The sequence below is a fragment of the Pristiophorus japonicus genome, chromosome 6 (assembly GCF_044704955.1).
Source record: "Pristiophorus japonicus isolate sPriJap1 chromosome 6, sPriJap1.hap1, whole genome shotgun sequence".
NCBI lineage: Eukaryota > Metazoa > Chordata > Chondrichthyes > Pristiophoridae > Pristiophorus > Pristiophorus japonicus.
Genome location: NC_091982.1, coordinates 153112414 through 153234309, shown reverse-complemented (window position 1 = coordinate 153234309; position 121896 = coordinate 153112414). Strand labels below are relative to the sequence as shown.

The 121896-nt window shown below is 46.4% G+C and overlaps 1 protein-coding gene across 1 annotated transcript; it reads right to left on the bottom strand.

Moving 5' to 3' along the window:
- Window positions 1-6399: 6399 nt before the first annotated feature.
- Window positions 6400-77550, bottom strand: crfb16 (cytokine receptor family member B16). The gene is given in 8 exon segments (XM_070884031.1): window positions 6400-6516; window positions 6518-6655; window positions 8924-9078; window positions 12609-12759; window positions 15285-15409; window positions 20278-20465; window positions 24716-24839; window positions 77409-77550. Coding segments are annotated over 8 exon segments (1077 nt in total). The 5' UTR covers window positions 77488-77550.
- Window positions 77551-121896: the final 44346 nt, after the last annotated feature.

The window sequence follows — 121896 nt, the reverse complement described above, 5'->3', positions numbered from 1 at the left end:
AGGCATAATCAGGAAAAAAAAAGAATGACACGATGAAGAAGGAAGGGGTGAGCAATAGCTTGGTCAAAGAGGTGGGTTTTAAGGAGCATCTTGAAGGCAGAGAGACAGAGAGGCGGAGAGGTTGAGGGAGGGAATTCCATGGGGCGTCGACAGCTGAAGTTACAATCACTAATGGTGAGGTGAGGTGAAGGGAGTGAGGCAGCACAAGAGGCCAGAGTCACAGCAATGGAGAGTTTTGGGGAGGGTGATTGTAGGGCTAGAGGAAGCTACAGAGATCAGAAGAGTGAGGCCATGAAGGGATTTAAACATGAAGATGATCATTTTAAATTTGAGCCATTAGAAAAGAATGACTTGTATTTATATAGCGCCTTTCGCAACCACCGGACGTCCCAAGTGCTTGCTGTTGTAATATAACACAGCAGCCAATTTACACGCAGCAATGTCCCACAAACAGCAATGTGATACTGACCGGGTAATTTGTTTTAGTGATAATTGGTTACGGGATAAATATTGGCCAGAACACCAGGGATAACGCCCCTACTCTTCTTCAAAAATGTTGTGGGATCTTATAACGTCCACCTGAGAGAGCAGACAGTTCCTCAGTTTAATGTCTCATCCAAAAGACAGCGCCTCCGACAGTGCAGCATTCCCTCAGTACTGCACTAGAGTGTCAATCTAGAGTTTTGTGCTCAAGTCTCTGGAGTGGGATATTAAACCCACAACCTTCATGACTCAGAGCAAGAGTGCTGCCCACTGAGCCACACCGACACTATTAAGGGAACCAGAAGGCAATGTAGGTCAACAAAGACAGAAGTGATGGTTGAGCAGGTCTTGATGCGAGGTAGGATATGGGCAGCAGAGGGGTGATGGATGAACGTGATGGTGTGGGATAGAATATGGGAAGCAGGGGGTAATGGGTGAGTGAGAGTTGGTGCGGGAGAGTATATGGGTGCCGGAGTTTGGGATGAACTGGCTTACATGGGTGCAGGATGGGAAGTCGACCAGGCGAATTGGAATAACCGCATCTGGAGATGACAAAGGCAGGGATGAGGGTTTCATCAGCAGATGTGCTGAGGTAGGAGCAGAGGCAGGCAATGTTGCGGAGGTGAAACTATGCGGTCCTGGTGATGGACAGGTTACGGCTCAGCTCAATGCCAAATAGGAAGCAAAGGTTACAAACAGTCTGGCTCAGCCTCAGACAATGGCCAGCGAGGCTGATGGAATCAGTGGCAAGGGTACAGTGACAATGGCTTTGGTCTAATCAAAGTTGAGTTGGAGGAAATTGCACCTTATCCAAGACAGGAACAGCCTGTTAATATGAACATACGAAAAATGACGGACAGGTAAAGATCATCTGGTCCATCGAGTCTGTCCCACACAATTGCGATACCTTGTGTATCACAACATATACACTCCACCCCACCCCAAACCATGTGATCTCCTGGGAGATGCAAAAAAAAACAGATAAAAAACCCAGGCCAATTTGGGGGGAAAAAATCTGGGAATTTCCTCTCCGACCCATCTAGGTGATCGAAACTAGTCCAGGAGTTCACTCTGGTCATTAAATTCCCTGATCTCCGCCACAGCCAGAAACAAATCCAGCTTTTGCTTGAAGGAATTCAGTGAGTCTGCATCCACCACATGGAACGGCAGCTTGTTCCCGAGACTGTAATGTCTCTGGGCTCCCGAGGAGGAAAAATTCAGCCCGAGTTCCCACTCCTGATCACTGTTCACTGACTCCTGCTACAGTATCACGTATCTCGGCTGAAGACAAGATCAGGCTCAAATGTGATGTCTTCTACAGTTGAATAGCCTGTTGCCGTGCATGAAGAGTGGCCATTTTAGCAGGCCTCTTGGAGATTCATTGTACCTCAACATCATCAAGATCTTCAAGACAAAAGAATGAGGGAAAATATACATACTCAGTACAAAACATGTATGTGTAAGGTAGAAATATACCCAGGAACGTGCTTTAGATGAAGTGCAAACCACTTTTAGTAAAAAAGCCAGAGTAAATTATATATTATTTTTTCATTTTATTTTTTCAACTTCAGTTAGCTTTATGCTGTAATATTAGCCATATAAAAAGTTAATGACATTCAGAATTAATATTTAAATGTAATTCTAAATAAGAAGTATGAGCCAACATCAAGAGATTTCTGATTGTGACACCTACCTGCAGAATCTCTGAGGGAACGAGATAGTGATGGGATCAAACAAGAACAGGAAATCCCACCCTTACTCCGTTTCCTTTACTCTGAGCTGTACGAGAGGAGGGCATCATAATAATAATACTATTAATAAATAATGTGCTTTCAACAGGAACCCTGAGGTAGTGATGATGTAGGGAGGGGGGTTCCTGATGTAGTGAGGTAGGCTGTGGGTCCTTTGCCCATGGACATGCACTGTCCAGGCTCCCACATGAAGCAAGGCACCAGAGGACTTCTGGTCCTTGTGGAGGGGGCGGGGGAGCTGGCCAGCCCTTGTATTTAGAGCTTTATAATAATAGATATTAACCAGTAGGTGAAAACTAGAAATAGAAAGTAATGTAAAGGTGAGGTAAGAGCTGGGAAGGGATACGGCCGAGCATTACATTGTAACTGCAGGTCAAAAAAATCATCCATTGAACGTGAGATGATTTGGCAGGTACTGAGGATGTGAAAAGTATTATGTAAATGCAAGTTTTTTCTTCTTGTCAGTAAAGTGAAATTCTTAAAAAAAAGCATTGGGAGTTTTCTGCTAATGTCATCCTAGGCAGTCCCTCGAAACGAGGATGACTTGCTTCCACGCCAAAAAGGATGAGTTCACAGTGTTTCAATGAAGGACCTAATATTTCAGGTCCCGAACTACATCTTGAAGGGTGGAAGAAATCTGTGGATTTTTTTAACATGTGGTGGCCGTTGCACACCAGCCACCACATGGGATTGACAGAGCTAGGTCTTGGTCCAGTGGCAAGGATTACCCAAGACGACTGGAGACCTGCTCTGCTGCACGGACCTAGTGCGCACACATATCGCAGTGTGGGCTGGCCCGTGCTGCCCCAGGGCCCGCGCCTCTTCTGGCACCGAACTCACGCCTCTCCCGAGCCCCGATCACGTCCGTCTACATTCCCCCGCCGCTCCTTCGCCCCGACCTCGCCGCTCCTGCTGTATCTGTCCACGCTCCAATCACCGATCTGGACCATAATGACATCTCTCTTCACTGCCGTCACCCTCCTGCTGTACCTTGAAGTGGTCATGGTCGCCACACTACCCCCGGGGCCGCTTGCTGCTCCATTTATGGCCCCGACCTGCCGCTGATAGTCTCTCGCAGGTCGGGGCCGCCACGAATGAAGGTGCAAGGAAATGATTCATTCCGAACAACCAGTGCCAGCATCACCAATGAATCAGGTCAAGTGCAGAGTGTGGGGAGATTCACTCTGTGCCAACAGTGCGCCTCTGCCCTACAGAAAGTCACATCCCAGTGCACCAGTACACAATTATACTGCTGCTACTTGCACTTATCCTTAATAAAGCAAAGTAAGTTGAGTTAGTGCAGTGGTTATGGTACAGAACTAGTAACTTTGAGGTTGCTGAGTTCAAATCACAGCAGGGCAAGTTATAATGTTGATCTTTGATAAGAAAGAATGACCATGAAAGTTCCAGGATTGACGCCAAAACCCAATTAGTTTACCACTGTCCCTCAGAGAAAGGACTCTGCTTCGTGCATCACTTGGCCTACACATAACTCCAGTCCCACAATGCCCGAAAAGCAACTAGGAATGGGTAAGAAACAATATTGCTTCAGTACTGTCCATAACCATAACAAAAGAAAGGTCCCAAGACACTTCACAACAGGGTAAGTGGCCATCCAGAAGGATTAAAGGAGGCATTTGATGGCATGGTCATAGAGGTGGGTTTTGAGAAAGCTTTTGAAAAATAGAGGCAGCAAGACAGAGGAGTTTATCGGGGGGAGGGGGGGGGGAGTTGCAGAATGCAGAGGTATGGTGGCTCTGTTAATGATGGTGAAATGAGGGGAAGGTGTTGCGAGTCGAGAGAGGTCAGAAGAGCAGTGTCTAAACTGATTCGAAGTGGTGGAGAAGGATGCAGTGGTAGAATGAAGCCATGAAGGATTAAGGTTTCTAAATCAATGCATTGGAGAGTCAGTAGAGGTTGGTAAGAACAGGAGGGATAAGTGAGTGGCATAGGATGCAGGCAGAGTCATTTTGGGTGAGTTGGAGTTTGTATAAATTGGATTACCGGAGGACAGAGTATTGGAAAAGTGAGGCCTGAAGGTGACAAAGGCACAATTGATAGTCTCTACGGTGGTGGGGATCAGGCTGGGATGGAGGTGGGGGATGTATTAGAGGTGGACACATTGTTATGATGGTCAATGGGATATTGGATTTAATTGTAGTTCAGGTCAAACAGGACATTGAGGTTAGGTACCTTTGGGTTCAGCCTGTGCAAGTAGGCAGGGTAAAAGCTAGAAATGTGGGGGGGGGAGGGGGTTGCCTGGGGTATACAATTTCTGTTGGGACCCAGAAGTCTCGATGTTGCCAGTGTTAAGCTGAAGGACGTTCTGGTTCATGTAGAACTTGATCTCATTAAAAATAATCGGACAATAAAACAACAGTTATGGACTCATGGCTATCATTAGCCGTTCCCCATGGTTGTGAATTATGTCTTCACAAAGCAGCATGTTGACAAAGAATAGAAAAGTGCCAAGAATGGAGCCTTGGGTAGGCCAGAGGTGACTTTACAGGCACAAGCGGCAAAGAACAATCGGTGTGTTCTCTGGTACATTTTTCTGTTTCTCACGCCAGCTGGCCTGGGGCCTTTTATTGCCATCTCATACTGAATTAGGGATATTGCACATTAGGAACTGCATCGAGACTGCCCAAACTCTTTCACCATGGGAGGGTTCCAACCACCAGCCAGAGAGATTCCTCCACTCAGGCTGGGCTGGATTCGAACTTGTGTCCCAGCGGGAAATTTAACAACTAAAATTACTTTGCTGCCTTATAAATAGAAGCCCACAAGAGTTCTGGAGTGATGTGACTTCTAAAGAACTCTTGAATCATATAACGCACGGAATATATTTACAGTTTTGTTGTTTGGGTGTTATGGAATCAGCTCGATGCACTGTAAGTCCTGTTATACCAGGACCTGAGTGTTGGCTTCGTCATACATTACAGGGCTGACTTTCTGAATGTCTGCTCTACTTGAATTGGTGCTAAAAGGGTTAAATTATGAGGACAGGTTGTACAGACTAGGCTTGTATTCCCGTCACTATAGGAGATGAAGGGGTGATCTAATTGAGGTGTTTAAGATGATTAAAGGATTTGATAGGGTAGATAGAGAGAGACTATTTCCTCTGATGGGGGAGTCCAGAACAAGGGGCCATAACCTGAACATTAGAGCCAGGCCGTTCGGTGGGGTGGTGCCAGGAAGCAAGGTTAGTGGAAATCTGGAACTCTGTCCGCCAAAAAACTGTTGAGGCCGAGGGTCACTTGAAAATGTTAAAACTGAGGTTGATTGGTTTTTGTTAGATAAGTGTTTTAAGGGATATGGAACCAAATCAGGTAGGTGAAGATAAGATGCAGATCAGCCATGGTCTAATGGAATAGCAGAACAGGCTGAAAGAGTTGAATGGCCTCCTCCTGCTCCGATGAATGCCAATTGGAAAGTTGTAGATGTGTTCCCCAATGGGTGAGTGGTTGAAGGCATCATGTGAGACGCTACCAAGCCATACAGACCAGTGTATCCCAGGCTTGACCTCACAGTCTGTGCTGGTTATTGCATTGGGCTCAGTGCACATGGTCTGAGACTGAGATGGGGGCGTAAATGTCAGCTCCTAACTGCTATTCAGCAACCTACTGGGCAAAATCAAACTCAGTCGTTATGCCACTGTTGAATAGCTAACCAACAATTACTCATTAGGCTGTCATATGTAGATTGAGCTACTTCTTAAGTGAGATACAGGAGAGCACACAGCCCGGTGAATAATTGCACATATCGAATCCATTTCTTCCAGTCTCTTTCTTCAAAGTCTGGAAGTTCCCAATATTGTTTAGGGGGAGTCAACAGGGTGAAGAATTTCTACCACTTTGTTGGTACTGCGTTACTTGGTCAATGAGCATCATCCACTACTCAGTCCAGAGATGGCAGACACTTTAAGGGATGACTCCCTGAGCTCCTTCTGGCTGTGAAAAGTAAATGGAGATTGTGTCGATAAATCCCACCAAGCACTTCAGTGTATCATGCCCAAGGAAATCTTTGTAGGTCAAGAATACAAATCGATGGTAGCCTGGATGTTGACCCCACTCCTCTAGCAGTACATGCTTGCGGGTCTCAAGCCTTGCTCATCATCTTACGTTAGACTCTGCAAACATCAGTGTTGTAACTGCCCCATTGTTTGTTAATATAGAAGGATCCGAGCTCTGTTGGGATTGGTATCCTCTCCAATACTGAATCTGTATTGGACAGTGGGATTGGGAAAGAGAGCTGATTGTCCAACTGTCTTTATCTGTTCTGTGGTTTGTCTTTTCCTCTCTTGTCAGTCCTTGAGGTACACTAAGTAATGGCTCTGACTGAGGTAGAACCTGGAGAGTAGCACAAGATTCGTTGCTGGGGTCTTCCTCCTTCATGATGTCTGCTCGAATGTTATCAAAGTTCTGTAAGAGGAACACAACACAAACACCCAAGTTATTACAATTTTCTCACCTCATCCTCTCTCCTTATCGTAAATCGCTGATCTTGTAATGTATTCGCCTGTGAGTATGTTCACAGGTTGGTTAAGCTGTTGAGTTGGGAGTGGCTTAGCCAGTCACATGATGTTCACAAGACTCAATAAAACCCCAGCCAGTTGAGTTCAGGGGATCCACGATGAGGCAGGTGGTTGTGAGCCTGGTGGATGAACTGGTAATATGTAATGTGATAGTTAAACCTTTGCTAATAGAGCAAATGGTTCTTAATAGCAATGTGTTGCTAAGAATTCTTCAGCAAAGAACCCATGAAGCAAATACATTACACTCCTCACTCCACACCCATATCCACCAGCACTACCCCCCCGCCCCCCCAGGTAAAGCATTCCTCATGTGTCAGCCTAAACATTGAGGGCCTGAAATTCCCAGGGCTCCGCTTCGGCTGGGACTTCCGGCTGTCAGTCTGTTGTGTCTCTGACCCCCATCCCAAACCCCAGGGGTGTGTGCGTCTGGAAGGAAATGGACGTCTACATCCATGCTGCATTACTAAGTTGCCCACCCAAATGTGCAGGGAGGTGGATGGGGGGTGGGGAGGTGGAGAACCGAGGGGAGGAAGGGGCGAGCGGAACCAGGTATTTCTCTGCAGCACTGTCCCGAGGGACTGCACCTTGATGTGGTGGGAAGCCTTGCGTGCTCCTATAACCTTGAGAGCTATGCTGCCGGAAGTATAACTCCTGATCAGGCCCGCCAAGCTAGACGTTTGTAAGGTTAGACCCAGACTAAAGGCCAGACCACCAGTCCTCTAGGTCGGGGCTTGTGAGTCAGGGTGATGACCTGTCCGCCTAAAAATGTCTTTCATTAAGGAAACAACCCAGGGGCAAGAAGGGACTGTTACACACTGGAAAATATAAACATCAACTGCAGAGAACCACCTGGGTGTGAGATACAGTGATATTCTGATCAGAGTCAAATATCCTGCCCTGAACAGACAGCAACGGATGAAATGGGTTGCCTCGCAGGCCATTAGACACAGGAGACTCGAACTAACTTGCTGCAGTGTGAAGGAGGACTCTCCATGCTGAGCAAAAAATGGCCAGAAACTTGTCATAATTCAAATATTCGAAAATTCTCACTTTTCCCAAAAGCTACTGAAACATTGGTAAACCAACACCGGGAAGAATTGCCAGTCCCTCATCTGCCAAGGTCTGGTTCTTACACACCAGTACACCTGCAGCACATATTATACCGGCAGAAGGTGCGAGGTTTATGATGACATACATGGACTCACCAGTCCTGCCTCTTCCTACGATGTCCACATTGACGGGACATGGCACAAGAAGACTTCTATGGGAATTTATAAAAGGCAAGGGAGCAGAGATCCAGTGGAGGTGGGTTCCACCCAAAATTCTGCCCCGCTTGTCCTGATTGTGCCACCGCAACGCGTCCTCCCCTGACCCAGTAATTTCAGGCTTTAGGTGTGCATCGTCTATTCAATCATGGGAGGCAGGGGTTTAATGTTCAACATTTTAAATTTTCAACCTTATTTTAAAATCATGCCATGGCCTTGCCCCTCCCTATTTCTGTAACCTTCTGCAGTTCGACATCCCTCTGAGATTTCTGTGTTCTTCCAATTCTGGCCTCTTGTCCATACCCGACTTCCTTCGCCCCACCATTGGCGACCGTGCCTCAGCCGTCTGGGCCCTAAGCTCAGGCATTTCCTCACTAAACCCCTTTGCCTCGCCACTTCTCCAACTCTAAGACGTTCCTTAAAACCTACCTCCTTACCAAGCTTTTGATCACCTGTCCTAATGTCTCCTTCTTTGACTTGGTGTCAATGTTTTGTCAGATTGGCTCCTGTGAAGCACCTTTGGGCCATTTTACTGACGTGAGTCAGAGGCCCCAGTCATGGCATTGTTGGAGTGGTGCATGCAGGGAGTCCTGGTCGAGCATTCTCAGGTCCGCAGACCCTGGGATTCATTCATCAATTTAAATAGACTGAGAATTGAGAGCTGCAGCCCACGATTCCCTGACCAGTACTCCCTGTGCGTACCGCTGTGCGACAGGAGCATTTGCCTGGACAATCGGTTCTGCAATTCCATCAAACAACAGCATCTCCAGGGTATTCTGACCATTTGTAGAGAAAGCCGTTGAACTATTTACAATCAGGGTGCGGGTTTAAGAAAGCGCAGCCCATGAGAGTTGTGTGTGTGCATGGGCACAAATGTGGCAAGCACTTACCAGAACATAGGGGGTTGAAACTTTGGGAAACCATGCAGATTGAGCCCGACAGCAGAGCTTCCATGTGAGAAACAGGGACACCGCTAGAACAGACATGCCAAGAAGTAACACTGTGGTCACTATCACCATGTTCTCATTGGATGTAGTACCTGGAGATAAAGGCACAACGTGAGAGCAACATTGCTTAGTCAACTGTTAGGGGAGGGTAGCAAGGGATATGGAGAAAAGGGGGGTAAATGGGGTTGGGGTAAAGATCAGCCATGATCTAATGGAACAAGCTCGAGGGGCTCTATTGCCTAGTATTTGTCTTGACTTGTAAGTTTGCAGATTTGATCTCTGGTCAATGCCAACGTATCTAATCCTATGAGATATTGGGTTTTAAGTTCAGCTCAGGGTCAAAAAGGACAGTTGCACCCTACAGTTGGCCTCAGCACCCCGTGTGAGGGATGAGCCACAACTCCCATTCCGGAGCTCTATCCAGTGACTGCTGGAGTTGTGTGCATCTGGCTGTTGGGTTGAGGATAGGATAGAGCTCAGCACCGACAATCTCCATGGTGAAATAACCTACTGACACTCACTTCCTAAACTAAACTAAGGAAGGACATAAATGGCCAGTGAGAGGAACGGCTATTAAAAATGAGTTAAACTGTACAGCAATGTACATAGTGTTCATAATAAAACAAGGGATATGGAGGTAATAATAGGTTGTGAGGAACCAGATATAGTAGGGAATACTGAGACATGGCTGCAGGAAAATCAGGACTGGAAATTAAACATTGCAGGGTATAACATTACATAGAAAATAGAAATGGAAAAAGGAGAGGTGGAGTAACTACTTATTAACATAATGGCAGTAGAAAAAGGTAATGCAGCCATCAGAAAGACAGAAATAGAATCCATGTGGATAGAGATAAAAGTTGAAAAAAGATCAAATCACATTAATGGGGTAGTCTACAGACCACCTTAGTGGAAGGGAGGTGAAGGAAGAAATATGCAAACAAATTAGGGAAATTCATTTTAAAAAGCATAGAATAATAATCAACTTCCCCAAAATTAATTGGCCAGAAGAGATAGGTAAAGGGGATAAGGGAATGCAGTTCCTACAATGTGCACAGGACTCCTTTCTAACCCAGTATTTAAGAATCCCAACAAGGCAGGATTTGCTACTGGATCTAGTAATGGGGAATGAACCAGAGCAGATAAGAGAAGTAAAAATAGGGGAACATCTAGGCAATAGTGACCATAACATAATATGGTTTAAGATAATAATTGAGAAGGGCATAAGCATGACATGGACCAGGGTAATAGATTGGAGAAAAGTTGATTTTGAGGGGTTGAGAATAGAACTTAGGAAAATAAATTGGACAACAATATTGTCAAACAGTGATGTAGAACAACAATGGGAAACATTTAAAACGGTGTTCAACAGAGCCCAGGGAAAAATATATTCCGCTAAAAATCAAGAAGAAACTAAACACTAATGAGACACCATGGATGAATAAAGACATAAGGGAAAAATTGAAGATAAGGACATGGACAGCAGGGGAGTGCATGATAAGGGAGAATATGAAGAGACTAGGAGAGAAGTCCAAAAAAAAACAATTAGGAAGGCAAAGAGAAAAAGTGAAATTAAATTATCAAGGAACATAAAACAAAACAGCACATTTTTCCATAAGCACGTAAATTTAAAAAATGGAAAGTCGGGATGGGAATAGAGCCACAAAGGAACGATCAGAATAAAACCACAGGCAGCGAAAGTGAAATGGCAGAGATATTAAATAATTATTTTGATTCAGTATTTACCTGGGAGTCAGATCAAGTGGACACAACATTAGAAGATGAGATTAGAAATGATATAACTACATTTAAAGTAAAAGGAGGAGAACCATTAATTAAACTAATCAAACAAAAAGAGGATAAAACCCCTGGTCCAGACAGGTTACATCTGCACATTTTAAAAGAATCGAGAGAAGAAATAGCAAAGGCACTATTATATCATATTATATTTAATATATATAATATATTATATTGAATAATTCATTAGAAAAAAGGTGTAGTGCCAGAGGACTGGCAGATAGCTAACATTATACCTGTATTTAAGAAGGGAAATAGAATATGTCCAGGGAACTATAGATCAGTCAGCTTAACATCGGTAGTGGGAAAAATATTGGAATCCCACTAAAGGAGAAAATAGAAAAACATCTAGAAACCAAAAATATAATAATGAATAGTCAGCATCGATTTCAAAAGGGAAAGTCGTGCTTGATCAATCTCATTGAATTTCTTAAGGAGGTAACAGAGAGAGTAGACAAGGGCAAAGCAGTAGATGTAATTTATCTAGATTTCCAAAAGGCCTTCGATAAGCTACCACACAATAGACTAATGAATAAGGTCAGAGAATGCGGAGTCAGGGGATAAGTAGCAGAATGGATAGCTAGCTGGCTTCAAGACAGAAACTAGAGAGTAGGAGGTGGACAGTGAGATCCCACAAGGATCAGTGCTGGGACCACTGTTGTGCACAATTTTTGTTAACGATCTAGACTTTGGAATCAAAATCACAATTTCTATATTTGTGGATGACACCAAATCGGTGAGAAGGATTGCAACAAATGACAAGAAGACATTAATAAACTTGCAGAATGGGCATATAATTGGCAAATGATTTCAACATCGATAAGTGTGAGATATTATATTTTGGTAAGAACGATAAGGAGGTCATATATTACTTGGAAAATAAGAATCTAAATGGGGTAGAGGAGCAAAGGGATCTTTGAGTACAAATATACAAATCACTTAAAGTTGCGACGCAGATCAATAAGGCCATAAAAAGCAAACCAAGCACTAGGGTTTATTTCTAGAGGGATAGAATTGGAAAGTAGAGAAGTTATGCTAAATTTTTATTGAACCTTAGTTAGACAATGCTTGGAGTACTGTGTACAATTCTGGTCACCATATTATAAAAAGGATATAGAGGCACTAGCGAGGATGCAAAAAAGATTTACAAGGATTATAACAGAACTGCGATGTTATACCTATTCAGAAAGGATGAACAGCCTGGGTCTATTTTCTCTTGAAAAGAGAAGACTGAGGGATGACTTAATAGAGGTTTCTAAAATTATGAAGGATTTGGATAGAGTAGAGATGGAGAGAGTGTTTACACTTGTGGGGAAGAGCAAAACTAGAGGCCTTCAATATAAGATAGTCATCAAGAAGTCAAACAGGGAATTCAGAAGAAACTTCTTTATCCAGAGAGTGGTGAGAATGTAGAACTCATTACCAACATTCCCTATATGCTATATAAATGGCCATGCAGGTGTTTGCCGGTCTCACGCAGCCCGGAACCGGCTTTTACAATGTTAAGTTTCGCGCATGCGTAGAACTGTGAATGAGCTGCACTATCACAGGGAGTAGTTAAGGTGAATAGCATGGATGCATTTGAGGGGAAGCTAGATAAGTATATGAGGGAGAAAGATATAGAAGAATATGCTGATAGATTTGGATGAGGAATGACGGGAGGAGGCATAAACGCCGGCATGGACTGGTTGGGCCGAATGGCCTGTTTCTGTGCCGTATATCCTATGTGAAACCTAAGCCATGTATGGTTTGCCCAGAAACCTTTGACATAACAAGGGCAGAATTGAAAGCTGCCAAGGTTATTTCTCTGACAGTGTGGAAATTTACTCACCATCATTGACTGACTCACATATGACGTCACTGCAGGAACTGAACTTGTTGTATTCGAAAATGTAGAGTTGTGCTTGGAAACAGTAGATGACCCCACTCTTCACGTTGACATTGTAAGGATTCTGACGTTGGTCCACGGAGGCATTCATGATCTGAAATCATAAACAAAAAATGGAACAGAATAGGTAAACCGTGTTCTTCCTTTTCATTATACAGTGAAAAACTAACAGGAACATAGGAGCAGGAGTAGGTCATTCAGCCCTTTGAGCCTGTTCTGCCATTTCCTCGGAGCCGCTTATAAACCTGAAGTCATCCAAAGTCTGTGTCCTAACTTACACCAAGTCCCGCTCACCCATCACCCCTGTGCTCACTGACCCGTATCCTAACTCGCACCAAGTCCCGCTCACCCATCAACCCTGTGCTCACTGACCTACATTGGCTTCCGGTTTGGAAATGCCTCAATTTCAAAATTCACATCCTTGAGTTCAAATCCCTTCATGGCCTCGCCCCTCCCCACCTCTGTAACCTCCTCCAGCCCTAAAAATCTCTCAAATCTCTGTGTTCCTCCCATATCTGGCCTCTTGCGTGTCCCCGATTTCCTTCACTCCACCATTGCTGGCAATGCCTTCAGCTGCCTAGGCCCCAAGTTCTCGAATTCCCTCCCTAAACCTCTGCCTCCCTTGCCTTCTTTGACCAAGCTTTTGTCCTAATATCTCCGTATGTGAGTCGGTGTTAAATTTTGTTTGATAACACTCCTGTAAAGCAACTTGGGACGTTTTACTACTTTAAAGACGCTATATAAATACAAATTGTTGTTGCTTATCCAGGGAGCCACTCCATTTCTCTGTGAGGGAAAAACCCATCTGGGCATCTTAATTCTCCAGCCCAGTTCCCTCGTCCTAGACTCCCAGTCCAACACAATAGTCACTGCACTCTGGAAAGAAGGAATGAATTGTGTTGGAGATTCTCATATTTGAACATTATCCATTGTTCTCAACATTTCAAAAAAGACCTTGATTGTGTCCCCTTTCAATCTTCTGCACCACACTGAAAACCATTTCTGTGAGGCCTTCTCCTCATAACTTCCTCAAGGCCTTAAATCACCTTGCTGCTCTTCTCTGATCTCTCTCCATTGGATGCTGTGGTAAGATAAATGCATCAGAAAGTCTGTAAAATGCAAAATAGCATCTATAACAGACCTTCAGGAATGGGTTGTCTGTTACAAATTGGATTGGTAGAGCCAAGAATAAACCCCAATGAAACCAGATCACATAAACCTGGGGATATGATAGGGTAGATTGGGCCGAATCTTGCTGGACAAGTAATTAAGCGATAACGTCGCACACCATCATTAATGTGTAAATCAGCCGCATGTGCAGGACATTGAGAGACACATTGTGATTTGCGAATCTCCAGAGCTTCCTGGTCGGTCTATGCCACTCCTCTAGTTGCTTCACATAAACACCATCCTGCCCTCAGCCTCCCCAAACCTGCTGGATTTGCACATGATTTGCCCATTAAACTCACCGAACATTAAGTCCTCTGCAGTTGTACAGGGTCTTGGTGAGGCCACACCTTGAATATTGTGTACAGTTTTGGTCTCCTAATCTGAGGAAGGACATTCTTGCTATTGAGGGAGTGCAGCAAAGGTTCACTAGACTGATTCCCGGGATGGCAGGACGGACATATGAAGGAAGATTGGATCGACTAGACTTATATTCACTGGAATTTAGAAGAATGAGAGGGGATCTCATAGAAACATATAAAATTCTGACGGGATTGGACAGGTTAGATGCAGGAAAATGTTCCCAATGTTGGGGAGGTCCAGAACCGGGGGCACAGTCTAAGGATAAGGGGCAAGCCATTTAAGACCGAGATGAGGAGAAACTTCTTCACTCAGAGAATTGTGAACCTGTGGAATTCTCTACCACAGAAAGTTGTTGAGGCCAGTTCATTAGATATATTCAAAAGGGAATTAGATGTGGCCCTTACGGCTATAGGGATCAAGGGGTATGGCGAGAAAGCAGGAATGGGACACTGAAGTTGCATTATCAGCCATGATCTTATTGAATAGATGCAGGCTAGAAGGGCTGAATGACCTACTCCTGCACCTATTTTCTATGTTTCTATGTTTCTATGTTTTAGCGACACGATAATTGTTAATGCAAAGCCAATCAACCTCTCTGGCCCAAAAAGGGAACAATTTAAACTGTTCAATCTCATTCCTGTACTTAGTAAATTGTTGGTAGAGATTTTTAAAATTGTCAAATTTAAACTTTTACATTTTTTTCTTCCTTTTCCTTTCTGTCGTTTTTTTTCTCTTTCTTAATCCAATCTTTCTTTCCCTCTCTATATTTCTCTTTCTGAACCTGATTTCACTCGAGTTCATCCATTCTACTTCAGCCTCCTTCTCTGTCTTTTCTCAGTTTCTTTCTCAATCCTTAAATCTCATTGGTTAAAGCGATACACTGTGGGTCCCATCATTCACTCAGGTCCCAGATGCCCCTTGGCCTCACCATGCGGTTATCAGCTCGCATCTTCAACAAGTTACAGCACGAAGGATGTTCAAGCTGAAGAGAGCAGGCAGAAGTCTAACAGCGCACGCTGCGTGATGCACCGCTCCAGCACGATTTGGCCTGATGTTTCTCACAGTGCCTGATCGCAGTAAGTTGCCTACCTGATGCTTCACACCCTTCTCCCAGTAATAAATACAAGCGTCGATGTTCTTCTTGACTTCGCTGACATGCAAGGTCAGCAAACCACCACTCGCTTTAACAGTCAGCCTCGGTGTTGTGAGATTAGCTTTAACAAAAAAAGAATTAATTATTTCTGTTTCTTGGTTAAGAAACCTGACAAATTAAGAATTCCAAATGTGCTATTTCATTCCATCCTATCCCCTCCGCCAAAAGGCATCACTGCCTATTAATATTTGCTCTCCACTTTTCTGACCTCAGAAGAATGAGAGGTGATCTTATCGAAACGTATAAGATTATGAAGGGGCTTGACAAAGTGGATGCAGAGAGGATGTTTCATTGATAGGGGAGACGAGAACTAGAGGGCATAATCTTAGAATAAAGGGCCGCCCATTTAAAATTGAGATGAGGAGAAATTTCTTCTCTCAGAGGGTTGTAAATCTATGCAATTCACTGCCTCAGAGAGCTATGGAAGCTGGGACATTAAATAAATTGAAGACAGAAATAGACAGTTTCTTAAACGATAAGGGAATAAGGGGTTATGGAGAGCGAGCAGGGAAGTGGAGCTGAGTCCATGATCGGATCAGCCATGATCGTATTAAATGGCGGAGCAGGCTCAAGAGGCCGTATGGCCTACTCCTGCTCCTATTTCTTATGTTCTTATGTTCTTAAGACACTGACTCTCTCTGGTGTACAATCCCACAGACACTGACTCTCACTGGGGTAAAATTCCACAGACACTGACTCTCACTCTGGTACAGTTCCACAGACACTGACTCTCTCTAGGGTGCAGTTCCACAGACACTGACTTATGATGGGGTACAGTTCCACAGACACTGTCTCTCACTCTGGTACAGTTCCACAGACACTGACTCTCTCTGGGGTACAGTTCCACAGACACTGAATCTCACTCTGGTACAGTTCCACAGACACTGACTCTCTGGGGTACAGTTCCACAGACACTGACTCATGATGGGGTACAGTTCCACAGACACTGTCTCTCTTTGGGGTACAGTTGCACAGACACTGACTTTCTCTGGGGAACAGTTCCACGGAGAGTGGCTCGTGCTGGGGAACAGTTCCACGGGTACTGACTCATGATGGGGTACAGTTGCGCAGACACTGACTCTCTCTGGGAACAGTTCCACAGACACTGATATTCACTGTGGTAAAGTTCCACACTAACTAACTCTCTCTGGGGTACAGTTTCACAGACACTGACTCTCACTGTGTAACAGTTACTCCGGGGACTCCGCACTCCTCCCAAAAGGCGATTACAGAGTAACATCGGCCAAGGCTGTTTGAATGAATTATTCACCTCCCATCCTAATGGAGAATGTTGTTTTATTATTTGGAAACCAAGGTAAAGGGGCAGAACTGTTGCCCAGGATAGCAACAACATTAAAAATAGGAGGAGAGAAGTCAACATAAATTAAGGTACAATGATTAGGTTTCCTGATCTTAACTTTAAAAGTCTGTAAAGATAAGAAAGAACTTGCATTTATATAGCACCATACACAACCTCAGGAACTTCTAAAGCACTTTACAACTAATGAAGTACTTTTTGAAGTATAATCACTGTTATAATGTGGGAAATATGGCAACCAATTTTGTGTACAGCAAGGTCCCACAAACAGCAATGTGATAATGGCCAGATAATTTGTGTTAGCAATGTTAGTTGAGGGATAAATTTGACTAGGACACTGACGATAACAACCCTGCTCTTCTTCGAAGAGTGCCGTGGGATCTTTTACATCCACCTGAGAGAGCAGACAGGGCCTTGGTTTAACTTCTTAACTGAAAGACGGCTACCCCAACAGTGCAGCACTCCCTCAGTATTGCACTGGAGTGCTAACCTACATTGTATGCTCAATTCGCTGAAATGGGATATGGTAATGTTGATAAAGTAGAGAAATGTTAGGAGAAAGAGAGAGGTGACAAACTATTCTCTGTACCTATCCAGGAGTGCGAGAGCGGTGCGAGTAGAGCGAGTTCAGATATAGGAGCAGCATTCAAGTGTCGGATGGACTTGGGTTTCACGGAGTGTTGATTGACACGAATGAGCTTCTTGGAAGCTGCTTAGCAACAAAAGAGATATTGGAGTTCCATTTAAGCTCAGAGGGGGTAGAGAGGGAAGAATTGCTCCAGTTGCTATGCATCTCAAAGCATTGTAAAGGTGTTTCTGATTTTACCACACCCAGTGACTAGAATATTCCTCCCCAAAGCTTGGCCAAGAATGTCAATACATGAAGGACCAAGGGTAGGAACATCAACAATAAGGTGTATAAAATTATGAGGGGACTGGATAGAGTGAATAGGATGGACCTATTTCCTTTAGCAGAGAGGTCAACAACCAGGGGACATAGATTTAAAGTAATTGGTAGAAAGTTTAGATGGGATTTGAGGGGAAATTTCTTCACCCAGATGGTTGTGGGGGTCTGGAACTCACAGCCTGAAAGGGTGTTAGAGGAAGAAACGCTCACCATATTTAAAAAGTACCTGGATGTACACTTGAAGTGCCATAACCTACAGGGCTATGGTCCTAGAGCTGGAAAATGGGATTAGGCTGGATAGTTCTTTATCAGCCGGCGCAGACACGATGGGCTGAATGGCCTCCTTCCATGCTGCAAATTTCATGATTCTATGATATGAATAAGAAGTCCAGCCATTGGTAAGATGTACAGAAGAAGTAATGAAAGAAACCAGATTTTCATCGCCTCAGTAGAGGAGATCGGGATGTAATGATTGAGCCACTGTGATGCCAGAGGACAGGCGGGTGTGAACACTGAGGGCATTACATCTGTAGGAATGTGATGAATGTAGAGCGGAATTAATCAGTAAAAGAATGGAGAGCATTGGACAATGGCGGGTGGAGACCGTTGACAGGAAATAACAGAGTGGGAGGGAGGACACAGCCCTGAATTAATGGATAAAGCATTCGAGGATAAATCAGCAGCTACAGCATAGAGAAGTTCAAGAGGGTGCACAGACTGATTTTGTGAATGAACACTACCAGTGGGGAGCTACCAATATGGGCATGGTTTTCTGATGGACACATTTAGTGACGATGGTAGTTGTCAATGGCGGTTTCTGCAGGTAACCCACAGGTAATGGCACAGCTGTCAGCTTCGATGTCAATACAGCGCTAACCATCCCCATAACCCTAACCCTGACCCTAATCCTAACTCTAACCTGAAACCATAACCCTAAACCCTTATCCTAAGATTCTTACTCCTCGCCCTAAACTTAAGCTTAACGCCCCCAACTATCAGCCTAACCCCTAACCTTAACCTTAACCACACCCACCCCTCACCCCCACCCCACCCCAACCCCCAACCCTAACTCTAACCAAAGACGGCTGCAATGCAACAGTCACTCTACTTTCTGATAATTGTGCCTTGTGGACGAGGTGCCTAGGCAGTAGAATGCATGTGTAGAATCATCTCTTAGATATCCATAAATTTGGTTTTGAGATGACAAAATGTGGGCATCTTGCTTTAAGAAGTAAGTTGCTGAGGAACAAGAACATTTGAGCAATTTGTAGGTGGGGAGGTGGGTTAGTTAATTGTGTAAGCTTGGCTCACCGGTAGCACTCTCACCTGTGGGTCAGAAGGTTGTGGGGGTTCGAGTCTGTTCTAGGACTTGAGCACAAAATTTCGGCTGACACTTCGGCTTGGCGACTCTGGTTGGATGTATTCCTGGAGGTTTCATCGCATGACCTCTCACCTTCAACCTTCCCACCCCACCATTGGTCACTCAACACATCCATCCTCACAGTGCCCCACCTTCCCTCGCCAATTGAAAGGCAATCAGTGTATTTACGGGTCCCAGTGTATTTACAGGACCCAGTGTATTTGTGGGTCACAGCGTATTTACAGGACCCAGTGTATTTATGGGACCCAGTGTATTTATGGGTCCCAGTGTATTTACCCGATGTGGGACTGTCAGTCAAACAGCCTGCTTCCAATATTTTTATAACTAATAAATGTTTAAAGAAAATGGAAAAGTCTCACACTATATTTAATGATTTTCCCTTGTGTGGCTCGCAGCAGTGTCTTGGAGATTACTCTGTAATTCCTGGAGACTCCAGGGCAATCCTGGAGGGTTGGCAACCTTACCAACACTGCAGTGCAGAACCGAAGGAATGCTGCATTGCCGGGAGGTGCTGTCTTTTAGATGAGATGTTAAACGGAGGCCCCTTCTCCCCACGTAGGTGGATGGAAAAGATCCTATCATATTAAGAGCAGGGAGTCCTTGTCAACATTCCTCCCGTGACTAATGTCACCTGTATTTGTGGGACCCAGTGTATTTATGGGTCCCAGTGTATTTACGGGACCCAGTGTATTTGTGGGTCCCAGTGTATTTACGGGACCCAGTGTATTTGTGGGTCCCAGTGTATTTACAGGACCCAGTGTATTTGTGGGTCCCAGTGTATTTACGGGACCCAATGTATTTATGGGTCCCAGTGTATTTACAGGACCCAGTGTATTTGTGGGTCCCAGTGTATTTACAGGACCCAATATATTTATGGATCCCAGTGTATTTACAGGACCCAGTGTATTTACAGGACCCAGTGTATTTACGGGACCCAGTGATTTAGGGGTCCCAGCGTATTTACGGGTCCCAGTGTATTTACGGGACCAAGTGCATTTACGGGACCCAGTGTATTTACGGGACCCAGTGTATTTACGGGACCCAGTGCATTTACGAGTCCCAGTGTTTTTAGGGCACCCAGTGTATTTACGGGTCCCAGTAAATTGCCAGGCTTCAATAATTTTCCCAGCCACAAAGTGCCATGGGCAAAGCTTGGCATTCGGCTTAGGCTGTTGGTATTGATGCCACGTGTTAGACACACTCCTGCACAAACAGAATAGGTGCAGAATGCAGATACTCAGATTTGTATATAAGCTACTCATGTTGCTGTGGAAACTGTACAACTAGACCTCATTGGTAGCTTTAACAGCACGCAGTACTTACTCTCCTTGCGATTGAAGAGCTTACTGAGGTGCGCCCAGTTTGAAGTGGCGTTCCCAAGGTGCGTCCGAACCTTCAGATCGTAGTCAACATCCGACGATATGTCTGTCGTGACATCACACCACGTTTCGGTGATACCAGAACATTCTGAGATTACCACCCAAGTCTTCCTGTGATTTCTTTCAAACTCGCTGAAACAGAGGGGTGGGGAAAAAAAACAATGAACTTCGCATTAAATCTGGGAGGGGTCTGGTCCCAACTACCCCCTTCCTTCCCTTCCCCGGGATGGCGCTTGGGGTAAAGGCAAGTGTGAAGGGAGCCATACAAAGCATTGCTTCAGCCCCCATGTCCGTGCGCAGTCAGCTGGCGTTGGTAGAGCTCATTAGCACCTGGGCTCTTGCTCCTGATCATTATGCTGTTAACATCCAAAAAGAGTTTTTTATGCTGTTAACACTGCTGGAAAGCTCAGTGTTTGCAAATGTCCAGTGAGGGCAATATTGAACATAAGAACATAAGAAATAGGAGTAGGAGTAGACCATACAGCCCATCGAGCCTGCTCCGCCATTTAATACGATAATGGCTGATCCGAACATGGATTCAGCTCCACTTCCCCGCCCGCTCCCCATAACACCTCATTCCCTTATTGTTTAAGAAACTGTCAATTTCTGTCTTAAATTTATTCAATGTCCCAGCTTCCACAGCTCTCTGAGGCAGTGAATTCCACAGATTTACAACCCTCTGAGAGAAGAAATTTCTCCTCATCTCAGTTTTAAATGGGCTGCACGTTATTCTAAGATTATGCTCCCTAGTTCTAGTCTCCCCCATCAGTGGAAACTGGGGCTGGCTGTGAACCCCCCTCCCCTCTGATCAAATAGCCAGCCACTACATGTTGTCAAGATTTATGCCTGAAGAATTTCCACTTGGCTTAAGGGAATAGAGGGCCATTGATGTCCCTGGAGCCCTATTCTGTCAGAGAAAAGCCCTCCTCACAAAGCAGGGTTAGAGGGGAAAGAGCAGTTGGATAGATCTTTCAGAGAGCCGGCACAGTCACGATGGGCCGAAAGACCTCCTTCTGTGTTGTATGACTGCGCTATGTGGGAGGGGCTGATGACACGCAATCGACGCAGGGGTGAAGAAGTCACGATGGTCGCCTCCGCACACCAAGGAATTCCTGGAATTCATGGTAGGCCAGTGAGATCTCGGGCTCACTCTGTGAGAAAGAACACTTTGTATAACCTCAGCCAGGCTTTAAATGAACTCTACAAACACTGTGCCAACTGCCCCTGATAATCTCCGCCAGCACCTGTTGCTGTCATTGTGGCTTGCTTCCAAGGATGGGAATCCTCATTCCATAGTGGAATTTCTCGGAACAGGGGAAGGCCTCAAGGGTGGGCAAACTCGGCCCTGTTTGGAGATCAATCCAGCCAACTCATCTTCTCCCCATCTCCCTCAATCCCGTCACTTTCTGCAGGAATGCCTTTGATTGTCTTTTGACCCCGTTCATATTGTCTGTTTCAGCTGGCGTCCCTGCTAACTTAATCCGCAACTCGATCACAATTTAGAGAAAGAACTTGCATTTATATAGCGCCATTCATAACCTCAGGACATCGCAATGCGCTTTGCTGTCAATGAAGTACTGTTGAAGTGTGGTCACTATGTAATGTAGGAAACTCGGCAGCCAAATTGTGCACAGCAAGCTCCCACTAACCACAATGTGATAACGAGCAGATAATCTGTTTTAGTGATATTGGCTGAGGAATAAATATTGGCCCAGGTCACGGGAGAGCACTCCCATGCTAGTACCATGGGAAGTTTCCGTCCACCTGAGAGGGCTGATAGGGCCTTAATTTAATGTCTCATCCGAAAGACAGCACCTCCGACAGTGCAACACTCCCTCAGAATTGTACTGGTGTGCCACCTTAGATTTTATGCTGAAGTCTCTGGAGTGGGGCTTAATCCCACAACTATCTGACTCAGAGACAAAAATGAGCCACAGCTGACACTAATACAGCCTATTACCCTTTGGTGAAAGAAGTTCCATTCTTATTCCTTTCCCTCTTGAATTTTAACTTGTGCCCTTTGATATTCGAGTCTGAATCAGCTTTAATACAAAGTCTTAAATTTCAATGAGGCCACCTCAAAGTCTCCTCTTTTTTTCCAAGTAAACATGTCTGACAAATGGAGTGGAGTTATTCTTTACAAATTGGATATCGGTTTTGCCTGAAGCTAGATGGCAGCATTGCAGTGGCAGAACTGGAAGTTACAAAGGCTGCAGTACCTCTGGACCACAAGAGGACAGTGTAAGCACCATGCCAATGGACCCTGCAGCTGCACAGCTCTGAGACGAGGAAGCACTTTGTTCATCTTACAACTGGCCTGTTATTCAGGTGCACATCCTTTTTCCTCTGTATATCCCCTGCCTGTTGCCTCAGCTTTTCCTTAGTTACAACCTTTTTTGTGGTTTCTCACACAGGTAAATATTACACGCTTTCTCTTTGTTTCTCATTGCTAACATTAATTTTCAGACTCACTTCCCTTTTCTGAATCCTTCCTTCCTTCACCCTCTCTCCCCCCCCCCTCTCCCCTCTCCCCTCTCCCCCCACCCATCCCTCACAGTTTCTGGCTGCTCTTTGCTCCTTCTCGACCACTACCTTGGTTCACAGTCTTCCCTTTTCTTCCACATTACTACAGGGACTACACTTCAAAGAGTACTTCATTGGCAGTGAAGCACTTTTGGACATTCTGAAGTTGTGAAAGGCGCTATATAAATGCAAGTTCTTTCTTTTTCCTTTATCCTCCTCTGTTTCTCTCCCTCACTACCATTCTCCCTCCCACCCAGTAATAATCCATTCTGTTTATTTCTCTTTCTGTGATCTGGTGAAATTGCAGACAGACTGTTCACATTCTGGGAGCGTTTTCCCCCTGCCCATTACAAGTTGCCCCATTCTGGGAGTGTTTGCCCCCTGCCCGTTACAAGCTGCCCCATTCTGCTGCCAGTCACTAAACATGAATTAACCAACGCTGAGGTCCAATCAGAAGCTGCCCTATGCTTCTACTACTGACACAGATCTCCCATTTCTGCTGGCTCCTTCTGTTGTCTAATTATATTAAACTGCACTCTTTGCATGTCGCACTTTGCTTCTGTGTTGTGGACCCACCTCTTAGGACCAGGCTTGAGAAATGACTAAACACATTTCACGAAGGTTTACTCCAGCAGTCAGTGCTGGATTCAGACCCAGGTCACAAGAGTGAAAGGACGGTGCGTGAATGCATTGTGTCATTCAGTGAGCAACAAGGTTCAAAACTGATTCTTCAAATAAAACAAAATGCAGCAAGCTACTCTGTAATTAAGCGCAGAAATGTCAGTACTCACCAGGCAAGTTATCTATCCTTTAATATATCCATCAGCATTAGTACTGACATTGTCTTTACCAACTGCACCATCAGTGTGGCGCAGTAAGCCACATATATATTGTACGCCGTTCTGTGCAGTGTTGGAATTAGAGTGGTTATTCCATGATCCAGCACTCCCAGCAGATAGTGGAGCTCACAGTGCACCCCCTGAGCTCCCATCCAACAATGAATGGGACAAAAAAATCATAGGCTGAATGCCTTTGAATGCTGAGGGAGCACTACTCCCCACTGAGACCATGCCATACATCCCCAGACTCCAGACATCATTACCACATTTCATTACAGATTCAAAACAAGAATAAAAGAAAACTAACATTGGCCTGAAACCAAACATTCATCTTCCAATCTTGACTTAAAACTTGCATTTATATAGCACCTTTCATGACCTCGGGACAACTCAATGCACTTTATAGCCAATTATGTGCTTTGGAAGTGTAATCAATTTTGTAATGTTGGGAAACACAGCAGTCAGCTTGCGCTTAGCAAAGCCCAACAAAGAGCAGTTCAATAAATGAGCAGATAATCTGTTTTGGTGATGTTGGTTGACGGATAAATAATTGACCTGCATACTGGGAGTCAGAAGGTTGTGGGTTCAAGTCCCACTCCAGAGACTTGAGCCCATAATCCAGGCTGACACTCCAGTGCATTGCTGAGGAGTGCTGCACTGTCGGAGATGCCGTCCTTCGGATGGGACGTTAAACTGAGGCCCCAGTGTGCTTTCTTAGCTGGATATAAAACATCCCACGGCATTATTTCAAAGTAGAGCAATAGAGAGTTCTCCTCGAAGTCCTGGCCAATATTTATCCCTCAACTAATACCACTAGAACTCAAGAACAGATTATCTGGTCATTATCACTTTTCTGTTTGCGGGATCTTACTGTTCATATATTGGCTGCTGCGTTACAACAGTGACCATACTTCAAAAATTACGTCATTGGCTGTATAAATGTAAGTCCTTTCTTTCTATAAGTGCTGAAACGGTTAGCTCATCACCTCCGTCACAATGAATCCTCTATGTTCTACATACCCTTGAAACTGTACAGAGTAGCTGATGTCTCCCAGAGGAACTCTCACGGGACTCCACCTCAGGATATGCCTCATGTTGGTCGAATTTACAAACACGTTCTTGGGCTTTGGCAATCTTTCAATGCCTACAGGTTAAAGAGGCAAGTAATTACATTTATGCAGACTATTATGTCCCAACACATTATGCAACAATATCCCTCCTTATATTTATTGAGTGCGTGATGACAGGCTAATACATGAAAGACTTACGAAAGTTTTCACAAGGTCAGTCAGGGTTTGGAGATAGTGTCCACATCTGCTGCTGAAAATCAGCTTAGTTCCTGGCTCCATTTCTAACTGTAACTCCTGGCCCCGCCCCTCACCAACCCGCGCTGTCACTCTTAGCTCCGCCCCTCACCAACCCTCGCTGTCAATCCTGGCTCCGCCCCTCACCAACCTTCGCTGTCACTCTTAGCCCCTCCCCTCAGTAACATTTGCTGTCAGTTCTAGCTCAGCCCGTCACCAACCCTCGCTGTCAGTCCTGGCTTCATCCCTCACCAAGCCTCGCTGTCTCTCCTGGCTCCACTCCTCACCAATGTTCGCTGTCACTCCTGGCTCCGCCCCTCACCAACCTGCGCTGTCAGTCCTAGCTCCGCCCCTCACCAACCCTCGCTGTCAGTCCTGGCCCCGCCCCTCTCCAACCTGCGCTGTCAGTCCTAGCTCCGCCCCTCACCAACCCTCGCTGTCAGTCCTGGCCCCGCCCCTCTCCAACCCTCGCTGTCAGTCCTAGCTCCGCCCGTCACCAACCCTCGCTGTCTCTCCTGGCTCCACCCCTCACCAATGTTCACTGTCACTCCTGGCTCCGCCCCTCACTAACAGCTGATTTTGAGACTAGAACTTGGGAAGATAAAATGGGCAACAATATTGGCAAACAATGATGTAGAACAGCAATGGGAAACATTTAAAACGGTGTTCAACAGAGTGCAGGAACAATATATTCTGCTAAAAGGAAAACAAACTAAACACTAATGAGACTCCATGGATGAATAAAGACATAAGAGAACAATTGAGGGTAAGGAAAGAGGCATACATTAAGTACATAGACAGCAGAGGTGTGCATGATAAGGGAGAATACGAAGTGATTGGGAGAGCAGTCAAAAAAAATTAGGAAGGTAAAGAGGAACTATGAAATTAAATTATCAAGGAACATAAAACAAAATAGTGATATATTTTACAAGGCACATCAATAAAAAAGGAAGGTTGTAATGGGAATAGAGCCATGAAGGGATAGACAGGGTAATATCACAGGTAACGATAGGGAGATGGCAGAAATATTAAATCATTATTTTGCTTCGGTATTTACCAGGGAGGTAGAACAGGTGGACATGACATTGGATGAAGGGATTAGTACTGAGATAAGTGCAGTTAAAAAATGTTTAAAGGGGATATATTAAAGGAACTAATTAAACTCAAAGAGATAAAACACCTGGTCCCGATGAATTGCATCCGTGCATTTTAAAAGAATCTAAGGAAGAGATAGCAGAGTCATTACTACACATATTTAATAATTCGTTAGAAAAAGGTGTAGTGCCAGAAGACTGATGGTGAGCTAATGAAATACCTATATTTAAGAAGGGGGATGGGACATGTCCAGGGAATTATAGACCAGTCAGCTTAACATCAGTGGTAGGAAAAATAATGGAATTGCTACTAAAGGAGAAAATAGAAGAACATCTAGAAACTAAAAAATTTATATTGAATAATCAACGGGGATTTCAAAAAGGGAAAGTCTTGCTTTGACCGACCTAATTCAACTTTTTGAAGAGGTACCAGAGAGAGTAGACAATGGTACTGCAGTAAATGTAATTTATCTAGATTTTCAAAAGGCCTACGATAATAGACTGATGAACAAGGTCAGAGAATGCAGAGTCAGGGGACAAGTAGCAGAATGGATAGCTAGCTGGCTTCAAGACAGAAAGCAGAGAGTAGATAGAAACATAGAAACATAGAAAATAGGTGCAGGAGTAGGCCATTCGGCCCTTCGAGCCTGCACCGCCATTCAATGAGTTCATGGCTGAACATACAACTTCAGTACCCCATTCCTGCTTTCTCGCCATACCCCTTGATCCCCCGAGTAGTAAGGACTACATCTAACTCCTTTTTGAATATATTTAGTGAATTGGCCTCAACAACTTTCTGTGGTAGAGAATTCCACAGGTTCACCACTCTCTGGGTGAAGAAGATTCTCCTCATCTCGGTCCTAAATGGCTTACCCCTTATCCTTAGACTGTGACCCCTTGTTCTGGACTTCCACAACATTGGGAACATTCTTCCTGCACCTTACCTGTCTAAACCCATCAGAATTTTCAACGTTTCTATGAGATTCCCTCTCATTCTTCTGAACTCCAGTGAATAGAAGCCCAGTTGATCCAGTCTTCCTTGATATGTCAGTCCTGCCATCCCAGGAATCAGTCTGGTGAACCTTCGCTGCACTCCCTCAATAGCAAGAATGTCCTTCCTCAAGTTAGGAGACCAAAACTGTACACAATACTCCAGGTGTGGCCTCACCAAGGCTCTGTACAACTGTAGTAATACCACCCTGCCCCTGTACTCAAATCCCCTCGCTATGAAGGCCAACATGCCATTTGCTTTCTTAACCGCCTGCTGTACCTGCATGCCAACCTTCAATGACTGATGTACTATGACACCCAGGTTTCGTTGCACCTCCCCTTTTCCTAATCTGTCACCATTCAGATAATGGTCTGTCTCTCTGTTTTTACCACCAAAGTGGATATCCTCACATTTATCCACATTATACTTCATCTGCCATGCATTTGCCCACTCACCTAACTGATCCAAGTCACTCTGCAGCCTCATAGCATCCTCCTCGCAGCTCACACTGCCACCCAACTTAGTGTCATCCGCAAATTTGGAGATACTACATTTAATCCCCTCGTCTAAATCATTAATGTACAATGTAAACAGCTGGGGCCCCAGCACAGAATCTTGCATACCCCACTAGTCACTGCCTGCCATTCTGAAAAGTACCCATTTACTCCTACTCTTTGCTTCCTGTCTGACAACCAGTTCTCAATCCACGTCAGCACAGTACCCCCAATCCCATGTGCTTTAACTTTGCACATTAATCTCTTGTGTGGGACCTTGCCGAAAGCCTTCTGAAAGTCCAAACACACCACATCAACTGGTTCTCCCTTGTCCACTCTGCTGGAAACATCCTCAAAAAATTCCAGAAGATTTGTCAAGCATGATTTCCCTTTCACAAATCCATGCTGACTTGGACCTATCATGTCACCTCTTTCCAAATGCGCTGCTATGACATCCTTAATAATTGATTCCATCATTTTACCCACTACCGATGTCAGGCTGACCGGTCTATAATTCCCTGTTTTCTCTCTCCCTCCTTTTTTAAAAAGTGGGGTTACATTGGCTACCCTCCACTCCATAGGAACTAATCCAGAGTCAATGGAATGTTGGAAATTGACTGTCAATGCATCCGCTATTTCCAAGGCCACCTTCTTAAGTACTCTGGGATGCAGTCCATCAGGCCCTGGGGACTTATCGGCCTTCAATCCCATCAATTTCCCAACACAATTTCTCGACTAATAAGGATTTCCCTCAGTTCCTCCTTCTTACTAGACCCTCTGACCCCTTTTATATCCGGAAGGTTGTTTGTGTCCTCCTTAGTGAATACCGAACCAATGTACTTGTTCAATTGGTCTGCCATTTCTTTGTTCCCCGTTATGACTTCCCCTGATTCTGATTGCAGGGGACCTACATTTGTCTTTACTAACCTTTTTCTCTTTACATATCTATAGAAGCTTTTGCAGTCCGTCTTAATGTTCCCTGCAAGCTTCCTCTCGTACTCTATTTTCCCTGCCCTAATCAATCCCTTTGTCCTCCTCTGCTGAGAGTAGGGGTAAAGGGTAGCTATTCACAGTGGCAGAAGGTGGGTAGTGGTGTTCCACAAGGATCAGTGCTGGGACCACTGTTGTTCCCAATTTATATTAACAATTTAGACTTTGGAATCAAAAGCACAATATCTAAATTTGCAGATGATACCAAATTGGAGGATAGTCGATACTGAGGAGCACTGCAACAAATTACAGGAGGACATTAATAAACTTGCAGAATGGGCAAATAATCGGCAAATGAAATTCAACACAGATAAATGTGAGGTATTACATTTTGGAAGGAAGAATAGGGAGGTTGCTTATTACTTGGGGGGTGTGAGTCTCGGTGAGGTAGAGGAACAAAGGAATCTCGGAGTACAAATACACAAATCACTAAAGATTGCGACACAGTTTAGCGAGGCCATAAAAAAGCAAACCAAGCATTAGGGTTTATTTCTAGAGTATAGAATTGAAAAGTAGGGAAGTATCGCTAAACCTGTATCGCACCTTGGTTAGACCACACCTAGAGTACTGCGTACAGTTCTGGTCACCATATTATAAAGGACGTGTTTATTTGTACTGCAAAAATGGCCAACATGTTCCACCCTTTGTTTTTGATTGGTCCCCTTGGGGTATAAGCCACACCCTGAAGTTTCTCTGGAATGTGCAACTGGAACCACCCACCCCACGGTCTCACTGACTTTGCAAATTGTAAGTCGATCCACTTTGACTTCCTGAAACAACAGAGGACAGAGCTCCCCAGAAGAAAGCAAGGGCCAGCCGCAGTGCCTTACCCCAGTCCGTGCATCGTCCCCACCCCCACCCCCCCACCACACCAGAGATGGGGCATTGTGTACGGATTGTTAACAGGTGTATTGGGTATGAAGTGAATAGTGATAATGTCGTGACTTCTGGATATCATCTGCTCCAACGATGTCCCTTGTAGGGGGTTGGAAGGTCGTAACTCGTCTCCCCCCACCCGTGTCTCTCTCTCCTCAGTCTCTCTCTTCCCCCCCCCCCAATCTCTCTCTCCCCCAAACCTCTCTCTCTCCCCCAAACCTCTCTCTCCCCCCCCGCTTCAGCCTCTCTCTCCTCCCGCTCCCCACCCCCCCCCCCACCCCAACGCCCCTCCCCAGCCTCTCTCTCACTAACAGGCCCCCGCCAGCCGCTCTCGGGCCCAGAACCGCCGGTCTCGGCCCCCCGCAGGCCATTCTCAGCCGGCAGTCGCATGTCAGTCAAAAAAGTGCAGTACAAATAGTTACATCATATTATAAAAGGATATAGCGACACGGGAGAGGGTCCAGAAAGATTTACAAGGATGATACCAGAAATGCGAGAGTACACATATTAGGAGAGGATGAATAGGTTGGGTCTCTTTTCTTTTGAAAAAAGAAGGCTGAGGGGTGACCTAGTAGACGACTTTAAAATTATGAAAGATTTTGATAGAGTGGATACAGAGAGAATGTTTCCACTTGTGGGGAAGAGCATAACTCGCGGCCATCAATATAAGATAGTCACCAAGAAATCCAATAAGGAATTCAGAAGAAAATTATTTACCCAAAGAGTGGTGGGAATGTGGAGTTCACTACCACAGGGATGGTTGAGGCAAATAGTAACGATGCATTTACGGGGAGGCTAGACAAGCACACGAGGGAGAAAGGAAGAGCGTTATGCTGATTGATTTAGATGAGGAAAGATGGGAGGAGGCTTGAATGGAGCATACACGCCAGCATGGACTGGTTGGGCTGAATGGTCTGTTTCTGTGCTGCATATCCTAAGTAATCCTATGTAATGCTATGTGACCTTTCCTGTCACTCCTGGCTCCGCCCCTCACCAACCCTTGCTGTCACTCCTAGCTCCGCCCATCACCAACCTTTACTGTCAATCCTAGCTCCGCCCCTCACCAACCTTCGCTGTCACTCCTGGCTCTGCCCCTCAACAACCCTTGCTGTCACTCCTAGCTCCGCCCCTCACTGTCACACTTTGCTCCTTCCCTCAAGTGTAGAAGATTTAGGGGTGACTGTAGGATTCTATAGGATTCGATAGGGTAGATACAGAGAAGCTATTTCCTCCGGTGGGTGAGTCCAGAACATGGGGCCATCATTTAAAATTAGAGCTAGGCAAATCAGGAGTGAAATCAGGAAACACCTTTTCACATAGGGTAGTGGTAACTAGAACGCTCTCCTCCAAAAGGCTGTGGATGCTGAGGTACATTTCGAGCTTACATTGAAAGATTTTTGTCAATAAGGGTATCAAGAGATATAAAGTTCAAACAAAGATCAGACATGATCTAATTGAATGGCAGAGCAGACTCAAGGGCTGAATGGTCCCCTGTTCCTAATGTTCCAATGTATCTGTGCTTACCACTGCCCTTGGCTCCACCCCTCATCACTGGCCTTGGCTCCATCCCTTACCACTGCTCTTGGCTCTGCTCCTCACCAATGCTCTTGGCTTCGCCCCTCACCATTGCCCTTGGCTCCACCCCTCACCACTGCTCTTGGCTCACCCTTCATCACTGCCCTTGGCTCTGCCCCTCACCACTGTTCTTGGCTCCGCTCCCACCGCTGCTCGTCTCCACCCCTCACCACTGTTCTTGGCTCCACCCCTCACCACTGTTCTTGGCTCCGCCCCTCACCACTGCTATTGCCCTGCCCCTCATCACTGCTTTTGGCTCCACCCCTCATCACTGGCCTTGGCTCTGTCCCTTACCACTGTTCTTGGCTCTGCCCCTCACCACTGCTCTTGGCTCCACCCCTCACTACTGCCCTTGGCTCCGCCTCTCACCACTGTTCTGAGCTAAAGCTTCTGTTGCCTCAAGAGGAGGGACTCTGCTGCACAATGTGAGAGGGAATATCTGATTGCAAAATCGTTTTTAAGTGTTCCCAATCACAGCATGAAGCAGCGTTCAATCTCCCCAGAGCTGAAAGGAGCTGTGAATAGTGGTGAGGGAAATGGAGTGTCTATGTGAACTGGAAGGGGGAGAAGAGTGGCAGTATGAATTGGGGGAGGGTAGAAGGGGGAGAGCATGACCTGGGGGGATTGTCATATGAGGAGAAATTATGTAGACTAAACTTATATTCTCCAGAGTTTAGAAGAATGAGAGGTGGTCACATTGAAACATGTGAAATTCTTACAGGGCTTGACAGGGTAGATGCAGGATGTTTCCTCTGGCTGGGGAGACTAGAACCAGGGGTCACAGCCTCAGAGTAAGGGGTCGGCCATTTAGGACTGAGATGAGGAGAAACCTCTTCACTCAGAGGGTGGTGAATCTTTGGAATTCTCCACCCCAGAAGGCTGTGGAAGCTCAGTCTTTTAGTATATTCAAGTCAGAGATCGATAGATTTTTGGATATTAAGGGAATCAAGGGATATGGTGATAGTGCAGGAAGATGGAGTTAAGGTAGAAGATCAACCATGATCTCACTGAGTGGTGGAGTAGGCTTGAGGGGCTGAATGGCCTACTCCTGCTCCTAATTCTTATGTTCTTATGCTGTTAGTAAAAGACTGCCAGAGTGAACTTGAGGGATTGGAAGAAAAGTCCAGCATGAACTGTACTGTCGGGTGTGCTGTCTTTCGGATGAGACGTTAAACCAAGGCCCCGTCTGCTCTCTCGGGTGGATGCAAAAGATCCCATGACACTATTTTAAAGACGAACAGGGGAGTTATCCCTGATGCCCTGGCCAAAATTTATCCCTCGATCAACATCCAAAAAAAACAGATTATTTGGTCATTATCACATTGCTGTTTGTGGGAGCTCGCTGTGCACAAATTGGCTGCCGCATTTCCTACATTACAACAGTGACTACACTTCAAAAGTACTTCATTGGATGTAAAATGCTTTGGGACATCCAGAGATCTTGAAAGTACAATATAAATGCACATTTTTCTTTCTTTCTTAATAGAAATTACAACATGGAAACAGGCCACTTGGCCGTAACAGTTCATATTGGTGTTTATCCTCCACATGACCAGTGATTCTAATCCTATGTGTTCATTCTGTTCCAAAATCCTTATCACACTTTCCTTCAACTACCTATCTGACAATTCTTAAATGCTGCCATGGTCTTTGCTTCAGTCACTAACTCTAATAGCACATTCCACAGTCTCACAACCCTCTGTGTAAAAAAACCTCAGTATCATAGGATCATAAAATGGCTACAGCATGGACTAAGATCCATGCCGACTCTCAGCTAGTCCCACTCCCCGCCCTTTCTCTGTAGCCCTGCAATTTTTTTTCCCTTCAGGTACTTATCCAACTCCCTTTTGAAAGATAAGGTTGAGTCTGTCTCCACCACCATTTCAGGCAGTGCATTCCCAATCCCAACCACTTGCCACGTAAAAAAGATTTTTCATACATCGTCTTTGCTTCTTTTGCTAATCACCTTAAATCTGTGTCTTCTGGTTCTCAACCCTTCTGCCAATGGGAACAGTTTCTCTCTATCTACTCTGTCCAGACCCCTCATGATTTTGAACACCTCTAACAAATCTCCTCTCAACCTTCTCTGCTCCTAGGAGAACAACCCCAGCTTCTCCAGTCTATCCATGTAACTGAAGTCCCAAATTCCTGGAGTCATTCGCATACATACTTTCTGCACCTTCTCTAAGGTCTTCACATCCTTCCTAAAGGCTGGTGCCCAGAATTGGACACAGTACTCCAGTTGGGGCTGAGCCAGTACATTATTCAGGTTCATCATAATTTTGCACAATTTTGTACTCTATACCTCTATTTATGAAGCCCAGGATCCCATAAGCTTTTTAACTGCTTTCTCAACCTGTCCTGCCACCTTTAACGATTTATGCACACTCTCTAGGCGTCCCCTTTAGGATGTACCCTTTAGTTTATATGTCCTCTCCTCAGTCTTTCCACCAAATTGTATCACTTCACACTTTTCTGCATTAAATTTCATCTGCCACGTGTCCGCCCATTTCACCAGCCTTTCTATGACTTCCTGAAGTTTATCATTCTCCTCCTCACTGTTCACTATACTTCCAAGTTTTGTGTCATCTTCAAATTTTGAAATTATGCCCTGTACACCCATATCCAAATCATTAATATACATCAAGAATAGCAGTGGTCCTAGAACTGACCCCTGGGGAACACCACTGTATACTTTCCTCCAGTCCGAAAAACAACCGTTCACCACTACTCTCTGTTTCCTGTCACTCAGCCAATTTCGTATCCATGCTGCCACTGTCCCTTTTATTCCATGGGCTTCAACTTTGCTGGCGAGCCTATTATGTGGCACTTTGTTGAACGCCTTTTGGAAGTCCATGTACACTACATCAACCGCATTGCCCTCATCAACGCTCTCTGTTACCTCATCAAATAATTCGATCAAGTTGGTTAAACACAATTTGCCTTTAACAAATCCATGCTCGCTCTCCTTAATTAATCCACACCTATCCTAGTGATTGTTAATTTTGTCTCCGATCACTGTCTCTAAAAGCTTCCCCACTGTCGAGCCAGTTGCTGGCTTTATTTTTGCACCCTTTTTTGAAAAATGCTGGACTATTTGCAATTCTTCAGTCCTCTGGCACCAGCCTCGTATCTATGGAGGATTGGAATATTATGGCCAGTACCTCCGTGATTTCTGCCTCAATTCTCTCAGCATCCTAGGATGCATCCCATCCACTCCTGGTGATTTATCTATTTTAAGTACAGCCAGCCTTTTTAATACTTGCTCTTTATCAATTTATATCCTATCAAGTGCCTCCACTACCTCCCCCTTCACTATGTCTATGGGAGCATCCTCTTCCTTGGTGAAGACAGATGCGAAGTACACATTTAATACCTCAGCCATACTCTCTGCCTCCTTGCATAGCTCTCCATTTTCGTCCCTAATCTGCCCCACCCCTCCCCTTACTACCCTTTTACTATTTATATGCCTATAGAAGGTTTTTGGATTACCTTTAATGTTAGCTGCCATTCTATTCTCATACCCTCTCTTTGCCCCTCTTATTTTCTTTTTCACTTCTCCACTGACCTTTCTATATTCAGCCTGATTCTCAAATGTATTTGCAACCCGACATCTGCCATACGCGCTTTTTTCAATTTCATCATATTCTCTATCTGTTTCATCATTGAAGTGCAGAAGAATGAGAGGTGATCTTATTGAAACACATAAGATAATGAGGGGGCTTGACAAGGTGGATGCAGAGAGGATATTTCCACATAGGGGAAACTAAAACTAGGGGACATAGTCTCAGAATAAGGGGCTGCCCATTTCAAACTGAGATGAGGAGGAATTTCTTCTCTCAGAGGGTTGTAATTCTGTGGAATTCGCTGCCCCAAAGAGCTATGGAGGCTGGGTCATTGAATATATTTAAGGTGGAGATAGACAGATTTTTGAGTGATAAGGGAACAAAGGGTTATGGGGAGCGGGCAGGGAAGTGGAGCTGAGTCTATGATCAGATCAGCCATGATCTTATTAAATGGCGGAGCAGGCTCGAGGGGTCAAATGACCTACTCCTGCTCCTATTTCTTTTGTTCTTATGTTCTTATGTAATTAGGAAAGCAAAGAAAATACTGGCAAGTAGAATCAAAGAAAATTCAAAGATGTTTAATAATTACATAAAGAGCAAGACTTTAGTTAAAGAGCTTGACTTTAGTTGCCCTGCCTTTCCCCATAGAAGGAATGTACCTCAACTGTACCTGAACTAGTTCCTCTTTAAAGGCAGCCCATTGTTCCATTACAATTTTGCCTGCCAATCTTTGATTCCAGTTTACCCAGCCAGATCTGTTCTCATCCCACTGAAATTAGCCTTCCCCCCAGTTAAGCATTTTCCGACATTACAACAATGACGACACTCCAAAAGTACTTAATTGTCTGTAAAGTGCTTTGAGAGGTCTGGTGATCGTGAAAGGCACGATATAAATCCAAGTCTTTCTTTCTTTCTTACTCTAGATTGCTCCCTGTCCTTTTCCATAGCTGCCCCTTGGCAACATCATCCAGAAACACAGCGTCAGTTTCCACATGTACACTGATGACACCCAGCTCTACCTCACTACCACTTCTTTCGACCTCTCCATGGTCTCTAAATTGTCAGACTGCTTGTCCGACATCCAGTACTGGATGATCATAAATTTTCTCCAATTGAATATGTTATGTATTGATGCTTGGGGTCACTAGGCACCGGGGGGCACCACTGTTGGAGGTCATCAGGCTGTACCTGCATGTGCACGGGCCCTGGTATATAAGAGCGAGTACCATGTGATGTGCGCACTTTAGGCGCAAACAAAGTTGAACCAGGTTTGCACCCGAGTGAGCTTACAGTAACAAGTCTTACGAGTCATTATATACATTACAGAATATTGGGATGAAGAACAAAAGAGTCCTCGTGATAGGGGATTCTGTAGTTAGGGGAACAGACAGGCATTTCTGCGGCCGTAGACGTGACTCCTGAATGGTTTTGAGTCTCCCTGGTGCCAGGGTCAAGGATGTCACAGAGCAGACGCAGGGCACCCTGGCGGGGGGAGGGTAAACAGCTAGAGGTCGTGGTCCATATCGGGACCAATGACATAGGTAAAATGAGGGATGAGGTCCTACTGGAAGAATTCAGGGAGCTAGGAAGAAAATTAAATGGTAGGACCTCAAACCATCTCCAGGTTACTACCGGTGCCACGTGCTAATGAGTATAAGAATAGAAGGATAGAGAAGATGAACTCGTGGCTGGAAAGTTGGTGTAGGAGGGAGGGTTTTAAATTCTTGAGGCATTGGGACCACTTCTGGGGGAGATAAGACCTGTACAAACCAGACGGGTTGCACCTGAACAGCACTGGGACCAATATCCTCGCGGGAGTTGGGGAAGAGTTCAAACCAACTTGGCAGGGGGTTGGGAACCTGAGAACGAATTCAAAAGGGAAGGAAGTAAAGCAGAATTTGGATAGCAAGAGTCTAGAAAGCGAATCTGTAAGACAGAGGGAGCAGAGCTTAGTATGTAGTAAGCAAGGAGGTTTTCCTTGCTGAATGGTATATACTTTAATGTAAGGAGTATAGTGAATAAGGCGGATGAGCTAAGAGCACAGGTAGAAACTTGGGTGTATGACATTATAGCCATTACAGAAACATGGCTGAAAGAGGGGCAGGTTTGGCAGATAAATATTCCTGGTTACACGATTTGTAGACAAGATAAAGAGGGATATAAAAAGGGGGGGCGTTGGTCGCAATACTGATTAAAGAAACTATTACAGCGGTGAGGAGGGATGATATGTTAGAGGGATCATCAAATGAGGCCATATGGGTCAAATTGAAAAATAAAAAAGGGGCGATCACACTGCTGGGAGTGTATTATAGATCCTCTAACAGTGGGAGGGAGATAGAGGAGCAAATATGTAGGCAAATTGCTGTGAAGTCCAAAAACCATAGGGTAGTAATAGTTGGGGATTTTAACTATCCAAATATTGATTGGGACAAATTTAGTGTGAAGGTTATAGAGGGTGCAGAGTTCTTGCAATGCATTCAAGGGAATTTTTTTAGTCAGTATGTAGCAAGCCCAACACGAGAGGGGGCGTTCTTGGATTAGTTTTGGGGAATGAAGCTGGGCAGGTTGAAGGGGTAGCAGTGGCAGAGCACTTGGGTGCCAGTGACCATAATTCAGTCAGATTCAAGTTGGTTATGGATAAGGACAAGAATAGGCCTTGAATAAAAGTTCCAAATTGTGGAAAAGCTAATTTTGCTAAGCTAAGGAGTGATTTGACCATAGTCGACTGGAAACAGCTACTTGTGGGTAAATCAGTGTCGGAACAGTGGGAGGTATTCAAGGAGGAGATCCGGAAGGCTCAGGTCAAACATGTACCCTTCAAGAAAAAGGCTGGGGAAAATAATTCTAGAGCCCCCTGGATGTCTAGGGACTTACAGGGGAGGATTAAGAAAAAAAGGGACGCTTATGTCATATACCAACGGCCAAATACTATGGAATCTTTAGAGGAATATAGAAAGTTAAGAGGCAAAATTAAAAAGGATATTAAGAATGCTAAGAAAGAGCATGAGAAATTATTGGCCAGTAAAATTAGGGAAAACCCTAAGATGTTCTATAAATATATTAAGAGTAAGAGGGTAACTAAAGAAAGGGTAGGGCCTATTAGAGACCATGAGGGTAATCTTTGTGTGGAGTCGGAAGATGTTAGTGGGGTTCTTAAGGAATACTTTGCATCTGTTTTCACAAAGGAAAGAGGTAATGCAGATACTGCTATCGAGGAGGAGTGTGATATTCTGGATGAAATAAATATAGTGAGAGAGGATGTATTAAGGGGTTTAGCAGCTTTGAAAGTAGATAAGTCCCCAGGCTCGGACAAAATGCATCCCAGGCTGTAGAATGAGGTAAAAGAGGAAATAGCAGAGGTCTTGACCATAATTTTCCAGTCTTCTTTGGATCTGGGCATGGTGCCGAAGGATTGGAGGACTGCTAATGTAGTAACCTTGTTTAAGAAGGGAGAAAGGGATGCACCGAGTAATTACAGGCCTGTCAGCCTAATCTCAGTGGTGGGAAAATTATTGGGAAAAATCCTGAAAGACAGGATAAATCTACATTTGGAAAGGCAAGGATTAATTAGGGATAATCAGCACGGATTTGTTATGGGAAGATTGTGTTTGGCTAACCTGATTGAATTTTTTGAGGAGGTAACCAAGAGGGTCGATGAGGGTAGTGCGTACGATGTAGTATATATGGACTTTAGCAAGACTTTTGATAAGGTCCCACATGGTAGACTGGTCATGAAGGTTAAAGCCCATGGGATACAGGGCAAAGTGTCAAGTTGGATCCAAAATTGGCTTGGAGGTAGGAAGCAAAGGGTAATGGTTGATGGGTGTTTTTGTGACTGGAAGGATATTTCCAATGGGGTTCCGCAGGGCACAGTACTGGGTCCCTTGCTTTTTGTGGTATATATTAACGATTTAGATTTGAATATAGGGAGTATGATTAAGAAGTTTGCAGACGACACTAAAATTGGCTGTGAAGAGGAAAGTCATGGGTAACAAGAGGATATCAATCTACTGGTCAGGTGGGCAGAGCTGTAGCAAATGGAATTTAATTCAGAGAAGTGTGAGGTGATGCACTTTGGAAGGGCTAATAAGGAAAAGGTATACACATTAAGCGGTAGGCCACTTAATAGTGTAGATGAACAAAGGGACCTTGGAGTGCTTGTCCACAGATCCCTGAAAGTAACAGGTCAGGTGGATAAGGTGGTTAAGAAGGCATACGGAATGCTTGCCTTTATTGGCCGAGGCATAGAATATAAGAGCAGGGAGGTTATGCTTAAATTGTATAATAGCTTGGTTAGGCCACAGCTGGAGTAATGCGTGCAGTTCTGGTCGCCGTATTATAGGAAGGACGTGATTGCACTAGAGAGGGTGCAGAGGAGATTTACTAGGATGCTGCCTGGAATGGAGAATCTTAGTTATGAGGACAGAGTGGATAGGCTGGGTTTGTTCTCATTGGAACAGAGGAGGTTGAGAGGAGACCTCATTGAGATGTACAAAATAATGAGGAGCCTGGACATAGTGGATAGTAAGGGTCTATTTCCATTGGTGGAGAGGTCTATTACGAGGGGTCATAGTTTTAGAGGAGATTTGAAGGGGGGCTCCTTTACGCAGAGGGTTGTGGGAATCTGGAACTCGCTGCCTGGAAGAGTGGTGGATGCAGAAACCTTCACCACTTTTAAGAGATGGTTGGATGGGCACTTAAAGTGCAGTAACCTGCAGGGTTATGGACCTAGAGCTGGTAATTGGGATTAGACTGGATAACCTTTTGTTCGACGGCGCAGATATAATGGTAAGTACTGCAGGGAATAGAATACGGCCAGGGTGATCTCCTGGACTAATTTCGATCGCCTGGGTGGGTCGGAGAGGAATTTTTACCAGATTTTTTTCCCCCTAAATTGGCCTGGGTTTTTATCTGGTTTTTGCCTCTCCCAGGAGATCACATGGCTCCGGTTGGGGTGGAGTGTAGAATGTTTCAGTATAAGGGGTGTCACAGTTGTGTGAGATGGACTGGTTGGGCTGGGTGCTCTTTGCCTTTCCGTCATTGTTCATAGGTTTATATGTAACCTTTAGGGCTGCTGACCAAGGTCTTGTGGCTCTTTGCCGGCCGGAGCGGACACGATGGGCCGAAATGGCCTCCTTCTGCGCTGTAAGTTTCTATGTTTCTAAGACTGAAGCCATTGTTTTCAGTCCCCGCCACAAACTCCGTTCCCTAGCCATTGACTCCACCCGCCTTCCCCAACTCCTGTCTGAGGCTGAACCAGACTTTTCACAACCTTGGTGTCATATTTCAACCTGAAATGAGCTTTCGACCACATATCCACAGCATAACTAAGACCGCCTATTTCCACCTCCATAACATTACCCATCTCCGCCCTTGCCTCAGCTCATCCGCTGCTGAAACCCTCATCCATGCCTTTGTTACCTCTAGACTTGATTATTCCAACATAGTCCTGGCTGGCCTCCCATATTCTACCTCACTCAACTAGAGATGACTCAAAACTCGATTGCCCGTGTCCTAACTCACATCACCCCTATGCTCGATGACCTACCTTGGCTTCCAGTTAAGCAACGCATTGATTTCAAAATTCTCACCCTTATGTTCAAATCCCTCCATGGCCTCGCCACTCTATCTCTCTAATCTCCTCCAGTCCCACAACCCCCCAAGATGTCTGCGCTCTTCTAATTCTGCCCTCCTGAGCATCCCTGATTTTAATTGCTCAACCCTTTGAGGGCGTGCCTTCTGTTGCATCGGCCCCAAGGTTAGGAACTCCCTTCCAAACCTCTCCACCTCTCTACCTTTCATTCTTCCTTCAAGGCACTCCTTAAAACATACCTCTTTGACCAAACTTTTGGTCACCTGAGCTAACTTCTACTTATGCGACTCGGTATCAAATTTATGACATAATACTCCTGTAAAGCGCCTTGGGATGTTTCACTACGTTAAAGGCCCTATATAAAAAATACAAGTTGTTGTCGTTGTATAGCTAGTCTAAACCTTATGGGCTCAATTTTCCCCAAGCCCGTTTTCTGGCGTATTGCCAGAGTTACGCCGGGTTTTCTAGGCCAGAAATGCGCCATAAATATTTTTCCAAAGTTTCCCTGATCTATAAATCGAATTTGAAGCCGCGCAGCGTGTCCAGTCGCCTCGGGGGGGTGGAGCCTGTTGTCTGCGCCAAAAAACAAAGTCGCGCTTTCTGCGCATGCGCGGGAAAAAAGTTACATTTTTGATGTCATTCCAATGGATGCGCATGTTCAGTACAGCTTAGATTTGGCAATCGGCCATTTTTAAAGAGCCAGTTGTATGTGTGAGAGAAGGAGTGCTGTGAGAGAGCATTAAGTTAAATATATTGTAAACTTTTGAATAAAATATATTTTACATTAAAACTGAATCATGTTCCATTAACAAAACACAACATTACAGAAGTGACCTCTCTCTCCCTTCCCCTCCTCTCCCCGGGCCGAAGGGCTTGCCGGTCCGATCCCTGCCCCTATCCCAGGCCGAATGGCATCCTCCCTCCCAGTCCCCGCACCTAACTACACCCAAAAGGCTTCCCCCACCCCCTCACACCCTCTTCCCCCACCCCTCCCTACACCCCCTTCCACCTACCACCTCTCACTCTCTCCCCCTCTCTCTTACCTTTCCTGCTGCTGCTGTCCGGGCATCTGCTGCACTTACCTGCGCCGATTTCCTTACCTGCGCCGATTTCTTTAACTCTCCGGAAGTTTTTTCTGCAGAGGCCACATACGCTGGCCTAAGCAGAACTGGAGTAACTCTCAGCTGGCCAAACTTGCCTAAATGGCCAGAAATGCCGTGGGTGGCAGGTTACACCCCCTTTTGGCTGAAAAAAAAACTTAGCTAAAAAAATCGTAATTAACTGAGTTACACTGGTGCAAATTGATCAGGGAAACTGTGGAATTTTAAACTTAGGCCAAAAAAAGCAGCCTGCTCAAAAAAAATGGCGCAAATCACTGGGGAAAATTGAGCTCAGAGATACAGGTTGAACCTCTCTTATCCGGAACCACCCCTCGTTCGGAACCATTCCTGGCCACCGGGTGGCGCATGCACAGAACTCCGACATGAACAAATTGAAGACCTTCCTCGCTGTCAACTCCCGCAATCACTGGCCTGACCCCGCGATCCACTGCCTCCCCACCTCCCCATGATCTCTCTGCCGCACTCCCAGCCCCAAACCAGCCAGTCCCAATATCCCCTTGCTCAGTACCTGTACCATCCAATTTAATGTGACCACCCCTCGTCCGGAAAAATCCCTTATCTGGAACAGGCCAGGTCCCGAGGATTCCGGATAAGGGAGGTTGAACCTGGACTATGATCACTATTCCCTAAATGTTCACCAACTGACATTTGCTCCACTTGACCCACCTCATTCCCCAGAACCAAATCCAGCATTGCCTCCTCCCTCGTCGGGCTGGAAACATACTGATCAATAAAGTTCTGCTGAACACACTTCAGAAATTCTCCCCCTTCTCCGCCCTTAACATTATTGTGATCCCAGTCTATATTAGAATAGTTGAAGTCCCTCATTATTGCTACTCTATAGTTCTTGCACCTATCTGTAATTTCTCTGCAAATTTGTTTCTCCATATTGTTCCCACTATTTGGTGGTCTATAGAATACACCTAATATTGTAATGGCACTTCTATTATTTCTTCACTCTCGCCATATTGACTGTCCTTGACACCTTCAGGGCATCCTCCCTCTCCAGCGCTGTAACATTCTCCTTAACCAATACTGCCGCACCACCTCCCATCTTTCCTTCCCTATCTTTTCTGAATGCATTATAACCAAGAATATTTCATACCCAATCCTGCCCTTTTTTGAGCCAGGTCTCAATTATTGCCACTACTCTCTGACATAAATCTATTATATTTCATCTTATATCTATGTCCCCTCCATTTCAACAACAACAACAACAACAACTTTAATTTATATAGCGCCTTTAACATAGTAAAATGTTCCAAGGTGCTTCACAGCAGTGTTATAAGACAAAACAGATAAATTTGACACCGAGCCACAAAAGGGAAAATTACGTCAGATGTCCAATAGCTTGTTTAAGGAGGTAGGTTTTAAGAAGCGTCTTAAAGGAGGAAAGAGGGGTAGAGAGGCGGAGAGGTTTAGGGAGGGAGTTCTTGAGCTTAGGACCCAAGCAGCTGAAGGCACGGCCACTGATGGTTGAGCAGTTCTAATCAGGGATGCTCAAGAGGACAGAATTTGAGGAGCGCAGACATCTTGTGGGGTTGTAAGGCTGAAAGGAGTGGCGAGGTCATGGAGGGATTTGTAAACAAGGATGAGAAATTTGAAATCAAGGCATTGCTTAACCGGGAGGCACAGGGGGATGGGTGATCGGGATTTGGTGCAAGTTAGGTCACTGGCTGCCAAGTTTTAGATGACCTCAAGTTTACATAGTGTAGAATATGGGAGGCCAGCCAGGAGTGCATTGGAGTAACGATGTCTCCGCAAGATCCTACAAATCCCCTGGGAGGACAGACGCTCCAAAGTTAGCATCCTCAACCAGGCCAACATCCCCAGCATTGAAGCACCGACCACACTTGATCAGCTCCGCTGGGCAGGCCACATCGTTCGCATACTAGACACGAGATTCCCACAGCAAGCGCTCTACTCTAGTGGGGAAAATGTTGGAATCAATTATTAAAGATGTTATAGCAGCGCATTTGGAATGCAGTGACAGGATCGGTCCAAGTCAGCATGGATTTATGAAAGGGAAATCATGCTTGACAAATCTAGAATTTTTTGAGGATGTAACTCGTAGAGTGGACAAGGGAGAACCAGTCGATGTGGTGTATTTGGACTTTCAAAAGGCTTTTGACAAGGTCCCACACAAGAGATTAGTGTGCAAAATTAAAGCACATGGTATTGGGGGTAATGTATTGACATGGATAGAGAACCGGTTGGCAGACAGAAAGCAAAGAGTAAGAATAAATGGGTCCTTTTCAGAATGGCAAGCAATGACGAGAGGGGTACCGCAAGATTCAATGCTGGGACCCCAGCTATTTACAATATACATTAATGATTTAGACGAAGGAATTGAATGTAATATCTCCAAGTTTGCAGATGGCACTAAGCTGGGTGGCAGTGTGAGCTGCGAGGAGGATGCTAAGAAGCTGCAGGGTGACTTGGACAGGTTAGGTGAGTGGGCAAATGCATGGCAGATGCAGTACAATGTGGATAAATGTGAGGTTATCCACTTTGGTGGCAAAAACACAAAGGCAGAATATTATCTGAATGGTGACAGATTAGGAAAAGGGGAGGTGCAACGAGACCTGGTTGTCATGGTACATCAGTCATTGAAAGTTGACATGCAGGTACAGCAGGCAGTGAAGAAGTCAAATGGCATGTTGGCCTTCATCGCGAGAAGATTTGAGTATAGGAGCAGGGAGGTCTTACTGCAATGTACAGGGCCTTGGTGAGGCCACACCTTGAATATTGTGTACAGTTTTGGTCATCTAATCTGAGGAAGTACATTCTTGCTATTGAGGGAATGCAGCAAAGGTTCACCAGACTGATTCCCGGGATGGCAGGACTGACATATGAAGAAAGACTGAATCGACTAGGCTTATATTCACTGGAATTTAGAAGAATGAGAGGGGATCTCATAGAAACATAGAAAATTCTGACGGGATTGGACAGGTTAGATGCAGGAAGAATGTTCCCGATGTTGGGGAAGTCCAGAATCAGGGGTCACAGTCTAAGGATAAGGGGCAAGTCATTTAGGACCAAGATGAGGAGAAACTTCTTCACTCAGAATTGTGAACCTGTGGAATTCTCTACCATAGAAAGTTGTTGAGGCCAGTTCGCAAGATATATTCAAAAGGGTGTTAGATGTGACACTTACGGCTAAAGGGATCAAGGGATATGGAGAGAAAGCAGGAATGGGGTACTGAAGTTGCATGATCAGCCATGATCATATTGAATGGTGGTGCAGGCTCGAAGGGCCGAATGGTCTACTCCTGCACCTATTTTCTATGTTTCTGTTTACTCGGAACTCCTTCACGGCAAATGAGCCAAAGGTGGGCAGCGTAAACGTTACAAGGACACCCTCAAAACCTCGCTGATAAAGTGCAACATCCCCACTGACACCTGGGAGTCCCTGGCCAAAGACCGCCCTAAGTCGATGATGTGCATCTGGGAGGGCGCTGACCTCCTCGAGTCTCGTTGCCGAGAGCATGCAGAAATCAAGCGCAGGCAGCGGAAAGAGCATGCGGCAAACCAATCCCACCCACCCCGTCCTTCAACGACTATTTGTCCCACCTGTGACAGAGACTGTGGTTCTCGTATTGGACTGTACAGCCACCTAAAAACTCATGTTAAGAGTGGAAGCAAGTCTTCCTCGATTCCGAGGGACTGCCTATGATGATGATGAGGAGTAATCTAGTCTAGAGGTAACGAAGGTATTGATGAGGGCTTCAAATCTCATCAATCGCTGGAAACAATCTATTTCCATCTACTTTGTCTTTTCCCTTCATTATAGACTAGACAAGGGCAACACAGTGAATGTGGTATACATGGACTTTAAGAAGGCCTTTGTTAAGGCACCACTAATGATAAAGGACAGAGTGTGTGGAGTCAGGGGCCAGGTTGCAGAATGGAGTGAAAAATGGCTACAAAACAGAAAAGCGAGGGTGAAAGTTAAGGGAAGTTTCTCAGACTGGCAGAAAGTGGGAAGTGATGTCCAGATGGGATCAGTGCTGGGACGACTGTTGTTCACCATTAATATCAATGATTTGGACCCAGAAATTGGAGGAATGTTGTTGAAATTTGCAGGTGATAACAAATTGGGAACTTTCGATAATAATGTGGAGGACTACACCAAAATACAGGACGACACAAACAGACTTGCAGAATGACCGGATAAATGGCAAATTAATTCGACATAGTGAAGTGGGAGGTGTTTCAGTTTTGTAGGAGGAATATGGAAGTTACTTAATGCTTGGAAGGTAAGGAACTAAATGGGGTAGAGCAGTAAAGAGATCTGGGAATACAACAACAACAACTTGTATTTATATAGCACCTTTAACAAAGTAAAACATCCCAAGGCGCTTCACAGCAGTGTTATAAGACAAAACAATAAATTTGACATGGAACCATATAAGAAGAAACTACGGCAGATGACCAAAAGTTTGGTCAAAGAGGTAGGTTTTAAGGAGCATTTTGAAAGAGGAAAGAGAGGTAGAGAGGCGGAGCGGTTTAGGGAGGAAGTTCCAGAGTTACAGGTACATATATCACTAAAAGTGGAAACACATGTTGATAAGGCCAGAAAGAGTGCAAACAAAATACTGGCGTTCATTTCCTGCAGAACACAAAAGCAGAGATATGATGTTAAATTTACACAGAACCTTGGTTAGACCACAATTGCAGTGCTGTGTGCAGTTCTTGTCTCCATACTACAAACGTATTGAAGCACTGGAGAAAGTGCAGGAAATACTTACAAGGATGTTACCAGAATTGAGAGGATGTAAGCAGCAGGAAAGATTGAGCAGGCCGGGGTACTTATCTCTGGGAAAGAGATGACCAAGAGGAGGCTAGATAGAGGTCTATAAAATGATGAAGGTGTTTGATAGAGTGGACGTGGCTAAACTTTTCCACTTGTGGGTGAGTCCAGAACAGGGGCCATAAATATAAGATAGCCACTAACAGATCAAATAAAGAATTTAGGAGGACTTTCTTTGTACAGAGAATGGAGAGAAGGTGGCCATGTGCCATATCGAGTGGTGGAAGCAGAGAGCATTGATGCATTTAAGGGAAGTCTTGATGCATACACGAGGGAGAAAGGAATATGGGGGCCGAGTGGGAAGAGATAATTAGAGTGGGAGGGGGCCAGTGTGGAGCATGAACACTGGAATAGACCAGTTGGGCCGAATGGCCTATTTCTGTGCTGTTGATGCTGTGTAATTCTATGTCATTTTAAAACTCCTCCAGCAACTCACCCTTTAAGCTCTTTTCCCACGTTACAACAGCGACTACACGCCAAAAGTACTTAATTGGCTCTAAAGCACTTTCAGACGTCCGGTGGTCGTGAAAGGCGTTATATAAATGCAAGTCTTTCCTTTTTTCTTTCTTTCTGTTCCAATGAAGACTGCACAGAATTCTTAAGTCTTTCTTTGTGGTTGGATTTCACCATAGCAACCAGTGAATGTGTGCTGTACTCTCTTCATTGCCTCAACATGTGGAGCCCAGAAATGCAAACAGTGCTGTAACTGCCATCTTACTGAGGTTTTATATCGATTTGCTGTTACATCTTAACTTGTATATTCGACAGTCCTTGCCATAACACGCAGTATTCCATTAGCTGTGTTTATGACCTTAATCGCTTCATGTCCTGGACTTAAGCTCTGAGACGCCACCATCAGGGAAGGCCTGGCAGGAATCATTGGGTGGCAATTCGATGTAACAACTCTAGCGTGTTGCTCATGCCTCCCTAGCCCAGGGCAGTGAAGCTCATTTTAGAATCGCCATCATCAACCCAGCCACAAGTTGCTTCGTGACCACAGACCAGGAATTCAACCTGGAACCTTCCGGGCCTGCAGGGCTCATTTTCAGTAAATCCAAAGCAAAATACTACGGATGGGAATCTGAAATAAATGCAGCATTTTCTATTTTTTTTCAGGGCTTATTTTTACACCAAACATTACGTGTACAAACAGATCCACGGACGAGTCAAGTGTTAATTAAAGAGCAATGCTGCATTAAGATAATTGTGCTTTTGTGCACCAACATACCTGTGACTCATGCTCCTGTTTAGGCTTCTAGATTGCAGCAGCTCATTTTGAGTCATTTCTCATTAACCATTTCACCAGCAGAGAGGCTAAGGGGAGGAGAGAGGTTAACCTGCTAATACCGACTGTTAAGCCTCAAAACATTAATCATCATCATTATAGGCAGCCCCTAGAAATCGAGGAAGACTTGCTTCCACTCTAAAAGTGAGTTCTCAGGTGACTGAACAGTCCAATACGGGAATTACAGTCTCTGTCACAGGTGGGACAGGCAGACAGTGGTTGAAGGAAAGGGTGGGTGGGGAGTCTGGTTTGCCGTACGCTCCTTCCACTGCCTGCGCTTGTTTTCTGCATGCTCTCGGCGACGAGACTCGAGCTGCTCAACGCCCTCCCGGATGCTCTTCCTCCACTTAGGGCAGTCTTTGGCCAGGGATTCCCAGGTGACAGTGAAAATGTTGCATATCATCAGGGAGGCTTTGAGGGTGTTCTTGAAACATTTCCTCTGCCCACCTGGGGCTGGAGCTCGCTTGCGGTCAAGGAGTTCCGAATAGAGCGCTTGCTTTGGGAGTCTCGTGTCGGGCATGTGGACAATGTGGCCCGCCCAACGGAACTGGTCGGTGTGGTCAGTGCTTCGATGCTGGGGATGTTGGCCTGATCGAGAACACTGGCATCGGTGCGTCTATCCTTCCAGGGGATTTGCAGGATCTTGCGGTTACATCGTTGGTGGTATTTCTCCAGCGATTTGAGGTGATTCCTGTATATGGTCCAGATTTCTGAGCCATATAGGAGGGCAGGTATCACTACAGCCCTGTAGACCATAAGCTTGGTGCCAGATTTGAGCACTCTCTTTGAACACTCTCTTCCTCAGGTGACCAAAGGCTGCGCTGGCGCATTGGAGGCGGTGTTGGACCTCAGCATCGATGATTAATAGTGGTAAACTGGGGGGCTGCCAAACAAGGACCCACCCACTCAAAACTGTATTTCATGAAGAACGCAGCACGTTCAGGTGAGAAGAATCAGGAAAAAATATTTTAAAATAATTCACTGGTGTTACGTGAGGAAGATGGGAGAAGGTGCAAAGGATTTGGAGGATCCTGACTGAGGGGAGCACAGAAAGTTTGGGGGAGAAATTGTATAACATTAGAAGACAATCGAGACAGCTTTTACAGGTCAGTCAGCCTGGCTGGTGGCATTTGCACCTCTAAGTCAGCTGGCTGTGGGTTCAAATCCCACTCAGAATATGAGTGCATAATCAAGGCTCGTGTCCCTTTGTAGCACTAGAACGTTCTGGATTGTTAGAGGACCTACAGAAAAGATCTCTGTTGGGTTTCTCCTCTTTGGGGTGAAGTTTCTGTGGGGCAGGACTTCCAGCCCAAACCTGTACCATTTTCCGGGATCAGGGGTCATTGCACATGCACAGCAGGGCCCTGGTGGGAGTCCTGCTGTCAAAAGGGAGCCCGCCAGTTCAAGCAAGGAAACACCACCACTAACGAAGTAGATGTGTCCGAGACCGTGACCTTCAGCAGTGATGCATTTGGGGCTAACTGGAGAGAGTGGAGGCCAGTACAAGGTTCTCTATCTCCACCATGGTACTCGCGACCTACCATCACCTACCACTGGGCCAGAAAGGAAGGATGTAGGCCGTATCGATGGTGGCTGGAAGAAGGAGCAGCTAATGGTGGTCCTGATGGCATTGGGAGGAAGGGTCATGCTGGTGAGGTCCCAGCTAACCTCATATCTTACATTACATAGATACGGCCTACATCCTTCCTTTCTGGCCCAGTGGTAGGTGATGGTAGGTCGCGAGTACCATGGTGGAGATAGAGGACCTTGTATTGGCCTTCACTCTCTCCAGTTAGCAGTACAGCAGTAATTTGCAACATGACATGTGGTGAGTGTAGTGTGCTTGGGAGGAACAAGTGACTTTTGACCGATCGTTCTCAAAGCTCTCCATCACTGGGGTTTTCCTGGTCTCACGTCTGGGTCTGTTGTAGACTCATCGATAGATTGTGATTGCTATGATTAGTCAACAACTCCATTATCATTGTATCAGGTGACTACCAGGATGGTCGAAGACAAACTAGATGGACCTTGGTCTTTTATCAACTAGCAATTCCGATCTTCCTATATATTGGAGCTGCTCTATCCAAGGGCTGAGCAGCTCAGGAACCTTCATAAGGTGTAGGTGATGTTTCTATTTTTCCTACCAAACTGCATCACCTTACACTTATCTATGTTAAAGTTCATTTGCCACTTAACTGCCCAGTCTGCAAGTTTTCTAATGTATTATGTTGCGTTCTTCCTCAGTGTTAGCTAGCATCATCATCAGCAGTCCCTCAAAATCGAAGACGACTTGCTTCCACTCTAAAAGTGAGTTCTCAGGTGACTGTACAGTTCAATATGGGAATTACAGTCTCGGTCACAGGTGGGACAGAGCGTCGTTGAAGTCTGGTTTGCCGCACACTCCTTCCGCTGCCTGTGCTTGTTTTCTGCATGCTCTCAGCGACGAGACTTGATTATTATATTAGCTATATCCCCCAGTTTGGTATCATTTGCTTATTCCTAAATCCAAATTATTAATGTAAGTTATGAATAACTGTGATCCCAGCACATGTGGAGCATTACTTTCTACATTCCTCCAGTCTGAATAACTTCCCTAACTCTCTGCTTTCTACTTTTTAGCCAATTTGCTGTCCATTCAGCTATTTTCCCCCTGACTCCACATGCCCTAACCTTCGTCATGAGCCTACCTTATTGAAGGCCTTCTGAAAATCCACTCTTGTCTACGCTTTCCGTTACCTTTTCAAAGAATTCTATCAAGTTAGTTAAGCATGACTTAGCCTTTCGGAATACATGTTGACTTTTTAATTATATTTTCTGTCTCTAAATGCTCCTCTATCACTTATTTTAGTATAGATTCCAATATCTTTCCCATCACTTTGATTCCAAGTTTTTGGTCAATCGCCCTTTTTGTATATAGCAACAACATTAGCTGTCCACCAGTCCTCTGGCACTACCCCTACTTCTATGGAATTTTTACATATATATACACACATATATATAATATATATATATATATATATATATAGACTAGTGCCTCTGCTCTCTCTAGGGAAGGTCGTTCTTGCTATTGAGGGAGTGCAGCGAAGGTTCACCAGACTGATTCCCGGGATGGCAGGACTGACATATGAGGAGAGACTGGATTGACTGGGCCTGTATTCACTGGAGTTTAGAAGAATGAGAGGGGATCTCATAGAAACATAGAAAATTCTGACGGGACTGGACAGGTTAGATGCAGGAAGAATGTTCCCGATGTTGGGGAAGTCCAGAACCAGGGGTCACAGTCTAAGGATAAGGGGTAGGCCATTTAGGACTGGGATGAGGAGAAACTTCTTCACTCAGAGAGTTGTTAACCTGTGGAATTCTCTACCGCAGAGAGTTGTTGATGCCAGTTCATTAGATATATTCAAGAGGGAGTTAGATATGGCCCTTACAGCTAAAGGGGTCAAGGGGTATGGAGAGAAAGCAGGAAAGGTATACTGAGGTGAATGATCAGCCATGATCATATTGAATGATGATGCAGGCTCGAAGGGCCGAATGGCCTACTCCTGCACCTATTTTCTATGTTTCTATGTTTCTATCTCCTTCTTAGTTTCCTTGAGTATCCGTGGACCTGGGGTTATATCCTCTTTTAGTTTGGCTAGTTTGTCAAGTAATTTCTCCCTTTCTATCCCAACTGTATTAATATTCTTTATACGCTTATCTTCCAGCGAAGTGTCTATTTTTTTATCTTCTTCAGTAAAAACTGAGGCGCTTCCTCCCTTCCCACTGTCCAGGGCCCCAAACACTCCTTCCTAGTGAAACAGCGATTTACTTGTACTTCTTTCAATTTAGTATGCTGTATTCGCGGCTCACAATGTGGTCTCCTTTACATTGGGGAGGCCAAACGTAGATTGGGTGACCGCTTTGCGGAACACCTCTGTTCAGTCCGTAAGTGTGACCCCGAGCTTCCAGTCGCCTGTCACTTTAATTCTCCGCTCCATTCCCACTCTGACCTCTCCATCCTCGGCCTCCTACACGGTTCCCATGAAGCTCAACGCAAGCACGAGGAACAGCACCTCATCTTTTGGACTCAACATTGAGTTCAACAATTTCAGACCGTAACCCCTGCCCCTATTTTTTCTCTTTTTTTCTGTTTTTTTTCTCTTTCCCACGGCAGCTGTTGATGATTCTGCCATTTACACCCGATCTAGACTCAGCTTTTGTTCCCTAACTTGTCCCATTACCATCTCCTTTTGCCTCGCTCCATCATCCCTTTTGTCATTTAATCCCTTCTGCCTCCCACCCTATCACAGACCTTCCCTTTTGTTCTCCCCTCCCCTCCCCTCCTTTCCCTGTCCCTACACTTACTTAAAAACCTGTTACATCTCTAACTTTTTCCAGTTCTGACGAAGGGTCATCGACCTGAAACGTTAACTCTGTTTCTCTCTCCACAGATGCTACCTGACCTACTGAGTATTTCCAGCATTTTCTGTTTTTATTATTCAATATTTCTGCCATTTCTGGGAGTTTATCTTGCTTATCCTTTACTGGCCCTATCCCTACTATAATTTTCCTTTTGTTAATTATGTGTTTATAGAAAACTTTATTGGTTATTTTTATATTCTTGATAATTTGATTTTGTCATTTCTCTTTGACTTGCTGATTTTTTTAACTTTCCTGAGTCCTTGGTATTCTCCTTTGTCCTGCGCTTTAATATCTATATACTTCTTCTATGTCTTTTTCTTTAGATTCAATTTTTCCTTTAGTTCTTTATTCATCCTCTGTGCCCTATAAATAGCGTGCTTGTTTTTGGCTTTTAGTGGAATACATTTCTCTTGAACTCTATTGATTACTCTTTTAAAGATTTACCACTGGTTTTCTGACTCTCTGTTGTTCAAGATGTTCTCCTAGTTTACCTTCTATAGTTCCACCCTCACTTCCTCATAATTTGCTTTGTTCCAATATATTACCTTAGTCTTTGTCCTGCTTAAGGCACTCTCATTCCTAATCTTGAACCTTACTACGCTGTGATTACTATGACTACTAAGATGCTCTCCTACTCTTACTTCTCCCATCTGTTCTGGGTCATTACCCATTACAAGATCCAGCAGCAATTATTTTCTTGTTGGTCTTCTTGGGGCCGAAATTGCCGCTTTCCTTAAGGCCTGTTACCACTGGAAATTGGCGGCCATGCTGCAGAGTGCAAAGACCTCTGACTTTTCGTGTAATGGCCGCCGTTATCAAAATTCCGCTCCTGCGGTATCCCGGCGGTGACCCGCTCCCCCTCCCCCCCCACTGCTCCACTGCTGCCGATCCGTGCTAAGTGCGTCATCACAGTGTGCATCGTCGATGTTCCCCCCACCCCCGATGGTGAAATTCCGCCAAAAAAGTCTTCCTCCCGTGTCAAAAGCAGATTTTTTTTCAGGCGGTGCAGCAAGGCTGAGGCCTTCGGCAGTGGCGGTGTGGCTCACATTAAAGGGGAGGGCTGCTGGCCTGGCCGAAACCCTCCCTGGTGGCCCAGTGGACCGAACTTTAAAAATCGCACAGGCTCTCTCCTCTTTCAATGAAGGGGAAAGCTTTGGTGACACGCCGCCATAATGATATTATCAGCGCTACGCTGAAGACTGACAGTGGCGGACACTGCACCCGCCCCCAACTTCCGCCCTCTACTGTGCTCACCACTGCATATCCGCCCACAATATGAGTGACTTTTAGTCCGGCAGATAAAAAAAACAAAGAGCGGAATTTCATTCACGAGGCCACCTTATCCATCGCGCCGGTGAAAACACTAGAAACGGGGTATATGCGCCCTGTTTCCAGCAGTTGTCAATTTCGGCCCCTTATGTACTGAGTGAGAAAGAAGTGTAAAAACTTAATTTCCCTTTTTCCTTTCGTGACTTTTTCCTGCCTGTTTCTTTGAGAGTAGTTGAAATCTTTCATGGTTATTATTCTATGCCTGTTGTTCACCTCATAGATTTGCCTACATATTTCTTCCTCCAATTCCCTTCCTCTATTTGGTGGTCTATAGTATACCCCTATTAGGGTAATGGGTCCCTTCTTATCTTTTAACTCAATCCATACAGATTCTGTATCTTATCACACTGCTAGATACATCCTTTTTACTACTGCTATTATGTCAACTTTATCTAGTACAGCTACTCCACCTCCACCCCTTCCTTCCATTTCCTTCCTAAATGTGTTATATCCAGCAGTATTCTGTTGTCGATCCTGTTCTCTATGTAGCCATGTTTCAGTCACCCCGGCTATATCCGGATCCACTACAAATTATTGCCTCCAGTTCATTCATTTTGTTTTCGATACCATGTGCAGTCCTGCACCAACAGTTTAAACTGTTTTTATTTATTATTCCTCTCGCTTTGTGTTTAGTAGTTATTTAACTTTACGCTCTATGACTCCATCCAATATCAGGCCATTTGTGTTATCCTTTACTTTGTCCTTTACTCTCTTTTTCTGATTCTTTTATTGTTAGGTTTCTGTAATTTCTAGCAGTTCCTTCCCCCTTGTTATTAATTTAAAGTTGTATTTACAGCCCTAGGACCTTGGATCTTGGGCCCAGCCTGGTTCAGGTGCAGCCCGTCCCAACGGTACAGCTCCTTCCTGTCCCAGTACTGGTGCCCGAGTCCCACGCCACTCCTTTAGCCACGTGTTGACTTTCCTCATCTCTTTGCCCCATGCCAATTTGCACGTGGCTGTACCCACGAGGTCCTGCTTTTCAATTTAGCTCCTAATTCCTGATTCTCCCATAGCAGGACCTCTTCCCTAATCTTTCCTATATTGTTAGTTCCGACATGGAGAACAACTGGATCCTCCGCTCCCTTTCCAGAGTATTTTCTAGCTAGAAAAAGGAAAGACAGACAGACAGAATAAAGGAGAATGATTCCACAATCCCCCGCTCACAGGAAGGTTGGAGAATCAGGGCTTTAGTATTGTGACCAACTCCCTAAAATATAAGACAGCTTATTACCACAGAACTCAACAGCACAAAGTATTGGAAAGAAAAATAAACAGAGCACAATGCTAGGGGGTTTACATTTATTTTAAATGATTTTTGACTTGTTAAGATTTTCTGATTAGAATGGATATGCTCCTCCTTCAGTTCTCAAAGTGTGAAAGAGGTAAGATTGGAATTTAGGATGAAACAAAATGTATGACAGTTTTAAGAATGCATACCAGAGGTTCTTAACATTTTAAGTTTGTCTGCTTTCTAAGGAATGTAAAATAACTAGTTCCATTCTGGCTGGATAAACTCTGTCACCTGAAAATTCTGGGTTCTCTCTCTAAGATATTGGCCATAACTTTACAGAAATGGAGCAGAAATCCATTTATTGCATGTTAATGGAAGGTGCTCCAAGGAAATTACAGATGATAGAGAGAGAGAGAGATTGATAGAGAGATAGAGAGAGAGATAGAGAGAGAGAGAGAGAGAGAGAGAGAGAGAGAGAGATACATTACAACAGTGACTACACTTCAAAATGACTTCAATGGTTGCAAAGCGCTTTAGGATGTCCTGAGGTCATGAAAGGCGCTATATAAAGGCAAGTCTTTCTTTCTTTTTAGATAGATAGTTAAGAGCTAGAGATAGGGATAAGTATAGATATATATAGTTTTTTAACCACTCTTTTAAAGTCTCCTCACATCACACCCCTACTTTGTATTCAATGAACAGCTTCCGTTGCACACACGGCACAGCCCAGGATGGGTTTCTTGAGCTCTCTGGAGAAGTGTCTAACATTTGAGTCAGAAGGTTGTGGGTTCAAGCAACACTGCAGACACTTGAGCTCATTATCAAAGCTAACACTTCAGTACTGAGGGAGTGCCGCACTATCAGAGGTACCATCTTTGGGATTAGACGTAAACCTCTCAGGTGGACATGAAAGATCCCATGACACAATTCAAAGAAGAGCATGGGAATTCTCCCCGGTGTTCTGGCCAACTTTTATCCTTCACCCAACAGCACCAAAATCAGATTAATTTGTCATTAATCTCATTGCTGTTTGTGGAACCCTGCTGTGTGCAAATTGGCTGCCGCATTTCCTACATTACAACAGTGACTACACTTCAAAAGTCATTCCTTGGCTATAAAGTGCGTTGTGATGGCCTGAGTTTGTGAAAGATGCTATAGAAATGAAAGACTTTCTTTATTTACAGCTCCTGAATGTTCCTGCTCCTCAAGGATGGATCCAGAAGTTCTCTTTCACCAGCTAACTGGCTTGGAGCCATGGACCTTGCACACATGTACTTTCCTGTGCAATAAAGGTTGAATTTTAGCAGCATTAATTCCCAGTACATTTGACTGTTGACAGATTCCATGGCATTCACTGTGCACTTGCCAATAATGACGGCCTTCCTTAAAACAGACGGATTTTTATATTTATTCCTGTGTTGATAATTGACTCACCTATTTCCTCCCTTTCAAGACTTTGCAAAGACCAGCAGCCACTAAGCCCCAATTGCTCTCCCCCTCCCCCCACCCGTTCCACTGATCTTCTCTCCTCTCCTGAGGGCGTTAACTCCACAGGTACGTACAGCTCTCAAACACCTCACCCAAATGGCTATTCTTCAGTCTGAGCCTGGGCAATGAGTGTTGTCAGCCTCTTTAATCATTTGGGCATCTGAGCCAAGCTTGATCCTGTTGATGTCCAAACTCAATATGTGGACAGAGCGGAGAGCAACTGAAGGAGAGAGGGGAGAGAGGGGAGCAAACAAAAGAGAGCGGGGAATAAAGAGCTAACCAAAGGTGAGCGGGGAGAGTGGAGAGGAATGGAAAGAGAGTGGGAAGAGTGGAATAGGAATAGTGGTAATCAGCTGAAAGAAAGGAGAGCGAAGCGTACAGCTAAGGGAGATAGGGGAGATTTTCAAGCAGCAGAGGAGAGTGGTGGAAGTGGTGAATAGTCACTGAACAACAGGGAGAGTTACAAACAACAACAGCAACAACTTGTATTTACTCATTGGGATTCAGAAGAATGAGAGGTGATCTTATCGAAACGTATAAGATTATGAGGGGGATTGACAAGGTGGATGCAGAGAGGATGTTTCCACTGATAGGGGAGACTAGAACTAGAGGGCATAATCTTAGAATAAGGGGCCGCCCATTTAAAACCGTGATAAGGAGAAATTTCTTCTCTCAGAGGATTGTAAATCTGTGGAATTCATTGCCTCAGAGAGCTGTGGAAGCTGGGACATTGAATAAATTTAAGACAGAGATAGACAATTTCTTAACCGATAAGGGATTAAGGTGTTATGGGGAGCAGGCAGGGAAGTGGACCTGAGTCCATGATCGGATCAGCCATGATCGTATTAAATGGCGGAGCAGGCTCGAGGGGCTGTATGGCCTACTCCTGTTCCTATTTCTTACATTCTTATGTTCTTATATAATGCCTTTAACATAGTAAAACATCACAGGAGTATTACAATACACAAAATTTGACACAGTCACATAAGGAGAAATTAGAGGTGGAGAGGTTTAGGCAGGGAATTCCAGAGCTTAGGGCCTTAGCAACAGAAGGCATGGCCACCGATGGTTGAAGGATTATAATCGAGGATGCTCAAGAGGGCAGAATTTGAGGAGTGCAGACATCTTGGGGGGTTGCGAGGCTGAAGGAGATTACAGAGATAGGGAGAGACGAGGCCATGGAGGGATTTGAAAACAAGGATGATGCTTAACTGGGACCCAATGTAGGTCAGCGAGAACAGGGGTGATGGGTGCAAGTTAGGACATGGGCTGCCGAGTTTTGGATCACTTCAAGTTTATGTAGGGTAGAATGTGGGATGCCAGCCAAGAGTGTGTTGAAATAGTCAAGTCTAGAGGTTACAAAGGCATGGATGAGGGTTTCAGCAGCAGATGAGCTGTGGCAAGGGCAGAGATGGACAATGTTACGGAGGTGGAAATAGGCAGTCTGAATGATGTCGCAGATTGATGGTCGGTGCAATGTCTGTAAGCTTGTAATGATTGTAGCTCCACATTGTGAATGTGGATGTATTGTGTACTGCAAGTGCAGGGTTAATAATAAACAGCCCAGGCAGATTTCCGGAGACTTCCAAGAGAGCTGCCGGCCATGTTAAGAAGCTGTGTGTGCTGTGCTCTGTGAATATGTCACAGTCGGAAATTCATTTCCAGGTCAAATATGCCACCAAGATTGCAAATGGTGTGGTTCAGCCTCAGACAGGTGTTAGGGAGAGGAATGGAGTCAGTGGCAAGGGAATGGCATTTGTGGTGAGGACCGAAAACAATGGCCAATCTTCCCAATATTTAATTGGAGAAAATTTCTGTTCAGCCAGAACTGGATGTCGGACAAACAGTCTGACAATTTAGAAACCGTGGAGGGGTCGAGAGAAATGGTAGTGAGGTAGAGCTGGGTGTCATCAACGTACATGTGGAAACTGACACTGTGTTTTCGGATGATGTCGCCAAGGGGCAACATGTAGATGAGAAATAGGAGGTAGCCAAGGATAGATCCTTGGGGGACACCAGCGCTAACGATACAGGAGCGGGAAGAGAAGCCGTTGCAGGTGATTCTCTGGCTACGATTAGATAGATAAGAATGGAACCAGGCAAGTGCAGTCCCACCCAACTGGACGACGGTGGAGAGGCATTGGAGAAGGATAGAGTGGTCAACCATGTCAAAGGCTGCAGACAAGTCAAGGACTTTGAAGAGGAAAGGGAAGTTGGAGATGCAAGGGTCAAGGGTTGTTTTTTTGAGGAGAGGAGTGATGACGGCAGATTTGAGGGAGAGGAGATCAGTACCTGAGGAGAGAGAACCGTTAACAATGTCAGCTAACATGGGAGCCAGAAAAGGAAGTTGGGTGGTCAGCAGTTTGGTGGGAATAGGGTCGAGGGAGCAGGAAGTGGATCTGATGGACAAGATAAGCTGGTGAGGTCATGAAGTGAGATTGGAGAGAAACTGGAGAAATATATTAGGTCAGGGCTAGGGCAGGGAGGATCCTTCGAGGAAGTTTGGCCCGGTGGGCCAGAGGAAGGAAGGAAAGTGACAGAGGCAGCTGAATGGATAGTCTTAATGTTAGAGACAAAAAATTCCACGAGCTCCTCACACTTGTTGTTGGAGGTGAGGTTAGAGGAGACAGAGTAGAGGGGTATAAGAAGATGGTTAGCAGTGGAGAATAGATGCCGGGGTTTATCTTTGCATTCTAGAATGATTCTGGAATAGTCGAGCAATTTTGGCAAATGAGAGCAGGGCCTGATAATGCTTTATATAGTCCAGCCAGTTCTGGCAGTGAATGGCTAAACCAGTTGTCTGCCATGTCCGTTCAAGGCTGCGTCCCTTGACGGAGTGAAGATGAGGGCCGTACCAGGGGGAACAGTCAGGGTGAGAGAAAGTAATGGTTTTAATAGGGACTAGGGCATCAAAGGTGGTGGTGAGGGTGTGTTTGAGCAGATCGGTAGCTGTAAATGTCATGGTAAATGAAGGGCCAAAGGCTAGACAGTTGGGAGTTTATAAGTGCAGTTGTAAGAGAGTTTTTTTCCAGTGGCGGACACAGACGGAAGTAGGGCTGGGGCTATTTTCATCTCTGTTCTACATCCTTCCTTAGGAACAGGGGACAGAATGACAAGTAGCCAAAGGATGGTGGGGGGAGGGGAGAGGAGGTTGCAGTGAAGTATACAAACCCCAGAGTTTTGGAGTACTACACCACTGATACTGAAAGAATCAGAAATGTCTTCACCCTGGTAAGGTTCCTTATGGAGGCAAATCAGCTGCTGCAGCAAGAGCAGATGTGTGCTCCCAGCTGCATACAGTGTGTACACCTGCCTGCACCACTGTTGGGGAAGTAGGCTTTTTGATTGATCCGTGTTTCGATTGGAATTGTGTTTCGAACCTGTCATGTATGTACTTTTGGGATCAGTAGCCACTAGAGGGCGTCACTGTTGGAGGCTATTGTGCTGTATGCACGTGTGTGCAGCCCAAGTATAAAAGGCCAGCCATTTTGTATATTAGTCACTTTGGACTTTAATAAAGCAGAGCCTAGGTCATACCTCTTGGAGTTAAACAGTACTCAGTCTAACAGTTATTACATACACAACATTTGGCGACGAGGCGACAAGAACCTTTGCATGCAAAAATGAGCACAATTGGATTGTTGGAGCGATTTGTGGAAAGAGAAGATTGGGCAGACTTTGAGCCATTTGAGCCAGTTCTTCGTGGCCAACAAAATAGAGGAGGACGGCGGCGCAGATCAGCGCCGGGCGGTGTTCCTCACGGTTTGCAGTCCAAAAATTTATAGTCTGATAAAGAATCTACTCCTGCCTGTGAGTCCAATAGAGAAGACGTATGAAGAATTGTGTACACTGATACAGGACCACCTTAAGCCAGATGACGGCATCATCATCTCGAGATACAGATTTTATACGCACATTCGCTCAGAGGGCCAGAATGTGGTGGAATTCGTTGCCGATCTGATACGTCTAGCTGGACCGTGTAAGTTTGGGGCTCTGTTGGCAGACATGCTGCGGGACTTCTTTGTAATTGGCATCAACCATAAGTAAACTACTGGCGGTGGAGTTGTTGGACTTGAACAGGGCCATCACGATCGCTCAATCATGCATGATGATGGATAGAAGTCTAAACCAGATAGTCAAAAATCAAAACTTGGCAAGTACTATAAATATGATTGATTTGGCGTTTGGCAGAGCGGCACATGGCAGGACCTACCCTTCTGCATACACAAAACCTGCAGCTGCCCAAAGTCCGCCAGTGGGAATGTATCCGATTTCTCTGTGTTGGCGTTGTGGGAGAAATCACCGGCACCAGCAGTGCTGATTTAAGCAATATAGTTGCAGAGGCTGTCTGAGAGTGGGGCATCTCCAGTGCAAGTGTCCGCAGATGAGCAAGCATGCTGCAACACACCACATGGAGGATGATGGTCAGACTAGCGCAGATCCAGATAGGCAATCCGAGATACCAGAGGAGGAAGTATATAGACTGTACTCGTTCCTAAATAAGAGCAAACTGATATTGATCAACGTGAAATTTAATGGGGTGCCGGTATCAATGGAACTGGACACAGGGGCGAGTCAATTGATAATGAGCCAGTGGGCATTCGACAAACTGTGGGATACTAAGGCTGTGAGGCCCAGGCTGAGTCCAGTCAATGCCAAGTTGTGCATGTACACCAAAGAACTTATAACGGTGAATGGCAGTGCCACAATTAAAGTGTCGTATGACGATGCGGTTCACGAGTTACCACTATGGATTGTCCCAGGCAATGGCCCAACGCTGCTCGGCAGGAACTGGCTTGAAAAAAATCAGATGCGATTGGAACGACAGCAAGGCATTGTTGTGGGAGAAAGATACATGTGCCCAAGTACTAAGCAAGTTCCTCTTGCTGTTCGAACCAGGCATCGGCAACTTCACGGGAGCCAAGGTGCAGATCCACGTGGACTCGGATGCAAGACCCGTCCATCATAAAACTCGGGCAGTTCCGTATATGATGAGGGAGAAGGTCGACAGACTCCAGCGTGAAGGGATCATATCACCGGTTGAATTTAATGAATGGGCCAGCCCCATTGTTCCTGTGCTGAAAAGTGATGGCACAGTCAGAATCTGTGGAGACTACAAGGCTATGATCAACAGGGTTTCGAAACAAGATCAGTACCCATTATCGAAGGCTGATGACTTGTTTGCAATGCTAGCCGGGGGAAAGTCGTTCACCAAACTGGACTTGACGTCGGCCTACATGGCACAGGAGCTGGTCGAGATGTCGAAGAGACGTACGTGCATTAACACGCATAAAGGACTGTTTATTTATCACAGGTGCCCTTTTGGAATTCGCTTGGCTGCAGCAATATTTCAGAGGAACATGGAGAGTCTACTGAAGTCCGTTCCCAGAACCGTTGTGTTCCAAGATGACATCCTGATCACAGGTCGTGACTCCGAGGAACATCTTAACAACCTGGAAGAGGTTTTACATCGTCTGGACAAAGTGGGACTCAGACTGAAACACTCAAAGTGCATCTTCATGGCACCAGAGGTCGAATTCCTGGGGAGGAAAATTGCTGCTGACGGCATCAGGCCCACAGACACGAAAACCAAGGCCATCAAGAATGCACCCAAGCTGCAGAATGTGACAGAGCTGCGTTCGTTCCTGGATCTACTCAACTACTTCGGTAACTTCCTACCTAAATTGAGCACCTTATTAGAACCACTGCACATGCTGCTAAGCAAAGGCGACAACTGGGTGTGGGGTCATCTCAAGACAGAGCTTTTGAGAAAGCCACTGATCTGCTTTGCTCTAACAAGCTGCTGGTACATTATGACCCATGTAAACGTTTAGTATTGGCCTGTGATACTTCGTCATATGGAATTGGTTGCGTACTCCAACAAGCTAATGAGTCAGGTAAACTTCAACCAGTCGCATATGCTTCAAAAACTTTATCTAAAGTGGAAAGAGCCTACAGCATGGTAGAGAAAGAAGCACTAGCCTGGTGTATGGGGTTAAAAAGATGCATCAGTACCTGTTTGGTCTTTGGTTTGAACTGGAGACAGATCACAAGCCGCTCATTTCACTGTTCCCTGAAAAAAAAGATATCTATACCAATGCTTCATCCCACATCCAGAGGTAGGCGCTGACATTATCTGCTTATGATTATGTCGTTCGCCATAGACCTGGCACCAAGAATTGTGCCGGTGCTTTGTGCCGTCTGCCGTTGCCCACGCCAGAGATGGAAACGCCACAACCGGCGGACCTATTGTTAGTTATGGATGCTTTTGAGAGTGAAGGAAACCCTGTCACGGCTCAACAATTTAAGACCTGGATCAGCCAGGACCCGATTTTATTGGTGGTGAAGAGTTGCATCCTTAAAAGGTGTTTGGTCTGCCATACCCAAGCAAATGTGCGAGGAGACCAAACCTTACATTCGTCGCAAAGACGAACCGTCTATTCAGTTGGATTGTATACTGTGGGGCAATCGTGTTGTTATGCCCAAGAAAGAGAGAGAGAAATTTATACGTGAGCTACATAGCACACATCCCAGCATTGTAATGATGAAAGACATTGCCAGGTCTCACGTATGGTGGCTGGGAATTGACTCTGAGCTGGAATCATGTGTGCATCAATGCAACACTTGCATGCAGCTCAGCAAAGCACCAGTGGAATCGCCGCTGAATCTGTGGTTGTGGTCCAAACCATGGTCCAGGATCCACATAGACTTTGCAGGTCCCTTCCTGGGGAAGATGTTTTCAGTTGTGGTGGATGCATATTCGAAGTGGATAGATTGTGTAATCATGTCATCCAGCACGTCCACAGCTACCATTGAGAATCTTAGTGTCATGTTCGCGACACATGGTCTGCCTGACATCATTGATAGCGACAACGGATCGTGCTTCACCAGTCAGGAGTTTCAAGAGTTCATGAAACTCAATGGTATCAAACATGTAAGGTCAGCACCGTTCAAACCTGCATCCAATGGGCAAGCAGAACGTGCTGTCCAAATCATAAAGCAGAGTATGAAGCAAGTAACCCAAGGGTCATTGCAGACCTGCCTGTCATGCATACAGCTTAGTTACAGGACAAGGCCACACACGCTTACCAGGGTCTTGCCTGCTGAGCTAATGATGAAGAGAGGTGTTAAGACCAAGCTATCTCTTTTACACCCTGACTTGAATAATCATGTTGAATATAGAAGACAGTCAGCAAGGGTATCACGATTGCACAGCTGTGTCACGTAATATTTCTATAAATGATCCTGCATATTTTCTGAATTATGATCAGGGTCCCAAGTGGATTGCTGGTACTATCATGGCCAAGAAGGGCAACAGAGTATTTATTGTCAAGCTCAAAAATGAGCAAACATTCAGGAAACATATGGATCAGACAAAGCTGCGGCACACAGACGAACCGGAACAGTCGGTGGAAGAGACAATCGACGACCAACCAACCTACCTCCAATCTTCAGGCGACTCAGTGGTCATCAGTGAATCGGGACTTTTAATCACTGACATGTTCAAAGAAAATGGACTTTCAATCCCTAACATGGCCATTGCCACTCCCACCAGTTCAGCCACCCAGCCAGCAGTCACAACAGACTCTGAACACTCACCCAAGGCTGGAGTTGAACTGAGATGGTCAATCCGGGAGCGTAAAACACCGGACCGTCTCAATTTGTAAAAGACTGTGTTAATATCTCAGAGGGGGCTATTGTCATGTATGTACTTTTGGGATCACTAGCCACGAGATGGCGTCACTGTTGGAGGCCATTGGGCTGCATGCACGTGTGTGCAGCCCAAGTATAAAAGGCCAGCCATTTTGTATATAAGCACTTTAGGCCTTAATAAAGCAGAGCCAAGATTATACCTCTTGGAGTTAAACAGTACTCAGTCTAACAGTTTTTGCATACACAACAGAACCTTTGCAGGTCTTTTCCTTCGTGGATGTTTAGTGTCGAACATCCCGGGGCAAAATGTGCTGAACACCAAATCATTTCAGAATCAAGAGGGCAGACGGTGAATGTCTCATCCAAAAGACAGCACCTCCTACAGTCAGGGCCGGATTACGGGCCTGAGGCAAACTGATCCAAATGGGCCTATAGTTATGTTTGTTCATGGTGATTACATTACATATATGATTCTGATTCTGAGTATGAAAACATAGGCCAGTATATTCAACAATGAAAGCATATATTCTGTATCAAGTAGGTACATATTCTGGCTCTGGTACCGTTGCAGTACTAGATTCTTGTACATATATGCAAATTTCTCTCACTAAAACAGGCTAGTACCTATTCTGTTCTGTATATTGGTACATTAGTGCATATAGGTACTCTTCAAAAATAGGTATGTACACGTTCGGTCAATAAATAATATTTTCCTCAGTCTTGTTTTTCCTCTCATAAGAACATAAGAATTAGGAACAGGAGTAGGCCATCTAGCCCCTCGAGCCTGCTCCGCCACTCAACAAGATCATGGCTGACCTGGCCGTGGACTCAGCTCCACTTACCCGCCCGCTCCCCATAACCCTTAATTCCCTTATTGGTTAAAAATCTATCTATCTGTGATTTGAATACATTCAATGAGCTAGCCTCAATGCTTCCTTGGGCAGAGAATTCCACAGATTCACAATCCTCTGGGAGAAGAAATTTCTTCTCAACTCGGTTTTAAATTGGCTCCCCCGTATTTTGAGGCTATGCCCCCTAGTTCTAGTCTCCCCGACCAGTGGAAGCAACCTTTCTGCCTCTATCTTGTCTATCCCTTTCATTATTTTAAATGTTTCTATAAGATCACCCCTCATCCTTCTGAACTCCAAAGAGTAAAGACTCAGTCTACTCAATCTATCATCATAAGGTAACCCCCTCATCTCCGGAATCAGCCTCGTGAATCGTCTCTGTACCCCCTCCAAATCTAGTATATCCTTCCTTAAGTAAGGTGACCAAAACTGCACGCAGTACTCCAGATGCGGCCTCACCAATACCCTGTACAGTTGCAGCAGGACCTCCATGCTTTTGTACTCCATCACTCTTGCAATGAAGGCCAACATTCCAATCGCCTTCCTAATTACCTGCTGCACCTGCAAACTAACTTTTTGTGATTCATGCACGAGTTGACCGGGGAGATGCCCCTCTCTTGGCGCAGGGCAGTCATCGTCCTGCTGCCTAAGAAGGGCGATCTCCGCCTCCTTAAGAACTGGCGCCCGGTCTCCCTCCTCAGCACGGACTACAAAATCTTCGCCAGGGCGATGTCTGCTCGCCTTGGTGCCGTGCTGGACCACATGATCCACCCCGACCAGTCATACACGGTCCCGGGCCGGACAATCCACGACAACATCCATCTGGTCCGGGACCTCATCCATTGCTCCCAGGAGGCTGGTCTGTCGGTCGCCTTCCTATCCCTCGACCAAGAGAAGGCGTTCGACAGGGTGGATCACGACTATCTGCTCGGAACTCTGCGCGCTTTCGGGTTCGGGACGCATTTCGTCGCCCGGATCCGACTTTTGTACGCCGCCGCGGAGTGTCTGATTAAGGTTAACGGGTCCTTGACGGCGCCCCTTCGCTTTAGGAGAGGGGTGCGCCAGGGATGCCCCATGTCCGGCCAGTTATACGCTGTTTGCGTGGAGCCTTTCCTGCGCCTCTTGCGGACGAGGTTGACGGGACTGGCTCTGCAAGGGCCGGGCGTGGAGGTCGTCCTCTCGGCTTACGCCGATGACGTGCTCCTCGCGGTAGAGGTTCCCGCTGACCTGCGGAGGATGCGTGAGTGCCAGGAGATTTACTCGGCCGCGTCCTCCGCCAGGATCAACTGGGAGAAATGTTCCGGACTCCTGGTGGGTCAGTGGCGGGTGGACTCCCTGCCGGAGGAGCTCAGGCCTTTTGCCTGGAGCACGACCCATCTCCTCTATCTGGGAGTCTACCTTAGCCCCGACGAGGAAGCCTGGCCGGCGAACTGGCAGGAGCTGGAGGCCAAGGTCGCCGCTCGCCTAGGGTGCTGGACAGGACTGCTCCGAGTGCTGTCCTACAGGGGTCGAGCGCTAGTCATAAACCAGCTGGTGGCCGCAATGCTGTGGTACCGGCTGGTCACTTTGACCCCTCCCCCTGCGTTTGTCGCCAAGATACAGAAGAAGCTGGTGGACTTCTTCTGGAACAACAGGAAGCACTGGGTCTCTGTCGCGGTCTTGAGTCTCCCGCTTGAGGAGGGCGGTCAGTCGTTGGTGTGCGTCAGCGCCCAGCTCGCGACTTTCCGTCTTCAGACCCTGCAGAGATACCTTTACGTCGAGCCCCCTCCTAGGTGGTGTGCTCTGGCGAGGTATTTCTTCCGCCAGCAGCTCGACCTCAATTATGACACGCAGCTCCTGTTTGTGAACTTGGGGGGTGCCAGGACCGCCCTCCGGGAGCTGCCTGTCTTTTACAGGGAACTCATCAGGGTCTGGAACAAAGTCTCCACCAAGCGCAGCTCTCCGCCGGCTGGAGTGGCGGCCGTCCTGCAGGAGCCGCTGCTCGGGAATCCGTACCTCCACGGCCGAGGCTTCATGTGGCGGTCGGAAGAGAGGGCTGTGGCTGGTGAGGTGACCAGGGTCAGGGACCTGCTCGATGGCGGAGGAGCGGGCTGGATGGCGCTAGTCACGCTGGCGCGGCGTCTAAATTCTGCCAGCGTCCGCCATGCGGCCGATGCCATCGAGTTGCTAAAAACAGCTCTGGGCCCTGACTCCGTTAGGTGTATCGAGGAGGCTCAAGCACGTGGGGAGATCCCGTCCGAACTGACCCCCGTCCGGACGGAATTCCTCATCGGCGCCGGACCCCGGAACCTCCCTCGGGGGCCGGCGCCTCACAACTTGAGCCGCCTCGGGGAAATCCCCTCCGTGCCTTTCAGTTCCGCGCGGAGGGGTTTCCTGTACGGGCTGCTCATGCACACCCTCAACTTTGCCATCCTCGCCGGCCGTCCGGACACGCCATGGCGTACCATCTTGCCGTCCGGAGGAGGCGGGGGTCCCCGATGGAGGGCACTCTACGCGGGGGTCCTCCCACTATTCATCGGGGACTTGGCCTGGAGGGTGGTGCACGGAGCAGTGCCGTGCAACAAATTTTTAAGCCGGTTCACGGACTCCCAGGCCGCCTGCAATTTCTGCGGTCTGGAGGAGTCCGTGTTCCATGTTTTTATTGAGTGCACAAGGTTGCAGCCCCTGTTCCATTATTTGAAGGGGCTGCTCCTGAAATTCTGGCTGCACTTCAGTCCCACTCTCCTGATCTTTGGGCACCCTGTGCGGAGGGGAGCGGGTAGGTCCGAAGGCCTCCTCGTAGGACTGCTCCTGGGCACGGCCAAGGGTGCCATCAGCCGGTCCAGGCAGCGGGCGGTCGAGGGGGTCGTTCAACCTGACTGCCTGCCTCTCTTCCGCTCTTACATCCGGTCCAGGGTGTCCTTGGAGATGGAGCACGCGGTGTCCACCGGTACGCTCGCGGCCTTCCGCGAGAGGTGGGCACCGGAGGGACTGGAGTGCATCATCACGCCCGGCAACCAAATTTTAATTTGATTTTACGTTTTAAAGTTAATTTGTTTTAATTGCCGGTGCTTTTAGTGTCCCCTTCCCTTTTATAGGGGGCACTGGGGAAAAATTGTGATTTTAGTGCCCAAAAAAAAAAACAAAAAAAAAAGAAAAAACACAAAAAAAAAAACACAAAAAAGGGGGAAAAAAAAAATGGGCCTTGTAAATGTCTGGAGTGTCACCCAGGTTGGGTGGCACCGTTTAATGTTTTATGTTTTCACAGATAAACTCAAAAGAGTTTCATGCACGAGTTGACCGGGGAGATGCCCCTCTCTTGGCGCAGGGCAGTCATCGTCCTGCTGCCTAAGAAGGGCGATCTCCGCCTCCTTAAGAACTGGCGCCCGGTCTCCCTCCTCAGCACGGACTACAAAATCTTCGCCAGGGCGATGTCTGCTCGCCTTGGTGCCGTGCTGGACCACATGATCCACCCCGACCAGTCATACACGGTCCCGGGCCGGACAATCCACGATAACATCCATCTGGTCCGGGACCTCATCCATTGTTCCCAGGAGGCTGGTCTGTCGGTCGCCTTCCTATCCCTCGACCAAGAGAAGGCGTTCGACAGGGTGGATCACGACTATCTGCTCGGAACTCTGCGCGCTTTCGGGTTCGGGACGCATTTCGTCGCCCGGATCCGACTTTTGTACGCCGCCGCGGAGTGTCTGATTAAGGTTAACGGGTCCTTGACGGCGCCCCTTCGCTTTAGGAGAGGGGTGCGCCAGGGATGCCCCATGTCCGGCCAGTTATACGCCGTTTGCGTGGAGCCTTTCCTGCGCCTCTTGCGGACGAGGTTGACGGGACTGGCTCTGCAAGGGCCGGGCGTGGAGGTCGTCCTCTCGGCTTACGCCGATGACGTGCTCCTCGCGATAGAGGATCCCGCGGACCTGCGGAGGATGCGTGAGTGCCAGGAGATTTACTCGGCCGCGTCCTCCGCCAGGATCAACTGGGAGAAATGTTCCGGACTCCTGGTGGGTCAGTGGCGGGTGGACTCCCTGCCGGAGGAGCTCAGGCCTTTTGCCTGGAGCACGACCCATCTCCTCTATCTGGGAGTCTACCTTAGCCCCGACAAGGGAGCCTGGCCGGCGAACTGGCAGGAGCTGGAGGCCAAGGTCGCCGCTCGCCTAGGGCGCTGGACAGGACTGCTCCGAGTGCTGTCCTACAGGGGTCGAGCGCTAGTCATAAACCAGCTGGTGGCCGCAATGCTGTGGTACCGGCTGGTCACTTTGACCCCTCCCCCTGCGTTTGTCGCCAAGATACAGAAGAAGCTGGTGGACTTCTTCTGGAACAACAGGAAGCACTGGGTCTCTGCCGCGGTCTTGAGTCTCCCGCTTGAGGAGGGCGGTCAGTCGTTGGTGTGCGTCAGCGCCCAGCTCGCGACTTTCCGTCTTCAGACCCTGCAGAGATACCTTTACGTCGAGCCCCCTCCTAGGTGGTGCGCTCTGGCGAGGTATTTCTTCCGCCAGCAGCTCGACCTCAATTATGACACGCAGCTCCTGTTTGTGAACTTGGGGGGTGCCAGGACCGCCCTCCGGGAGCTGCCTGTCTTTTACAGGGAACTCATCAGGGTCTGGAACAAAGTCTCCACCAAGCGCAGCTCTCCGCCGGCTGGAGTGGCGGCCGTCCTGCAGGAGCCGCTGCTCGGGAATCCGTACCTCCACGGCCGAGGCTTCATGTGGCGGTCGGAAGAGAGGGCTGTGGCTGGTGAGGTGACCAGGGTCAGGGACCTGCTCGATGGCGGAGGAGCGGGCTGGATGGCGCCAGACACGCTGGCGCGGCGCCTAAACTCTGCCAACGTCCGCCACGCGGCCGATGCCATCGAGTCGCTAAAAACAGCTCTGGGCCCTGACTCCGTTAGGTGCATCGAGGAGGCTCAAGCACGTGGGGAGATCCCGTCCGAACTGACCCCCGTCCGGACGGAATTCCTCATCGGCGCCAAACCCCGGAACCTCCCTCGGGGGCCGGCGCCTCACAACTTGAGCCGCCTCGGGGAAATCCCCTCCGTGCCTTTCAGTTCCGCGCGGAGGGGTTTCCTGTACGGGCTGCTCCTGCACACCCTCAACTTTGCCATCCTCGCCGGCCGTCCGGACACGCCATGGCGTACCATCTTGCCGTCCGGAGGAGGCGGGGGTCCCCGATGGAGGGCACTCTACGCAGGGGTCCTCCCACTATTCATCGGGGACTTGGCCTGGAGGGTGGTGCACGGAGCAGTGCCGTGCAACAAATTTTTAAGCCGGTTCACGGACTCCCAGGCCGCCTGCAATTTCTGCGGTCTGGAGGAGTCCGTGTTCCATGTTTTTATTGAGTGCACAAGGTTGCAGCCCCTGTTCCATTATTTGAAGGGGCTGCTCCTGAAATTCTGGCTGCACTTCAGTCCCACTCTCCTGATCTTTGGGCACCCTGTGCGGAGGGGAGCGGGTAGGTCCGAAGGCCTCCTCGTAGGACTGCTCCTGGGCACGGCCAAGGGTGCCATCAGCCGGTCCAGGCAGCGGGCGGTCGAGGGGGTCGTTCAACCTGACTGCCTGCCTCTCTTCCGCTCTTACATCCGGTCCAGGGTGTCCTTGGAGATGGAGCACGCGGTGTCCACCGGTACGCTCGCGGCCTTCCGCGAGAGGTGGGCACCGGAGGGACTGGAGTGCATCATCACGCCCGGCAACCAAATTTTAATTTGATTTTACGTTTTAAAGTTAATTTGTTTTAATTGCCGGTGCTTTTAGTGTCCCCTTCCCTTTTATAGGGGGCACTGGAAAAAGGAAAAATTGTGATTTTAGTGCCAAAAAAAAAAAAAAAAAAAAGGGCCTTGTAAATGTCTTGTGTGTGTCATCCAGGTCGGGTGGCACGGATACATGTTTTATGTTTTGTAGGTTAACTCAAAAGAGTTTCATGCACGAGTTTCATGCACAAGGACCCCCCAGGTCCCTCTGCACCGCAGCATGGTGTAATTTCTCCCCATTCAAATAATATTCCCTTTTACTGCTTTTTTTTCCAAGGTGGATGACCTCACATTTTGCGACATTGTATTCCATCTGCCAAACCTTAGCCCATTCGCTTAACCTATCTAAATCTCTTTGCAGCCTCTCTGTGTCCTCTACACAACCCGCTTTCCCACTAATCTTTGTGTCATCTGCAAATTTTGTTACAGGACACTCTGTCCCCTCTTCCAGGTCATCTATGTATATTGTAAACAGCTGTGGTTCCAGCACCGATCCCTGTGGCACACCACTAACCATCGATTTCCAACCCGAAAAGGACCCATTTATCCCGACTCTCTGCTTTCTGTTAGCCAGCCAATTCTCAATCCATGCTAATACAATTCCTCTGACTCTTTTGTGTGGCACCTTATCGAATGCCTTTTGGAAATCTAAATACACCATATCCATCGGTACACCTCTATCTACCATGCTCGTTATATCCTCAAAGAATTCCAGTAAATTAGTTAAACATGATTTCCCCTTTATGAATCCATATTGCGTCTGCTTGATTGCACTATTCCTATCTAGCTGTCCCGCTATTTCTTCCTTAATGATAGCTTCAAGCATTTTCTCCACTACAGATATTAAAACTAACCGGCCTATAGTTACCTGTCTTTTGTCTGCCCCCTTTTTTAAACAGAGGCGTTAGATTTGCTGCTTTCCAATCCGCTGGTACCTCCCTAGAGTCCAGAGAATTTTGGTAGATTATAACGAATGCAGCTGCTATAACTTCCGCCATCTCTTTTAATACCCTGGGATGCATTTCATCAGGACCAGGGGACTTGTCTACCTTGAGATCCATTAGTCTGTCCAGCACTACCCCCCTAGTGATAGTGATTGTCTCAAGGTCCTCCCTTCCCACATTCCCGTGACCAGCAATTTTTGGCATGGTTTTTGTGTCTTCCACTGTGAAGACCGAAGCAAAATAATTGTTTAAGGTCTCAGCCATTTCCACATTTCCCATTATTAAATCCTCCTTCTCATCTTCTAAGGGACCAACATTTACTTTAGTCACTCTTTTCCATTTTATATATCGGTAAAAGCTTTTACTATCTGTTTTTATGTTTTGCGCAAGTTTACTTTCGTAATCTATCTTTCCTTTCTTTATTGCTTTCTTAATCATTCTTTGCTGTCGTTTAAAATTTTCCCAATCTTCTAGTTTCCCACTAACCTTGGCCACCTTATACGCATTGTTTTTTAATTTGATACTCTCCTTTAATTCCTTGGTTATCCACGGCTGGTATTCCCTTCTCTTACCGCCCTTCTTTTTCACTGGAATATATTTTTGTTGAGCACTATGAAAGAGCTCCTTAAAAGTCCTCCACTGTTCCTCAATTGTGCCACCCTTTAGTCTGTGTTCCCAGTCTACTTTAGCTAACTCTGCCCTCATCGCACTTTAGTCCCCTTTGTTTAAGCATAGTACGCTCGTTTGAGACACTACTTCCTCACCCTCAATCTGTATTACAAATTCAACCATACTGTGATCACTCATTCCAAGAGGATCTTTTACTAGGAGATCATTTACTATTCCTGTCTCATTACACAGGACCAGATCTAAGATAGCTTGCTCCCTTGTAGGTTCTGTAACATACTGTTCTAAGAAACAATCCCGTATGCATTCTATGAATTCCTCCTCAAGACTACCCTGTGCGATTTGATTTGAGCAATCGATATGTAGGTTAAAATCCCCCATGATTACTGCCGTTCCTTTTTCACATGCCTCCATTATTCCCTTGATTATTGTCCGCCCCACCGTGAAGTTATTATTTGGGGGCCTATAAACTACGCCCACCAATGACTTTTTCCCCTTACTATCTCTAATCTCCACCCACAATGATTCAACATTTTGTTCATTAGAGCCAATATCGTCTCTCACAACTGCCCCGATATCATCCTTTATTAACAGAGCTACCCCACCTCCTTTCCCTTCTTGTCTATCTTTCCGAATCGTCAGATACCCCTGTATGTTTAATTCCCAGTCTTGGCCACCCTGCAACCACGTTTCAGTAATGGCCACCAATTCATACCCATTTATAATGATTTGTGCCGTCAATCGTATTGTTTATTCTATTCAACCTATTTGGGAGGCCTTATATTTTCTTTCCTACATTTATTTGGTGGGCCTATGTTCTTTGGTGGGCCTGCGCCCTATGGTTAATCCGTCCTTGCCTACAGTGCCACGTTCTCTCAGTACTGCACTGAACTGTCAGCCTAGATTATGTGCTCAAGTCTCTGGAGCGGAACTGGAACCCGCAACCTTCCAACACAGAGGCGAGAGCACTACCCATTCATCATCATAGTCAGTCCCTCGAAATCGAGGAAGACTTGCTTCCACTCTAAAAGTGCGTTCTCAGGTGACTGATCAGCCCAATATGGGAATTACAGTCTCTGTCACAGGTGGGACAGACAGTGGTTGAAGGAAAAGGTGGGTGGGGAGTCTGGTTTGTCGCACGCTCCTTCCGCTGCCTGCGCTTGTTTTCTGCATGCTCTCGGCGATGAGACTCGAGGCGCTCAGCGCCCTCCCGGATGCACTTCCTCCACTTAGGGTGGTCTTTGGCCAGGGACTCCCAGGTGTTGGTGGGGATGTTGCATTTTATCAAGGAGGCTTTGAGGGTGTCCTTGAAATGTTTCCTCTGCCCACCTGGGGCTCGATTGCCATGTAGGAGTTTCTACACTGAGCCATGGCTGACACCTGAATGTCAGCTGGTTTTCCCCAGTTGCCCGCCTTAAAATGGCACCAATGTCAATAGAAGCTCCGCCGAGCCTCTAGTTCTTTTTCATTCACATATTAGGAAATGGATGATGGTGAGGGTGAAAGATAGAGACAGCCAGAAAGAACAGAATAAAAGAGAGAAAGCAAGCCTGAATAAACAAAACCAACCAGCTTTATTTCACACTTCCCATCCACTAGCACAATCTAGTTGCTTTGCATAACCTTTGAGGCAAGGAAACATTGCAAACAGTTCCTCCAATTAATTTCCCTTTTTTCAAAATATGTTTATGCTTTTTTTCAAGCTGATCAGGGCAGGGGATGTTGATGCTGGGGAGTGGAACGGTGTTGGTACAATTTACTGCTGGTGCCCATGACACACAGTCAGTCAGCTACAACAATTCAATGCTGTCTCTGGACCAACCATGGGCTTCAGATCCAACCTCACAGCAGTGCCCACGACTGCATCAACGTGACATTTTCATTCTCTGATAGCCAGCTACAAGTGATTTCTCCAATAATAACATCATAATAATTAATACAGTAGCACGGGTTTTGGCATGTTTAAAGAAGAACCCCGGGCGCCCTGCTTGCCCATCATAAGAAGGCAGGGGAAATCAGAGGGGGGCAATTGAGTGGCATCATTTTAACTACCCCTCGCCCCAGCATGGTTACCGACAGGCGGGGGAGTTAAAATCGAGGACTCAGTTACCCATCATCCCAGTCCTTGTTGGCCTCCATTGGGTCCCTGTCCCACAACAAATTAAATTTAATACCCTTGCCCTTGGCTTTAAATCACTTCATGGCCTCAACCCGACCTTAACTCTGAAATCTCCTCCAACCCTATCCCCCATCCCTCCTGAACATTCTCCTGACTCTGGCCTTTTGTGCAACCCATCTGCCCTTTGCTCCACCATTGGCTGCAGAGCCTTCCGTCACCTGGGCTCAAGTATCTGCAATCCCCTTCCTAACATCAACCAACATCACTGAAACAGATGATCTGGCCATTATCACATTGCTGTTTGTGGGAGCTTGCTGTGCACAAGTTGACTGCTGTGCTTCTTCTGTTACAACAGTGACTACACTTCAAAAGCACCTCATTGGCTGTACAGCACTTTGGAATGTCCTGAGGTTGTGAAAGGAGCTATACAAAGGCAAGCTCTTCCTTTCTTTCTTAAATCTCCCTAACTTCTGAAACTCCTTTAAAATCCTTTTCAAAATCCATTTTGTTCAACCAGGATTTGGATCATGGCCCCATACATCTCCCTTCCTGCCTCAGCGCTCATATTTCCTAACACCTATCTGTGCGGTGCTGTGGTACATTCTTAAAGTTGTGGATGGTGGTGGTGTTATTGCAAGCATGCTAACACGTGACTTCATTGTACAATATTGGCTCACAGTACATCTTCAGCATACCACTGTCACAGATGGATGATTCACTGCATTTAGGTAACTGATAATTTGCATTCTAGGTACACAGGTATATGCATATTGTACCAGGGCAGTGTGTAATGTTCTCCTATCAGTTTGTTTATCTGATGTCTGACGGCCCATTAACTATGGCAAATGTATGCTGCCAGTGCCAGATATCTGAATCCTGCATACTCACACACTCACATAAGGTGACTGATGGCCGGAACACACATTGTTTCTCATATTCCTCCTTCTAACGTACGTTCCTTTTATCTCTGCTTGTACAAAAAGGCTGCACATAACCAGAAGCAGTATGTGCAGGGTATCTAAGCTGTGACCCTTGGCACATTGTGAGAAGCAGATTATGAAGATTCTGAGCACAGAAGGACTGAGGAAGTGTTGAGGTTGGAATCTTATGTCTAGTCTCTTTTACATTTTGTTCTTTATCTCTTTGTTCACTCATTCACTGCCTCAAATTAACAGTGATAGTTCTATAGCTGTCCAAGGAGAGTCAATACTACTGCCCACTGACCAGCCCCAACTGAGCATTTCTCAGGAGCTGCACAACCCACAGCAACAATGGCAACTGTAATGTATTTGCTTCAAGGGTTCGTTGCTTAAGAATTGATAGCAACACATTGCTATTAAGAACTAATAGGTTTATTAGCAAAGGTTTAACAATCACACTACACATTACCAGTTTATCCACCAAGCTCACAAACACCTGCCTCATCGTGGATCCCCTGAAGCCAACTGGCTGGGGTTTTATTGAGTCTTGTGAACATCACATGACTGTCTAAGCCATTCACAACTCAACAGTTCTACAACTATTTTAATTGTAACTTTAACTCAAGTGTCCCACTTTGGCCTCGGCACTAAAACCACAAATTTCCAAATAAAACTTTAATGGAAACTTAGATCAAATTAAAATTTGGTTGGCGAGGGTGATGATGCACTCCAGTCCCTCCGACGCCCACTTATCGCGGAAGGCTGCGAGCGTACCGGTGGACATCACGTGCCCCATCTCCAGGGAAACCCTGGCCTCGGATGTAACTACGGAAGAGAGGCAGGCAGTCGGGCTGAATGACCCTCTCGACCACCCGTTGCCTGGACCGGTTAGTGGCCCCCTTGGCTGTGCCCAGGAGCAGTCCTACAAGGAGGCCCTCGGACCTGCCCACTCCCCTTCCGCACCGGGTGGCCAAAGATCAGGAGTGTGCGACTGAAGTGCAGCCCTACAACTCTTTTGGAGTAAACAAATAAACATTAAATCTGGGGGACACTCCAAACAATTCCCAAGGCCTTCTTTATTTTTGTTTTTTTTGTATTTTTGTAGGTTTTTTTTTGGTGTTTTTTTTTAGGGCATTAAAATTCCATATTTTACAAGTGCCCTCTATAAAAGGGGAGGGGGACACTAAAAACCCCGGCAATTAAAACAAATTAACCTTTAAAACATAAAATCAAATTAAAATTTGGTTGCCGGGCGTGATGATGCACTCCAGTCCCTCCGGCGCCCACCTCTCGCGGAAGGCCGCGAGCGTACCGGTGGACACCGCGTGCTCCATCTCTAGGGACACCCTGGCTCGGATGTAACCACGGAAGAGAGGCAGGCAATCGGGCTGAATGACCCTCTCGACCATCCATTGCCTGGACCGGTTAGTGGCCTCCTTGGCCGTGCCCAGGAGCAGTCCTACGAGGAGGCCCTCTGACCTGCCCGCTCCACTTCCGCACCGGGTGGCCAAAGATCAGGAGTGTGAGACTGAAGTGCAGCCCTACAACTCTTTTGCGGGGGAGGGAGACAAAATAAACATTAAATCAAGTGCCCCCTAATCTGGGAAACACTCCAGCCACTTTTCAAATGCCCTTTTTTTTTGTATTTTTTTAAACTTTTTTGGGTTTTTTTGTGATTTTTTGGGGGGCAATAAATTGCAGCCCTACAACTCTTTTTGGGGTACAAAATAACATTAGATCGAGTGCCCCCTGATCTGGGGGACACTCCAGACACTTATAACAGCCCTCTTTTTTTTGTTGTTTTTTTTTGTATTTTAGTGCAGCCCTACAACTCTTTCAGAGTAAACAAATAAACATGAGGTCAAGTGCCCCCCGATCTGGGAGACACTCCAGACACTTATAACAGCCCTCTTTTTTGTTTTTTTTGTTGTTTTTTTTAATTTTAGTGCAGCCCTACAAACTTGTGAGCATACTCACAGGTGAATACATTACAGAAACATTGGGTGCAAGGCGAGGGAGGGGGGCGGTGCAGAGGGGCGTGTAGTTGGCTGTTTACTCAATTTCAGGAGAGAGCCCAAGCGAAGAGGAGTAAGCCCAAATGACATGCAAGCTGCAGCCCAGATGGCTACCTTGAAGTTGCTTTCAGTTTCTGAGCCCAGGGATTCGGTATACACAGGGTCTGTATACAAGTGTAGTGCAAGTGGCCTGCACAGTGTGGGGTCGCCTATAAAGGAATCCACACCTGTGCAGTGATGCATAACCGTCTGAGCGAGCAGCAGGCCACCATGGAGAACCTCGGTACTCCACTCCCCTCCCAGCTTGGATACACGGGTTCCTACAACCTCCTCCGAACTAATGACATACCTTCAAAGCTCAAACCACCTTCACACTTCTCACATTACAGAATCTATCAGTGCAAGAGGGCTAGTTTACACACTGTTGCAAAAACATTATAATTTATTTAACCTCAAGTGGTGCTTGTGTCACAGAAAGTAATTCCCAACAAACTCAGAAAAGAAAAGATCTTGGGAAGCGATACTTTAAAAGCATTGTTTCCAATTTAAGGACATATGTTTATAATTTCCTTGACTACCTGTTTCACATTGTTTTTTATTTTCCCCCTCACTAACTTAAATTCTCTGAACGAAAATTCCACACACCTGGGAGTGCTGTGACTCAGAGTGTAATCCAACCCCTCACCTACATGCACCTACCTCTTCCCGATGTTGAAACCAGAAAGACTGATGTGAGCACGACGTGTCCCATGGCATTTAGAAATCGTCTTAAAACCATTCTGGATTGCGTTCTTTCCTTTTGCCGTACATTTTCTTCTCGGTCTCTTCCTCGCTCGCTCTGCCTCTCTTGTTTGTTCGCTTCTTTTTCTTCACAAGCCCGGCGCTCGTGCTGTGTTGCAGTGCTCCCAGGCTTTTGGACATCTGCGAATCATACCTTGCCTTGTCATTTCACATTCTCCTGCTGAGTATCGGCAGCCTTGATTGCGAAAACATTTTTTTTAAATAGGAGGATGTTATGCACATGCCTTCAGGGAAGAAGAGATATTTATCTCGCTGCAACAAAAACACAGCAAAGTGTTCATCACTGACTCATCGCAACAATAATTTAACTCTCTGCTAAGTGCTGCAAAGCACCCTTTGGTGCTGCTCACCAGAATAAGGAAGAACTTGCATTTCTACAGTGCCTTACACAACCTCAGCCTCAGCCACACTTTTTGTAGTGAAGTCACAGTTGTAATGTAGGGAAACACAGCAGTCAATTTGCGCACAGCAAGCTCCCACACACAGCAATGAGATAATAAAGCAGGTAATGGAGAGCGCTGGCTCGTGCACGTGATGCAGGGACCGGTCTGTGTGCTGGAACGGGTAGGCCCGAGGCACGCGAGATTCCAACCCACCGCAAACCTTCGCGCTTCTGGTTTGAATGGAGACAGAACGGGGGCATGGAGGGGGAGCTGACCAATCCGCTCTCAGGAGGTGGGTCAGTCGGTAACAACTTTTAAGGAGGCTGCGTGCCTCCATTTTAACAAGATTTTTATTTTTAACTTATGTCGGCCGGGTTTCCCGGGCCTCTGAAACGGGATAGCCGGCAGGTAAAAGGAGAGAAGGGCCGGTCCATAAGGTAAGTGCCTTTACAGCACTGCTTGTGGGCCAGGAGGAGCAGCAGTGTTTCCTTTAGGACCAGCAAGCTTACCTGCTTCACTCCTCGCTTGTGCTGTCTCCTCCCCCTGGCCACCATCTATCTCCCCCGCCAACCACCATCTCTCTCCCCCCGACCACCATCTCACCCCCCCCCCCACCCGACCACCATCTCTCGCCGCCCCCCCCCCGACCACCATCTCACCCCCCCCGACCACCATCTCTCGCCCCCCCCCCCGACCACCATCTCACCCCCCCCTGACCACCATCTCTCGCGCCCCCCCTCCCCCCGACCACCATCTCTCTCCCCCCGACCACCATCTCTCTCCCCCCGACGACCAGCTCACCCTCCTGACCACCATCTTGTAAACCCACCGCCCCCCCCCCCGCACCCTTGACTCCGCTCCACCCCTCCGTGATCTCTCCCCTCTGACCACCATGAGATGCCACCGACTGCAATCTCTCCGTGCCTCTCTGCTCAGATGCGGCCTTGTGTTGGAGGCTCTCCCGCCCAATAGGCCTGTCAATCAGCGTGCCAAACCTGCAGAGAAAAATATAAAAGACGTCATGCAGTTAAAAACTGCGGAACGTTCAGGGTGCCCGTACTTTCAGGTGTCCCGTCCATAACTCCAACTCCCCCCGCTCCAAATGTACGGCCTTGTAAATATCAGGGTCATAATCTCTAAAGTGGGACTTGAGCCCACAATTTTCAGACTCAGAGGCAAGAGTGCTACAAACTGATCCAAGGGTAATAATAATAAGCCAATCACTGACCCAACATGCTAAATCTTTTACAAACTGTGTCAAAGTGTGCCTGAGACTTGCTCAGTGGGTAGCACTCTCACTGTAGCTCACTAAGTTGTGAGTTTGAGCTTATTACAATGATTGGAGCTTATAATCTAGATTAATGTTCCGGTACAGTACTGAGGGAGTGCTGCATTGTCAGAGGTGCTGTCTTTTGGATGAAAAAGAAAAAGAAAGACTTGGATTTATATAGCGCCTTTCACAACCACCGGACGTCTCAAAGCACTTTACAGCCAATGAAATATTTTTGGAGTGCAGTCACTGTTGTAATGTGGGAAACGGGGCAACCAATTTGCGCACAGCAAGCTCCCACAAACAGCCATCATCATAGGCAGTCCCTCGGAGTCATGGAAGACTTGCTTCTACTTAGGTGACTGAACAGTCCAATGTGAGAACCACAGTCCCTGTCACAGGTGGGACAGACAGTCGTTGAAGGAAAGGGCGGGTGGGACTGGTTTGCCACATGCTCTTTCCGCTGCCTGCGCTTGGTTTCTGCATACACTCGGCGATGAGACTTGAGGTGCTCAGCGCCCTCCCGGATGCACTTCCTCCACTTAGGGCGGTCTTTGGCCAGGGGCTCCCAGGTGTCGGTGGGGATGTTGCACTTTATCAAGGAGGCTTTGAGGGTGTCCTTGAAACGTTTCCTCTGTCCACCTTTGGCTTGTTTGCCGTGAAGGAGTTCCGAGTAGAGCGCTTGCTTTGGGAGTCTCGTGTCAGGCATGCGAACAATGTGGCCTGCCCAGTGGAGCTGATCGAGTGTGGTCAGTGCTTCAATGCTGTGGATGTTGGCCTGGTGGCGGTCGCTAACGTTGGTGCGTCTGTCCTCCCAGGGGATTTGCAGAGACATCATTGGTGGTGTTTCTTCAGCGATTTGAGGTGTCTACTGTACATGGTCTATGTCCCTAAGCCATGCAGAAGGGCAGGTATTACTACAGCCCTGTTGACCATGAGCTTGGTGGCAGATTTGAGGGCCTGGTCTTCGAACACTCTTTTCCTCAGGCGACCGAAAGCTGCACTGGCGCACTGGAGGCGGTGTTGAATCTCGTCGTCAAAGTCTGTCCTTGTTGGTAAGTGGCTCCACCAACAGCAATGTGAGAATGACCAGATAATCTGTGTTTTTGATATGGTGATTAAGGGATAAATTTTTTCCGGGACACCGGGGATAATCTCCTTGCTCTTCTTCGAAATAGTGCCATGGGATATTTTACGTCCACTTGGGAGAGCAGACGGGACCTCAGTTTAACGTCTCATCCAAAAGACAGCACCTCCAACAATGCAGCACTCCCTCAGCACTGCACTGGAGTGTCAGCATAGAGTTTTTCATACTCAAGACCCTCGAGTGGGACTTGAACCCACGATGTTCTGATTCAGAGGCAAGAGTGCTACCCACTGAGCTACAGTTGACATGATATTGAAGCTAAGCCCCTGCTGCCCTGTCCAGTGGGTCATATGGGCATCAAAAATCCCACGGACATCAAAAGTTCACAGTATAGCAGGGAATTCTTTTGGCTAACATACCTCCCTCATCCAACACCGCAGAAAAAACAGTCTAATTAATCATTCATCTCATTGCTGGTTGTGGAGGTATTGTTGGTGGGGTTTAATGACTACCACATTTAAGTGTAGCACAATCTTTAAATACTTTTGAATGTTTCAATAACAGCAACTAGAGAAGCTGGGATTGCTATCCTTGGAGCAGAGCAGGTTGACGGAAGATTTAATAGAGCACTACAAATTTATGAAGGGTTTAGATAGAGTAGATAAGGAAGTACTATTTCCACTGGCACGAGGCCACAGATTGAAGATAATTGGCAAAAGAACTAGAGGGTGATGAGAATTATAATTTTTATGCAGTTAGCTGTTATGATCTGGAATGCAATGTCTTGAAAGGGTGATGGAAGCAGATTCAATTGTAACTTTTAAAAGGGAATTGGATATATACTTGAAAAGGAAAATATTTCATAGCCACTGGAAAAGAGCAGGGGAGTGGGACTAATTGGATAGCCTCTTTAAAAGAGCCAGCACAGGTATGATGGGCCAAATGACGTGCTTAATAATTTTATGATTTTATGAACAACTCACATTTATAATAGCACCTAGAATCATAGAATGATTATAAAGAAAGACTTGCATTTATATAGGGCCTTTCACGACAGCAGGACATCTCAAAGTGCTTTTCAGCCAATGAAGTACTTTTGGAGTGTAGTCACTTTTGTAATGTGGGAAATGTGGCAGCCAATTTACGCACAAACAAGCTCTCACAAACAGCAATGTGATAATGACCAGATTATCTGTTTTTGTTTTATTGATTGAGGGATAAATATTGGCCAGGACATCGGGGATAACTACCTTGCTCTTCTTCGAAATAGTGGCCATGGGATCTTTTATGTCCACCTGAGAGAGCAGATGGGGCCTTGGTTTAATGTCTCATCTGAAAGAGGGCACCTCTGACAGTGTAGCACTCCCTCAGCACTGCACTGGAGTGTCAGCCTAGATTTGCTTGTGCTTAAGTCCCTGGAGTACCACCCACTGAGCCACAGCACAGAAGGAGACCAGTCGGCCCGTCGAGCCCATGCCGGCTCTCTGCAAGAGCACTACAGCTAGTCCCACTCCCCCGCCCTTTTCCCACGGCCCTGCAATTTTTTTTCCTTCAGGTACTTATCCAATTCTCTTTTGAAAGCCACGATTGAATCTGCCTCCATCACACTTTTAGGCAGTGCATTCCAGATCCTAACCAATCGCTGCATAAAAAGGTTTTTCCTCATGTCGCCTTTGGTTCTTCTGCCAATCACCTTAAATCTGTGTCCTCTGGTTCTCAACCTTTCCACCAATGGGAACAGTTTCTCTCTATCTATTCTGTCCAGACCACTCATGATTTTGAACACCTCTGTCAAATCTCCTCTCAACCTTCTCTGCTCTGAGGAGAACAACCCCAGCTTCTCCAGTCTGTCCACGTAACTGAAATCCCTCATCCCTGGAACTATTCTTGGAAATCTTTTTTGCACCCTCTCTAAGGCCTTCACATCCTTCCTAAAGTGCAGTGCCCAGAATTGGACACAATATTCCAGTTGAATAATTGGCAACTGCATTTCCTACATTACAAATGACTACATTTCAAAAATACTGCATTGGTTGTAAAGCACTTTGGGACGTCTTGAGGGTCATGAAAGGCACTTTAGAAATGTAAGTTCTTTCGTTTTTATCTAAACTGTTCTAATATAGGGCACATAGCCAGAGCACTAGCCTTGTTCTTTCCCTTTACAGGTGCTCACATAACTGCTGTGTATTTCTAACATTTAGTGCCTTCATTTTGGATTTACAATTTTTTTTTCCGTATTAGATTACCCCATGCGACCATGGCAACAGAACTGCCTCATTTCCACTGTGGAACCACTGCCATTGCCAGAGCTGTTGTAAGGTAAATCAGCAGAAAGCATTCCCAGTGGCCTAGTGGGGCTAAGGTACCATATGGTGCATCACAGAACCATGCAGAGCCAGAAGGTCGTGCGTGGGTTAAACCCTGGTTTTTGCTGAGTTAGCTACTTTCGAGCTGTGGCAGCAGGTTGGCATGCTGCCAAAGGCTGGCAACTCTGGTTGGACGTACTTCTGGAGGTTTCATCACATGACTTATTGGAGCCGAAATTGCCCCTCTCCTTAAGGCCTGTTACCACCGCAAATCAACAGCCACACTGCGGAGTGCAGTGGCCGCCGACATTTTGTGGAATGGCTGCTGATAGGCCAATTGCCCTTCCGAGGTTTCCCGGCGGTGCCCCGATCTTTCCCCTAACGCTCCGCTGCTGCCGATCCATGGTAAATGCGTCATCACCGTGAGCATCGCCAATCCACTTCTGCGCCCCCCCTCCCCGGAACGATGGCGACATTCCTCTCTGAAAATCCTCGGCCTGCTCGGCGGTGCCAAAACCTGTTTTTTCCTGATGGTCCAGTGAGGCTGTGGCCTTCTGCAACGGCAGTGCGGCTTCCCTGGAAGGGGAGGATGAACTGCCGTTGCCGCCATGTTTTTTTTGTCGACCGACTGCTATGTTGGGCCGACAGTTATTCCCCCGGGTTTGGCCGGGCCGCCAACAGGTGCTGTCACCGGCCCCATTAAGAGCAACTTCCGGATCCAAGTAGAAAAAAACAACAAAAAGCGGAAGCTCGCTGAAGAGGCGACCTCAACCACAACTGCGGTAAAAACCATTGAAACAGGGTGTGTGCGCCCCCTTTCGGGTGGGGGTCAATTTCGGCCCCCCTGCCTCTAACCACCCCACATGGCCAAACAGCCTTCCCCCCCCATCTCCAATATTTTCATAATAATAAATAAAAGTCTTCAGAGAAAATGGGAAAAAAATCACCATTCTTTAAATGATTTTTCTGCAGCAGGAGATTAAGGGCGCGGAGGTGTCCTCCGCTCCAAACGGGACAGATAATTCGAATTAAATGATTATTTTTCGCCCGAATCCTCGGGGTGGAGAATAGAGGGATTTTGGCCTCTTAAACTTTTTCAAATTGTCCAGGCAGTGTTTCGGGTGGCTGCACGGCGGAAGTGCATCGGGAGCGGGGCAGAAGGTGGGCGGTGTCTTCAGCGCTGCGCTGATGGTAATGGACCTTAACATTGGGGGCAATTTCGTCCCCTAAACCTTTAATTCCTGCAGAATCAAGGTCCATCCTGGAGTGTTGGTAACCCGAGTTTGAAGTAAAGTCGACTAACTCAATGCCGGGCATCCGAGTTAGTCGACTTTATTAATCTGAGTTTTCATTACAATTGTCACTCACATATCTTCTTGTGCCTGACACAAAACTACAGCTCACACTGACACAGAACAATAAACTAGCAGCAGCCCAGCACACAGGCCGGTTTTAGGGCCTCTACTTTTGATAAGACCTTGATGGCCTGGTGCTCTGTAAGGAGCTTTGAAACTGCTCACACATTGTGCCTAATGTGCATCTGCTACAGAAAATGGCCTTGTCTAAATGCCCTGACGCATGAAGAGGGTGTGAATGAGCAGAAAGCAAGAGGGCAGATGTTTCCATTGTTCTCTTTCGGAGCTTCTCAGCAAACTAGCTTGACAGGTCAGACCAGAGTGTGTCACTGTGGAGTTAGATATTAGCTTAAAAACACATTCTTTCCCTTCTATTCAATGTGCAATACTCCAGTACAATGCTGTAGTTGAGGCCTTGCTTCTGTACACACGCAAGCACACGTACATAATAAACGTGTACACATCATCAAATGCAGCCCCTCGGAATCGAGGAAGACTTGCTTCCGCTCTTAAAATGAGTCCTTAGGTGGCTGAACAGTCCAATACGAGAACCACAGTCCCTGTCACAGGTGGGACAGATTGAGGGTGGGACTGGTTTGCCACACGCTCTTTCTGCTGCCTGCACTTGGTTTCTGCATGCTCTCGGCGATGAGACTCGAGGTGCTCAGCGCCCTCTCGGATGCACTTCCTCTACTTAGGGCGGTCTTGGGCCAGGGACTCTCAGGTTTCAGTGGGGATGTCGCACTTTATCAGGGAGGCTTTGAGGGTGTCCTTGTAGCATTTCCGCTGCCCATCTTTGGCTTGTTTACCATGATAGAGCTCTGAGTAGAGCACTTGCTTTGGGAGTCTCATGTCTGGCATGTGAACTATGTGGCCTGCCCAGTGGAGCTGATCGAGTGTGGTCAGTGCTTCAATGCTGGGGATGTTGGCCTGAATGAGGACGCTGATGTTGGTGCGCCTGTCCTCCCAGGGGATTTGTAGGATCTTGCGGCGACATAGTTGGTGATATTTCTCCAGCAGCTTGAGGTGTCTACTGTATATAGTCCATGTCTCTGAGCCATACAGGAGGGTAGGTCTTACTACAGCCCTGTAGACCATGAGCTTGGAGGCAGTTTTGAGGGCCTGCTCTTCAAACACTCTTTTCCTCAGGCGTCCGAAGGCTGCACTGGCGCACTGGAGGCGGTGTTGGATCTCATCGTCGATGCCTGCTCTTGGTGATAGGAGGCTTCCGAGATATGGGAAGTCGTTCACGGTGTCCAGGGCCACGCCGTGGATCTTGATGACTGGTGGGCAGTGCTGTGCGGTGAGGACAGGCTGGTGGAGGACCATTGTCTTACGGATGTTTAGCGTAAGTAGGGATGTTGCACCTTTTCAGGGAGGCTTTGAGGGTGTCCCTGTAACGTTTCCTCTGCCCACCTTTGGTTCGTTTGCCATGAAGGAGTTCCGAGTAGAGCGCTTGATTTGGGAGACACACGTGCAGACATGTATACGCACAATCAACGTGCACGCTGTTTTTTTTTGTCATTCACAGTGCCTTTAACTGGCTGCAAGGCCCACTCAAATTTGCGCATCCATGCGCATTCAAAGTTGTTCCATCCATGCAAAAGCCGGTGAGTGGCCTGCGCAGGAACATTGCACACAACATATACAGACACATTTTCAGCTGCATCTACTGCCACACTGGGCCCAAGTTTCGGGCCGCGCCTAGAAAGGCGCAGCTCTGACCTGGACGCCCATTTTTCCCGCTGGAAAGTGCGCCGAAAAAATACTTGCCTATTCTGCGGCTCCCTGTAGGTTTTCAGCAGCTTGGCACGGCACGCACAGAACAGCGGGGGACGGAGCAACAGACTCGTGCCGATTCTACAAGTAGTAGGGGGCAGGGCTAATTTAAATAAGGCAACGTCGTGCCGGCAACCCTGCGCGTGCGCGTTGGAGCACGCACGTGCAGTGGCACTCGGCCATTTTTAAAGGGACGAGAGGAAAAATGAAGATTTGTCTTGTGGACCCCTGGAAAGGCTTGTGATTTAATTTTAGTGATTTTTTTTTGTGTCTGAAGGAGTGCTTTTAGCAGCACTGTTGAATAAATCAACAGCTGAAATCAATGAGTGCTGCTTTTCGCTGCTAAACTTGCAGAACAGGTGCTGCATTGGTGCATGCAAATTAAGGACTGTGTGTTTTGAAAAATAAGAGTATCAATTCAACTTTGCAATGGAACAACGTCCACCAAGAACAAAGAATTTCTTGCCTGAGGAAGTGGAGATTTTAGTCAACGTCATTGAGCAGAGATGGCAGGAGCTAGATACCAGCAACAGAGGTTGCATATAAGTGCCACCAAAAGAAATGAAGAAACGCTGGAACCAAGTTGCAGAAGATTACTGCGCAGTGGTGCATACCAGGAGATCTGGAAGCCAGTGTAAAAAGAAATGGCATGACCTTGGTCAAGTAGTTAGTGTAAGTAATATTTTCCATTTTTAATGTAATCGTAATTGTAACATGACAATCTGTATGTCCCACCTTGCAGAAAGACGCACTCTGTAAAAAGTTATATTTTACTCTTTGCAGAAGAAATTGGCCCACAACAAAAGGGAAGCAACTCGGACAGGAGGAGGCATGCCCAATCTGCATCCACTGACACCCTTGGAACAGAGGGTAGCTGCTATGATGGAGATGGAGAAAAGCAATCAGTACAGCACAAGCTGGGCCCACACGCGAGGAAGAGGGTAAGTCCTGAAAATGAATCGTGGCCCTTCAAATCAACCTGCTGCCTGGCCTGCTATGTGTGAGAGTACTCATGCCACCCATCCTGCCCCCTCCCTTGCTGTTAAACATTTGACTGTTCTGATGTATTTTGCAGAACATGATGATGATGATGTTGATGATGATGCTGCTGCTGCTGCCAATCCTGAGGATCCTGAAGATACAGAACAAGATGCGGACGATCCAGACTGGATGATGGCAGCGATAACTAAAATGTCTACAGGGGAGAGCTTCCAAATTAATGTTTATGAGCCCCCATCAAGGGGCATCAGAGTTTCAACCCCTTGCATAGGTTCTGGTTCCACCTTCCATCGTTTTGATTCCAATGTTGCGGGTCCCAGTGGTGCTACTGGTGTAATGCAGCAGTCTACAGTCAGTGCACTACCGTCCGAGCCTGCGCCTCCCACTCGCATAGGTTCTGGTTCCACCTACTATGGTTTTGATTCCGACCTTGCGGGTCCCAGTGGTGCTGGTGATATAATGGAGCAGATTACACCCAATCACCCACTATCCCAGCCCACAGCTCGCACTCGAGTGCTGTCGTCTGGAACACCGAGCGCCCCATCTTCCCACCCCGAGTCTCTCTCTCTAGTACTGCCGTCTGGAACACAGAGCATCCCACCGTCCCAGCCCGCGCCTCTCTTTCTAGTACTGCCGTCTGGAACACAGAGCATCCCACCGTCCCAGCCCATGCCTCTCTGTGTAGTGGTGCCGCTTGCAACACCGAGCATCCCACCGTCCGTGCCCGCGCCTCCCAGTGTAGTGGTGCCACGAGGCTGAACCAGGCAGAGGAGAAGGAGATTGGAGACACGCTCTCCTGAGATGCAGCGTGCAACAGATGCGGCTCAGGTTGTGGCATTGGGTATGGAGACCAATGAGCTTACCCGATCACTCATCGGTAGCGTCAGTGCAGTGGGTGAAGAGGTGATGGTGCTGATGGGAGAAATAGCAGTAATGGCACGGGAACTTAGGAAGGGAATGTCCGAGGGATTGCAATCGACGGCACAAGCCGTCAGGGAGGGCATGCAAGTGACGGCACAGACTGTCATGGAGGTAGCTGCTGCAATAAGGGCACACAGCCCGCCAATCAAATGACACCCCCATGAAGAAGTGAACATTCACTGAGATGTGGATGAGACATAGTTGCAGCCTTTCTTTGCTGCTTTTATTTTTTGGTCTTGATGTAGCTGTAGTAGCGTTTTTCACATTGAAATTGTTCTTAAAGTTTTGTAACTTTACAACTTATAAGTGATCTTAGGGTTTTTATGTGATCTTATAGTGTAAATGCTCTCACATTTTCTATCTTATTTAATTTTGCACCTATAAAGTGATCCTGAAGTTTAAGTGTGCTTCAGAGTGTAAGATTTTTCAAATTGAAACTGTTTTGTACGTTTTGTAACTTTACAACTTATAAGTGATCTCAGGGTTTTTAAGTGATCTTATAGTGTAAATGCTCTCACATTCTGTAACTTATTTAATTTTGCATCTAAAAAGTGATCTTGAAGTTTAAGTGATCTTAAGAGTGTAAGATTTTTCACATTGAGATTGTTTTGTAACTTTTGTAACTTTACAAGTTTATAGGTGATCTTAAAGTCTTTAAGTGATCTTCAAGAGTCATATTAAAAAGTAAAGTTTGATACAACAACTATTTTATTAGTGACTTTAGCTTTTAAATAAAATATTTTTCATTAAAACTGTTTCATGTTCCATTAACACAACACAACGTAGGAACAACTCCAAAGAATAAACATGTCCATGCGCAATAGTGGTCGCAGAGCCCTCAGGCATCAGTAGTTGAAACGTTCACGGATGAGCTGCTGGCACAAGGCTCGAGCAATCGTTAAAGGAGCACGATGGACGGCCCTCTACCAACCTCGTGCTCCAGCATCAGGCACTTGCATGCTTTCCTGATCGTCATCATCATCCACATCCTGCTGTTCCGTAATACTATCATCATGCACTGGACCCTCACGTAGGTATTCTGGTTCCACTACCAGCTCCTGGCTGCCTCATGATGGCTAAGTTATGGAGCATGCAGCACACAACAGTGAAGTGACCGACAATCTGAGGAGAGTATTGCAAGTGGCCTCCGGAATGGTCCAGGCATCGGAATTGCTATTTCAATGTGCCAATGGTCCTCTCAATGATGCTGCGCGTCGCAATGTGCGCCATGTTGTATTGACGGTCAGCTTCTGTCCGTATCACGCGTAGAGGTGTCATGAGCCAGGTGGTCAGGCCGTACCCTTTGTCTCCCAGTTGCCAGCTGTGCCCTTCTGGCTGCTGCTCAAACATGTCAGATATAATGCTGTCGTGTAGGATGAATGCATCATGGGTGCTGCCAGGTATCTCGCATCGACTGACATGGTGCGCTGCTTGTCGTCACACACGAACTGCACATTGATGGAGTGGAAACCTTTCCTATTCCAGTACTACTCAGAATCCTCCACAGGTGCTCGCAAGACTATGTGGGGACAATCAATGCAGCCCTGTACCTTTGGGAAGCCGGCAATCCTGAAGAAGCCCACAGCCCTCTCATGGATCGCTTGTGCGGTCATTGGGAAATTGATGAAGTCATTCCTTCGCGCATACAGTGCACCTTGACCTGGTAAATGCAGGCATGTATTGCACGTTGAGAGATGGCACACACATCTCCAGTTGTAGCCTGAAACGATCCCAAGGCATAGAAAGAAAGTGCAGCTGTTACCTTCACTTCAACAGACAAGGCAGTTGGCGTTCTGCTTCTGGGCTGCAAATCTGCTCTCAGCATATCACAGATCTCAGTGACAACTTCTCTGCGAAAATGCAGCCTTTTGACACAATCAGCCTCGCTCATGTCCAGGTATGAGCGCTTTGCTCGATATTGTCGACGTGGGTAAGGTCTCCTGTCCATCAACCTGTGGGCTATGACGTTCCTGGAGCGGTGAGCTCTAATCAATTCTCTCCTATGCAGTGAATTGATGGCGAACCATTGCATAATACGTGGTGTTGAGAAATATAGCACCCATTCTGCAAATTTGAGTTTAAAAGTGTCTATCTGTCTGCCTCTCCCTGTCTCTGGCCGAATGGCCTCAGTCCCCTTCGCAGCTCGAAAGCTGCTTGATGTTTCCTCGGCTGCCGTCCAACCACTGACGCCGACCCTATCGTGTGGCCGAATGGCCTCAGTCCCCTTCGCAGCTCGAAAGCTGCTTACTCTTTCTTCGGCTGCTGTCCAGCCACTGAATAAAGGAAGGCCTGCCTGAAGCACCGCAGCTCGAAGGCTGCTGCTGCTTTACACAGGTAGGAACATGGAATATTTAATCTTTGCTTTCTTTATAAATTTTTATTCAGGTTGGATCTTTATTTGTATAAGTATGACTGTTGAATAATTGTAGAATTTAATTACTTCCCTTCACCCGCCCCCTCCCCCCTCCCTCCCCCGCCCCCCTCGTTCCCTACGCCTAATTTGTAACCTGATTTGTGAAGTGTAGGCAAGGTTTTTCTGAGCGTACAAAAATCTTCACTTACTCCATTCTAAGTTAGTTTGGAGTACGTTTTCACTGCCTAAACTTTCAAAACAGGCGTAAGTGGCCGGACACGCCCCCTTTTGAAAAAAAATTCTGTTCCAAAGTGAACCTGTTCTAACTGACTGGAACTGGAGCAAACTAAATGCTGAGAATTGCAATTTCTAAGATACTCCATTCTAAACCAGTTGCTCCAAAAAAACAGGAGCAACTCAGGCCGAAACTTGGCCCCACTATTCCTGGCCAGAACAGAGATGATTGGGTAATTGCCGCCTCAATCACTGGAGAGCTTGCACTGCTGTAAGTGAGTGGGATTGATTTTACGCACATGATTTGTATGTAACTACCCTTCACTCACAGCATTTTGCTGGAGAAATCATCCTGCTTTTATTTGGAGACGTTGCTGTCGTTTTGGTCATGGGTCCTCTGTGCTGGAACATCACCTAACATGGCCCCCAGGTTAGCTGATATTGTTAAAGGTTCCCTCTCTTCAGGTGCTGTCTCCCTCCCCTTCAATCTGCTGTCACCATCCCCCTCCTCAAAAACCCAACCCTTAATCCCTCTGTCCTTGCACATTACCACCCCACCTCCAACCTTCCTTTGCTCTCCAAAGTCCTTGAACGTGGTGTTGCCTCCCAAATCCATGCTTTCCCGCAACTCCAGGATTGGACGCATCCCATCCACGCCAGCTAAAGCTCTGATACAGCCCTTATCAAAGTCACAAATTACATCCAATGTGAGTGTGACTATGGTAAACTACCCCTCCTTATCCTTTTCGACTGTCTGCAGCCTTTGACAGGGTTGACCACCGCCAACGCCCCTCCTCTGATGTCCCTCTGGGTGGGATTGCCTACATGTTGCCCCTTGGCGATATCATCTGAAACCAAGGCGTCAGTTTCCACATGTACGCTGACAACACCCAGTACTCCCTCACCACCACTTCTCTCAACCCCTCCATTGCCTCTGATTTGCCACGCTGCTTGTCCGACATCCAGTATTGGATGAACAGAAATTCCTTCCAATTACATATTGGGAATAGCATAGAATTTACAGCACAGCAACAGGCCATTCAGCCCAACAGGTCGATGCCAGTGTTTATGCTCCACACGAGCCTCCTACCACCTTATCAGCATAACTTTCTATTCCTTTCATCATGTACAAACACACTGACTCTGCTATTATATGACCCAGCTGTGCGCAAATTGGTGGCCGCATTTCCTGCACTACAACAGCAATCACACTTCAAAGTACTTCATTGGCTGTGAAGTGCTTTGGGACGTCCCGAGGCTATGAAAGGTGCCACAGGAAGGCAAGCTCTTTCTAATATTAAAAACAGTTTTGAAAGAACAATATGCAAACAACACGTGTACTCAGGAAGTCCACAAATAGTTTGCTAGACTGCCAAATTTCATATCACAGCATTCAGTAACTGAAGGAAATAATGTATTTCCCACAGTGAATATGAACAAGATTATTACTGTGAGAAATTAAATCATTATTTTGACAAATACAACACACATTCGGGCAAATAGCTGAGATGGTGCTTCCGGACTGAAATGTCTGAGAATTAAAGACCGAAGTCATTGTCTACGGTCCCCACCACAAACTCTGTTCCCTGGCCATTGGCTCCATCCCTCGCTCTGGCCACGGTCTGAGACTAACCCAGACTGTTCACAACCTTGGCATCCTATTTGACCCCGAGCTGAACTTCCAACACCATATACTCTCCAACACCAAGACCACCTACTTCCACCTCCGTAACATCGTCTGTCTCCACCCCTGCCTCAGCTCATCTGTTCCTGAAACCCTCATCCATGCCTTTATTACTTCAAGTCTCGACTATTCCAATGCTTTTCTGGCCGGCCTTCTACTTTGTACCTTCCTTAAACTTGAGCTCATATAAAACTTTGCTGCTAACTCGCACCAAGTCCTGTTTATCCATCACCCCTGTGCTTGTTGACCTACATTAGCTTCTGGTCCAGCAACGCCTCAATTTTAAAACTTTCATCCTTATTTTCAAAAACCTCCGTGGCCTCGTCCCTCCCTATCTCTGTAACCTCCTCCAGCCCTACAAGTCTTCAAGCTCTCTGCCCTCCTCCAATTTTGGCTTCTTGCACATCTCCAATTTTCTTCACTCCACCATTGGCTACCGTGCCTTCAGCTGCCGAGGTCCTAAGCTCCGGAATTCCCTCCTTGAAACTCTCAGCCTCTCTACCTCTCTCTCTTCCTTTAAGGTGCTCCTTAAAACCTACCTTTTGGACAAAGCTTTTGGCCACCTGCCCTAATATCTCCTCATATGGCTCAGTGTGTCAATTTTGGTTGATAATCGCTCCTATGAAGCATCTCGGGATGTTTTACTAGGTTAAAGGTGCTATATAAATAAATTGTTGTTGGTGTTGTAGTTCGTAGAGACTCTTTTTAAATAGACTCTGCAAACTGTTTGCTGTGGTGTGCTGTTTAAACAGACTCTGTTTGCTGAGTAAACAGATTTGTTTGCTGTAAAATACAGTTTACTGTGTGTCACTCTGAAAGAAGAATGCAGCGCAAGCACGCCAGTAGGTACAAGCTAATGGTTTACGCAGCATGAGTCAGCTGAGACAGTGTTGCATGCCTGCTGAACATGGAAAGACTTTGGGAAGACGCCTGGCCATAGGATAATTACCAAGGCACCCATCACCGTTACTGAGAATTGTCTGACTGCCACACCTAAGAAAAAGCAGCACAAGTGTGGTGAAAAAGCTCTTGAAATAGAGTTGCTTTGAAATCATCCACTGCCTGAGCATTGGCTTTAGAAAGAAAAAAAAAACTTGGGTTTATATAGCACCTTTCATGGCCACCAGACATCTCAAAGCGCTATACAGCCAATAAAGTACTTTTGGAGTGTAGTCATTGTTGTAATGTGGGAAATGCAGCAGCCAACTTTGCACAGTGGTGAGTGAACAAGCAGAGGGCTTTATTCCACGCTCCCTGTGAGGATTGCAGGCCAGCCATTTCACAAGTCACTCGCCCTCATGAACGTGCCAGAGCGTGGCAATACCCCGATAGATTGCAAGCCTTGCCAGCATCCTTGCATCTCCCTGTGTATTGGTGCTGGAGCTGGCAAGGACATGGGAATTGTACAGACCCATCCGTGGCATTGCGAAACACACTGTACAATGCCCTCTCAGGAAAAGATGGTAATCAGCTGAAAGGAGAAGCCACAAACTGTTGAGGGGAAGGAAACCAGCTACAGAAAGCTCACCCCTGAGGAAGCAGCTGTAGATGGAAGTACACACAGAAGAGCGCAGGCTCCCACTTTATCCTCCCAGTAAAGAGCTTCGCCTGCTAATAGCCTGACGTCAGTACATTACATCTCGACTGCATGGGATGGATCAGCAGAAGCATGCATGTCAAGTCATGCTTTGCTAACATTATGTTCGAACATTGTGCAATCACAAACATAAAAATGAGGTAGCACTCCCACAGAGGAGAGTGTGTTCTGAAAGTTCTGCCACTGCCTGGATCAATCTGTCTGGATAAAAAGTGTTCCGGTTCTTCTCTGTTACAGCTTGGGGCAAAAATAAAGAAATTACATTTATATAACACCTTTAACATCCTCAAAATGTCCCAAAGCACTTCATAGCCAATAAGTTAGTTTTGAATCTCAGCTATTACGCTTCGGGTTTATACTATCTGTCATCAAATAGTGGGAAGGAGATAGAGAAGTTAATTTTCAGGCAAATTACAGAAAGGTGCAATAATTATAGTCTAGAGATAATGGTGGGGCTTCCATTATCCAAATACAGACTGGGGTAGTAGCAATGTAAAGGGCAAAGAGGGGGAGGAACCCCAGAAATGTGCACAAGAGAATATTTTTAATGAATGGGAATTTTTAAAATTTGTTCACGGGATGAGGGCATCGCAGACAAGTCCTGCATTTATTGCCCATCCGTAATTGTCCTTGAGAAGGTGGTGGTGAGCCGCCTTCTTGAACCGCTGCAGTCCGTTTGGTGAAGGCACTCCCACAGTGCTGTTAGGGAGGGAGTTCCAGGACTTTGACCCAGCGATGCTGAAGGCATGGCGATATACTTTCAAGTTAGTATGATGTGTGACTTGGAGGGAAAAGTGAAAGTGGTGGTGTTCTCATGCACCTGCAGCCATTGTCCTTCTAGGGGATAGAGGTCGTGGGTTTGGGAGGTGCTGTCAAAGAAGCCTTGGCGAGTTGCTGCAGTGCATCTTGTAGATGGTACACACTGCAGCCACGGTGCACCGGTGGTGGAGGGAGTGAATGTTTAAGGTGGTGGATGGGCTGCTTTGTCCTGGATGTTGTTGAGCTTCTTTGAGTGTTGTTGGAGCTGCAATTATCCAGGCAGGTGGAGAGCATTCCATCACACTTCTGACTTGTGCCTTGTAGATGGTGGAAAAGCTTTGGGAAGTCAGGAGGTGAGACACTTGTCGCAGAATACCCAGCCTCTGACTTGCTTTTGTTGCCACAGTATTTATGTGGCTGGTCCAGTTAAGTTTCTGGTCAATGGTGACCCCCAGGATATTGATGATGGGGAATTCAACAATGGTAACGCCTTAAATGTCAAAGAGTGATGGTTAGACTCTTGCTTGTTGGAGATAGTTATTGCTTGGCACTTGTGTGGTGTGAATGTTACTTGCCACTTTTCAGCCTAAGCCTGAATGTTGTCCAGGTCTTGCTGCATGCGGGCATGGACTGCTCCATTACCTGAGGACTTGTGAATGGCACTGAACACTGTGCAATCATCAGTGAACATCCCCACTGCTGACCTCATGATGGAGAGAAGGTCATTAATGAAGCAGCTGTAGATGGTTGGACCTAGGACATTGCCCTGAGGAAATCCTGCAGCGATATTGTGGGGCTGTGATGATTGACCTCTAACTAAGCATCTTCCTTTGTGCTAGGTATGACTCCAGTCAGTGGAGAAATTTCCCCTGATTCCCAGTGACCAGTTTTACTGGGGCTTCTTGATTTCATACTCGGTCAAATGCTGATTTGATGTCAAGGGCAGTCACTTGCACCTCATCTCTGGAATTCAATTCTTTTGTCCATGTTTGGACCAAGGCTGTAATCAGGACTGGCACCGAGTGGTCCTGGCGGCACCCAAATAAGATCGGTAAGCAGGTTATTGATGAGAAGTGCCGCTTGATAGCACTGTTGATGACACCTTCCATCACTTTGCTGATGATTGAGAGTAGACTGATGGGGCAGTAATTGACCTGATTGGATTTGTGCTGCTTTTTGTAGACAGGACATACCTGGGCCGCTTTCCACATTGTTGGATAGATGCCATGTTGTAGCTGTACTGGAGCAACTTGGCTAGAGGCACAGCTAGATCTGGAGCACAAGTCTTCAGCATGACAGCCGGGATGTTGTCGGGGTCCATGGCCTTTGCTGTATCCAGTGTGCTCAGCCGTTTCTTGATATCACGTGGAGTGATTTGACTTGGCTGAAGACTGGTTTCTAGGACCTCAGGAGGAGGCCGATATGGATCATCCACTTGGCACTTCTGGCTGAAGATGGTTGCAAACGCTTCAGCCTTGTCACGTGTTGGGCTCCGCCATCATTGAAGATGGGGATATTCATGGAGCCTCCTTCTCCCGTTAATTGTTTAATGGTCCACCACCATTCACTACTGGATGTGGCAGGACTGCAGAGCATTGATCTGATTGTTGATTGTGGGATCGCTTAGCCCTGCCCATAGCATGCTGATTCCACTTTTTAGCATGTGGTCCTGTTGCAGCTTCCCCATGTTGGTACCTCATTTTTAGGTACACCTGGTGCTGCTCCTGGCATGTTCTTCTACGCTCCTCATTGAACCAGGGTTGTTTCCCTGGCTTGATGATAATGGTAGAGTGAGGGAGGTTACAGATTGTAGTGGAATATAATTCTGCTGCTGCTGATGGCCCACAGCACCTCATGGATGCCCAGTTTTGAGCTGCTAGGTCAGTTTTGAATCTATCCCATTAGCACGGTGGTAGTGCCACAAAACACAATGGAGGGAATTTGTCTCCACTATGACTGTGTGGTGGTCACTGCTACCAATGCTGTGATTCCATACCAATGAGCAATGCTGGATCTAGTTCTAGGGAATGAAGTGGGGCAAGTGGAGCATGTGTCAGTGGGGGAGCATTTGGGGAACAGTGATCATAATATCAGGTTTGGAATAGTTACAGAATGGACAAGGACAATGGACAAAATCTTAACTGGACAAAAGATAATTTCAGTGATTTGAAAAGAAATTGGAATCAAAAATTGTTTGGCAAAACAGTAATTGAACAATGAGGAGTACTCAGGCTCGGGTACAGAGTAGACACATACCCACAAGGGGGAAAGGAAGTTCATCCAAAACTAGAGCACCCTGGATGACAAAAGATAGAGGGCCAAAAATTACGGTCGGAGGCTTCCTTTGGACGATTGCCTCTGACCCGAAAAAAATCTACGAAAAAAAACTGATGGTCCCGGAGGAACGTAGGATTGTGGTCGGAGGCCTTCATTCGTTGTGCAATGCACGGGAACATGTCTTCCACATACTTAAGTCTACATTGGAATCACGTTGGCCTGGACCACCAGTGAACATCTAGTATTCTCATTGATAAAAATGGGAACTCCGTTTTTACGAGCTCCCATTACTATCAATGAGAATAACCCCTTAAAACAAGGAACATAACACAATAAATAAAAAAACTCCTTACATATTTAAAACTAATTGAAATTGAATGTAATTAAATGTTTTAGAAAATGAATATTTTTTGGAATTTTTTTATATGCGTTTTAATAAGGTTAAAAATAAACTTACCTTAATGGACATGGTTTTTAATACAAAAATGAGTGATTGAATTTAATTTTTCTATGTTTTAAAACTCTTACGCTGGTATAAGTGGGCTATGTGCCTGCTTTTACCAGACGTAAGATTTTGAAGGACATTCGCCGGGCAAGAGTTGGGCAAATAGTCCAAATCTCCGCCCACAAATATCCCTCCTGCGGGGACGCGTAGAATCTTTCTAAAGAAACTTTGACAGATTGGTAAAGCCGGATCACGGTGCGTGCGCATCGTGCCACGAGAACCGGCCTTTGCGAGGCCTCGCCGGGTGCATGCGCACATCGTACACACCCAGAGAGGCTGCAATTTTCAGCCCATTGCAGTTAAAATGAAATAGTTAAATCATCAACATCATCATCATAGGCAGTCCCTCGAAACGAGGATGATTTGCTTCCACGCCAAAAAAGGATGAGTTCACAGGTGTTTCAATGAAGGACCTAATATTCCAGGTCCTGAACTACATGCTGAAGGGTGGAAGATGCCTGTGCATGGATTTTTTTAATGTGGGATGGCCATTGCGCACCAGCCACCACATGGGCTTGGTCCAGTGGCAAGGAATACCCAAGACGACTGGAGACCTGCTCTGCTGCACGGACCTGGTGCGCACACATATCGCAGTGTGGGCTTGCCCGTGCTGCCCCTGGGCCCTCATCTCTTCTGGCCCCGAACTCACGCCTCTCCTGGCCCACGATCATGTCCCTCTACAATCTCTTGCCGCTCTTTCGCCCCGACCTCGCCGCTCCTGCTGTACCCGCCCATGCTCCAATCAGCGACCTGGATCTTGGTAACGTCCCTCTTCACTGCCGTCGCCCTCCTGCACCAGCTCGCGCTGAACCTTGCAGTGGTATGCCGCCAATAGTTAAAGGACGCTTGTGACCAATGTACAGTTCATAATACAGTAAAGAAAGATACAGTCGAGAACCAAAGTGAATACAGAAAGTACGGAGGAAATATAAAGAGGGAATTAGAGAGGCAAAGAGAGAGAATACTGCCTAATATAAAATATTTATAAACATATAAATATTAAACACGTAGTGAAAGGAAATGTGGGGCCAATTAGGGACAAAAAGATAGATACTCTTGTGGAGATAGAGTGTATGGCTGAGGTAATAAATAAATACTTTGCATCAGTCTTCACTAAAGAAGAGGATGCTGCCAATGTGGCAGTAAAGGAGGAGGCAGGAACGATATTGGAGAGGATAAAAATAGATAAAGAGGAGGTACTTGAAAGGTTGGCCAAAAAAGATGCAACCTAGGTTACTGAGGGAAGTGAGGGTGGAAATTCCAGAGCTTCTGGCCACAATCTTCCAATCCTTCTGAGAAATGAGAGTGGAGCCAGAGGACCAGAGGATTGCAAATGTTACACCGCTGTTCAAAAAAGGGAAGAGGGATAAACCCAACAATTGCAGGCCAGTCAGCCTAACGTCAGTAGTGGGGAAACTGTTAGACAATAATCTGGGACAATATCAACTGGCATTTGAAAAAGTGTGTGCTAATGAAAGTCACACGGATTTGTTAAAGGAACTTTAATGAAGTAATGGAAAAGGTTGATGAGGATAGTGCGGTGAACGGTTGTTTTTAGACTGGAGGGAAGTATACAGTGTTGATCCTAGGGGTCGATATTACGGCCACTGCTTTTTTTGAGACATACTGAACAGGAAACTTGAAAATGTAGTAAACAATGATAGGATGGTAACAAGCTTCAAGAGGCTATTAACAGACTGGTGAAATGGGCAGACACATGGCAAATTAAATTTAATACAGAGAAGTGTGAAGTGATAGATTTTGTTACGAAGAATAAGGAGAGGCAACATAAACTAAATGGTATAATGTTAAAAGGGGTGCAGGAAACAGAGAGACCTGGAAGTGTATATATATATAAATCTTTAAATGTGGCAGGACAAGTTGAAAAGGCTGTTAAAAAGCATATGGGATTCTTGGCTTTAATAAGAGAGATGTTGGAGCCGAACTTGGTGGACTCACTGCCCACTGCCGCCTGCTGCCGCCGAGTTTTCTGGCTGGCCTCCTCTCTGAGCGAGTTTGGTGGAGGCCTCCCACCGGAGATTTACTAGAATGTTCCAGGGATCACAGACTGCATTTATGTGGAGAGACGGGAGAAGCTGGGGTTGTTATCCTTAGACCTTAAGAGGAGATTTGATAGAGATGTTCAAAATCCTGAACAATTTTGAGAGAGGAAATAAAGATAATTTTTTTTCCAGGGGCAGGAGGGTCGATAACCAGAGGACACAGATTTAAGGTGATTGACAAAAGAACCAGAGGCAACATGACGGTTAATTCGTCATCTCAAAGTAAAGGATCCTCTGGGGTAGTGTGATCATAATATGGTAAAACTTCACAATGAGTTTGCGAGTGAAATACTTCAGTCAAAAACGAGAATCTTAAACGTAAATAAAGCCAATAGGTATGAGGGGCAAGTAATATTGGGAAATTAGATTAAAAGCTATGATGGTAGATAAGCAATGGCAAACATTTAAAGAAATATTCCAAAATTCTCAACGAATATACATTCCATTGAGAATTAAAAACTCCATGGGAAAAGTGATCTATCTGTGAATAACTAAAGAAGTTAAGGATAATATTAGATTAAAAGAAGAAAATTATAATATTGCGAAGAATAGTAGTAAGCCTGAGGATTGAGAGAGATTTAGAAACCAATTGATAAAAAGGGAGAAAATAGAATGAGAGTAAACTAGCCAGAAATATAAAAACAGATTGCAAGAGCTTCTACAAGTATATAAAAAGGAAGAGAGTAGGAAAAGGGAGAATAAGGAAATGGCAGAGACTTTAAACAAATGTCCTCACAGTAGAAGACACAAAAGCATCCCAAAATTAGTGGGGAACCAAGGGGATAAAGAAAGCGAAAAAATTAAAGTAGAGAAAAAGTACATGAGAAACTAATGGGACTAAAATCCCCTGAACCCGATGGCCTACATTCTAGGGTTCTAAAAGAGGTGGTTGTAGAGATAGTGGATGCATTGCTTGTGATCTATTCAAGAAAGGAGGTAGAGAGAAAACAGCGAAATATTGGCCAGTTAGCCTGACATCAATTGTCAGGAAAATGCTAGAATCCATTATAAAGGATGTGGTAACAGGGCGCTAAGAAAATTTTAATATGATTAGGCATGGTTTTATGAAAGGGAAATCGTGTTTAACATATGTATTCACTTTTTGAGGATGTAACTAACAGGATAGATAAAGGGAAACAAGTGGATGTAGTATCTTTGGATTTCCAAAACGCATTCGATAAGGTGTCACTTAAAACGTTGCTACACAAGATAAGGGCATATGGGGTTGGGGGTAATATATTAGCATGGATAGAGGATTAGTTAATGGACAGAAAGCAGAGAGTTGGAATAAACAGATAATTTTCTGGTTGGCAGGCTGTAACTAGTGGGGTGCCACAAGTATCAGTGTTGGGGCCTCAACTATTTATAATCTATATTAATGACCTAGATGAAGGGACTGAGTGTAATGTATCCAAGTTTGCTGATGATACAAACTAGGTGGGAAAGTAAGCTGTGAGGAGGACACAAAGAGCGTGGAAAGGGATATAGCCTATGCCCCAAATCTTAATATCTTTGGGTAACAAAAATCTATCAATCTCAGATTTAAAATGAACTACTGACCCAGCATCAACTGCCATTTGTGGAAGAGAGCTTCAAACTTCTACATGTAGAAGTGTTTCCTAACTTCATTCCTGAAAGATCTGGCTCTAATTTTTAGACTGTGCTCCTGAGCCCTAGACTCCCCAACCAGCGGAAATAGTTTGTCTTTATCTACACTATCAGCTCCCCATAATATTTTGAAAACTTGGATCAAATCACCCCTCAACCGTCTAAATTCTAGGGAATGCAACCCTGGTTTGTGTAAGCTATCAATAAGAATCAACAATAAGGAATAAAGTTAATCATTTCTAATAATAAATAATATAACCAGTAGCAGTACTGGTCTGCCAATGACGATGTCATCAGAAGAGTTCAATTGTTCTTTTCATATCTACACACTCCTCCCTTGGCGATCAGCGTGAAGTTAACGGAAGGATCTGCGGACTGATTAACGATCTGACAGGCCGCGACATGAAGGCTCCTGCCATGGCCATAACCATCTTTATACCAGCCGAGAGGGTGGTTAATCTGGCGCAGAACTCGAGTGCTCTCCCTTCTGACTCAGAGGGTGGGAATTCTACAATGACTCATTCTGGGGTGCAATTAATTATGTGCAAATGCCTGTGTTGGTGCTGGCAGTCCTGTCTCAATCTGTTAAAAAACCTCAATGTAACCTGACCCAGCCTGTAACTGCCTCAATTAAGGATGATGATTGTATCCTCATACAATACACACTGTGTAATTCTAAAATAACCCTTTTGGTATGCATGCATTTGCTCCAAATAACCTCAGGGTAATCACTTGGAATGTGCCTGCCATCAATAGCTATGCTGAAACAGCTGACAGCTGGTCTAATGTGGATCCTGGAGTGGTGCTATCGGGTACACAGGCAGAGCAATGACCTAAACCTATCTATATCAGTGTGGAGCACCAGCTACTGGGGAACTGCAGGGGGCAGTGAGAGAATCACCCGCAGTAATGCGGGAAATAGAGCGCGTCGTTTGACCATACAACTTTACTTCTCTGTCTCAATGATTTAAAGAACCATAGAAGTAAAAGTTGCTGAAAAGCAAAAGATCTTGTGTAGCAATGTTTTAAGTGGCACCTTATCAAATGCCTTTTGGAAATCCAAATATACTACATCCAATGGTTCCCCTTTACAGAGAGACTTGCATGTATGTAGCGCTTTTTATGACCACTGGATGTCTTAAAGCGCTTTGTTTGAAGATCAGTCCCTCAAAACTGTCATCAAGCTCATGGTCTACAAGGCTGTAGTAATACCTGCCCCCCTGTATGGCTCAGAGACATGGACCATGTACAGTAGACACCTCAAGTCGCTGGAGATATATCACCAATGATGTCTCCGCAAGATCCTGCAAATCCCCTGGGAGGACAGACGCACAAACATTAGCGTCCTCGACCAGGCCAACATCCCCAGCATTGAAGCACTGACCACACTTGATCAGCTCCGCTGGGCAGGCCACATAGTCCGCATGCCAGACACGAGACTCCCAAAGCAAGCGCTCTACTTGGAACTCGTCCACGGCAAACAAGCCAAAGGCGGGCAGAGGAAATGTTAAAAGGACACCCTCAAAGCCTCCCTGATAAAGTGCGACATCCCCACTGACACCTGGGAGTCCTTGGCCATAGACCGCCCAAAGTGGAGGAAGTGCATTCGGGAGGACGCGGAGCTCCTCGAGTATCGTTGCCAAGAGCATGCAGAAATCAAGCGCAGGCAGCGGAAGGAGCATATGGTAAACCAGGCTCCCTGCCCACCGTTTCTCTCAACGACTATATGTCCGACCTGTGACAGAGGCTGTGGTTCTCGTATTGGACTGTTCAGCCACCTAAGAACTCATGCTAAGAGTGGAAGCAAGTCTTCCTCAATTCTGAGGGACTGCCTATGATGATGATGTAGGCAATGAAGTGCTTTTTGGAGTGTAGTGACTGTTGTAATATGGGAAATGCAGCAGCCAATTTGTGCACAGCAAGCTCCCACAAACATTAATGTGATGATGGCCAGATAATCTGTTTTTGTTAAGTTGATTGAGGGAGAAATATTGGCCAGGTCACCGGGATAACTCCCCTGCTCGTGTCCAAAATGGGACTAACAATTTGTACTGCACTTTTTTTGACAGACAGGCAAATGCCGAATCATGCCCCGATTCTCTCCCCGCAGCCGGCCAGAGCCCGAAGGTGGCGGAAGGCGGCCGATGGCGAGAGAGAGGCTGGGGGGAGAGAGAGAAGTGGGATCCCGAACCGGAAGTGGAACCCTGCGACCGACTGCGCCTCCCGTGAGCTGCGAGTCTCGAGTGGCGGCGGTGGGGTGGTGAGGAGAGCCTGGGGGAGGAAGAGAGAGACCTTTGGGGGGGGATGGTTTGGGGAGAGAGAGAGCTTGGGGGCAGAGAGCGATTGGTGGGGGGGAGAGAGTCTGGGGGGGTGTTGGAGAGAGAGGCTGGGGAGGGAGAGAGAGGCTGGGGAGTGAGAGAGAGTCTGGGGGGAAGAGAGAGTCTGTGGGGGGAGAGGGAGAGGCTGGGGGGAGAGAGAGAGAGACCGGGGGGGAGAGAGAATCTGGGGGGGAGACAGAGGCTGGGGGGAGAGAGATGGCGGCGGGAGGGGACCGATGGCAGCGGGGCGGGGGAGGGCGGGGAGGGCGATGGCGGTGGGAGGCGGCCAATGGCGGTGGGCCTGGGCCCAATGAGGCTGGTGGGGCGAGAGGGAAGTGGGACCCCAAACTGGCAGTGGGACCCTGTAACCGACCGCGCCTCCCGTGAGCCATGAGTCTCGAGCGGCGGTGGTGGCGGGCGGGGGGGGAGGCGGGGCGGCGGTGGTGAGGAGCGCCTGGGGGAGGAATAGAGAGACCTCCGGGGGTGGGGGGGGCGGTGGTGGGGGAGAGAGAGATTGGGGAGCGGGAAGAGATTGGGGGGGAGAGAGAGGCTCGGGGGGGAGAGAGTCTGGGGGAGAGGAGAGAGAGTCTGGGGGGAGAGGGAGAGGCTGGGGGGTAGAGAGAAGCTGGGGGGGAGGGGAGAGAGGCTGGGGGGAAAGAGAGAGAGACCGGCTGGGGGGGGAGAGAGAGAGGTTCGGGGGGTGACAGAGGCTGGGGGGGAGAGTGAGAGGCTGGGGGGGGAGAGAGAGAGGCTGGGGGGGAGAGAGAGGCTGGGGGCGAGAGAGAGGCTGGGAGGGTAGAGAGGCTGGGAGGGAGACGGGGAGGCTGGGGGTGGGGGGTGGAGAGATAGGCTGGGGGGGGAGAGGGAGAGGCTGGGGGGACAGAGGGAGATTGCGGGAGAGAGAGAGAGCCTGGGGGGAGAGGGACATGGGTGGGGGAGGGGGATCGGAGAGAAGAGCGGGAACTCAGGGAAGACGGATCACGTTCTTCCAACCCCTTAAAAGGGACATCGTTGGAGTGGATGATATCCAGAGGTCATGACACTGTCATTATTCACTTCATACCCAATAAACCTGTTAACAATCCGTAGACAATGCCCCATCTATGATGGTGGTGGGGGGGGGGGGGGGGGTTGGGACCGGGGAGGATGCATGGACTGGGGTAATGCACTTTGGCTGGCCCTTGCTGTCTTCTGTGGAACTCTGTCCTCTGTCATTTCAGGAAGTTAAAGTGGATCGAGTTACAATTTGTAAAGTCAGTGAGACCTTGGGATGGGCGGTTCCAGTTACACATTCCTGTGAAACCTCAGGGTGTGGCTTATCCTCCAAGGGCACCAATCAGAAACAAAAGGTGGAGCATGTTGGCAGTACAAATAAATGCGCCTTTTCAAAATAGTGCCATGGGATCTTTTACATCTACATGAGACAGCAGACAGGGCATCGGTTTAACGTTTCATCCGAAAAACGGCACTTCCAACAGTGCTGAGGCTCTAGAATGTTAGCTTAGATATTTTGTGCTGAAGTACCTGAAGTGGGATTTGCACCCACAACCTTTTGACTCAGATGCAAGAATGCTACCCACTGAGCCACAGCAGACACTACTGGATCATCACTTGGAGGTGGAGAAGCTAGTTGGTGAATGGATTCTGGCAGTCCTTTTATCTTCATCATCTCTGCCAATCCAAATCATTTGGTCTGGAGTAAAGACGGGGAGGGATGAGCCATTATTGCTGTGAGGTGCAGGGGAAATATGAACTGAAAATTTACAGTGTTTATCACCGAAGCAGGCACATGTTATGTTTATCTTTACATATACGCATGACCTAGACTCATTCAAAGAAAGAAAGGCTTGCATTTATATAGCGCCTTTCATGACCACCAGAATGAGAGGTGATCTTTTCGAAACATATAAGATTATGAGGGGGCTTGACAAGGTGGATACAGAGAGGATGTTTCCACTGATGGGGGAGACAAGAACTAGAGGGCATGATCTTAGAATAAGGGGGCCGCCCATTTAAAACAGAGATGAGGAGAAATTTCTTCTCTCAGAGGGTTATAAATCTGTGGAATTTGCTGCCTCATCAGGTGGAAGCTGGGACATTGAATAAATTTAAGACGGAAATAGACGGTTTCTTGAATGATAAGGGGATAAGGGGTTATGGGGAGCGGGCAGGGAAGTGGAACTGAGTCCACGATTGGATCAACCATGATCTTATTGACTGGCGGAGCAGACTCGAGGGGCCGTATGGCCTACTCCTGTTCCTATTTCTTGTGTTCTTATGTCCTAAAGCGCTTTACATCCAATGAAGTACTTTTTTGAAGTCTAGTCACTGTTGTAATGTAAGAAATGCTACAGCCATTGGTGTTGATTGAGGGATAAATATTGTCCAGGACACCAGGGATAATTCCCTTGCTCTTCTTCGAAATAGTGCCATGGGATCTTTTACGTCCACCTGAGAGGGCAGACGTGGCCTCTGTTTAATGGCTCACCTGAAAGACAGCACTTCTGAAAGTGCAGCGTTCCCTCAGCACTGCACTGGAATGTCAGCCTGGATTTTGTGCTCAGATCTCTGGAGTGGGACTTGAACCCACAACCTTCTGACTCCTTCTAAATCCTTCTGAGGTGAGAGTGCTACCCACTGAGTTACAGCTGATACAAAATCACATATACGCGTGACCCAGACTCTATCCATGTGAGGCTCATTAACACGCAAGGAAATCTCAGTCAGTTTATGGGCCTGATTCTGTATAGTGCTGCAATGGGGCCACACCGACCCGGAAGCTACCTGAGCCTATTCAACACGTGGAAGCTAGGCATTCCAAGGAAACCAATGAATTTTTCCATCCCCTCCCCCCAGCACCTCCTGCTGTACCCGCGCGACACTTGCATTTTTCACACCCTTGTGACCTTTCTGAGTGAGACTGCCAATTTTAACGTGAATTATTGTTCAATTGTGAAATGATCCGGTCTGCGGTCTTGTTCACATTCAGAACTGGATTGAGTTTACCTTAAACCGTTGCCCGAAGAACTTTGACAGCAGCAAAGAGAGGCGTTCAGATTGGCTACTTCCAAACCCAAATTCCAGCGATGAAAGTAAAGAGTGCCAACACATCGTGCCACCCAATGCCCTCTCTATATTTATTTTTGTTAATATTTCCTTAAGCTTGTTCATGCTACTCTTTGTCCTGCACCTGTTGAAGCAAGGAACTTGTGGAGATATTTCAGCTGAAAAATCAGCAAGTTTTCTCAGCTGTGACCATTAGGCTACTGGAATATCGTGGGCCGTCCTGACCTATGTGAGAACACCACTGCAGGTCGGGGCTATAAATAAAGCTGGAGTGCCAGGCCCTGGAACATCATGGGCGAAGGTGCAGCAAAAGAAGGTACGGGGCCCAGAAGAGCCGCGGGCCCAGGGGCAGCACGGGCTAGGCCACACTGCGATATGTGTGCACACTAGCTTTGTGCAGCAGAGCAAGTCTCCAGTTGTCCTGGTTCAACTCTTGCCTCTGGATAAAAGCTGATGTGCAACGGTCATCACACGTCCAAAAAATCCACGCGCAGGCATCTTTCATCCCCTCAATTGGAGTTCAGGACTGGAACATCGGGTCCTTCATTGAAACATCTGTGACCTCTTGTGGAAGCAAGTCACCCTCACTCGAGGGACCGCCTATGATGACTGAACAAAATGCCTTACTCCTCAATAGCGATAATCAGTGGCAGAGAGTTGACAAAACTTTAATTTATTGGAAATTTTCTCTCTTCCCCATCTCTCCTGGAGGCGTTGCTCTGGTACAGTTCCACAGACACTGGCTGTCTGCCAGTATCTTGCCCAAGTGGCCATTATTCATGCGTGATCTCTGACAGTGAGTGGGCGGCTGCTCGATGCTGGGGGGGGCGGTTGGGGGCATCACAACTTACACTGATCCTGTCCTTGCCCGGCATCCACAGGCATTTTATGGCAGGGTTTCCCCTCTCCTGCCTAGTGGCACTGTTATCCTGCCATCAACTCAGCTAAGATCAACTCAGCACATATCTGGAGATGGCGTCTGCGATCTACCTGGGTTGGGTGCTGATTGGGAAGTGGGGGTGAAACACAAAGTTCAATAAAAATTGACAATCCTGTTACTGAGTTACAACATTTTTAATGTGAAGTGGAACTGACATCCATAGAAACAGGATAACAGAAATAAATTGCAATGATTATGGAGAAATTCCATGTGCTGAATGTTTTGGAGAAGATCGGCTAATTAGACCAAGCTGCAGTCTCTTCCTCTTTATGCAACATAACAACCAGGCTCAGGATTCGAAATATCAAAAATTGTTTCGTTTCCTGAGAATTGCTGAGAAGTTAGATGAATAAATTAGCTTACATAGTATTGCATAACATGAGTGAAATGTTAACCATGGTTGCTTCAACTTATTTTTGCATATAACACCTTTCACAACCTCAGGTTGTCCCAAAGCGTTTTACAGCCAATTTTTTGGAAGTGTAGCCACTGTTGTAAAGTAGGAAATGCAGCAGCCAATTTGTGCACAGCAAGTCCCACAAATAGAAATGTGATAATTGTAGTATATGAAATGATACAATGAACTCTGTACTGTGAGCCAGTGACCAGTGTAACCAAGTCAGTCTTTAATGGCTTTCAGAAGTGAGGATACAAAGGTGAAGTTCAGGTTATATACCGGGCCCAGCACGAGTGTACCTATGACCCTAGGACCTCTGACAGTAGTGCCCCCTGTTGGTGGGCAGACCTTATGTACATACATTACAACAATTTAAGTGATGTTGGTTGAGGGATAAATATTGGCCAGGGCACCAGGGAGAACTGCCTTGCTCTTTTTCAAAATAGTGCGGTGAGATCTTTTATGTCCACTCGAGAGGACAGACAGGGCCTCAGTTTAAAGCCTCCTCCGAAACACAGCACCTCCGACAGTGCAGCACTCCCTCAGTATTACACTGGATGTCAACCTAGATTTTGTGGTCAAGTTTTGGCATGGGACATAAACCCATCACCTCTGACTCAGAAATGAGAGTGATACCACTGGGGAGCAGATTTTAACAACAGGCAGACTTTGGGCTGGAGGAACCTTCGTCCTGCCCGATGTCCCTAAGTAGCGGCCAGAGACATTTTGAGTCCCTGAGCCTCATTCGCATAATCCCAACAAGCTGCGACGCTGTTGGCAACTCACCGGTCGAAAAAAATTGCGATGGCTCCTCATAGCAGCAAGCCCAGGGATTTTCTCTGTGGGGAGGCAATCACGTTGGGGTGAGTGGGGGGGTGGAGGGGGAGATGTGGAACGGGCTGGAAGATTTTAGCGGGGCCAGGAGTAGCATTCAGTCAAGGACGACTGGTTAGGCCGCTCGATGCCTGGTACTAGTGGGCGGAGCCTGTGCGCGCACATTCCACACCCATTCTTATCTAAACATTCCATCAACGTTATAGGACCACAATTAGCATACTGGAGTGAGGGTCCTGCCTAAAACGGGAAAGTGTTTGGGCCGCCCATGTGGAGGCTGCGAAGGAAATGGCGGCAGGTGGGAATGCAATGGGAACGAGATGGGAAGTATATGTAGCAATTTTTGGGCTGCTACTGCTCTGTTCCTGCCTGGTGGAATGACTTACAATCGGCCCCTAGCTTTCCCTGAACCCGGACTAACATGTTCATAGGACACTGCAGTAACAGATCGTGCCGATAGATTGTACCATTGCAACCATGGTATTGGGCACCAGCACCTCTGCAGTACCCAAATGATCACCCTTTATATATGAGACTGGACAGTGAGTGTTGCCATGCTGTTCAACTGTGAGGTGGAAGCTGGGTTTTATTTCACCAGATATTTATGGGCAGGAGTCACTGGACAGCAATCGGGAAAGAGAACCCTGATTCATTTTTCTTGTCAGGGCAATGAGGTCAATTGTAATTCCTGCAGTTAGCCTGGCTGAGAGCGTCTAAATTAAAATAGTGGGCATCAGATCTTGTGCCTTCCTGGTCAATATGCTCGGTTCACCGATGGACAGAAAATAATCTATCGCACCACTGGGTTAGCTATGGAGAAATCTTGGGTTAGATTTTCCAGTCCTTTGCACTCCAGGTCTTGCCCCGGAGAGGATTGAAAGGCGGCGGAGAGGTCTCCTGCGCCCCATCGCGATCCTCTGGTCCGGTTTTGCGGCAGCGCTGAGCAGCACCGCTGGGAAGAACTGAGCCGGGTGTGCAACGCCTCTGTGCGACATCGGCAGTAGTTCTGACTCAAACCCGACCTGTCCACCCTGCAGTGCACCCTGCAATGAGTGCCTGGGAAATCAGTGCGGTCCAACATAGCCGGCAGTGCAGAGGAAGGTAAACTACTACAAAAGTAAGTGTGAGTGTTTGTTCTTTAAAATTTTTTTGTGATTTGTGTTGTGGTGGCGTGGGCAATGTGTTAGGAATGTTTTTGTGGGTTTTTCTAAGGTTTCGCACCCCCACTCCCCAGGCGTCTCTTGGAGCGCACATGGCCCGACACTTTAGTTCACGAGTTACCCATCCTTGCGCCTTCCTTAGCGCTGCGCCCCCTGATGCAGAGCCCAAATGCCAAAACTTCCATACTAAAGTACAAACTATTATTGGCCGGTAACTTTCCCACTCCACCTCCGTTCTCGCCCCCAAAACAGAAAAGCCTAAAATCCAGCCCTTAACTTTTCTAACTAATTTCCTCAACTATTTTTTTCTCCATTCATCTCCTGTATTTAAGCAAGAGTTACATCTTGTTGGGGTACAGTCACTCCTTGCTGTTTATAGTTACTTCTTGTTGTGTACAGTCACTCCATTTTGGGATAAGGTCACTCCGCGTTGGGGTAAAATTACTCCATATTGCGGAACAGTCACTCATTGCTGAGTACAGTGTAATATCTTCTTTGCGACATCACAAACACACACATAAACAAGATGGCTCTACAGGAACCTGTCATTTCACCTTGTCACATGATCCTTTTATTATATACATGAGTAGTTGCATTACCACAGCAGTACACTAGCTGGAGCAGTAGTCTACTAGGGGAGCTCTATATTATACTTCTCCCTCCTTAATGAAGTAATCATAACAAAATAATCTTTATACATAACTTGCATGGTTATACACAACAAAAGATGGACTTATTTTTGCACATTTAGAAATCAAACTTAACCACAGGTTTTCTATTTCGCTCTCGAACAGAACCTTCCAAACATGGTGTCGAACTTAGACTCATTCTAGGCTGAGCCTGAGCAGAGTTTTTCTCTAAGGGCAATCCAAGATCTACATTTTGACTCTCGACAACTTCAGACTGTTTGTCTGCCTGACGCAGACTCAGACTTCAATTCTGACTATTTCTTGGATTTGTTTCTAGTACATCTGATGTAGGATTTGTTACTGGTACTGTACTTGTAACACGATTATCTAACTCATCAGAAATAATTGAATCATTCCAACTTTCAACTCCTTCCACATCTGTAGGTAAAATATGATCAATGTGAACAATTAACCTGACCATGATCAAACATCTTGACCAAATATGTGCGAACGCCACATATCTTCACTATTCTTCCTGGTAACCATTTTAACCATTTATGGTGATGGTTCTTCATGCTAACCTTCTGATTCCATTTCATACTTCTCTCTCTTACATTACCTCTATCCCGATTCTCTTTCTGTCTTAATTGTTTCTCTTCTACTGACTGTGCCAAGTTTGGCTTTAACAACAAGAACCTGGTTCATGGATGTCATTTGAGTAACAACTCTGCTGATGTTCTCCCAGTAGTTATGTGAGGAGTATTATGACAAGTAATTAGAAAATTAGCGAATTTGTGATCCAACGACAACTGCCGTTTCTATGGATTTGGATACAACATTTGTTTGATGAGGGCACGTTTTACAATTTGTACTGTGCGCTTGCAGCACCATTTGAAGCAGAGTGATTTGGTGGAATTTTGGTATGTTTTACACCGTTTCTGCTCGTTAACTGTACAAATTCTTCTGAACAAAATTGTGGCCCATTATCAGACACAATTACTTCTGGGAGACCATCTGAAGAAAACAATCTTTGCAAATCGTCTAGTGTTTGACTTGTGTGTTTAATGTTGTTATTTTCTGCATCAGAAACACTATCGAAAGCACTGGAATGATTATCAATCACTATGAACAATTGCTATCCTTCTAGCTCAGCAAAATCTATATGTAACATCCTGGGAGGCCATTTTCATGGCTGTAATGGTACTGATGGTGGTTTCTTGCTTACCGATTGACATGTTGTACACTGACTAATGATGTACTAAACCTAGCTACCATAAGTAACTGCATGCAAAATTCTTGGTCAAGCACATTCCCAGGTGCTGGTCTTGAAGATCTCCTAACAATTTGGACCTGAACTTATTTGGAATAACTAATCTTGTACCCCACATGATACAATCTTTAAACTGATAATTTATTCCTAAGAACAAAGTATGGATGAATATCTTTCTCTGATACCTGGTTTGGCCATCCATTTGCTATGTAATCATACACCTTTGACATAAGAACATGAGAACGTAAAAAAATAGGAGCAGGAGTATACGGCCCCTCGAGCCTGCTCTGCCATTTAATACGATCAGGGCTGATCCAATCATGGACTCAGGTCCACTTCCCTGCCAGCCCCTCATAACCCCTTATTCCTTTATCGGTTAAGAAACTATCTCTGTCTTAAATTTATTCAATGACCCAGCTTCCCCAGCTCTCTGAGGCAGCGAATTCCATAGATTTACAACCCTCTGAGAGAACAAATTTCTCCTCATCTTAGTTTTAAATGGGCAGCCCCTTATTCTAAGATCATGCCCCTAGTTCTAGTCTCCCCTATCAGTGGAAACATCCTCTCTGCTTCCACCTTGTCAAGCCCCCTCATAGGGGTCAAGTTTCGGCCTGAGTTGCTCCAATTTTTTTGGAGCAACTTGTTTAGAATGGAGTATCTTAGAAATTGCAATTCTCGGCATTTAGTTTGCTCCAGTTCTAGTCAGTTAGAACAGTTTCATTTTGGAACAGATTTTTTTTTTCAAAAGGGGGCATGTCCGGCCGCTTACGCCTGTTTTGAAAATTTAGGCAGTGAAAACTTACTCCAAACTAACTTAAAATGGAGTACGTCTAGATTTTTGTACGCTCAGAAAAACCTTGCCTACACTTCACAAATTAGGCGTAGGTTACAAATCAGGTGTAGGGAACGAGGGGGTGGCAGGGGGAGGGAAGTCATTAAATTTTACAAGCATTCAACAGTCTTACTTATACAAATAAAGAGTCATCCTGAATAAAAAATTATAAACAAAGCCAATACAAAATATTAAATATTCCTACCTGTGTGAAGCAGCAGCAGCATTTGAGCTGCGGTGCTTCAGGCAGGCCTTCCATGTAGGAGGCAGGAATGGCGCCAGTGACTCGACGGCAGCCCAACAACAATGGCAGCAAGCAGCCTTCGAGCTGCGGTGCTTCAGGCAGGCCTTCTATGTAGGAGACAGGGGCAGCGTCAGTGGCTCGATGGCAGCCGAAGACACAGCAAGCAGCCTTCGAGCTACGAGGGAAGCTGAGGCCATTCGGCCAGGGACAGGGAGAGGGAGCCAGATAGCCAGTTTGAAACTTAAATTTGTAATTGCAGAATGGGTGCTGCATTGTCAACACCACGGATTATGCAATGGTTTGCCAGAAACTCACTGCATAGGAGAGAATTGATTAGAGCTCACCACACCAGGAACGTCATAGCCCGTAAGCTGATGGCCAGGAGACCTTACCCATGTCGGCAATATCGAGCCAGGCGCTCGTACCTGGACATGAGCGAGGCTGATTGTGTCAAAAGGCTGCGTTTTCGCAGAGAAGTTGTCGTTGAGATCTGTGATATGCTGAGAGCAGATTTGCAGCCCAGAAGCAGAACGCCAACTGCCTTGTCTGTTGAAATGAAGGTAACAGCTGCACTTGCCTTCTATGCCTCGGGATCATTTCAGGCTACAACTGGAGATGTGTGTGCCATCTCTCAATGTGCAATACATGCCTGCGTTTACCAGGTCACGGCTGCACTGTATGCGCGGAGGAATGACTTCATCAATTTCCCAATGACCGCACCAAGCGATCCATGAGAGGGCTGTGGGCTTCTTCAGGATTGCTGGCTTCCCAAAGGTACAGGGCTGCATTGATTGTACCCATATAGCCTTGCGAGCACATGTAGAGGATTCCGAGCAGTACAGGAATAGGAAAGGTTTCCACTCCATCAATGTGCAGCTTGTGTGTGACAACAAGCAGCGCATCATGTCAGTCGATGCGAGATACCCTGGCAGCACCCATGATGCGTTCATCCTACATGACAGCATTATATCTGACATGTTTGAGCAGCAGCCAGAAGGGCAGAGCTGGCAACTGGGAGACAAAGGGTACGGCCTGACCACCTGGCTCATGACGCCCCTACGCGTGACACGGGCAGAAGCTGACCGTCAATACAACATGGCGCACATTGCGACGCGCAGTATCATTGAGAGGACCATTGGCATATTGAAACAGCGTTTCCGATGCCTGGACCATTCCGGAGGCCACTTGCAATACTCTCCTCAGATTGTCGGTCACTTCACTGTATGCATGCTCCATAACTTAGCCATCATGAGGCAGCAGGAGCTGGTAGTGGAACCAGAAGACCTACGTGAGGGTCCAGTGCCTGATGATAGTATTTTGGAAGAGCAGGATGAGGATGATGACGACGATCGGAAAGCATGCAAGTGCCTGATGCCGGAGTACGAGGTCGGAGGAGGGCCGTCCATCGTGCTCCTTTAATGATTGCTCGAGCCCTGCGCCAGCAGCTCATCCGTGAACGTTTCACTTACTGATGCCTGAGGGCTCTGCGACAACTGTTGCGCATGGACATGTTTATTCTTTGGAGTTGTTCCTACGTTGTGTTGTGTTAATGGAAGATGATTCAGTTTTAATGAAAAAATATTTTATTGAAAAGTTAACACCACTGTAATAAAATATTTGTTGTATCAAACTTTACTTTTTAATATGACTCTTGAAGATCACTTAAAAACTTTAAGATCACTGATAAACTTGTAAAGTTACAGAACAATTTCAATGTGAAAAATCTTACACTCTTAAGATCACTTAAACTTCAAGGTCACTTTTAGGTGCAAAATTAAATAAGTTACAAAAAGAGAGAGCATTTACACTATAAGATCACTTAAAAACCCTAAGATCACTTATAAGTTGTAAAGTTACAAAACTTACAAAACAATTTCAATTTGAAAAACGCTACTACAGCTACATCAAGAACAAAACAAAAACAGCAAAGAAAGGCTGCAACCATGTCTCATCCACATCTCAGTGAATGTTCACTTCTTCATGGAGGTGTCATTTGATTGGCGGGCTGTGTGCCCTTATTGCAGCAGCTACCTCTATGACAGTCTGTGCCGTCACTTGCATGCCCTCCCTGATGGCCTATGCCATCGATTGCATTCCCTCGGACATTCCCTCCCTAAGTTCCCGTGTCATTACTGCTATGTCTCCCGTCAGGACCGTCACCTCTTCACCCACTGCACTGACGCTACCGATGAGTGATCGGGTAAGCTCATTGGTGTCCATACCCAATGCCACAACCTGAGCCGCATCTGTTGCACACTGCATCTCAGGAGCGTGTCTCCAATCTCCTTCTCCTCTGCCTGGGTCTGCGTCCCGGCACCCCTACACTGGGAGGCGCGGGCAGGGATGGTGGGATGCTCGGTGTTCCAAACGGCACCATACGCAAGGAGGCGCGGGCTGGGACGGTGGGACACTCGGTTTTGCAGACGGCAGTACTAGAGAGAGAGGTGCGGGCTGAGACGGTGGGGCGCTCAGTGTTCCAGATGACAGCACTCGAGTGCGAGCCGTGGGCTGGAATGATGGATGAATGGGTGTAAACTGTTCCATTATATCACCAGCACCACTGGGACCCGCAACGTCGGAATCAAAACCATGGAAGGTGGAACCAGAACCTATGCAAGGGGTTGAAACTCTAATGCCCCTTAATGGGGGCTCATAAACATTAATTTGGAAGCTTTCCCCGGTAGACATTTCAGTCCTCGCCACCATCATCCAGTCTGGATTGTCTGCATCTAGTTGTACTGATTCTTGTTCTGTATCTTCAGGATCCTCAGGGTTGGCAGCATCATCATCATCATCATCATGTTCTGCAAAATACATCAGAACAGTCAAATGTTTAACAGAAAGGGAGGGGGCAAGATGGGTGGCATGAGTACTCTCACACAAAGCAGGCCAGGCAGCAGGTTGATTTGAAGGGCCAAGATGCATTTTCAGGACTTACCCTCTTCCTCGCGTGCGGGCCCAGCTTGTGCTGTACTGATTGCTTTTCTCCATGTACGACTCATCATAGCAGCTACCCTCAGTTCCAAGGGTGTCAGTGGATGCAGCTTGGGTGTGCCTCCACCTGTTCGAGTTGCTTCCCTTTTGTTGTGGGCCAATTTCTTCTGCAAAGAGTAAAATATAACTTTTTACAGAGTGCGTCTTTCTGCAGGGTGGGACATACAGAGAGTCACGTTACAATTACGATTACATTAAAAAATGAAAATATTACTTACACTAACTATTTGACCAAGGTCGTGCTATTTCTTTTTACACTGGCTTCCAGATCTCATGGTATGCACCACTGCGCAGTAATCTTCTGCAACTTGGTTCCAACGTTTCTTCATTTCTTTAGGTGCCACTTTTATGCGACCTCTGTTGCTGGTATCCAGCTCCTGCCATCTCTGCTCAATGACGTTGACTAAAATCTCCACTTCCTCATGCAAGAAATTCTTTGTTCTTGGTGGACATTGTTCCATTGCTGTATTGAAAACACACAGTCCTTATTTTGCATGCACCTATGCAGCACCTGTTCTGGAAGTTTACCAGTGAAAAGCAGCACTCATTGATTTCAGCAGGTGATTTATTCAACAGTGCTGCTAAAAGCACGCCTTCGGACACCAACAAATCACCAAAATTCAATCCCAAGCCTTTCCAGAGGTCCACGAGACAAATCAGCACTTTTCTTTACGTTCCTTTAAAAATAGCTGAGTGCCAATGTTTCTGGGCTACTGCGCGTGCGCGCGCTTCAACGCGCATGCGCAGGGCTGCCGGCACGACGTTCCCTCATTTGACTTAGCCCCGCCCCCCTCCACTTGTAGAATCAGCGCGCCTCTGTGGCTCCGCTCCCTGCTGCTGTCTGCGTGCCGTGCCGAGCTCTCAGCAACCAGCAAGGAGCCTACTTTCCTACTTTCATACTCCATCCCCTTTGCAATAAAGGCCAAGATTCCATTGGCCTTCCTGATCACTTGCTGTAGCTGCATACTATCCTTTTGTGTTTCGTGCACCAGGACCCCCAGGTCCCGCTGTACTGCAGCACTTTGCAATTTTTCTCCATTTAAATTATAGTAATTGGCTCTTCGATTTTTTCTGCCGAAGTGCATAACCTTACACTTTCCAACATTACACTCCATCTGCCAAATTTTTGCCCACTCACTTAGCCTGTCTATATCCTTTTGCAGGTTTTTTGTGTCCTCCTCACACATTGCTTTTTCTCCCATCTTTGTATCATCAGCAAACATGGCTATGTTACGCTCGGTCGCTTCATCCAAATCGTTAATATAGATTGTAAATAGTTGGGGTCCAAGCACTGATCCCTGTGGCACCTCACTAGTCATTGATTGCCAACCCAAGAATGAACCATTTATCCCAACACTCTGTTTGCTGTTAGTTAGCCAATCCTCTATCCATGCTAATATGTTATCCCTAACCCTGTGAACTTTTATCTTGTGCAGTAGCCTTTTATGTGGCACCTTGTCAAATGCCATCTGGAAGTCCAAATACATCACATCCATGGTTCCTCTTTATCCACCCTGTTCATTACATCCTCAAAGAATTCTAGCAAATTTGTCAAACATGACTTTCCCGTCATAAATCCATGCTGATTCTGCCTGACTGAATTATGCTTTTCCAAATGTCCTGCTACTGCTTCTTTAATAATGGAGCTCAACATTTTCCCAACCAGAGATGTTAGGCTAACTGGTCTATAGTTTCCTCCTTTTTGTCTGTCTCCTTTTTTAAATAAAGGTGTTACATTTGCGGTTTTCAATCTGCTGGGTCCTCCCCAGAATCCAGGGAATTTTGGTAAATTACAACCAATGCATCCACTATCGTTACTTCTCTTAAGACCCTAGGAAGCAAGCCATCAGATCCAGGGGATTTATCTACCGTTAGTCCCATTATCTTACTGAGTACCACCTCCTTAGTGATTGTGATTGTGTTAAGTTCCTCCATCCCTATAGCCCCTTGACTATCTACTGTTGGGATATTTTTAGTGTCCTCTACTATAAAGACTGATACAAAATATTTGTTCAGAGTTTCTGCATTTCCATGTTCCCCATCACTAATTCCCTGGTATCGTCCTCTAAGGGACCAACATTTACTTTAGCCACTCTTTTCCTTTTTATATACCTGTTTTTATATTTCGTGCTAATTTATTTTCATAGTCTATCTTCCCTTGCTTAATCATTTTTTTAGTAATTCTTTGCTGGCTTTTAAAAGCTTCCCAATCTTCTGTCTTCCCAGTAGATTTCACCACTTTGTATGCCCTTGTTTTTAATTGGATACCGTCCTTTATTTCTTTAGTTAGGCACGGATGGCTATCTTTTCTTTTACACTCTTTCCTCCTCACTGGAATATATTTTTCTTGAGAGTTATGAAATATCTCCTTAAATGTATGCTGCTATTCATCAACTGTCCTACACTTTAATCTATTTTCCCAGTCCACTTTAGCCAACTCTTCCCTCATACCTTTGTAGTCTCCTTTATTTAAGCTTAGTACGTTGGTTTGAGATCTAACTTTCTCGCCCTCGATCTGAATTTGAAATTCAACCATGCCATGATCACTCATTCCAAGGGGATATTTAACTAGGAGATTGTTTTTTAATCCTGTCTCATTACACAGGACCAGATCTGAGATAGCCTGCTGGTTGGTTCTGTTACATACTGCTCAAGGAACCCATCCTTGATGCACTCGATGAACTCTTCCTCAAGGCTACCCTGACCAATTTGATTTGTCCAATCAATATGGAGGTTAAAATCACCCATGATTATTGTTGTTCCCGTTTTACAAGCCCCCATTATTTCTTGGTTTATACTCCGACCAACGGAGTTGCTATTGTTCGGGTGCCTATAGACTACGCCCACCAGTGACTTTTCTCCCTTATTATTCCTTATCTCCAAACTGTTTCAACATAAGATCATTTGAGCCATATCTTTTCTAACTATTGCAATGGTTCCATCTTTTATCAACAGAGCCACCCCATCATCTTTTCCTTTCTGTCTCTCTGAATTGTCAAATAACCCTGAATATTTAGTTCCCAGTCCTGGTCACCTTGCAACCACGTTTCTGTAATGGCTATTAGATCATACCCATTTGTAGCTATTTGTGTTGTCAACTCATCAATTTTGTTACGAATGATACATGTATTTAGACAAAGAGCTTTTACATTTGTTTTTTACCCTTTTTTCCTGCTTGTTTCCTCTATCCTTCTGGGACACTTTTGGTTGCTCTACCAATCTCTTCAGCTGTGACTGGCAGCTCATCAATATATGAAAAATAGAACACTTTTTCCCGATTGTGTGTAATTTGTGATGCGGATGGCAACTTGGACATAGCATCAGCATTACCATCTGACTTAGGTACAACAACAATGGGTGTAGCCCAATTTCTTAGATCTACCTTGGAGATAATGTTCTCAGTCTCTAGTCTTTTGAGTTCTTGCTCAACTTTCTCCTTGAGTGCGTATAGTACGGGACATGGCTTGCATAAAGAGGTCCAACACCTTTCTGTACTCTGACACTCACCTTGAAGTCTTGGATCGGACTGCCTGTTTTGTGGAAAACCCTTTGGATACTGTTTGATGACATCATCCTTCGATGCAAATCTCGTTTCAACATGAAAAATCTCATCCAATCCAGCTTCAGTAATCCCATCCAATTTCTACCTATTAAGACAGGCTTGTCTCATGCCACCTCTAAGAGATGCAAGCTCTGAAACTAAACCTTGTATTTCACCGGTACGGTGATACGACTTACCACAGGGATTTGCTCTCCTGAGTAGCCTCGCAGCTCTGTCTTCAACATCTCCAGTGGGAAATCACTCATCTTGTCGAGATATAGTGATTCCAGTACTACATTCACAGATGTACCAGTGTCGATTTCCATGGGTATCCTGGTTCCTGCAATGTCTACTTGGATGACGATACATCACGAATCGCTGTTAGATACCCTCGTGCTTCTGATGACGTGTATCTCCAGAACCTCCTCGTCTTGTTGCTTCTCTTCAATGCTGTGTAGTCTCTGGCGATTTCTGCTTATAGCATTGAACATCGGTTTACTCTTCAGTCGGCATGCCTTTGCAAGCTGCGCAGTTTTCTTGTAGCAGAAATACTCTGCCGTCACATATGGACAACTTTGAGCAATGTGTTGTCCCAGGCATCGATAGCACGACTTCAATGCACTGTTACTGTTATGTATGTGAACCTGTATATACCTTGTACAGCCACCAGAGGGCTCATCCCCTGGAGTCCCAACGGATCCCACAATCCCTTGGAAGCACAGCCACTTAAGGAGGCCTCACAAGCTGGAGAGGCACTCTGGAGACCTGCAATAAAAGACTAAGGTCACACTTTACTTTGAGCTCACAGTATCTAGTCAAACTCTTTATTCATATATAACAACTGGCAAAGAGATACAGATGACGAACCCAACGATGCAGAGAACAGTGGGCATCCTGGAGAAATTCTCGGAGGGAGATGATTGGGAAATCTTCCTGGAGCGACTCGACCAATACATCGTGGCCAACGAGCTGGAAGGAGAAGAGAATGCTGCCAAACGAAGGACGATTCTCCTCACCATCTGCGGGGCACCAACGTAAGTCCTCATGAAAAATCTGCTTGCTCCATCGAAACCCACAGAGAAATTGTATGATGATTTGTGCACACTGGTCCGGGAGCATCTGAACCCGAAGGAAAGCGTTCTGATGTCGAGGTACCAGTTCTACACCTACAAAAGGTCTGAAGGCCAGGAAGTGGCGAGTTATGTCGCCGAGCTAAGACGCCTTGCAGGACATTGCGAATTTGAAGCACATTTGGAGCTCATGTTCAGAGACTTTTTCATACTTGGCATTGGCTATGAAGTGATACTTCGCAAACATTTAGAGACCCCAACCTTGAGTAAGGCCATAGCGATAGCCCAGGCATTCATTGCTACCAGTGACAATACTAAGCAAATCTCTCAGCACACGAGTACTGCTACAAGTACTGTGAACAAAGTGATGTTGTTTTCAAATCGCAATGTACAGGTCAGGCCCCATATGCCTGCAACTGCACATCTGCAGATGTTTCAGAGTCCACCATCAAGGGTGATGAATGCAAGGCCATTAACACATTGTTGGCGCTGCGGGGGTGATCTTCATTTCCATTCATGCCGCTTCAAAGAGTACGTTTGCAAGGGCTTTGGAACAATGGAACAACTCCAACACATGTGCAGGCGAGCTGCAAACCCTGTTAATCCTGCAAACCATTATGTTACAGAAGAGGACAGGTCCACGGCAGATCAGAATGAACCAGAGCCTCAGACCGAAGAGGCAGAGGTATATGGGGTGCACACATTTACCACAAAGTGTCCCCCGATAATGCTGACGGTTGAATTAAATGGACTCCCGGTGTCAATGGAGCTGAACACGGGTGTGAGCCAGCCCATTATGAGCAAAAAGACTTTCAAAAAATTGTGGTGCAGCAAGGCCTCAAGGCCAGTCTTGACTCCCATTTGCACAAAACTGAGAATTTATACAAAGGAACTGATTCCCGTAATTGGCAGTGCTACTGTAAAGGTCTCCTACGATGGAACGTTGCACAAGCTACCACTCTGGGTGGTACCAGGCGATGGTCCCACGCTGCTCGGCAGGAGCTGGCTGGGAAAGATTCGCTGGAACTGGGACAACGTCCAAGCGCTCTCATCCGCTGATGACATTTCGTGTGCCCAGGTCTTAAATAAGTTCCCTTCGCTGTTCGAACCAGGCAGCGGGAAGTTCCAAGGAGCAAAAGTGCAGATCCACCTAATTACGGGGGCGCGACCCATCCATCACAAGACGAGAGCAGTACCGTACATGATGAGAGCAAGGGTAGAGATCGAGCTGGACCGGCTGCAATGAGAGGGCATGATTTCGCCGATCGAATTCAACGAGTGGGCCAGTCCGATTGTTCCAGTCCTCAAGGGAGATGGTACCGTCAGAATCTGTGGTGATTACAAAGTAACTATCAATTGTTTCTCCCTGCAGGATCAGTACCCACTATCAAAGACTGATGACCTTTTTGCTACGCTGGCGGGAGGAAAGACATTCACGAAGCTGGACTTGACCTCGATCTACATGAAGCAGGAGCTGGAGGAATCATCGAAGGGCCTCACCTGCATCAACATACACAAAGGTCTCTTCATTTATAACAGATGCCCGTTTGGAATTCGATCAGCCGCGGCGATATTTCAGAGAAACATGGAAAGTTTACTGAAGTCGGGCCCGCGCACAGTGATCTTCCAGAATGACATCTTGGTTACAGGTCGGGACACAGTCGAGCATCTGCAGAACCTGGAGGAGGTTCTTAGTCATCTCAACCACATGGGGCTCAGGTTGAAACGCCTGAAGTGGAGTTCCTGGGGAGAAGAATCGTGGCAGACGGCATCAGGCCCACCGATTTGAAGATGGAGGCAATTGAAAATGCACCGAGGCCACAGAACATTTCTAGGACTCCTGAACTACTTTGATAACTTCTTACCGGGTCTCGGCACACTGTTAGAACCACTGCACACCTTACTGCGTAA